Here is a 139802-nt window from a genome sequence, read left to right on the forward strand (position 1 = left end):
AATGCAGCTCTAACTCATTTCCTCAAGTGCCTGCCTATACACTTGGGGATGGCCAAGACACACAATTTATACCGTTCAGGCATCCTCCAGACATGCAAAGTGGGATGCAATATTCTTCAGTCCTTTGCCTTTTTTTCCACTTCGTCAGCCAAAATGTGTTTAGAGGATGCATTACAGGTGCCTGTGGCAACTAGGTATGTTTATCAGGGCATTTGTTGTTGCACCTTTTTGTGGCTCTGTCAGAAAACTATTTCTTTTTATTTCAATTGAAGTTTTCAGTTTTCTTTCAAGAAACCCCTCCAATACTCAGAGAGACTTTCGATGTAAGCTATCACTGCCAAAAAAATAAAGCTTTACCAGCCCTCTAATTTATATGCACTGCTGCCTATTTTTTATTAGGTGCTATTTGGTATCTTTTCCACACTATCCTTCCCCACACAAGAAGAATGAGTCAATCCTTTTCTCTTGGTCTCCACTGCTCATACGTATTAAAATTTCAAGCCAAAACTGGGCTTTGCAACCATCATGCATTTTTTCCCATAAACGTCAAGTTGCAATTTGCCAGTTTTAAAGCTACCTGTATGAAAATACAGCCTGAAACTCCTCTGCAAAGACACTGAGATTTGGGTCTGAATTTTATAGTTATACCCTGTATTTCCATTGGGAGCCTACACTCCATAGAAATTCATTCTCCATCCTGGACACTAGCATGGGCAGCCACTGCTTTGTGGTTTTTGTACTTGGCACTATGAAGCTCTTCAGCTGAGGCGAGTTGGTCCTGACCTGCAGATTCAGTTTGGCTTCAGACCTGTCTCGTCTCCATGGACTTGCTGGGTGTTTTAGATTCTCGGTCAACATCAGTTGCTGCTACTGTGTGATCAGCTCCATGCTCTGCTCCAGTTTTGCCCCCCGCCTCTGCTCCCTGTCATCCTCTCTTGGGAAGGAAACATTCTTCTGCTGCTCCCTGACAGAGGTTTCTTCCCTGACGTAAAAATGAAGACTCAATCTTCTCCAAAACATATATTTTTAAAAAATATGGTCTAAACCAACTGATCTTTTCTCCCTAACTTTTCAAAGAATCCATTTTGAATGAAAGTTGTCAGAAAGAAGTGATCCCAAGAGTATTTCACCCCAGCAGCTGAAATGTGGCAGCTCTAAAACTCTGCTTTAATCTTAAAATCATAGAATGGTTTGGGTTGGACGGGACCTCAAAGATCATCTTGCTCCAACCTCTCACATTGGTCAGGCTTGCCTCACTCTAGATCACAGTCTCATTCATGTTGGAAAAGACTAGTCTACATCACCCAGTCCAACCACCAGCCCATCCCCACCATGCTCACTTGCCAGACCCTCAGTGCCACATCCACACAGTTCTTCAACTCCTCCAGGGATGGTGACTCCACCACCTCCCTGGGCAGCCAATTCCAGTACCTCACAGAATCACAGGTTGGAAAAGACCGTCAAGATCATCCAGTCCAATCATCCATCTATCACTAATAGTACTCACTAGACCATGTCCCTCAACACAAAATACAAATGTTCTTTGAACACCTTCAGGGTTGGTGACTCCACCACCTCCCTGGGCAGCCCATTCCAGTGCTCACCATCATCAGTGCATCACCATTCCACCACCTCACCATCAAGCATAAGATTAGGTTGAGCAGCTCTGAAATTTTTATAAATGCTTCAGTGCCATTTTGCAGGAAATGGGACCATAGAACAAAGAGAAGGAAAGAGGCAACTGGGAAAGGCAGCGAGGCATCACAAAGGAGCTTGAGGAAGCAAAAGGAGTCAGCTGATCAGGCTTTCCTTCCTTGGGAGATCCAGACACTCCTGTCAGAGAAACATGAGCTGAAAATTGACTCAAGTTGCTGCAACAAACACAGGTTCACCATCACAGTGTAACAGAAGAGGCAGAAGCTTCAAGTGGCATGTGGTTACAGAGCTGACTTACTTCTGAGAAATAGAGCTGTATGCCTCAGCTGAAAGAGCTGAACATCATTACTACGATCACCATGGGACTGTTTATGTAAATGAATCACAAACAGAAGAGGCTTAGAAGAAAGGAAGACTGTGACAGCCTGTGAATCAAGAAAATACACTAGGCAGCTGGAATGAAAAGGCCACTCTTACGATGGGCTCCAAAGCTCAGTCCTTGTTTAAGCTGAGTGAGATTTAATGATGGGGAAAAGGCTTTCCTCCGAGATTTAATCCTTTGCCTTTCATTGAAAACCCCTGTGCATGCAGCACAGAAAAATCACAGAGTGATTTTATTTCCAGTTCATATATAAGTATGTCATCCTGGTAAGAAAAAATGGAGCTGACAGGGCTCAAAGCAGCAGTCCCTTCTCAGAGAACCAAACCCTGGAGCCCTCCTTCCTGAAAAATTAAACACTTAAAAATTACTTATCTTCTTCTGTGCTCTGTTCTGCGGGTGTATTGGGTTTGTTATCGCTGTTTTTTTTTTCCTTTCTTTCTTCCTTCTTTCACATGCTGCACACATTGTTTACAGAGGGGATTACAAGTGGCTTCCTGAGTGCCATCATCCAGAAGAGCAGAGAGGCAGAAGCTTCAGGATGTCTTCTATTTACAAATCCCATTCAAGAGGTTTCTGTTCTGTCTCAGGCAACTTCACGGAACAGTCTTGAAAACAATCACTGAGCCACAAATCTATTCAGCTACAACTTTTCCAACATGACTGTGAAATAATTCAGGTATTACATGTCCTACTGTTTCGCTTTGCGATTTTTGTTTTTTCTTCCACATTTGTTTTGTTATGGAAGGATTTTTGCAAGGGTGAGCTAATAGATTTGTGAATTCCCTCCAGGACCTTTGAATAGAAGTGTGAGGGAAGAGAAAAACTTTTGTGGCTTTTCCCTTCCCTGTTTCTTTTCTGATCTAGACACGTCTGATCTTGGCTTGCAGCTGAAGACCAATAGGCCATGGTGTAATAACCATGGTGTAACAGTTTCAAAGATTCTGCAGAAGGAGGTTTCATCACAAGATTCCCCCTTCTTCCCAAATCCCGAGAAACAAACAAACAAAAAAGAAAGAAAAATCATTTCAGACCAAGGTGCATTGAAACCAGGAAGTGGTTTGTGATGGTGGGAAATAGGGGCACTTACTTGATATTAGGAATTGTAATGTGTAATACTATCAGCTCACGACTTAATGAACTTCAACAAGAAGCTTGGTTATTTTTAAAGGCGATCGAGACAGCAGAAAAGAGAATTTATGACATCTGAAAACACCAAGGAAATCTTTCAAGTTCTTTTTTTCCCACCAAGTTACCAGCTGCTATGGCTAAAAACAAGCCCTGCCATAATCTATTTTACTAATTCTTTCGTTTTTCAGAAAAAGAGTGTAACTTGTAGGCCAAAACCTTATGTAGGTCACTAGGGTTGCATAAAATACTGTGTAAATGCTGTCATAAAACCAAACAAATCAAACTTATTCTGCCGTAAATAACATGTGGTTACCATTTGTTTACAATTTAGTCCAGCTATCAAAACAAGCTAAACATTTTGATAAATGTTTCACAGTCGTTTTGTACAGAACGCAGATTAGGAGAAGTATATCCCACATCTGCTCTCTCAGTGTCAGCAGCACTGCTCAGCCCTCTGGGGTGAACCCAACTGGGCTGACTGGGTATTCTGCTCACTGATGCACCGAGGAGCTGATTCCATCAAAGCCATTCTTGTATTTTAAAAGGAAAGGAAGAAATGCAGCAAATTCTCCCTTCATTTCATTTAATTCTTTATGAAAGAAGGAATTTATAGAGAGTAATGGGATTTGGGCTTGACAGCGCATCATTTTCTCTGTACACAACTGACTTAAGATCAGCAATTATAATTTGTCTGGAGGATAAACATGGAATGAACTGAAGAGCTGTTGGAAGTGATGTGCAGAGGGGATACGTCGGGCTGCCTGCGGAGGCCGAAGGGAGGACTGCTTCAAAGCCAAGTTTCAAATATCATCTGTTTTCACTATAACACGATGTAACAAAACAAGCCTCAGTAAAATTCTCATTTAAGTGGGAGATAATTTAATTGTTTTGCTTTTTTTTTTTTTTTTTTTTTTTTTTTTTTTTTTTTTTGACTGTCATCTCTCCACTAATTCAGAAAGATGTTTGAAGGATTTTTGTTTGCTTGGATCTTGGACATAAAAAAAGCACACACTGCTCAGGAACAGATGAAGTGTTGCAAATGGGAATAAAATATGTAAACATGTTGGGAAGGCAGAAGTGTGCATGCGAAAAGAGTGTACATTGAGATGCATTTTTGTGAAGTGAAAGAATTCATATAATAAAAAGCTATTGAAACCTAAGGAAAAAGGTTGTCCATAATCAAATAAATTATCCATGAGTGCTCTTTTCTCTCCACTGTGATTTCATATATAGGATAGAGAAGAAGATCAGGCCAAGCGATTAAATAAAGACTGACACTGAAGTGAATCTGCTACGTAGACTTAAAATGAGAAATCCTGCCTGTCGTCTCCCAGCTGTAAAAAGCACACGTGTTATCAGGGAAAGGACACAGAGTACATGGGGAAACAATTGCTTGCAACCAGTAGATGTGGAACCCGACAGGGATGAACAAAGTGATGGCCAGTGCTAATCATGATAATCCTGACTCCTCTGTGACAATGAATCTTACACAGTGACAATGCATAAGGAGAAACGGAAATGTGGCATTCAAAACTGTATGGCTGATTGTGTGATATTAATTGATATAGCTTGATTGTGTGCTCACTCTGTAAATAAAATGGTAGTTAAGATGCCCAGTAGAGACACACTAGAAGATAATAGCCAAGAACGTGTCAGAACGTATTTGAAGAAAGGAAAAGGGAAGTCCTCCGAGAGAAGGTGGGGCTTGAGGATCCTGGAGTTAGGTTATTGGGTCAGCAGAACCCCATTATATATAATACAGGAAATCCCACTAGACTGACAGTGCTTCCATTACTTATCACACTGCCCTTGTGAAGGCATCTGATGAAAGAATCCAGAGACAAATGCTTGGGCAAGATTGAGCAATTCAGTCCCTGGGAGAGGTGAGATTAGAAACACAGCGTGCAGTCGCCAGCTGGGGCCTGACAATGGGTAGCTGTACTTTCTGCTGTTGGTGTTGAGGTTCCTTGTAATGCCTGAAAATCCTGTGGAGGGCAACAGCACGTCATGGAGCAAAGAGACAGATGCCCAGAAGGGCAGGTCCTGGAAAAAACAGCTAGAGCAGTGTGTGCTGGTATGTATGATGATATAGACACAGTATTCAGATGGAAAAAAAAACATCCAGAATAGGAGAAAGACAAGTTGTATTATGCAACCCACTCTGTTTACATGGCAAAATAAGCTTTTACTCCCACCTGATTTACTGAGGACTGCCTTACACAATACTAGCACACTGTGGCCTGCAGTATAAATAATTCCCAAAGAGAACCGTCCTATTGTTTCTGACATCTCTGCCAAAGCTTCAGTCTCCACAAAACCATGGCAATATCTCTTCATCCAAACTGGTCACATTTTGAAATGTTTTCTGGCAACTGAACACTAACAGTGAGCACTAAGGGAAATTAACATAGTTTGACTTCCTAGGGAGTTCTAATACATGCCCAACTGGTCTTGATTTCTAAGATGCAAACTCTTTAAGGGTATATTTCTTACACCAGAGTAACAAATCATGGCCCTACACTCATGGAAACCCAGCTTAGAAAACCTCAGATTCTAGCAGTGAGACAGATTGGCTGCCACTGGTCATAATCTCCCTTGAGATGGTTCAGTGCTCTGAGGTTCCATTAATCAATATGGACAGAATAAAGAAAAATGCATGAGGCAACTCTAGAATTGAATTAGGGCTATATACCTAAAGAGACCTAAAGGTTTCTGGCTGATAAGAGGGTCTGGCCTTAGAGGAAGAGCATACATGGTACTTCATAACACCTCTTTCTGACATTGACTGGCCTTCTAAGATGGAGTGAGGCCTTCTGGGATAGAGTGACTGCATCGGTGATCAAGGAAGGGCAAGTGATGTCATCTACATGGACCTGTGCAAGGCTTCTGACATGGTCTCACACTGCAGCCTCAACTCTAAATTGGAGAGATACGGATTTGAAAACTGGGCTGTTCAGTGGATAAAGATGGTTATGGCCATCCATGGTGGATGGTCATGGCCAGATGGTTTTTGTCAATGGCTCTACATCCAGTTGCAGGTCAGTCATGAGTGGTGCTCGCCAGGGGTCTGTTTTGGGACTGATGCTCTTCAACATCTTTATCAATAACTTAGAATGTGGGATTCAGTGTACCCTCACAGCAAGTCTGCTGATGACACTAAGCTGAGTGACGCAGTCAATACAATAGAAAGAAGGGATGTCATCCAGAGAAACCTGGACAGGCATGAAAAGTGAGCCCACAAAAACCTAACCAGCTTCAATAAGGCCAAGTGAAGTGTGTTGCATTTGGACTGTGGCAACCCTAGATAGGAGTACTGACCGAGAGATGAACTTCTAGAGAGCAACTCTGCCAAGAAGGACCTGGGGGTCCTGATGGATGAAAAGCTGGACATAAGCCAGCAGTGTGTGCAATGCCAATGGTAGCCTGGGCTGCATCAGCAGAGGGGTGGCCAGTAGGGATCGAGAGGTGATTGTCTCTCTCCACTCTGCCCTTGTGAGGCTCCACTGGGAGTACTGCATTCAGGCCTGGGGTCCCCAGCACAGGAAGGATGAGGAGTTATTGGAGCGAGTTCAGAGGAGGGCCACAAAGATGATCAGAGGGCTGGAGCAACTCTTCTATGAAGAGGAGAGGGTTGGGATTGTTTAGCCTGGGGAACAGAAGACTGAGATGAGACCTCACTTCTAATGCTTGAAAGGAGCTTACAAGCAGGAAGGGGACCAAATTTTTACACACAGATTGTGACAAAACAAGAGGAAAGGATTTAAAGTTAAAGCGGGGAGGTTTAGGTTAGATGTTAGGAAGAAATTCTTCACTCAGAGGGTAGTGAGGCACTGGCACAGGCTGCCCAAAGAAGTTGTGAATGCTCTTCCCTGGAGGCATTCAAGGCCAGGCTTGGTCTAGTGGTTGGCAAGTCTGCCCACGGCAGAGGGGCTGGGACTAGATTATCTTTGAGGTCCCTTCCAACTCAAGCCATTCTATGATTCATTCTATGATTCTCTGATTGCATGGGGTCTAACGACTTGAACTAGGGATGCAGACTTTCCTCAGCTCAAACAGCAATACACTTTCACTCTCTCCTACTCAGTTACTTACAACATCAAGTCCTCAGACACATCGATTTTGAGAATTCTTGCCCTCTCCCCTACCACAACAAGCCAACTCAACATTCAAAGAGCAAGGATGGCAGGAATCTGGAAGAATAATAATAAACCTTAACATTTACAACAGAAAAGGAAGTCGATGTGAAAACCAAGTCAGAGGCTGAGAGAAGTCACCGTAAGAAAAGTGTTAACAATCAGGCCCAACAAAGATATTTTAACTGCATTCAGTTGCTATGAACTTTGTGATATACCAGGTGCTTTTGTGTGGATAGGCAAGCTTTTAAGATCAGTTCTCTAAAATTCACCAAACACATCATAAAGCACTATTAATCATTTTTCACTTAATCAATTATCACAAAAACACTGGCTGCCGCCTATTTCTCTTTTTGAATTTGATGATGCCAGACACCATGCTGGGTAAACGATACAACGTTGTTTAAGGTTTCTCGGAAAAAGTCTCCATTGTTACTATTTGGCAGTCACTAATAACACTGTACTGAGGAAATAGCAAATGATAACACTCAGACCAACAGACACTCATTTTCTCTACCCATCCTCCTTCCTACTTCAACTCTACCCTAAAACTGGCCCCGAAAAATCAAAGGATCATCTCAGCATGCAAAACTATTTGTTTTCAAAGGGCTGTTGGAAATCAATATGGAGAAATCAACACTTCAACACATTGTGAAAAGTTTAGCTCTCACTGGGGAAGATTCTCCATGTCCCTGAAAAATTACATAAACTGTGATACAAGAAATCAAACACAGATTATGAACTCTGCTGAGAAAGTCACCTGAATATTAGAGATAATTTGAAAGCAAAAATGATAAACTCAACTGGTAGATTTATCAATTATAACAGGCCTTTTCTGCTACTGAATTCATAACCGCAGTGTAACTGAAGTAATTCTCACAAGTAACATGAAGGGTAACGTTTGTTAAACAGTTGATACAACATAAAGCACTGTTCACATAGATGTAAAATGTACTCCCACATCCCCTTCCTTTGACAAACCCTTTTCAGCACTCAGATACATGCTCTTTCCAGTATATTTTGGTCCCAAGCCTAGCATCCACTTTACTACAGCTTCTGATCCCACAAATCGGGATAGATAATGAAGTACAGAAAGGGATTTCTAGTTCACAGAGAACAACATATCCTCAAACACAGCAGCCAGCATTCAAATGCAAGCTGAGACAATGGATCATACAAGAGCTTGATTAGCAAAACTTCCTGAAAATGAGAAATACACTGAAAAGGAATCATAGAATCATAGAATTGCTCAGGTTGGGAAAGACCTTAAGGATCATCGAGTCCAACCATGACCTAACTATACTACCCTAACTCTAACAACTACCACTAAATCATGTCCCTGAGCACCACATCCAAACGGTTTTTAAACACATCCAGGGATGGTGACTCAACCGCCTCCCTGTGGAGCCTATTCCAGTGCTTAACAACCCTTTCTGTAAAGAAGTTTTTCCTGATGTCCAACCTAAACCTCCCCAGGTGCAACTTGTGACCATTTCCCCTTGTCCTGTCAGCTGTCAGCAGTGAGAAGACACCAGCCCCACTCTCGCTGCAGTCACCTTTCAAGTATTTGAGCAATAGTGTCTCTCCTCAGCCTCTTCTTCCCCCCAGATAATCTGTTTGGACTAAAGAGAGATGGATAAGTTTGTCATGCTATATCTGTCCTCAAGTTACGCCAAAATAAGAGTATGTGGGTTATCCAGTGCTCGGCTTGTTTCTGTCATTCATTTTCAGTATGGCACGGAGTACACAATTTTAACTTTCTGCTTCACTTCCTTCAAAATGAACCAATCCTTGAAACCGTCTTAAAACATTAGCAAAGCTAGACAGCCGAACACAAGGCAGGAATATCCAGAGCTTCCAGCACTAATGCAAATGTTTTTGGAAGCAGTAACAAACTTGTAATCTAGCACCAAGCATTAATCTCTGCTCACAGCTGGTGGCAGACAGCGGGACTACAGGAGCAGTGTGGTACTTCTCACATCTTCTGTTAAAGCACTCAGAATTGACTTTTACAAGAGACAGAACTGCAAGGCAAAGTGAGTCACAGGTCTGAGCTGTGTGGTAGCTCCTATCTCACCTACAAAATGTCAAAACGGAGACAACATAACATTAAGTATCATGAGGATAACATTTCGGGTAATAGTGCCAACATTTGATTTGTAATTGTCAGACAAGAAATTGCCAAATTTTCTGGGAAGTATAAAAATACATGCTCTGTTGTGCAGGCAAATGCACTGCAACACTGGACCTGATGATCCTTATGAGTTCCTCCCAACATGGGATATTCTACGATCCTTTTACCAGTTATTCAGGGATAAAGCTGTATTTCTCCCAAAATTAAGACAGTTATGAACTTCAGTTTCTTGCTAAATATCATCATGGAAAGCACATGTGACTCAAACTGATGATCTTGGTGATGTTCTCTTTTTCAAAATACAGCCCATAGCTTCCTTTGGCATTTTGTTCACAAAAATCACTGGTGTAAAGATGCATCAGAAAGAAAAACGAGCAAGAGAACAAGACCCTCTTTCAAAAAAGACAATCTACTTTCTTTTCAAATGCAGCAGGACAACTGAGATGAAACAGATCAACAATTAAGGTGCTAAACCGGCGCTTCAGGATAAAATCATGCCCAAATGTTGCTTTTGCCTTTGATATTTATTTGAGGTTTAATCATAACATAAATACAGGCATGTATCGAGCCTTTAAGCACCTACGTGCATTTAAAATGCCTGTCTTTAAAAACTAACCTCTACGTACTCTGCATTTCAGTTTACCTGCAAAATGAGAAAGACAGCAATGTGATAATTTGTTTAAAAACAAACTACATAATTTACTAGCAGTACAACAGTACAATTGCTACAACTGCAGTACATGGTCTGTACTAACAGGTGTGTTCAACAGTTATTCCAGCAACAAGCTGAAGCAGTTTTCATGCCTGCAAATTGCAGTATTGCCCTTCACGATGATTGTAAATCCATGTAAATTTTGAGTACGTTAGATGTATATGACTGGTACATTTTGTTGTACACAGTATTTTTAACAGATCATTGCTGTTGAAAGCTTTCTGAAAATTAAAACTACTTAAAAAGACTTCTTCCCTTGAACAGACTATGTATATCTGATCACCACACAGCCAAGCTGAAATACTCCATCCACCTCCTATTCCAAAATAGACGGCAAATAATGAGCAAATTGGGATATTCCCTGCTTATAGTATTTAGCTTGTGGTTAAGGATTTTCCAACTTTCTGGGTTAGTACCAGCTCACTAGAAAACTGCTGTAGATCAAGAGGGACTAACACAGCTGACATAATACAGACTCAGACCAACCTTCCCATACTGAACAGATTCTTGTATCAGCTTGTGTCCTACGCTGAAACATCTCAGACTGAACTTGGCTCCAACCTAAGAGCACAGGGATGAGCTTAGCAGATGAGGCTAATGGAAAGAGTGTCCAAAGGCAGTGGAAGAAATATGGCTGCTGATGAACTGAAGGTAAAAGAGAAGGTTTTATCTTCTTCTCTTGTTTTCCCATAGTTCAATCATTTGGACTTGTACTGTAATGCATACCATCACCTATACAGCAGAGAAAACAAAGTGGCAACATTTTTCTTTAGGCTCCCAAAAGCCTAACACAACCAAACTGCACCAAAGAATACAGCTACCCTGCAAAAAATATCTTAAGCAATTAAATTCAGCATGCTTATATGAACAAAATTACTGTTTAATGACAAATATATGCACATGTAACAACTGATCGTCTCACATAAAAATGGACTGTAGGTTAAGGGCATCTTATGCTCCATTTAAAAGGTTACAGAACTGTAAAAGACAACCTATTTTATCTTCTTCAGACTGAAATTACTTCACAGAAAAAGCTTCTTCAAAATGATAGACAAAACGTTAAGTCAGGTTCAGTTTTCCTCTAGTCAGAGTGCTAACATAGCTTAGGTAATACTCCAAACTGCTACTCTCAAAACTCCCTCCTTCAGCTAGCAGATTGTCACAACTTCAGTATAGCTGATCATAAAGAAACATGAGTTAAAGAGACTTCAGAAGAATTTTCCCAATTTTGTTTAGAACACAAAGGAGTAAAACGGCACTGCAACATTGGTTTACAAAACATCGCTTTTATTATACAGATCACTTAAATAAGCTTTCAAATATAGATTTCAAAAAGTTTTTTAATATGTTTCTAAAGTAACATTATAACATTTACTTCTGAAATATTTATTGCTAATATGTTAACATTTCTCAAGTTTTGCCAAGTGTTAGCTACTGAATATTTCTGTTTGTGTTCAATAACAATTAACTCATCACTCTTCCAGACACTTTCTAGTGCCTATATACCTTCCTCCAAGGGATTCAGATTATATTCTGATTTACGCGTTATGAAGAGCTTGAATACATCTGCTTGACTCAAATGGGAGCCATGCTTAAGTTACAGGAAAAAAAGATCAGCTACCCTATTGAAGTGACATAAATAACTAAGAGAGGAGATAGTGACTCAGCCATTAAGGCTAACAAATTTACACACTCAGAGATTCACTTTTAGTATTTTCTTGGTCTTGGGAAGAATGTGAAATACCAAAAAGTGATTGATTGCCTGGTCACACTATTCTGGTATAATCACAATAGTCTGGGGAATTCAAATAGATTGTGAAGAACTTAATGTGGAACAAATTATATTAAAGAAGATTCTTTAATGAAATGTCATTTTTGACTCACACAGCAGATTAACTACTTTGGAGGGAAGTCTTCAGGGCCAGCCTGGCTCCAAATAGATTTCTTCATATTGTTACCCAATGCATCCTCAAAAGATAGCAAGGTAGTTTCACCATTACATAAACTGAATTTTGACTACTGAAAATATCAGCCAGGCCACTATCATGGAGGTGATTTTTTTATCCTATGTGAACTGCACAGCAACAACTCCTTTCCAACAAGCCAAAAAGTGCTCATAAAATGTTTTTTATTGACCCATGTGAGAGTAAAAAGTGAGAATCTGGTATTCTGTTAACAATGTCCCAGTCACTTGCTTTTCTTAGTGAACTTAAAAAAAAAAAACACTTTGCAGTATCTGTAGTTTCCTTCACCACTGTAACCTGAATTTGATAAAAAATTACACTGAAGAGCAGGAATTTATTTAACAACTTTGTATAACCTCTAGCATGAAATCAAATAGCAGTATATACTTTAAGAATAGGTATTTTAAATGTGTAGTCTAGGCTCTTTCAAAACAGAATATCACTGATATGCAAACACTGTGAGATAGGTGGCTTCAGTGCAATTCTTGTCATACCACTTCAAAAATACAGCACATTTGAGAGGAATAAAAAAAAAAAAAAAGGCAGTTCGTAAGTTTAAAAATAAATTTTGATAAGTTACTTTAACTGAATGCTGTGGGACAGAAGGCAACTTAGGTTAGAAGTCTTATACAGAAACCCAGGAATGAACAGAATGCAGTCTTACAGACCTGGAGGTTTAAAGAAACAAAATTTCTGAGTTTTTTTTTTAGGTAACTCCAGAAGAATCAGAAAGAATCTGAACTAACAAAGGATAAACATCACAAGGATATTGCAATCAATTTTCATGATGGAAAGGTTCAGGTCAAACACGTTGCCTGCCCAGACTTCTTGGGAGAGAACACAGAAGATCTCAGTGCTAAGAAAAGCTGTCAGATAAATCATGTCACCCACGTGATGCACACAAAATCATTATTTGCAAAAGCTCCAAACATATTAGCACTTAACGGAGGTTTCCAAAGGCTAAAATTGGTCTTTTTAGTCACTAAAGGAAGATTCACTATCAGAACTGTCTTCTGCATTCCCATCATCTCCCCAAGCAGGCACAGGGGCATCTGGAGTCCTGCAGGCAAGAAGAAGTGTTTATGTTGTAAATCCTAGAAGGTAGTTGAGTAACTCAGTAGGCCATGCCTTTTACCAAATGTACATGCGATTTATATCCACAGCATTTAACATATTAATTGTTAGCTTTACAAATGCACACCTTAACGGCGTTGCTTCACCTAGAACTGAAAGATCAATACTAGAAACTGTAACTCATTGGACATTAAAATTCTGTAGATATCACTTTGAATGCACACCTTCAAGACTATTGGAAATTACGATAGTTCACTAAGAAGCAGCAAACACTTGAAGAGAGTTGAAAGCAGGCAATACTGATTAATATTTTTTTTTTTTTTTTTTTTAATCAGAGGTTATAGGGCTGAAAGGAACATGCTGTACACCATTAAGCAGTGTAAATAGTACATGAAAAAAAAATAAGACAGGAAATGAACAATATTGTATCCAACTAAAACTGCAGGGATAATTTAGAGAAGCAAAGAAGAATTACTCAGAGTGGAATTTGGCTAGAACACTGGGTTAAATTTGACATGCAAGAGCAGCCATGGGATTTTTATTGACTATAAATGATCAGACTTCTAGTATTTAGTTTTGAGAAGAATATTTAAGATGGACCTCAACATCGTGTCAAAACATTTGCTTGGAGAAATCTACTGGGAATGGAGGACAGAGTAGCAAGTCATCTACAGAACAACCACCACTACTGACCACAGATGCTGGTTCTCCTTTGAGACTCTCTTTTATGTAATGAGTTTGACAATACAAGCAAGACTGCCCCTGCTAAATTCAGAAACCAGAGTACAAAGTACACGTGCAGCTATACTTGGCAAAGGGCAAAGAATCATCTTTACAGAAAATAGCTTCTTATAGTTAAATGCTCTTTTTGATAAAACATAAAATTTAACAAGTAAGGTAATAATTGCACACTTTTTTCCTGTTGTTATTTGTCTTTGGGTTACCATTCTGTGTCATGCCAGAGTATTTCTTACCCAACTTCAATTGTTTATTTTAATGTCTCTGTTGGAAATCCCTAAGGTGCACTAACAGTTTATAAGCATTCGGGGATGAAAGTAAGAAGTGCATAAAAGAACCGTAAGAGCCTTCTCCCACCCCCCTGCACACCTCCAAAATAAATTAAGAAAGGGTTTTCTTTCTCATGCAAATACCACTTCACAATATTATTCCTTGTTGCCACGGTAATGACAAAACAGAAGAGCTGTGCAAAGACATGTGATCTGGAGAGAGCAGTGCAAAAACTCTCCTTTAGTTAGGAGAAGATCGCAATGAATTCCTTTACTTCAGGAGAAGCAGGACAAAATCTCCTGGAATTGTAGACAGGCAAGAGAAAAAGGATAAGAAACAAAAGTTAAAAATTAGATAAACTAGCTTAATAAAATAGGCAGTTTTCAAAAAAAGCTTGTAGAAAGCTGAGAAAGGAGTGATAACAGAAGTAGAGGTAAAACATCCAAAGGAAGAGACCATAAACATCTCATTATTAGTCAGCTGCCCTGAGGCCACAGAAAAAACACACAGTCACCAACAGGCAGCTGGGACAGTCTGTAGCAAGTGACTCAGCATACAGCAATATGTAAATGTTCCTAAATTTCACTGGGACTGAGCTAACAGGCCTGAGCCACCTGAAGGCCCACGAAATGTTGCACGAATGGCAAGATATATATTAAAAAGTCTGTATGATACTGGGACAAGAAAGCAAGAAGATTAAAAAAAAAAAAAAGAAAGTTTGCCATGGTTTCTCAAGATACACTTGAAAAAAAAATAAATCTCAGTAATACTGCTTATTTACACACACACACACACACACACACACACACACACACACACACACACAGAGGAAATGTTAGTCACCTTGCCAAAAATAATTAGCTTTCTTTAACTAGGCAGATAGGCAGTAAAATTTTTGAATTGGTAACAACTTAAAGACAATCTGCCTGAATGTCAGTGTTTCAAAGAATCCTTGAAGATGGACTGAGACCAAACCCCAGTCATATTCTGTGAGCCTCAAATAACGGTAATAAATTTCTGTCTTAACTCCATCTTAACTCAAATCAGGAAATCCAAAAGCAGATACTTAAAAACACAGCTGATTATTTTTCTTTTTTCTTTTTTTTTTTTTTTTTTCCATTTGCAATAAAAAAATCCATCAAAGTATGAGCAAATAGCATTTACACAAAAGTATGTACTAGGAATACAGAGTAAGAAACAGAACAGATTTAACAAACATATAGTAAACACACGTTTGATAATCCTTTCTCAGACCTATATAAATTCTTACTTGCATTTTTATTTCTTGTTTGATCAGTAAAAATATCAAATTTTTACTGAGAGGAATAACTACTTCAGGCTTACTCAGACACCAGGAAGCAGCTGAGAGATAAAATGACTCAACATATGACAGTAACTCAGTTTCCCAGTATTTTCATTTTAGTAAACATACTGTAATAAGGCTCCACCAAAAGGAAAAGAGGACTTGATATCATCATACATCAGCAGTTTCTGCAGAGGATGCAAGTATTTCAAATGGTTTGGTGGCTACAGGATAAGAACAAAACTTACTGTTTATTATTTCATCACTCTCAGTTTAATACGTTTTGTGAAACAGTGCAATGAAACTAAGCTACATCTCAAAATGTAAGATTCTAAAATCTGTACTTTAGATAAATCAGTACTGAAAATGATTATCTGTTCTTAGTAGTTGTTACGTTAGGTTGGCTCAATCCAGTTACAACACTGAAATGTTGACTTTAGCTTACTCTATTTATGCTGAGCATGTACACTGTATCAGTACACTCTACTGAGGGAATCTGATAATAAGCCTATTACTTCTCATATACATAAAGCAAAATAAAATAGAGCTTGTTTTTATTACTCTACAACAATGACATCTGGCTACCAAAGTGTTGGAAGAAAATTTCTGGGATATATCTCATACTGAAAACAGTACAGACAAAATGGCAACTGATACACTATTTGATTCCCTGTTGCTAGATGCACATTGACAGATGTCACCTTGTCACTGCTATATCCTTTCAATTGAACCTGTGCTTAGCTTGGAAGAAGTGATCCCACTTCTTCTCAAGTTTGGTAGGTAATGTTCTGCAACTTTCTGTTCGGGAGGGTGCAATATATGTCCACCTACATTCCAAGCTCGGCGTTTCTTGGGCTATGCCTTGGACTAGACAATATTGAAAAGGCATCTCTTACTTGAGATCACATCCTTCATCCTATGATGCCCTTCTCAGACCATCTTTTTTCAACAAATGGTTGCATTCCAGCCCGACTGAAAGTTACAATTTGGAAAGGAAACATTACTTACTCAAGAAGATCTGGATTTAGCCCCTCAGAAATCATTTTGTTTCGTATGGCCATAACAGGAACACCCTGTGTAGGAGGAGAAGTATAATATAAAACTACTGGACACAAATTAGTGAATTTCACAGCTTCTTCTGAACTCATTTTCAGAAAAAGATGCATAATCACACAATGAACAAGAACATGGATTGATAATCTCACTTGCCATCAGTATGAACCTAGAAGCAAGTAATGTCGGAGATCAAAGCTCTTTTTAATCCTTCTTATCTTTATGGCAAAATGTCTCAAAAAACTTGAGGAAATCAGCAACGGACAGATTGATTTGCAATTCATGCAGATAAACCCAGTATGATGAAGTTATATCTCTCAATGAGAATATGAAGAAAGCACAAAGTAGCACAAAGACAGCAGAGAGCAGCTGTGCTGGAAAGACAAGAGAACTCAAGACATGCAAGGTACAGCTTCAGTGGTAAAAGCATCTCCTATTGCTCTGGAAAGGTTTCTCATGGTACTGCCAAAAACTGGAAAAGTCTTTGTAAAGTATGCAGGAAAAAGGCAAACTGGACTTGAGAAGAGAATGACAATTTAAAAGTGAATCCTCTGAATACAAGTGCTTGTGAAGTCAGGGTTGAATCTTCAGTGATGTGCAGACAGATTACAGCCAGCTAAGATAAAATAACTTTTGTCTAAAGTAAATAAAATAGTGATAAAATAATGAACAGTAATGACTGATGTTCCAGAGAAGAACACAGCACTAATGACAACTGCAGTAGATAACCTGGCAAAGTGTGAGCTAAGCCAGTTGCATAAAGTTAGCGGTCTACTAGGACTAGACAAAAATCTGACTCAAACAGTTGTGAGGCATTAGATTATGATACATAATTTCTCAGTAAATAACATTTCATGTACATGACAAAGGGGAAACAGTTGAGTATTTTATGACTGTTTAATGCATAGGGTCTTTCATCAGCACTGAATTGTTTACGCGTCAGTTCAAGCCAACTGAAAACAAGGCACTCTTATTTGCTCTCAATGAAAGGAAGCTTAGTATATGAACTAATAACAGTGGAGCGGAGACTGTTGTATCGTTATGCTCTCACTTGGAGAAGTGTTTTATTCCAAAACTGTATGCATCAACATATGCAAGAATCATTTTAAAACACAGAATCTATTATCTGATAAAGATTTTTCTTTTTAAATCAGTATGCCAACCGCTAAATTCATAAACTAACAAGTTTGCTTTGTAGCTAGTGGAAGACACTTAAGGTCACAGCTACTGGAGAAATCTCTTCAATACTTGCAGACTCGTAACTCAGAGACTTTGTAGAACGCACTGCTTCAACAGTTGTTAACAGAAATAGATTTTGCACCAATTATAAAATAGAGGAATTCATGCAATACTAACTAGCTCTCTCACTGTTGTAGCATCAGAAACACTGTGATCATTCATGTACTAGCATAAGGTAACTCATTACTTTTAAGACTGTTCTTGCGAGAAGTCACAGCCATCTTAACTTCTTAAACACCTTTTAGGTATTTTCTGCTTATAAACAGAAACTTTATGTTCCTCAAGTACCATTTTTTCCCTATTGGTAAATTCTGCCCTATTAAGTTTTTTTTAACATTTGTAGTCCCAGTCCAAATAAAAAATAAATTTAATCTGAAAGACAATACGTCTGAAGACTGGAAAAAAAGATTTCAATACCTTCATGTATCAGATTTACCAAACTTATCATAAGTTTAATCAAAATTCCCCTGAATGCTGTACACCTTTTTCATCAAGAGAGAACAAATAAGTTTATATCTATAATTGTTTATAATACAATTAGGGTACTACAAATACTGTATCCTTCATATTTTCTTAAGTTTAAACTGGAAAATCAGAGTCTAATAGTGCTGCGTATTATTAAAATAAAACAATTATTTTAAATCTAAACATTAACTATAAACTATGATTACACTGAGCAAACAAGTCAACTTAAACAGCAGGTGTATTTTTTTAACACAAGCCATCACTGAAGTCCCATCCCTGTCTCTGTCCACTTAAAGTTTGATACAGTGTAAATTCAGCACACTGTACCCCAGCCTATATCCAGGCTCGCCCTGTGGCTTAAGAAGTGTGCAGACCCTGGAGAACCTACACTGCAAGTGGCAATCTCATTGTAAAAGAGGTTTTGGTCCTCCTCAGTTCAGAAAGAGGTTAAATATCATTACTGCTGGCAACTACTTAGGATCAGTGTAGCAATCAAATTTCACTTTTATTTGAGTTCTTTAAAGCAAGAATCAATGTATCTTAGGCCAATCAGTATCTTGGCCTCTACACAGTCACATCTGGTGTTTAGAATCTACCAGAAGTACATTTACTTTAAACATACCATGTATCTGAAGCCCTGCAGTACTCCTCTCACTCTGTCAGTACAAGAATTCTGAACATTTACTGTAGCAAACATGATACTCTTTTCGTAATGTTTGCTTGAATACTACTGCTTTGTATTTAAGAAAAAAAAAAAGAATTTTTGTTCAACGGCACTCCATCAAAATGAGTTTGTTACAGTTCCACAGAACAGCTATCTTCAGTGTAAAAGAAATATCACTTCCAGTGCTAATTCTCCAATACTAGAAATATTGCGGGCCATAAATAAGTGATCAGTTCAAATAAATCTTCACCTAGAAACTTAATTTCAGCAAATAAGTGACACTAACTGAACTACTCGACTGGGCGAGAAGACTAGGTTGGCAAATAGAAAAACACACATTAATATGTAGCATGTTAGCTTGACTTTCCTACCACACTGTTTACAACTGGCAGAAGAGTCATCAGGAACTGCCAGTACAAAGGATAAATGTGGAAAGTGAGATCTTACTCCTCCAGCAGTCACCAAAAAAAAAAAGTCAAAGTAATTAGACCATCCAGCACTTTCACATCCACTTTGAAATCTGGCATCAAATCAATACACTAACAAAGTATTCCACCCTTTGCCACTATCCCACCGCTTGGCTTTCCACATGATTTGTAATAAGCCAATTTGTGATTCAAATGAAAACTAAGCTCTGGAACATCATCCAAAGAACTAAGCTCACCAACTGTAATAATTGCTCCGAAGAGGGAAAAAAACCATGCAGTCAGTTTTCACATAATTGTTACAACATTTTACTATACTGTGAGTTAGTAATGTTTTCCAGGATTATCATATATATTTTAGAGAAAAATTTCCAATGATTGCTGGAAAATAAAGACAGATCTTTTTTCTTTGTTTCCAATGCTGTTTTTAGTTTTGTGGATGTGAAAAAAGAGCTCTTAAAAAAAAAAAAAAAAAAAAAAGTCACAAAGAATCTCCTACCAATGTTTTCACTCCTTCATTTGCATGAATGTAAGTATTGAGATTATACTCATTTTCTGTTTATCTATAGAAAAAAAGATGAAGAGGGAAACTAAACATGCATCATGAATAGCAGGGAACTGAAGTGGAAGTAATTAGTTAAACAATTCTTCTACCTCTACTTTGAGCTAATTAGTTAATATTTCTACCTCTACTTTGAGCCCTATGGGAACAATAAACTCTCCTGCTCTAGAGAATACTGGCAAAGCTTTGTTTTGTACCCTGCAGCAAATAAAAGCTGCAAGCATGTCTGTGTGCAGGGAATGACATCAATTCTGCCAGAGTAACTACGCTTCCAGTGCAATCTTCTATAACTCCAAGTAGTATCACTCTGCTTTTACACATCTTCGTACCCTCAGTTCACAACTATATTGGCAGAATTTTGTAGAAAGAACTCGCCTGAGGCTGTCTGCAGGAATACATTACATCAAACCATTTCTTAGAGAAGACATACTGCAAGTATGCAGATGGCTCCAAAAGTAATGCCTCCTATTTATTTCCATGAAATAAATAAGTACAAAGAACACAATAACACTTCTTTTATTGAGCAAATTCTCAGCTACAAAACACCATTTTTCAACACCATTAGCTGTGCCTCTTTTTTTTTTTTTTTTTTTTAACCAGAAATGAACAAGAGTCTGCATGCTGTGCTCATAAAAATTCACAAGACTGTCCAGAATATGACTTGTCCTTCACATCATTGTTACATCTATTGATGTAACCACTCACTGCCTCACTGTGCTCACATTCACTGTTTGGTCTCCATAAACATTTAGCTAGTATTGATAAATGTAACTGGTACCATTTTTCCACACAGATAAATTCAGTTACATATCTTTGCTACATATACACTCTTGTATCAGACACCATTTTGTTATGCTGCCCCTCTGCTGCCATCTGTTGCACAACAGATGTAACAATGTTGATGGGAAGGTTCTAACTCTACTGCCGTAACACCAACATCTGCTTGTGACACTGTGGGACAACACTATAAAAAAGGAGGCATTACCTTCAGAGCAATCCTTGCATGTTAATGCTACTCTAGCTTAAAGATTATTGACACAATGTATGCCTTCCACATTCACTTACAGTTGTGTGTGAAGTTTCACCTAAAAATAACTGACTACCCAAAGAATGATATGACAGCTGACTTACCACTTGTACCATTTTGAGATATCTGGCATATCTTGGGTCTTTCGCCACAGTTCTCATATTTTCTGTTACTATCTCCGTTTTCTGTAGTGCTTCTTCATGTTTATTGTTCTGCTGTATACAAGGAAGATAAGACTTCAGTGGTTAGGCTAGGTACACAGAACAGAAGCACTGAGAGACTTCAATCCAAGAAGTTTGAACCTGAAGAGTAAAGTACAACTCCTCTTATATCACGATTTTTCTGATCTATACTCACAGAATCATAGAATCGCAGGGATTGGAAGGGACCTTAAGAGATCATTGAATCCAACCCCCAAATACTTCTGGCAACAATTTACTGTACAACACATGGAAAAAAAATTCAACAGTCCAATACCACAAGACATCCATGCAGCCTAAAGCAACCATCAACTGTATTTAATAAATAAAACAGAACTAATTTAAACACGTTCTTTATATGAAAGATTTTGCTAAGATCATATTTATTATGCTTATACTGTAGCTCTCTCCCCAAGTGGTCAATGCATTCTGCCCTCACTTTAATAACCTCTATTAAAAAAGTATGCTAGACACTTGAAGTTGACCTAGAAGCTCACATTCTAAAACACAAGAACTGGAATTATGTGAGATGAGCTGCTCCTTTCATTCATGACCTTTCCAATCTCTGATGTAATTCATGTGTATATTTTAGTGTGACTGAGCAAAGAGGATGAAATCATTTACTATTTGATTTGAGTTAGTTCTAGTTATTTAACCCACATATTTATGAAAGGGTGTGGCCTTGTTTTAGAAGCCACTTGTTTAGTTTCATTAATGAAAAATGTAACTTTAGATCTTTACAGCTGGTGTGACTGCCCTCTTTATGTAGACTTACTTCTTCCATTTGCTTCAATTGAGATTAGAAATTTGATATGGAGAAGTATATTCCTTCAATACACTATTTATTTTCATTACTTACTCCAGACTGAGGTGACACAGCTGCCTGTTGATCCGTAGTAGCTGGTGCCATGGGACTACTTGTAACATTATTCAGATTTGCACTGGACACTTCAAATTTGACATCCTCTAGGCCAGGAATAGAGGATAACTGATTGGACAAAACATGATCAATATAAGCAGTGAGCATATTCTAAGTCTATACATAGAAGAAAGTCTGCAGTATGTCACTTACTATTTCACAGGTGAGTTTCACATTAACATAGCTGTAATATTTTATCACTAGTTTTGGCATTCCAATTGCCTCTCTTTTCACACTCCTTCACCCTCTGCCCCCCTCCTCTCCCCCCCCCCCCCCCCAAAAAAAAAAAAAAAAAGAAAGAAAAAAGGGACTTCCCTGTTCAGGTGGTTTCTATAAGAAAATCCCAAAATGCTCAGATGAAGCCTTTACTGGTTACACTGAGCTGCAGGGCAAGAAAGGTTTCAACACCTTCCAGCATTTTGCTACTGCCAACAGAAATTGCTTCTGTCATTAACAAAAGAATTGTTTAAAGTTTTGGCTATTTTTTCTTGCAGCTAATTAAATGATAATTCATGACTACTGGTTATATCCTTACGTCACCTTATCTAAAGAACATACATCAGACACATCTGTCACTGCTCAAAGTTAGTCTGTACACATACAAACCTTTGCATCCAGTATATTGAGTGTTGTTTCAATTTGCTGGATACGGAGAGAGAGTGCTGACAATTTCTAGAATAGAAAACAATTAAGATGTGAAAACACTCTCCTGGGGGCCACTAATATACATAACAGCGTTAACATCTAGTTAAATAAAATCTCTTTTGGTTTCAACTTGCAAAAGACAGTAGAGTATAGATGAGATGAACGTACATGAAATAAATGAAGCAACGCCATCACCCCTTTTTAGTACAGTAGCTACAGGGGTTCAAACTGTAACTAATTTTACTACGTATTATTTGACATACAGAAATGAAGACAGATTATGTACAAATGGCAGCCAAAGTAAGCAGGGCACTTTGGGCAACCAAATGACAGACTAATGGCAGACACACTGTACTCTCACAGTTGACCAAAATAACTTCCTTCAAAGCTTTTTCCAAATGTGAAGGAAGAAAAGATGTGATGTGTGCATATGCAACTGAACACATACAAACAGAAATATCTGATAAAGACTATAGCAGGTGAATGGAAGTCTTAGATAGTCACAGTGAATCTGGACTAACCAGAAGGTTTATATTTTCCAAGTATACCTCAATAAAATTTTGATATATTTTTCTTACAAACAACTTAAGTTTTTCTAAATTACTCTATAAGCGCAGTCACTCTGTTAACTAATCATTACCATACTCCACCAGACCTGTCCAAGTGAAATTGGCTTAGCACACAGGCTGGCAGATATGTACCACTCTGACAGCTCTCTGGCACATGGGCAAGATTCTGCCTGGCTCTTAAGCAGAGCTTTAACACCCTAAGAAAATGGCAGTTCTGCCAATATGCTGAAAAAGTAAAAAGAGAGTGATAAAAGTTAGTCTTTCTGGATAGCACGCTGACTTGTTTACAGACGGCTCTTTGTTCACAAAGAGAAATCAGCTGTCTTGAAAGGATCTATAAACTCTGCAAGCAGTGGACAAAAGGGGAAGAAAGATGCACAAAAGATAGTTCTAAAGACATATCAGCTTGACAAGAATTTAGAGGTAGGCTGGTGGCAGCCTGAATTCTGAATTTCCTGACTTCTGCTGATTTACACTGGGACCATTTACATTAAAAACACTTCTGTACTTCATAAATGCAAAATCTTTTCAAGTTTGTAGAGTAACTACTAAGTCTGTTCAGCAACAACACATTTAGGTTAACTAATAACTGCTTTATTAATCAGACTTCATAGTGTTGCTCCGTGCTCAAGATGGCTTTATGTATACACACCTTGTTTTCTGCAGTGCCTTATATAATAAGTAATATTGAGATCACATGAAAATCCAGTTCTGGACAACTGATAACATCACTGGGCAGTGACAATATCCCATATACCAAGTCAAGAAAATCCGGAATTTTTGATTTTTTTTTTTTTTTTTTTTTTTAAATTTTGAAACCTATGTGTTAATATAGTAGTCAAAATTTATATTTGCCAAGAGTCTGGCTGTAACCTTTACTAATATAAGAATTTCTTGTAACAAGGTTACACTGCTTACTCTGGATCTGACAATTGCTGATAGCTAGGGCTGTACAGTGGCTTTTGTTGAATAACCTAGTACACAGCTACAAAAAGCCCCACAAATGACAGAAAGTTAAGCTTACAGCCACATCAGAAAACATCAATTCTACAACTGAAGAAGCATTCTTTTCCTGTCCTGTGGAGAATTTTAGTCCTAGTAAAACTCCAATGACATTAAATTTGAGAGAAAAACTTACTACTGATTTTTAAGAACTTTTTTTTCCTTCACAAATCATAAACATCAACTGCTTCATGTTCCACTTGCCAAAAACATCCCTTTTTCACATCAAAAATTGTTCACCTCCAGAGATATTTGTATACCGCCCTTTTAAAGTAAAGGCAGAGAAATCTGAAAGCAAGTTTTGATGCAGTGCTCTATGACACAGATGAGGGGAACAGAGAATGTCAAAATGGTGTCAGCACCAACAGAGCAGCCTCTTTCCAAAATGAGACTATATTCACAGTAGAAGGCTCTAAGAAAGAGAATCAAAGTTCAAAAGCTATGCCAAATATGAAAGTTCAATGAAAGAAGGTTAAGCGAGGCATAATCAGCAGTGGATATATTGGAGGAAAAAAAAAATCTGTCTTAGTAATGCATTCAAGATGAGCAGAAAGACTGATGAGCAGACTAGATTCTAAAGCTACTGTTACAAATGCAGCAAAAATAGTGATGTAAATGGTCCTCATTTCTAGGAATCTTTCTCATGGAATAAAGTGAGGGATGAAAAATAGCAAAACATACCTCTTCACAAACAGTAGAAAAGCGGTTCAGAAACTGCACTGTGTGAACAACAAATTGGTTTAGAAACGCTACAGTTCTTTTCTGCTGAATAGCAGGAACCTGCAGTAAACAATACGAGAAAATGAGACAATTTGTAGGTGTTAATCCTCATGTTTGGACTGAAAAACGTATTATAAAATGCAAAATTTCAGGAAAAATATTTGGAGATCTGCCTTAAGCGTGTTTGCTATGGATGCATAAAATCTAAATTTACGTAACATATATGAGGATTGCTCCAGAAGTAATGCCCCCCATGTTATGATGCTGGCCAATGACATCAGAGGCGGATGTTGGTGGTATGGCAGCAGAGGCTGAAACCTTCGCACTGATATTCTGTTACATTTTGTGCGATGTTGTTTCCACGAGGAAAAAATGGCACCTGTTGATATTCGTGGAGGCTTTCTGAACGTTTCTGGAGACCAAACAGAGGCTGTGAGCACAGTGAGGCTGTGGTGGTGTGTTTCAGCAGCACTGACAGCAAGTGGGTCACCTCTGCTGGTGCAGATTGTTATAAGCACAGCATGCAGGCTGTTACTCGCTACTGGTGAAAAGACAGAGCTACCGGTGGTGACTTTGAACAATCGTGCTTTGTAGCCGAGAATTTACCAAACAGCATTATTCTGCTCTTTGTTGTAGTTTCCATGGAAATTAAATAGGAGGCACTACTTTCAAAGCAACCTAAGTAAAAAATCCTTTCCCGCCACCAACATACTAAGAACTTGAAAAGTGGCAGGATGCATGGAAAAAAAGGATAATATCCAAATGAAGGAATGTTATCTTATTTCAGAAGCTTTTAGATGGAATAGCGAACTCTCCTCAGAGTTAGCATTAAGAAATAAAACATCAAGAGGGCAAAGCTGAGCTGTTCCTTCTGACGCAGGAGGAAAACAAATCCTCCACGTCAGATGCGCATGCTTTTCAAACGAAAAAGCAGAATGTTATGTTTGCCAGAGAGAAACTTTCACAACCAAAAGCGCTGCACGTGAAGCAGCTCCGCTGAGGACGAGGGATGAAGCGCCAAGCGAGGCGAGGCGCAGCCGTACCTTAGTGAGGTCGATGCCGGAGCCCACGATGGGCAGCCCGTCCTCATCCATACCCGCGGACCGATAGACTGCCCGCACCCCGGAAGCCCCCCGCGTTCTCAGGCGTGCTCGGCCCGGAAACAAAACCCCCCTGCCCGCCCTCCAGGACTGGGCTGACCGGTTTGCACATGTGCGCTGCCCGCGTGGTGCACCATGGGAAGTGTAGTTCACGAGGGGGAGTAGGCGCGTCCCTTCCCGCTACTCTGCAGCACCTCGGCCAGGCGCTGCTGAAGGGTTAACGTTACGCTTCTCCCATTTCGGCTTAACCAGAGAATCATTAAGGACGGAAAAGGCCACTAAGATCACAGAATGAAATAAGAGAATTATAGAATGGTTTGAGTTAGAAGGGACCTTTAAGATGATGTTGGTCCAATCCCCCAGCTACAGGCAGGGACACCTCCCTCTAGACCAGGCTGCTCAAAGCCCCACCCAGCCTGGCCTTGAATGCTTCCACGGATGGAGCATCCACAGCCTCTCTGAGAAACCTGTTCCACTGTCTCACCACCCTCACAGTAAAGAATTTATTCCTGTTATCTAGTCTAAATCTGCCCTGTTCCAGTTTAAAGCCATTGAAGTCCTCCATGAAGACATGTAACACGAAGCTGCTCCTTGTTCCCTATGCTCCATGCATTAGTGTACAGGCATTTGATTTGGGCTCCCATTGAGGCTGATTTAGCAGTTGGAGTTCTCTAATCCTGCACCTTAAGGGCTGTCTTGCTTGTGATCCAACTCCAGGCCCAGAGCACCCATTACCATCATCAGCCTCTAAGTGGGATGCTTTGAGGATCACCTATCTCAGCAACCCTAGTTTAAGTCCTAGTTTAAAGATTAAACTGGAAACCTTGCTGCCAAAGATGGTCTTCCTCTTCTCTGAGAGATGAACCCCATCCTCTCCCAGAAGAGCAGATTACTCAAAACTAGTTCTATCACATAAATAGCCAAAGCCCTGTTCATGACACTGTTCCCTTAACTATTCATTGATTTTCTTAATTCTATCAGCCCTTTCCCTCCCCATTTCCCTAACCTGGAGGATTGATGAGATTACCTATGCTCTCAGCTCCTTGTAGACTCTCTTGATATTCTTCAGGTTGCTAACATCTGTGTTACTGGGGCATCAGCAGGCTGAAGTCTGTGGGATGTACAAGGTCTGGCTGACTCTGTGTCACATACCTGATGAGGGCCCCTGGCAAGCAGCAGACCTCTTAAGATAGCAGGTCAGAATGACAAATGGATGCCTCTGTACCCCTCAGAAAAGAATCACCCACCACAATCACCTGTCAATTTTTCTTAGTTGCTGTAGTTGATCTGCAACAGGTCTGGCTGCCTTATTCAGTTCAGACAACGTACCTGTTGCTGTTTCTCTTTCCTTCTCAGACTGCAGAAAGTCAAAATGGTTCCACAGAGGCACATCAGGCTTTGGGGCAGGCTTCTTCTTCTTGTTAGTCCTTCTCATGGCTATTTGCCATTTCTCATCACTGTTGTCTTTCTCTCCAAATGGGTGTGCAAGTGGAGGAGTTTGGGACTGCTTGGCCCCAGACTGTAGATTCAATACAGGCCGCATGTGAAACTGGCTATTTCTGCCTCCCTGATAGTACGCAGCCTTTTGACAAACTCCTGTAGGTCAGTCAGTTGTTGCAGCTGACATAAATTACGAACTGTGAACAAAGACTGAGATTGTTACTTTACAGCACAACTATGTCATGCTTGACTCAAACTGATGGTCCCTATAAAAGCTTCAGAAGGGGATCTGATCTCCTGGCACTGCCACCCACATCTACTATTCATGCTAATAACATTTTGAATATGCTATGTACAGTTAGAGAGTTATAAATGAAAGCTAAACAGAAAGTATATTTGATTCCATGTTGTTCAATATTAAATATTTAATTCCTGCATCTTAACAGGTCCTTTCTGGTTTAAGCCATCTGTTCTCTGGAACTCATATGCCAGACAACTGTTTGAGACCAAAGTTGTAAAAGAACAAGTCATGAAACAAGAGAACATGTTGTCTCTATTAAAAGTCAGAAATTGCCAATACATCATGCATCTAATCCCTCGGCTGATTAACTACAAATGACAGATGAGAAATTAGTTTTAAATCCCCAAAGATATGGCTCCAGACAGAGCATTAGGCCACACTTGCATTTGTAAGTAAACCTCGGCTTGAACACTATATGCAAACTGCATCCACTGGCAAATTCTATGAAAACCCTATGAGACTTAGAACTTATGTTAGCCAGGAATAATCAGTTCAGAAAAGAATCTATCCTTTGGAAAAGGGATGGGAACACCGAATTCCTAGTCTTCACATCAGGGGTAAGTTTTGGAGAATCTAGGCTAAGCAGCTAAAAGTCTTAGAATGATGGTATGTGCTACGTTGGTAATCTTTCTTCCAATGGAACAAGAAGCAGCCCAACTCACTCAGTAAAGCTTCATTTTAATTCTAAGATTGTGTACTATGGGAAGGCAAGAAAAATCAGGGTGATATGGAGCCCTTGTTTATGGCAGTCAATTCAACTAGCATGTAGCAGAGGAAATTCTTGGTAAAAGTTCTTTCTGGCTACATCTGAATACTGCTAAATCTAATAAAAAGCTATCTAAATTTAGAGCAGTTAAGAATGTACCATAGTTGGAAGCTGTCAGTAGGAAGCTTCTCATGTGATGAAGAAACAAAATAACACTATTTACTTTAATACTCGGAAGATTATAACCCCAAACCGCCCTGCTAATTTTAAAATGTTAAAAAGAAAAATCAGTTTACTTCCAAATCATTTCATTTTGCCAAGCATTTTACAAACCCCACATTCAGAATCTGTGACAGCTAGAAAGCTGCAGATAGAGCACCTAGATTTGTTACTCCAAGCTTACATAAAACCCTAATTCATGTAGGAAACAGCATTTCTTTTATTTCATGCTTTTTATTTCATCACTTTCTTTAAGTAACCTGCTGCCACACTCACAGCTTTGTTACCTTTTAGTAAAACATTACATAACAAAGTCTGCTCACCCATACTGTTTGAATTGTTGAACAAACTGTATTTTCTATTATGCTGTGGGGTAAGGGCATGCAGTTGGCAACTTCTTAATCTCCCAAAGGCAGGGCAGGGGTTAGTCTGTAAAATTAAATAGGTTTAATCGACTTATAGGAATTGTGTGAATTATTTTTGGAGAAAGGAACTGCTAAACGATCCAAGCGAATGCTTCTACTTTAATTACTTCAAAAAATCCCTTAGTTATATGCAAGAAGCATTAATCTCATTTACCATAAAATGTCTGTAATGTTTTCAGGCAATGCTAGAGCAATTTAATAATGTAAATGCTTAGTTAAATTTTTAGAGACAAAGAGATTCAGATAAGTTGGACAAAAAAAATCTCACAAGAATATGATCTTCTGTGAACTTTCTGGTACTTCCTGCTTTTAATTTGGCAAAAAAATACTGCATAGAAAAAACTGCAACACAGCACTTTTTTTTCCCAGCTGGAATTAGGAAGTGCAGGGTATGAAAAGTGAAAAACAGAGTACAGGAAAATGATCTTTTCTTTTTTTTCTTTTTTTTTTTTCTTTTTCTCTCAGAACCTCCTGGAAATGTTTTAATTGATCTGTTAAACCAAAACTATTAATATTTGAACCCTCAGTGGGAGTATTTATAAAAAGAAGTATCACAGAATCATAGAATTCTTAGAGTTGGAAGGACCTTTAAAGGCCATCTAGTCCAACTCTCTTGCAATGAACAGGGACACCACAGCTAGGTCAGGCTGCCCAGGGCCTGATCCAGCCTTGCCTCGAAAGTCTTCAGAGATGGGGCATCAACCACATATATATAATTGAGCAATAATATCCTAATTTATGGATGTTAGTCAAACATGTACTTCATATCAGTACCTATACTGGATGATAAATACCACATTAAGGAATAAATACTGCACAGTACATAACTGCTGGCAGTTCATACCCTATTTATGTATATGTACATGCATACACGTGCTTAAAGGTGGAGACATGAAAGAAAGATTAAAGACTGATTAACAGCTACTAAAATATACTTCAGTTGAACATTAGTACCATGAAGATGTTTAGCCTAGAGATGCTGAGAATAACTTGCACAGCAAGCTGGAGTGCAAGTTAGCAGAGGATAACTTGTGAGTGTAAGCAAAAGCTATGATTTAGCACATGCACATGTGCCATCATGCACATGATTAGCATGCACTTGAAAGTAATGAGAACAGCAAAAGCTTCAAAGCACTGAAAGTGATTTGCTACATATATTTTTATACTACCCAAAATCAGAGCCTTTAGTCAATTGCAAAACAGAACTGCAGAGGCTGAAAAAACTGGCAAGTGCTACTGTACCTTATAGTGTTCATATGCATTTTATATGCTGATATACTGTTACAGGTCCCAGGACATAAAATTCTCTTAGAATCAGCATCGAACTCTAATAGCTATACAATTGAGAGGTAAGTTAAACAGATACAAAAAGTTGGCCCAAAAAAATTTCCAGACATGGTGTCACCTGATCCTCCATAGGGGCAATAGTTGTTTTTACTAAGGTGGTCCAATGAACAGCTGAAAAGGTCAAAGTGTAGATTAACATTTTTTTGATTTCCCATGGAGTCCTCTAAATCCATGCTTATAAATGGAATTCTGGCAAAACTTTCCATACGAAACTTGTATAGCCTCAGTGATTTTCCCCCAGCTGAAGCAATAGAAAAAAAAAAAAAAAAAAAAAACTATCTCAGTAATAATTTAGGTATGTCAGAATACGTACGCAGCAAGCCAAGAAAGGGTCAGAGAATTACCAACCCCATGATTGTTAGGCAGACTGAGTAATGCAATCTCAGGTGTTATGTAGGTTCAATTTAAAAAACAAAATGAGAATTAAGTGATATATGGGTTACAATTCTCTGAAAGCAGCTCTTTAATTTTCAGTTTTCCTGGTACAATGCTACGGCAACATCAGAGATTTAATGATAAGAAAAGCCCTGAGCTTGACAACATCATTCTAGTTCTTGGTAAATAGTTTTAAGCAGTCCTGAAAACCAAGGATCTTGGCATCATAATTAGACCATAAAGAAATTTCTGCCTCTTGTCTCCTTGTAGTTTGAGCAGCTCCAAATAATAAACAAACAAAATACCTGACTCAAAGTGTACCTGTATATATCTAATGCAAACTGCCTTTGTTAATATGTACTGTGTACTGAGTATACTTTATATTAGGCATACCAAGATGCTATATTAAATTTTGTTCTGAAGGACAAAACAAAACAAAACAAAACAAAACAAGCTGTTTCACTTTCACTACAGTAGCAGTATGGCCAAATTCCAAATTTTTCTTTCAGACCCACAAAAATTTTAGCTGTCTATGAGCCAACTACATCTCCTGTTTTTACTTTACTTTACCTTCCCTTTCACTTTCTGGTCAAAAGCTGGGGCTAAGAGCTAGATTAAGTGTTGTATCTTGAAACATCCTTCGCTTACTTTGCAAATTAAGCAAGCACCAGTCAAGATTGGACAGCCTTCCAAAACTAGGCTAATGGTAACAAAATTGTGTAAATTCTAGTCCAGCATTTTCTAGCATTTTGTGCATGGAGATTTCCTTTTGGTTACCTTTTTTTTTCTTTTTTCCAGCCATTTGCTATTAATTCTCTACTGTCCAAAATAAAAAAGGGTAAATTTTTATGGCTGTTAGTCAGTGGAGCCCAAATGGAAAACTGTGCGTCTCTGGCAAAATGAACACAAAAGAGCTCTATATTCTATGGACTCCAGGGACTCAAGTCTTATAGTAGCATCAGCTACTTGCACTTTCCTAGAAAAGATCATCTGGATGGTGACAAAGGAGGGGATGAATCAGAGTGCTACTCACTGCGGGAAGTATATTAGATGCATTAAGTCCATTTGCTACATTACAAGGGAAAATGGTGAAAGTCCTTGTATCTCTAAAAATTCCATCTATATTCTGGTTGCATCATTTGAAGAATAACTAGATACAGATAGAAGGAAAAACAGAAGATAAAAAGGGAGAGGATCTGGAGAAATGCTGTATTCTGGAACATGGCCAAAGGTGACTTGAGAAGGTAATACCAAAGGCATGATGATGCTACTCGGGAACATGCAGCTCTTAGGTCTAGCTCCATTTCCCTGACCTTATCACTCATGAACTATCACAATTCAAAGCCAACAAGCTCTGGCCTACTCCAACATTAAGACAAGCAATGAGATGCTCAGTGAAATGGAATAAACAAATGCAAAGCACTCAGTCTGATCCTGTATGACCAAAGACTGTCCAAAGAGTACAGGTCAAATTCTTTGAGAACACTGCTATAAAATTTTCTTGGTTGCATGCTAAATAGCTACATGCTTCTTGGGTCCATTTCCACTTTTATTCACTTCTCAATGCTACTTTGCTTGTTCTAAACTTTTGGTGCTTTCTCACAAAGAACTAAGATACCCAAAATGGCTTTATAAGGTTATCTGAATACTTACTTTTATTAATGAATGTTTTGGTTGTATTGTATGTGGTTGAGTGAATGACTTGGAAGAAAAGAAAGGGGCCAAAATGTTGCATGCAGCTGATTCTGACTGGACACCACAGTAACACCAAAATGTTTACCCATATTTAAATCTGTTGGATACCCTCAGACCAATTCTATCAGCTCTTCGTTTGTGGCATCCAAATGGTTTTTAAAATTTTTGGATTTTAAAATTTTCTTGCTTTCTGTTTAAGGATCATAAATATTGTTTTAATAACCACCTCTTTCAGAGAAAGCCTAGGAAAGTGAGCAATCTTTCAGATTTCACTATTTTTGACTACTCGATCCTTCTATCTACAGAAGCTGCTTAAATTTGAGACATGGAATAAAATTCCACCAAATCAGCAGAAGTTAAGTCTGTCAGAATTGCAGGTTTTGTTTCGCTAGCAAGGATTAAAAAAAAAATAAAATTAAAAAGAGGTCTTTCAGATCATTTGGAATTGTCCAATTATATAACAGTGCGTGGAGACAGAGGTATTACCAACTACACAAATGAAGTTCTTGATGTATGTTAATTATTGGCTTTTGCTTGTTTTGTAGCACACAGAAGAAGACGGCAATAACACATCTACCTTGTTTAGAAGATGGCAAACAAATTCAATTTAGAGTACATGTGACAACCCTAAAATGTTAAAAAGACCTTACAAATTATAACAGTATCAATTTAGTTACTGAATATTTTTTCTAAAATACATTTTACACTGATTAATATAAATCAATAATTAGAGTATCTTGGAATAGGTAGTAAATGGCTCTTAGTTTGCTGGCAACCCAAATAAATTTACAAACACATTTTTTGTAGAGTTCAATTTGATTTTTTATCTATAGGTATTAAAATTATTGTGATTACACCATCAGCTTCTTCAATGTGGTAACTTCTGTAATCAGCAAACACATTCACAGACAATATGACAGTACGTTACTGTATTTCTTTCTTAAAAGATAGCAGTGAATCAATCAGGAAAGTTAAGACAGAAACTGGTGTTCATGCTGTAGGCACTCTGTGAGAATCTCAAAGTATTTGTGCTGTGTTAACTGAGAGACAACTGAGATTGCTAGATACACAATCTCTTCAAATAAACAAAATCAAAGTTACCATTAAAAAAACAAATGCCACACCAAACACCACGTTGAAAAATGTATATATTTTAAGGGAAGTTAGACAGGGTCAGATTTATGGTATCTGATTTTATCATAGTTATTGCATTTGCAAGCTGAAAATGAAACACAAAAGGTTCTTATTTTGCTTTTTCTTATGTCCTGCAAATGAATAAATACCAATTCCTTTGCTATGAAAAATATGTCATACTGTGAAGTTCAATACTGAAAGCATATGGCAATTTTTACATTTCTGTTACCCAAAAGAAAATCTTATGGTCTCCTCCAACTGCACATAATGGAAGGGTCCTGTGCCATGTCAATCCAGATCCTACAGCTGCAGTACCAGTAAGAATGGGCTTAAAGAGAGAGAAAAAAAAAAAGAGAGTAGTATCAGTACAGCTTACCACGTACACCAAATATACCACGTTGCATGAACAAATGCAAATTTTTTTGCACATACAATACAACAAAAACAAATTCTCACTTATGTAATATTCCTTAAAACAAACAAACAAACAAACAAAAAACAGTTTAAATACATCAAAAATGAAACTGAAAAAACTGATTATTTTCTCACATGTTCCAGCAGTGGCTTACTGTATTTGAGTAAGATGCAGCAACATCTTTCATGATGAAATCTTTTAAATGAAATTACTTCCTTCTATTTAAGCGTAATCACAACTAACTATTTATGTTTGGAGATATCTTTTACTCTGCAAATGTATACTAACGTGAGCAAAACCAAAAGTACTCCTTGTACTTGACATGCACTGTCCTGATATATTCTTGTTAATAACATAGTTAATTCAAAGCTGAAAAATATGCAACGATCTGATTTTTGTATCTTTAGAAATAAAAATACTGAAAAAATCATTAAATAACGGGCTAAATGTGTGGGTTTTTTTTTTTCCATAGAATCATAGAATCACAAGGTTGGAAAGGACCTACAAGATCATCTATTCCAACCGGCCTCCCATTACCCTTGCTACCACAAGCCACTAAACCATAGCTTTTTTCTTCCTTTTTACATAAATGAGACATAGCAAGCAGCCTTTTAAGTAACAGGCTAAGTATTGTGTGAGATTTTTCTATAGCATGGATGAAATAATAAATAAAACAAATAGGCAAAGCAGCATTTCTGGATGGCTTTGGCTATTTTTCAGTTCTAGCTTTTAGCTACTTATTAGTTTGATTTGAAAGGGATAGATGCAATCCCATCCAAAAGCTGAATTCAAAAGTTTACCTGGGGATGTCCTAAGTGATGAACAAGCAGTTGAGTAGTCGCCTTTCCTGGATATCCAATGGTTGCAAACAGATTTTCATTCACTCGGGACCACCTATGAATAAAATGAATTACCTTTCAAATATCCCTATCAGAAGCACACATAAACTGGAGATATCTCACTTCCCATTAATTGTGTGAAGCCATCACTTATTCCACTGACACCAAGGAAATTCAGGGAAACGGCTTGTAAATTATTTACTATCAAAACCCCTGTGTGCATGTTATTGTGTAACAGAGAAAAAATCATGGTTGTTCACAAATTTCACAAAGCTTATAGACCAGGTCCCCCTAAAAAATAATTTAGGAGACAACTGTTCCCTAACTCACAACCACTTGATTATACAAAGATTTATATTAGAAAGAAAATCACACAATAGAGGCAACACTTATACCTGAAGAATCTGGCTCGATCAACGTGGACGGGTCTCTTATCCTGCGGATAACTAAAACAGACATTACACGTAAAAAACCTTTCTGCAAACTACAGATCATACCGTAAGTATCAAAACAATTATTTTAAACACCGAATGGGAAATATTGTCTACTCTTTCTGAAGAAGCTTACAGAAAACATGAGCTTCCCTGCAGCCTACATCTCAATTTGGAGTAGGAAAATCGATTAAATTAGTGACTTTATCATGTTTCAAAAGTTACATATTTATGACTTAGAATGACACGATAATAAACAAGCTTCACAAACAGGAGAGATGCTCTCTCTCAAATGGACAAAAAGAAACATCATGTTATTTTAACAGATAGAAGTAGGCATGAAAAAGTAAGGCAGGAAATGACCTGTACTTATTTTATAATCTCTGATGAATTTTTACTATTAATTGAATAGGTGATGCAATACATACTGCAATTAAATGCTATATTAGCAAAGTAGCCACATGACTTCATGTGCTGTTTAAGGAGCAAATACTCTCCTACACATAAAACATACCTGGAATGACTGATATCCCAGATTAGCCAATCACATCCAGCAACTGCTCCAATTCTGAGAGTATTCTTTAAACACCAGTCTGCTGACATCAGCGGTGTTTGTTCACACTCTAGGGAGAGAATGGCCTGGTGTGTAATTAGATCGTAGAATCGTATTGTTCCACTTTTCTCTGCTACCATCAGCTGGAAGAGGAAACAATAAAACCTTGTAAACTTAGCATGTAGAGAATCTTTTAAAGCTTTTCTACTCTAAAGCAAACCTACAATCTTTTCAAGGATACACCAATATTTGGACTTATGCACTTTTAATTGTACTCCAATCACACTGTTCATAGTGATTACATGATTTCATCTATATATACATATACACACATACGTATATGCATGTATGTTTTGGTGCTTAGCAGCACCAAAGAGTTCTCAGCAAGTCACTGTTTTGAGTACAAGGAACTGACTAACAGAGCTGTTCAGGAAACAATGATATTGATCAGTGTAACTGTAATATCTGCATTCACACTTACTGATTTTGTATACCAACACTGGCTAGTAGCAAACAACAGCAGACATTCAATTTTGATGCTACTTGAATCAACAGTTCTCCTAGTTTTCTTAGTAAGGACTATATATTGGTGAGAAGCATATGGAGAATTCAGATCATAGAATCACAGAATGATAGAATTGCTCAGGTTGGAAAAGATCTTGAAGATCACTGAGTCCAACCACAACCTAACCATACTACCCTAACAACCCTCTGCTAAATCACGTCCCCGAGCACCACATCCAAATGGTTTTTCAACACATCCAGGAATTGTGACTCAACTACCTCCCTGGGGAGCCTATTCCAGCACTTAACAACCCTTTCTGTAAAGAAGTTTTTCCTGATATCCAACCTAAACTTACCCTTGTGCAACTTGAGGCCATTTCCCCTCATTCTGTCACCAGTGATAAGACCCCAACCTTGTTCCCTGCTGTTATTTAACTAATTTGACACCTGATTTGACTGCTTTTTTTGATAGAAGTGTGCATTTTTGTGGTAATCTGAAAAACTGTGTGTAGCTACTTGAGGCAATTATTAACACAAAAGAAATAATAAATCCTAAATTGAAAGGACTAGAACATTAACAAAGCTGAACAATTTGGTATATATGAACAGACCAATCCTTATCTGGTACAATAAATGGGTAAGTACAAAATCATAATTTTTTATTTGATTTTTCAGCATGTTTCATGTATTCCAAGCAAGAAAAAAAAAACAAACACAAATCTCTTGGTAATTTCAAACAGATATTTGGCTTGCTTTACAGAAGTCTGTTATTGGTGAGTCTCGTTACCATGATTAATGGAAACTTTTCTCTGATAACTGTACGTTAACATGTAAACAGCAGAATAGTAATCAACAATAACTGATGTATGCAATCAAGAAAGAGCATTTCTGATGGGAAGAACGAGGGACTCAGAGTAAAAGAGAAGAATTAAGCATGACAGTTATTTACACTGACTTCACCTTAGTGGATTCTACCAATATCCAATTATACTGTGCACAGACTCCCCAAACTTAAGCCTTAGCATAGCATCAAAATTCATAGTTTAGAGTTTCTCCTGCTATTTTAAAGGTGGCAGTGATGAAGAGCTGCAAAGCACAACCTTAAAAGCTTCTTCAGGATGCCAGCAAACACTCATTCCAGGAGAACGTAAAACAAAATGGGCCTTCTCATTTCCTTCCAAATCCCAGACCCTAAAGAAAAAAAAAAGTAAAGAATTGAACTATGCATTAGACTGCTAGTACATTAAAATTTGTGCTTCAAAACATTTAACAAAAGAAGAGACCCAAAAGAAAAACAGTTTGTGCTTAGTCACTTCAGGAAGAAAAGAAACGATAGAAATGTAGAATGAAATGTGGAGATGCTTAATAATTGTGCATAAAAGTCAGTAAAAGCTGCCAGTGCTGAAGATAATGTATCTGAAAATGATGAACAGGACACACACACTCTGTATGAAAAGACAACATTCAAATAATTTGACAAACTTAGTTGTCTGGGCATGAAATCTAGATGTATTTTCTCTCTTTATTCATAATTCAATATTGCAGCCTTTGTACTATGGCACAATTAACAGACAGCACCACAAAGTGGGAAGATCACTGTTAGTCTAGCTGATGCAAGCAATCTAGAGTTAAGTACCAAGCAACTCAAATCATCCACGTTATCATGAAAAAGATAAGATGATGCACTGAAGTGTTTTGCTTATATAGTACATGCATTTTCACTTCTTTTCTGGTAGGATAATAATGAATAATGGAAATACAAGAAACTAAAAATGAAGCTAAAGAATTTGTGGCAGACGTACAATAGCCTACCAAGGGTCTTGGCAAGCTTTCAACAAATAAATCATGCATATCAGTTTAGTTTTTTTCTTCAGAACTATCTACAGTATGTATCAGGCATAAACATATAATATTAAGAAAAATAAAAACAGACAGCAGTAATATGGATTGACAGGGAAGTGTATGTTGAAACACCGAAGTTAGATTAGATGATGATTGGATTTTCTTTGGATACATTCCATAAGAGCGTTCACTGAGCCATGAAGCTACTGGGTTTATAAAATGTAACAAAACCAAAACAGAGACTCACAGCTACTGCTTAACTGCCTCTTTTCCTATTAAATCAGCATAAAGTAGTGTAAATCAATTTCAAGCACATGGCTGTACACCATTAAATGCATTTTCACATGCAAATACAGCCATCTATCCTTCCTCACTAACACACAGACCATCTAATTTTTAAGCACAGTGTCCTGCTCAGTCTTCACAGTAAGATGAGTTGCTGTGTACTATGACTGTTGATTCTAGAGGATTTTTGCTCACTTCCTCCAGACTTTTTCAGTTTATATCTCACCAGGGTGCTCAGAGCACTATATTTTCCAGATTACAAAAAAACTTACATAATACATCATAAGTCTAGACAAAATATATGGGAATAAAGTAAGTATGTTTAATGAATGGTGCTATTTTCTTATGCCAAACCACAACAGATCAAATATTTGTTTTCTCTGTAGAAAATACAGTTTCTAATCTTGAAGGATCAGTGTCCTTACAAAAAAAAAAGAAAAAGTCAAAACAAAAACCTGACAACTGTTTAAAAAAATGAAATATCTACTTGATTAGGTAATTTAGAAACATACAATACTTTCTTCTATTGCCAGAAATTTTGCCTTGTAGATTTGTCCAAGTCAAATCAACACTTTGTGTGTGTATTTACTGTGCAGGGAGAAAATTATGATATAACAGAAGATGGTGAATCATTTTGGCCAAAGGAGAATGCCATCATGCTTCCTTCCCTGAAGTGATTGAGGTTATTAAGTGCTAAGACAGAAATTTATGCTTTCTACCTCTTTAACTTTGTTATTTATAAAATGCTAAACTATTTTATTTCTTTTTGACTGAATGTTGAGATTGTTAGTAACAAACACTAGAGAAAGAAAGGAGAAAAAGATAAATGCCCCACATATATTTCCTTCTTTATATATTGATAAAAAAAATATGATATCATTTAGTTTTGGAAAGAAACAGACAGTACACATCCAAACAGATCCTTGACTGAATGCATGAAATCCATGTTGTTACGGAAAATTACAATTACAAATACATTTAATTAACACCTCGAAATATTTCCTAGTGACTAACACAAGTCACAAATGTGCAAAGATCAAAATGTTAGCCAAACTGAGTTTTCAGTTGCTTGGTAATAACCAAATCAGCTACAGATGCTATAAAAACCCTCCAGTTCTCTCCACATTCCTATCACATAAATCAATCTGTAAAGACTGAACCTCTTGGTTTACATTCAAACTCCATGAAACCTTACTAATATTACCTTTTTTTATACTAAAACAAACTACTGTCTACTCTTCATCAAATATTTTTATTTTTTGTACCTCTGCATTACATCATCCTCGTATTGATCCTACTCCCTCCATTGAGTATTACTGAACAGACTTATTGGGTTTGTGGGTTTGTTTGTTTGTTTTTAATAGTTAAAAAAAATCCAGAATATCTTAAAGAAGAAAAATCCGAATAACCATAGTTGAAATAAAGGCCAAAGCTGGAATAAAGGAAAGCCTCAAAAATTACCTACACATCTGCTCAGTAAATTAATTTATTTTTAAACAACTAAGAATTGAGAAATTATATTCTGTAGCATATGCAATTTTAAACTAATACAAAATTACTGATAGCTACACATGCCATTCAAGACAATTCTCGGAGCACTGGTATATTTCTCTTATCACTTACATTCTATGGGTAAACAGATGATAACTGTAGTTATCTCAAAGCATGGAGCTATTCAAACTACTTTGAAATGACACTATTTTATGTAGTATGAATTAATATAGATAACAGACAAGCTGCATATGTGTGGCAATTTTACCACAAAACACTTTTTTTTTTTTTTTAAAGAAAGTTAGGAAGGTATTCATCAGAGCATTAAAAACCTGCTTCGTGGCACTGAATATTACCCTTATTCTGTATTCTAATTTCCAAATACAGAATAATTCTAACTAGAGAGCAAAACCAAGTTTTAAGTGAATAAAAGTCATCATAAGGAATAGTATAAGAGCAAAAACATACTGTAACTTTAAGGCATTTCAAAAATCCCTAGAAGATGGAAGTTAAAAACAAAAAATACCCACCCAATTTCATTCAACATAAGGTTTCCTACCATCTCAGTCAACAAGGACGAACCATAGAATACCTAGTATCATTCAGTGACTCCTTGCCTCAAAGCTGTATCACCTATCCTTGAACTTAGTGATTACTTCCTGACCTACTCTTAAAAATGACCAACAAGAGGTTTTAATTATTTTTTATAACAGCTATCTCAGATATCCTTTGCTGAAGTTTCTTTGTATCTCCAGCAGACATATTCCATGTGTGAGCCAAGTCTTGTCACTACTGAATAGCCTACAGAACGAGGAAGAGATTGAGCAGTCCAACTTCCAGAGATCACACAAAAAAAGTAAAGAGAATTAAGTCATTCCTCATTGTGCAGCAGGAGTGAGAAGACCTTGGCAAAGGAAAATGGAAATGCAGAAACTGGCTAACACTATGGGGAATACAGCCAACGATGGCCTTGCCTCAAGTTTCTTGTCAGCTCTGTATGGTAGTGGTTACCAAAGATTTAAAGAAAATTCTGGGTAGGACATGAAAGAAGAGAAGGCTCAAGAGGAACCATAAATTTCCACTTGCAGTTTGTGAGACAAAGGTGTAACGGATAGCTTCAAGTAATTCATTTTGTCTTACTGATAAAGTTTCTATAAATGAAGTAATGCACTGCTCAACTAAGTGAATCTGTAGCAGAATTAGGTAGCAGAAAAACTTAGTAAATAGTGCCAAATATGCCACAAAAATGGTTGCACTGGGAGAAGAGGAAATTCATCTGCGTTGCTTAACACTAGTCTTCTAGGCAGAAGAACTGTCCTAACCACCTCCTTACTCAGCATACAAGGTCCTAGTAGGGCATTTCCTTCAATTATTTTTGATCTATGAAATAAATGTGTAAATAGTTTATCAGAAAGCCGACTCAGGTTCACGGTTTTCTTTCAGTGGCCAAAGGAGCCATCAATTATTAAAGAAGTAGATATTTGAATCTTTTAGATTCAAATTCAGCATTACAATCTGAAGTTTCTCTAGCTTCTTGTAATATTTACTTGGTTATACAAGCATTGATCAGTTTTTCCACTGGTAACTGTGGGATGGAATCCTGATTGCGCCCTGCAGTGTTGTGAGAAGTGTGAGAGCCATCTTGGACAACTGCTCTTCACTAACATGCATACTCAGATTAAGAGAAACTAAAACGTGCCAGTATTACTCCTGCAATACCTTTAGTTACCTGAAGCAAAAGCAGAGAGACTAAGCACTACCTTTGCATTAATATAAAACTTCAGTTGTATTTTTTTAACTAAAAAAAAAAAAATAATCAGCTGTTCTGATCAACATTTACTGAGCTGTAAATGTAGACCACCTAAAACTAACTGCTTCTGAGGGCTGACCATTACTGGAAATTCAACTATGATTTTGCCACTGAGTTTCTAGAACATAAAATAACTGCCAAACAAATCAAATGCAATGATTTATATTTAAAACAATTTATATGCTACACTACATTCTAGAACTGTGTAACTCTTAACATAAGTCATAACATGTCACACAGGAAATTACTACCATTTCATAAAATTTCTCTGAATATTTTTAAGACTTTGTAACTAAAGGCTTATTCACCCATACTTAAGATCAGACTGAAATAACATTCCAAACATTTGATTTGGAAAGTGATTTCTTTTCTTTTTTTATGCTGACTGGATACAATAGTAGGAGACTGGTTAATACTTGCATCGTGATTGGTAAGTACAACCAAAATTGTTGGTTAATAGTTGGCTCAGGACTGTAAAGTATAACAGAAATCATGAAAGACTTCAAATAGGGAACATACAGGGATACATACAAAAAGCATGCAAAGCAAAAGACTGAAGTGATAAAAATAATCCAAGACGTTCATTTATTTTCATCCATTATAATGCATAACTAGCTCGATAAATGTGATCAGCATACATCAAAAAAGATTAACGTTTCAGTACGACATTTATAATATGAGGGGACACTGGGGAACTCTGCCACAACAAATACATTAAGACAGAATAACATGGAATAGAATACTCTTTATTTTTTTGTCATCTATAACTGAGTTCACTAACAATAGGGAGATACAAATAACAATTTGGTGAAAGAATTGAGGATGGTAACTGACTGAAACAAGGTAAGAGAGGTACAACAAGCACTGACAACATATAAAAAAAAAAAATCACACGACAAAAAACAAAGAATTATCACTGTTTTTCCTGGCTACTGTCTAGTGAATTACCCATGCAATATATCTAAGACATAAGAGTACCACATAAACAAACACATTACAGGTCAAAACAAACAAACAAAAAACACAACAAAACACCAGAACCCAACACATAAAGAACCACAAGTTTTGTGATTCTATAGTTAATTTACTTTTCAGTGGTACCAAACCTTCCCTCATGTATGTCTATATGGAACTAAGTCTAACTTTCCAATCACAGAACATTCCATTAGAAGGGACCCACATGGATCACCGAGTCCAACTCCAGGCTCCACACAGGACCAGCCAAAATTCAAAGCATATTTCTGAGAGCGCTGTTTTTGAACTCCAGCAGGCATGGGGCTATGGTCCTTTCCATGAAAAGTGACCATGAGAAATTGCCATGCTGTCATTAAAGTCCTGATACCAACAGTAAATCTTTCTGTTGAGTGAGAAAGGAGTATGAGGCAGTTACCAATTACATTCAAGACCTATCTCTCTGCAGTCTGGTCTGGCAACTTAAAGTTTGTGTTCATTGTCAGGGTACAGATCAGATTAGTCATTTTTAACAGGATGATATTTGACGTGAAATAATTAAAGAAATATTAGAGAGTGTCAAGAACTACTAACCAACAGCTAAGTGGTGTCAAGCTCTTTGCGTTTCCCAAACATATCCTATGTACATTTTACAGGAGCTTTATTAAGTATCAGAAAAAAATGATTTGCCCGTATGAATCCCTGCAGAATGATAACTATGAAAATATTTTGAGATCCTACAGATATACTTTTCTTAAAATGGTGAACAGAGGGCTCTGCTCACCCAGTCCTTATTAGCAATGGGGAGATGTAGGTACTCCTACACTTAAAGCAGATGTTCAGTGTATAGCAGTGTACAATGCTTTCAAATTCTAAGGCATTAAATTCCCTGAACAAGTTACTATGAAAGATTTCTTTTCTTATTCCCTGAACAAGCTCTTATGACACCAAGAAATCAACAAGATTTAAAGGAAAATAATGAGATTACCAGGCACATGGCTTTCAAAAGAAATGTATTAAAAAAATGCAAATATAAGACATTTATTTACACATATTTACTTATTTTTACTTTAAGTGTGCTCAATGTTAAAACATTTGACTTACAAATTTGACATATAATTTTGCTTAATACTACATTAATAATTTAACAATAGTTATTTTAGATATTTTCTCTACTGGTGGTATTCAAATTAAAACTTTGCAGTCACACTTCAAAAATATTTTTTTTCTATTTTTAATGGAAGGGTAAAGCAATTATGAAATGCTTAAAAAAGTGAAAGAGGAAACTATCCTGCAAATTCTTCAATGTTAGTTTACATTCAATACAAGCAAAATTTGAAATTACACTATTTTGCCAAAAATATATCTTAACTACACCCTTGGGTATAGCTTCATACTTACTGGAATACAGCCATCCTTGGGACACAATCAAGAAGGTAACAAATAACATACAGAACTTGAGGTCTTAATTTTTCAAGCAAATCTGCATGTGTAATTTCTGCAGCTAAGGGAATTTTGATCTCTAATATAAATACAGTTGTGAGTACCCACAACATCGTGGGGGTTTATCAATCTTTCAAAGGTGTCTTCTGTCAGAGAAGAAGTATTTTCTAACGCTGGATTAGTTTTGAGATTGCCAGTATAGAGAAATGTGAGATGTTTAATTTTTTTTTTAACCTTGAGTTTACAAACAGACCCCCCTTCTGTTGTCTGAGTGCACTTCTATTCACAACCAGGTAGCATAGATGGCTACTGCAATTATTTGTATGCAACAGTATTTTCAGTACTGTTTCATAATCAGTTCTATTTTGCAGCTGGTCTTGTGTTGCAAGACCAACAAAATGACATAAAAGAAGCAACAAGAATCCCTGAATCACATGATAGCAATGTAAAGGTAAAAACCCTGAATGTAATACCACACCCTCTTTTCAACAGGATCTGACTTAAGCTGTCCAACAACACGAAGGAAAAAAAAAAATAAAAATCAAACCCAGCTACACGACATCATACTTGTAGTAGCTTGTGGCAAGATGGTTTAACAGATGAAAACTCATATCCACTACAAATTGTTAAACTTACTGCTGAGTTAAAACAAGGTAAAATTTAAATGAGTCCCTCTACATAATGTCCATTCTGAAATGTAGTGTTAATTATTTCAAGACACAAGTCTTTATTATTTCAAGTGGAACTCTGACAGAATAATACTGAAATACTTGAAACTTCATGTTCTTGTGCTAATTGTTCTAGTACTTCATTCCAAAGGTATGAACAGATGATGTATCCTGAGAAAAATTTCAGGGTAGAAACTAAACACAGACAGAAAAACTATTTGTCTTCTTACACTACTGCTGAAGCAGATTACACAGTAAGTAAGGAATGATATTGGTAAGTCTGAGGGAATGCATTTTCCATTAGTTTTGAAAGTGTAACCTTTAAATTCAATAAAAAAATGTCTTCATGCTCCACATGCATGAATGGAAAAAAATAAGAACTCAAGTATCCAGAAAAAAAAAATAAAAATCTTACATACTTCCCATGGCTTTTAACTATAGACTTTATGGCTTACTGCATAACTGCCTGTCAAGGTTACCAAGCTCAACTCCTGACAGTATATGTTAATTAAATCAGTCTATTTCCTTTTATACTTAGTATCAATTAGCCTATTGGTTTTAAAACAGTTCTCTGTCATACCAAGAACACTGATCATATCATAAAACAAACAAAACATGCCAAAACATTTTCAATTAGCTCTTCGCTGAATAAACCCAACACTAGTTTAGACTCACTGAAGAAATGAAGAATAGAGAATAAATCAAAACAAGCTAAGAATATAAAGTCATACACATTGCTACTATTCATTCCTAATGATTTTCTTAGAAATATGGACAGAAGAGCTCCTAAAAATCCACTCGCTGGTCTTAGTACTATTTCTGAATTCTCTAGGGGCATCTAAAACTCACAAGCCTTTTAGATTTTAAATTTGAGAACAGAGTAACTCAACTAAAGCTAACAGACCATGATTTATACCAGCTGATGATTTGCCCTTTACCAAATCTTGTACACAGAATAATCCTAGCAGCTATTGCCTTTTCTCTTAGCAGGTAGCTTCAGACACTTTTTTTTTTTTTTTTTTTTTTTTTTTTTTTAAAAGTTCAACTAATAAATGGCCTTTTTTCCCCCCTAAGTCTTAAATGGTTATTTCCATTGCAATCAATATCAATATGGCAATAACTTCACATAATCAGAGAAAAACTAAAATAGTTCCTTAATTGAGACAACTTCCGTTTTCTCACAGCTATAACAAGAAAAGTCAAAGATGATGATGCTTAAGCCTTTCACTATTGCAATGACTTGTTAAGCCTGCACAGCTGCCAACCTACTCTCTTGAAATCTGAGCTGAATTGCAGAGTAGCAGCATTACAGATTCACGAGCACCACCACAAATGCAGGATGAAGGAATGTTTCAACAAGGAAAAACTTGTACTACAAAACTTTATTTTTCAGAGTATTTAATCAGCTTTCCCTTGTCTTTCATTATTTGCAATTTGGAAATCAATGGGTTTGGAATAACTATAATCACTGTACTATAAGCTGCTTGTATCACTATACTAGTAGGACACTGCCCTTAGGTGACTTATTTGCAACACCCAGTAAGGCTAATAGGTTTGTGTATGTGGACAAGTTCACAGGGGTATACTGGTTTTAAATTTGACTTAGCTGATGACAGAATGGATGGACAAGAGTCTGCATGGTTCAGTGCTGAGCTATGCATGCCTTACATCTTCTGTTCAGACATTTTTATTCCTGTCCCAACAGGTGAAATTGACAGCACACAATCACAGAATAACACACGTTGGAAGACACCCACATAGATCATCAAGCCCAACTCCTGGCTCCACACAGGACAACCTCAAAATTAAACAGTACGCCTGAGAGTGATGTCCAAATGTTTCTTGAACGCTGGCAGCTTGATGCTGTGACCACCACCCTTGGGAGCCTGTTGTGGGACCATCATCTTCTGGTTAAGAACCTTCTCCCAGCTCCCAAAACTACCCCTCCCCTGACACAGCTCCATGCCTTTCCTTCAGGCCCTGTCGCTGTCACCAGAGAGCAGGGCTCAGCGCTGCCCCTCTGCTCCCTATGAGGAGCTGCAGGACACAATGAGGCCTCCCCTCCACCTCTCGTTCTCCAGCCTAAACAATCCAAGAGACCTCAGCTGCTCCTCATTTATCTTGCCCTCCTCCAAATAGCCCTCTCTAATAGTTATATGACATCCTCATATTGTGGTGCCCAAAACTTCATCCAGTGCTCCAGGTGAGGCTGCACAGTGCAGAGCAAGCCCTTCCCTCGCTTAGCTGGCAGTGCTGGGCCTGGGGCACCCCAGGATACGCTTGGACTTTTTGGCTGCTAGGACACACTGTTGGCTCGTGTTCAACTTGTTGTCAATCAGAAACCCCAGATTCATCTTCATGGGGCTGCTCTTCAGCCTCTCATCCCTATACCTAGGATTTCCCTATCCCAGCTACTAAGTTCAGCACTTGCTCTTGTTAAACTGCCCGTGGTTGGTGATTGCCCAGCCCTGCAATTCACCAACATTTCTCTGCAACTCCTCTCTACCAAGGGAGTCAACAGCTCCTTCCAATTTAGTATTATCTGCAAATATCATGTACACTAAGTCTTGCACTCAGATCACTTATGATAACATTAAATAGAACAAGTCCTAAAGTGGAGCCACACAAAACTGGCCACTTACTGTAACCCACAAAATGTAATGCCATTTACCTTAACCCTTCGAGTTTAATCCCTCAGCCAATTGTTCATCGACTGCATTACATTTTTGTGTAGCTGCATACTGGACATTTTGTCCAGAAAGATACTTTGAGAAGCAGTTGCCAAAGCTTTGCAGGAATCCAAAATGATTAGGGCAATCAGCTTCCCCTGGTAAGTTAGGTAGATAACTTTGTCATGAAAATGAGTTAAACAAAACTTTTCCCTTTGTGAACCTCATGCTGGCTGTGATTAATGACTGCACTGTCTTTTAGATGTTTTTCAATAACCCTCAAAATAATTTTCTCCATAATTCCAAGACAGAACAGTTTTCTCCTCATTCATTTATTAAGTTCAAAATACTGCTTTGAAAACAAACAAGTAAAAAAGAAACCAAAACACAAAAATCAAACAAAAACCCCCACAATGTAGTTAACAAGGCTAATTTTCCCCTTCAAAATAAAAGCTCAATGAAAATTATATGAGCGTAAAAAGCATGAAATAAAAAAAAAAATTAAGCAAGCATGTAAATACACACATAAAAAGCCAGTGCTACTATTTCAGTGACGTCTTGAACAAAATACATACCTGCAGGTGTGATCATCACTTACACTTGCAACTTCTTGACCTTCTTTTGGAGCAAACACCAGGTCATTAACATAATCGGAGTGGCCATCAAATGTCTGTCAATCAGAAAAAATAGACACATTTTTACCTTACAGCTGACTGTTCCATCAATCAACCATGCATTAAACAGACACACAATTCTAACAGGAAAATGTGTGAGTGTAAAATAAAGATATCACTGTACATGGAAGGTACAAAAATACTCATTAGAAGAACTGGAGATCTTTAAAAGCTCTTAGTCGTGCGTAATCACACTGTAGGTGGACAGATCTCTACTACTTAATTGTTAAGTTATTACAAAGATCAGCTTGATGCTCTCGTTTGACAGAGGTAAGTGAACTGCACCAGAACTGTTTTATCCTCCTTCAACCACTGAATTTTGAAGGCAGAAGATAACCTCAGATAGAAAGAGGAAAGTAAGCAAGAAGTAAACATACACATATATCTTGAAGAATTCTACTTGTAGATAAGTCTCATCTCTGAATGAGAGTTCCTAATACGAACTCCTGCAAGTAACAAGAGGTTTCTTTATCCTGAGGGAGCAATAAACCAATCATTTGTTCAGCATATTCCATTTCCCAAGCAATTAGCACAGAAAGAGCAGCTGGAAAAGGATCAAAGGATGAAAGGTAAAGGAATAAAAACATGAAAAAGTCTCAATAAAAGAACATGTAACAGAGGATAAAGCATGCTTATGGTTTTAAGAAAACCAAAAATGAAGAACACATGAAAAATAAGTAAGCCACACAACACTGTAGTAATTAATCACAATTTCTTTTAAACATTTGAGAGGAACAGACATAGTGCCTGGTACTCTTTGCTTTCTACTCTTGCGCTGAAGAATAAGGAAAACTGGGTATAGTGCAGTCTTACTGTAAAACTAATAGATCAGCCATTCTCAGATAATAGGATATGAGCATCCATGCTGTGAATGTAAACTGTCACACAAAACCAAACATTTACAGTTGTAGCAAAAAAAAAAAAAAAAAAAAAAAAAAAAAAAAAAAAAAAAAAGTAATTTCAAAGGGAACTATTGCTGTGTAATTGTTCCCAGATGAAATTCTTAATCATGTCATATTTATTTCAAAGTACCAAGAATTGTTTATCTTTAATGAAAACCAACGTAGCAATGTAACTTCTCTGAGTGAAAAGCAGAATGTCAGTTTCTACTAAAAGTTGGTAATTTTTTTTTTAAATATACCTCAAAGGGTTTTCAGCTTTTCAGTGTTTTCCCATAATACCAAGATGCCTTTTCCTTCTCCATTTTATTAATCATTTTGTGCTTATCTACAGACATCAGAAATCTTTTAAGTTTTACAGTATCTTTAAAACCTGTATTAAAGAACATACATACAGCAAGCAGTAAGCACGCAAGACTCATCACACCTAGGGATTAGTCAAAATTTGAAGTACATTCAAATTCATTCACATGGTTGCTCAGTATGAATAATTCATCTCTGGTCTCACTAAAAAAAACCTGTAGCTAATAAAGATCAGTTTGGTCAGCCTGAGGACTTACATATGCTTTCTCTCATTATGGTCTCGCTTACATTTGAGGTCAGCCTGTCCCATCCTCTTCACTCCCAATGAGTACATCAATAGGCATGGCTGCTTTTGTTTTACCCAGCAAAGTATCATAAAAAAAAGACAAAAATACCCACTACGTAATGGCATGATATGAAGAGGTTCCAAAGAAAAACAATGTCAAATGAAAACAATCATCTCTGCAGTTTTCTAAAGGGAAAATATACAGTCTCTTGTATGTGTTTGTTGTTCAGAATGAGCTACACAACTGATCCATAAAAAAAGAAAATTAATACATCTGTAAAGCATGCACAATAACTAAGCTCCCCCTCTAAAAAGTTATGAATGCCTCATCCATTTTCAGCAGTCAGCTTTTTTTTTTTCCCCCAATAGGTCATAAATTTTATAAAACCTTGTGGATTTTATAAGAATACATCCTTAGATGATGCTAAACTATTTAGACAGATATGCAAGTCGTCTAAAAATTTCAGCATTCCAAATTCAAATACTCCTACCTCGTTTTACATCCACAGTTCTGATGAAATATGCTTTTTATTAAACAAAATTTGAAGCAGAAGGAAGCCACAATTCATTTCCAAATGAAAACCTCAGAACAAGAAAAGATTTCACAAAGATCCATCAGTCGTATTTTACCTTTTGTTTGTTGTTCTGGGACTGACCCAACCCATAAATTTTGGATTAGTAGTGTTGACAAAGTAATGGAAAATTCAGTATGCCTGAAGTTCTTTGTTGTTAATTACATCAAGACAGTTTTTCCACTGGGCAAAAAGAGTAAGATTACCCTGTCTATCCCTCCAGAAGCAACACATACTAATTGTTTACTATAGAAGAAAAATCACAGAATCACAGAATTGTAGGGGTTGGAAGGGACCTCCAGAGATCATCGAGTCCAACCCCCCTGCCAAAGCAGGTTCCCTACACCAGGTCGCACAGGTAGGCATCCAGGCAGGTCTTGAACATCTCCAGAGAAGGAGACTCCACCACCTCCCTGGGCAGCCTGTTCCAGTGCTCTGTCACCCTCATTGTAAAGAAGCTCTTGCGCATGTTTGTGCGGAACTTCCTATGCTGCAGTTTCCAGCCGTTTCCCTTGTCCTGTCTCCACTCACCACTGAAAACAGTCTGGCCTCGCCATTCTGCCCCCCACACCTTAGATATTTATAGACCTGGATCAGGTCCCCTCTCAGTCTTCTCTTCCCAAGGCTGAACAGACCCAGTTCACTCAGCCTTTCCTCATAGGAGAGATGCTCCAGGCCCTTCACCATCTTTGTGGCCCTCCGCTGGACTCTTTCCAAGAGATCCCTGTCTTTTTTGTACTGGGGAGCCCAGAACTGGACGCAGTACTCCAGATGAGGCCTTACCAGGGCAGAGTAGAGGGGGAGGATCACCTCCCTCGACCTGCTGGACACGCTCTTTTTAATGCACCCCAGTAAGCCATTGGCCTTTTTGGCTACAAGGGCACACTGCTGGCTCATGGCCAACCTGTCATCCACCAGGACACCCAGGTCCCTTTCCGCAGAGCTCCCCTCCAGCAGCTCATCCCCCAACCTGTACTGGTGCATGGAATTATTCCTCCCCAGATGCAAGACTCTACACTTGCTTAAATTGTTCAGAGATTACATTTTGACTGCAACCATATAATTTCTTCAGCTTTCGCGCACATTCTATACCTGTCTTGAAAATCTCTTGTGCAAAGTGTGCATCGTACAACAGCTCAAAGTCTTGCATGTATTCATATAGCACACAACCTCAGGCTTATGAAACAGCTTTCCTGAAGTTTCAATTGACTAACACTAAGAAATAACTGAATCAAACTATTTAGAATTAACTCAGCACAGCTCACAGAATATTTGTGAACATCTGAAATTTGAGAATACTGTACATAGGGATTTAGGGGTTACTTCTTAAAGTGAAGTATACAGTTCAGTGGTCATCCAGGTTAAACAAATAAATATGATTATCCAGAGAAAGTATTTTCCCCAGTTTTTAATCAATCAAATAAAAAGGAAAAAAAAAAAAAGAACCAACAGGACATACTCTCATTTTTACCAATACAAACACACTACAATGAATTTTTCACTAAGGAGATCCTAACTGTTTAGGTAAGGACCTACATTTTTAGTTGTTTGCTAATTTCTTTAAACATTAGATCAAGCCTGATTCAGTAACAGCACAGATTTTTACTTCTTCAGCCTTAGACTAAAAGCTTCACTGAGGAAGTACTAAGTTCAAGTGATGAAATTGTCATAAACAGAACTAATAGCTTTATTGCTAAATTCTAGTCAACAGAATTTATTTGTATTGCGTAAGCCCCAAAAGGTCTCAAGTATTATGTTGTGTCAAAACAATAATAATAATAATAAAATATATCAAACTTTATGATCCCTCTGTCTGTATTGGACTCTGGAGTAGCTTATTTTTATCAACTGGAGTTCAGTTAAATTACTAAGACTGTTTTCTTTTGGGTAAAAATAAGCCCTATAATTCTAGAATTTATAGGTGGGGTCTTTTGGTCTTTATATTATATTTTCATACCAAACTCCCATTGTATTAACACATTCTCTGTGTTCTTGACACTCACTATGCCATAAAAAATATTCTGATGTGTGAGGGAATGGACATTTTTTTGCAGTAAAAACTTGTAAATGTAAGTTGTGCTGTCTATATTACAAGGAAGTCCTAAAGATGAGAGATTCTGAAATAATCTTTTTGTATAACAAATAATTGTTGCCTTAATAAAAATGTAAGCGTGGCATTTTGATTTATTTGTAGGCACCTAGTCAAAGCTACTGTGCAACAAATTCCCCTAAATCAGAAGAGCATGTTTTAAAGTTTCATTTGTGTTGGTCAGCCACCAGAAAAAAAAGTCTTGTCAGAATTAGGAAAACTGTAACCCATCACAGAAATTCTATTCTGAAAAAAAACCACCCAGTATTCATCAGACTGTGCTACTGAGTCATATTCTTTGCTTCTCTGGTCTTAACATTGACAGTAAGCTTCAAAACAATTGTGTCAAGCATATTCAAAATAATTATTTTAGAAGTGTGCTGTTTATAATTTCATTCTAATCAGTAATGAATAGCTTAATAGAATTCTTCTTTAGAATAAACTTGCTTCTTTGAACTTGTAGTTTAGAAGCTTAAACTAATGAATTACCAAGTGTGCGTTTATGTGAAGATTACTGATTATTTCTCTGGAAGCAATGTGTTCCTACTCAGCAAAACAGCATATCCCACTAAGAATTCCTAGTGTTGGCTTGGGTTAGACTGTTGCAAACTAAAAGCTAGTAGAGTCATGAAGTCTGGTCTAGAAGATCCTTTTGCTAAAGACCAGATAATACACAATGACCAAGCTGAATGATATTCAACATTCAGAGCCCTGCAGAGAAGGATTCAGAGGTTCGGGTGAATGAAAAGCTGGACATGAGCCAGCAGTGTGCGTTTGCAGCCTGAAAGGCCAGAACTGTGTCCTCAGTTGCATCAGAAGAGGGGTGGCCAACAGGGCAAGTGAGGTGGTCATCTACCTTTTCTCTGTCCTCATGAAGCCCCATGTGGCATCCCCAGCATGTGAGAGACATGGAGCTGTTGGAGAGGGTCCAGAGAAGGGCCACAAAGATGATAAGAGAGCTGGAGCACTGTTCCTCCCAAGAAAGGCTGCAGGAGTTGGCTTGTTCAGCGTGCAGAAGTTTAGGTTTCAGGGAGTTCTCATTGCAGCCTTCCAGTATTTAAAGGGAATTTATAAACAAGATGCAGAATGACTCTACACACACTTGATAGCAATAGGACAAGGGACAATGGCTTTACACTAAAAGAGGGAAGATTTAGGGTCGATGTTAAGGTGAAATTCTTCACTCATGTTTCAAGTGCAGAACTTTGAAGTAGACATACAAGTGATATAGGAGTCACTCAGTCATCCATGTCTATGCGAATAAGAGAAATCTCAGTATCTAGATCTGACATCTCTTACTAACTGATTTAAGAACATGAAGTGAAAATATATCTGAAGTAGACATTTATTTTAGTTAAAGTAAATGATGGTCCACACGCATGTTTCACGAGGTGTCTGCAGTTATGTACTTAATTCAGTATTCTTAAAGTTTTCTACTGTATTAAATGGTATCATTACAACTTTCCAGTTCCCAATAAAAGAGAGAGATCAGTAAAGTCACTTTCCGTAATAGAGGAGTCCAACAACCAAAACACTGTAATACTTTACAGGTCTGTATGTAAAGGAACCTTTTCTAACACAGTACTTGAAATTCACCTGTACAATATTCTGATCACAAATATATTTTGGACTAAACATAGGCCCCTTAAAGATGATGCATCTGCCACAGTGTAGTGCTCTACTTCACAGAGGACATTAAACAAAGTGAGGCAGAAGGACAATTACAGCTTAGACTCCACTAGAGAGTAAATAAATATTTTAAATGAACCGAGTTGCCCTTACCTTATATTCATTCTTGTCCTGCAGGTCTGAAGTAAATAGTCTTAACTTCCTATCAGAAGCCGCTGTACAAAACCTACACCCAACAGACAAAAAAAAAAAAGCCCTTAGGTCAATCAACAGCCCAATAGTTGACTTCGAACAAGCAAAGGTTTCACTCCAGCTTAAACCTGTAAAACAACATGCAAAAGGAAATTCGGAGAGCTTTAATTGGAACTTACCTGTAAAAAAGACAGCATATCAAGTACAAAAAATATTTTCTTATTGCAAAGAAATGCAAAATATTTACAAATCTAAGTCTGAATCAACTGTGAATTACCTGAAATCTCTCTTATAATTTCCTCCAAGCTAAGTTTCAATGTCAATTAAGGGGCTGATGGTAAAAAATGAAAACTTATTACCAGTGTTTTAAATATTTAAGCATTAAATTATTAACCAGTTTCCAACTTATTTTAAACAAAAGATTGTAAAAACATGCAGCACCAGGCCATCATCATAGTTTCAAAAAGACTTACAAGCTACTGAGAACTTCTTCGATCTTGTTGAGCGTGTATATAATCAGCCATCTTTCTAGACTTATGGCATGCCAAGTCTCACAAACAGCATCTGACTTATGCCTAAACACAGTTCCATAGAGAATACTACATGTAATTTTATAATGTAGGCCATCATAATAATGTCATTCTTACAAGGTATTCTTAAAATTCCTTCTTCAAAGACATACAACAAAAGGACAAACTACATTTTAGGTCCATTAGGTTGATGAATAAGGAAAAAATTGTACTATTTACCAATGATCCACTGAAGGGACAGAAGGGCAAGTTGCTCAGGAAAGGAGCTCCCAAAGCAGAACATATCAAGGATAAGTAAGAATGAAACTACTGTTCTAATGATGTTCAGAGACTTTGCTAGCAATTTCTTCAGAGTAAGATTTCACTCATACACTTTTAACTTAGTTCAATATTAAGGAGTTAGAGAAAACAGATAAGTGACAAAGATTTGCTGTAGTCAATTATTCTACATACTTTATCCGGGGAGGTAAAGCATCAAGTCTAGTTTCCGGACTCCATGCTATGGCATCAACTCGGATTCCATGATGAAATGTTCTTAGCGTCTTATACTGAATGCCCTCCACTTCTGCATCCTCTTCCTATAGAAATACAACAGTTAGCTAATCCAGAGTAACATCTTCAAACAATTTTAATTTACATGAAACAGAAAGGCTTTCAAAGTTTGATGTACCTGCTGCAATAAGGAATTTTACTAGAAATACATGAAAAATCCATACAGTGATGGCAGTCTCAAGTCAGAGTCCAATACTGAGCACACAAATCAGAGATTTGTGCTACAAATATGAAGTTACTGCTTAAGATCCCAGATAGTATCACTTGCAAATGTTGGCAACTGCTAAAACTAGGATGTCTTTCAGAAGAGCACTCCTGCTTTAATTGCAGTCTATTTAGAAAGCATACCAGCAGGACAGTATTTTATACTAATTTGTATGCCTTGGGAAATATCCCAGATTCATTAATATAGTAATTAATTAATCTAGTAAACAAGTGCAGTACTTCCTGGTAAAAAAAAAAAAAATAATAAAAAAAAGCAATTTTAGTCAGCTCTGGACTTTACCAGCAGAAATGCCAGCAGAGTTTCAGAAAGAAATTAATAAAACCAACAAACACAAACCAACCTGAAATCTGCATGTTCCAACAACCACATAATTGTTGCCACCATATGCAATGAGAGAGCATGCATCTCCACTATCAAATGGATTGAATTTTATCACATGCACATAATCTTCACAGTCCACAGTGTAAGCAGCATTTCTAAGAGAATCTTGCTTCATTTTCAGGGAACTGTATCAAGCTATCACAGAAGTGATGTCTTTTCCAGGATGAAGTCTACATTCCTATATAGAAAGTATTAAAGAACATGTATTACACATTCACATAAGAAAAAAGGCATTTGTGGCACAGCAAATCAAAATTTCCTATAATGCTGCATTAATGGACACAAAAGGTCAAATTAAGCTCACTACTTACAAATTTAGCACATAATTACAACTATCAAGGAATTAATTAAACCAATTAACCTAAATGACTAGCATACATTTAAAAGCACTCCTAGAGACTTAATCAATAACTAGATTTTGTGCTATTGGTGGCAGCCTAAAACCTAGATTAACTATACAAACTAGAAAAGTCCCATTCAGAATGCTTAAGTTTTCAACCAAATTATGTATCATTATATATCAACATTGTATCATGTAACATTGTTGATACAATTATGTATCAACAAAAAATTATGTATTGTTACCTTCATATTCTCTACTCTGTTGTACCACTTCTAAAGGACAGTGGGTATCTAATTAAAAGCAGAATTAAGGCTGAAAAACTGCAAATGAGAACACTATCCTGTAGAATACTTAAGCGTGGTTTCATGACTGAAGTCAACTCATCTGCAACCTATCTACAGAGCCCCTAGACCTCTGTATTTGAACAAAAGTAGTTAGCTTTCATCTGGAACTAAAGTATATCTCAGAATTAGTGCTTTACTGTATTCAAGTGCTTTTCAAGACAATCAGGCTTCTGTGCTGGCACCAAAACAGCTTAGATACACAACTGATTCTGGAACCATCCCCCTTAATCCCAATAGAGATTTTATATTAACTTATACCTTTTGGAAAAACACATATTTTTTTTTTCTGCATGCAACATGGAAAAATAGCTTTAAATTTCTTGATGTATTTTGCTATGTTAATGACCTGATGGTCTCAGAATCCAAGTCAGAACATTTTGCTTGGGTGCTACCACGGTTTGTGGACACCACAGAGACAAAGTGGCTCCTTATATCTGCAATGTTTGTTTATTAATTAGCATGATATGCTACCCCATTAATTTATATACTTCAGCCACAGAATCACAGAATGTCAGGGATTGGAAAGGATCTCAAAAGATAATCTAGTCTAATCCCCCTGCTTGAGCAGGAACACCTAGATTAGATCACAACTTGCAGAGAGATGCTCTTAAGACCAAGCACAACTTTTAACCCAACCTGTAATAATCTTCCTTAAAGCCTTCCCAACAACATAAAATAATAGAATGGCATGAGTTGGAAGGGGCATTTAAGGGCCATCTAGTTAAACTCTCCTGCAATGAACAGGGACACCCACAGCTACACCAGGGTGCTCAGAGCCCTTCCAGCCTCACCTGGAGCATCTTCAAGGATGGGGCATCTACACCAGTGCCTCACCGCTCGTGCTGTAAAAAACTTCATCCAACCTAGGTCTCCTCTCTTTTAGTCTGAAACCATTTCCCCTTGCCCTGTCACAACAGACCCTGCTAATGAGTCCATCCCCTTTTCCTACAGCCCCCTCCAAATAGAGAGAGACCACTGTCAGGTCTCCCTCAGAGCCTCGTATTCTCCAGGCTGCACAGCTCCAACTCCCTCAGCCTCAGCGAAAACCAACTTTAGGCTAACTTTAACTAAAAAAAAAACAAAAAAAACAAAACAAACAAACAAACAAACAAAAAAAAAAACAACCAAACAACAACAACAAAAAAAGCCTGCTAAAACATGCTGCTAGCTGTACTCTTTACGGAATCACCACACGGACAACTGCGCCGCGCAGGTGCTCGTTAAGCATCCCCTCACACACACACACACACACCTCCCTGCTTTTCCCTTCAGGGCTCAGGATAGCTCGCTAACAACATGTGGCCCCACAATTCTACAGGTGCTCAGGAGACGGCCCAATCTCCTCTCCACGACCCGCTCATCCCCAAGGCAGGTCCGAGCATCGCTTTTCTCTCCCCCTCCCACACCAAGTCCCCCTCCCCCTCCCCCTCCTCCCGCGCGGCCTCACACACACCTCCGCAGCCCCAGCCGGCCATACACACGCTACTCCCGCCAGCCAGCACCTCCCGCCCACGGGCTGCCGTGTGCTTCCGGGTCAGGGCTCGCGCTTTCTATTGGGCATCTGCCGAGGGTTTGAATGAAAATCGCCGATAGAGGCTGGTGGGCCTTCTGAGCGGCTGGTGAAGTGCTTGGTCTCGTTCTCCTGGTTGTGCAGGTAGTGGCTATAGGCGAGCGGGAGCGCTTTAGCCGGCTGAGAGAGGCTTGGGTGTGGAGTAAACAGCTTAACTTACTTAAAAGGGGAGGGACTCTAGCGAAGCGTAGCAATAGAGCGATTTTAAATCGAGAGAGGGGAGGTTTGGCTTAGAGGGAAATTTTTCTCTCAGGGGATGGTGAGATACAGCCTAGAGAAGCTGTGGGTGCCCTGGCCCTTCAGGTGCTTAAAGCTGGCTTGGATGGGGCTCTGGGCAGCCTGAGCCGCTGGGTGGCAACTGAAACTGGTACAGAAACTCACTGTCAAAGGGAATAGCAAATATGATGACTTAAGGAAAGGAGCATTGAAAAGGCTTTGTATGGAGGCAACAAAAATATTCAGAGGTGTCTTCGATAATAAGTTGTAAAAACAATACTGAATCTCTTGCTTAAGAGATTCCATACTAATAGATGCTGGTCTGAATATGGTGTGGTGAATATGAAAGGTGCTCTCTAGAGGCATTCAGGCTGTCTCTGTAGAGTTCTGTCAAATTACTGATATTATCATAGAATGGCCTGGGTTGAAAAGGACCACAACGATCATCTAGTTTCAACAACCCTGCTATGTGCAGGGTCGCCAACCAGCAGCCCAGGCTGCCCAGAGCCACATCCAGCCTGGCCTTGAATGCCTCCAGGGATGGGGCATCCACAGCCTGCTTGGGCAACCTGTTCCAGTGCATCACTACCCTCTGTGTGAAAAACTTCCTCCTATTATTTGACCTAAACCTCCCCTGTCTCAGTTTAAGACTATTCCCCTTTGTCCTACCACTATCCACCCTGGTAAATAGCCATTCCCCCTCCTGTTTATACAGAATCACAGAATTGTAGGGGTTGGAAGGGACCTCCAGAGATCATCGAGTCCAACCCCCCTGCCAAAGCTCCCTTCAAGGATTGAAAGGCCACAGTGAGGTCTCCCTGGAGCTTTCTCTTCTCTGAGCTAAACAAGCACAGTTCCCTCAACCTTTCCTCATAGGAGAGGTGCTCCAGCCCTCTGATATTCTTTCAAGTTAGTAAATGCAAGAAGGACAAGAGGTCTTTATGAACATATCATTCATAAGCACTCTCTACCCCTTTTCCTGGTAGTTATTCCATTGTTAGTGAGGTAAGTCTTGCTAGACTATTTTTTTGTGGGATGAGTTTATTTTGTGGATTTGATATGGAAGAGCAAACTATAGCACACAGCTTACGGTGACATGTATAGGCCTCTCGTATATTTATATTCACAATTATTTCTCTTAATTCTGTGTTCTACTCTAGGCAATGACTTCTTTACAGCAAAAGATTTTAAACTTAATCAAACATTTCAGAAGACAATGGCCCTTGTTTTCAAACTCTGAAAGGACTACTGTATGTGGAGCTGATTGCATGCTGACAGCATTACAACTGTCCATGGCTGAAGTCAATAAACAGGTTAGCATTCTTTCTGTACGCTCTTGGGGCTTAGTGTGACTTAAACTTGGTTTGCTTACTAAACTTTCAGTTTATCTATTTAAAACAGTTGTTTTGGTCATTTCAGTGTTGTTTTTCATCTGAGGGTTAGATGCAGCAAGATGTTGTAAAATAATGATTAAGTACAAATCAGAGCTTACAGAAAGATGGGAGAAGTGTTTTAAGTTTTTTTTTTTTAATGTAAATCCTCAACTGTAATAGTAAACAATAGTGTATTTTGTCTGATTGCATAACTTCAATTCTGCAGCAGAGTTGGGAGTTGATATATGTGGGGTAAGGGGTTGTCCTGCAATCAGGGTGAGGAGAAAGCTGCTAGGGGTCCTCAGCCCTTGTGAGAGTGGCTGAAAAGACATGGGTGGTCCAGGAGCAGCAGCAGCCACCCATTTTTGCACAAAGGTAACCACGTGGAGTGTGAGCAAACAGGAAAGCTGGTTTAAGGCTGGAGGGTGCCTGCTCTCTCTCTTCTGGGACAGTCCTCTATTAAAGGAAACTTGGTGACAGTATGCTGCAATGGCTGAGCTGAGGTTGTAACCTTGGCAGGGTGGCTACAACCTTCACGTGCAGATGCATGCACCTAAATAGGCTTCCTGAGGATTTAAATTGCTACTGTCGTCTTTTGTTGTGGGGAGCTCCAGAATCTGCAAGTCCGCATAGGGACTGCGGGCAGAAGTGGATGTCATTAATACAAGTGTGCCCATCTCAATGAACTTTTCCAGTGAAAGGACAGGTTGAAAGAGGAAATTGCCAGGCAGCACTGAATCCTGGAATTGGAGAGTTATGTATGGTGTTTTGTTCTGACACAGGCTGAAAGACTGCCCTGACTTAAATCCCTGCAAGGGGAGGAAGCTTAGATAGCTTTCTGGTCTGGAAAAAGGAGAGGGTGTGGGTAATGATTCAGACTCAGGAAGGGACTACCCCATAAAGTTGGTTAAACCAACCACTTGTATTAGAACCAGTGCCATCAAAGCTAGATTTGATGGAGGAAGGGGAGTTGTTTTGAATGACAGAGAATCATAGAATTACCAAGACTGGAAAAGACATCTAAGATCATCCAGTGCAACCATCCACCTATCACCAATATTTCCCACTAAACCATGTCACTCAGTACAACATAGAAGCATTTCTTGAATGCCTCTGGGGTCGATGACTCCACCATCTTCCTGAGCAGAAAAGCCATAGACACTGTCATTATGGAGCAGCAGAAAAAACCTCAGAATTCCTCTAAAGGAACTGAGGAAGGCTTTTTAAAAAAGATAACACTGCTGATAGCCCAGCTGAAATGCCTCTATACCAATGCACGTGGCGTGGGAAATAAACAACATAAATTAGAATCGATGGAGCAATTAAAAAACTATGACTTAATTGTTTTCACAGAAACAGGGTAGGAAGTATCATGCAATTGGAATACTGTAGTCAGGGAGTGCAATCTTTGTAGAAGAGATAAGCAGGGAATGAGGAGAGTGGGTGTTGCCCTTTGTGTTAAGAAACTGATAGATTGCAAAGAGATGCCCTGATTTTATTTATTTATTTATTTTGTTCCTTCCCAGCTACTGGAACCACCCTACCAGCCCTTGCTGAGAGTGTCTTTGGCTCTGAACAGCACTGCTTAGCAGAAACATTGTTGTGTTATCAACATTTTTTTTTCTCTGAGAACCAAAAAATAGCCTCATACCAGACGCTCTGAAGAAAACAACTATGTCCCAGCTGAAACTAAGACACTGTGAAACATAACACTGCAATGTCTATCATGCAATAAAAGTCCAGAACGTTTTGGACTTCCTTTGGGTATTAGTCAGCTGGCATATGCTTATTGCAAAACATCATATTTTATTAATGTTCCCTTTAAAACCAGATACTCTTGACAGTTGACTGTGTAAGTAATGCAGTGCACTGTCACAGTGAGTGCCTGATGGTATAAGTTAGCACCTGGAGTGAAATTCAACTTGAATTTCAAATATTCTTCCAGTGCTAATATAAACTTTGCTAATCTCTGTCGGTCCTTGTTCTTGCAAGGAAAAGTTTTGATTTACTAGGTACCATATTTGAACTGTACTGTAATTTAGTTTGAAAAATTCTTCCAGAAGTAAGAAAATAGTGAGAACTTTTTTTTTTTCTTCAATGTACTATTGTTTTGATTTTCTTGAAGGTGATTACAATATGGTTACAAATTTAGTTTTTGGGGAAGTTGGAGTGGAAAACATGCTCTATAGAAAACGTATGACATTAATTTTCTTGCAATCTCTGGAGTAGCAGGCATGTTCATAGCACTGAATTATGCTAGAAACCACATGCAAATTTAAAGATGGCTATTGGGCTGATTTCTGAATTGGGGAGGTTAGAAATGTGTAGGTAGACCTGCATCCCAAGCCTTGTCTTTTGTTCCATTACCATAGCTGAGTCTAACTAGTAGCAAATCTCTGCTACTTTGTAATTTCACTTACATGCAGTAAATACAAGAGCCTGCATGCTGCCCTGGTTAAAATCTTCACAAGCCCAGGTGACCCACGGTTGCCACTACTGAAATACGTCTCCTACTGCCTCACTGCGCTCACATCCATTGAAAGTCAAAGAGTGCAATTTTCTCTGCATGGGATAATTCAAGACCTCTGCTTCATCTGCACTTCTGTGTCAGATGCAAATTTGTCAGACTGCCCCTCTACTGCCATGTCACACAGCAACAAAATGTAATGAAATACTGGCAGGAAGGTTCAGCCTCTACTGCCATACCACCGACATCTGCCTATGATGTTGTGGGCCAACAAAATAAAATAGGAGGCATTACTTTTGGACCTGCCTGTGCTTAGATTTTAATCCTGCCTGTCTTGATTTAATACATTCATTAGGTCTGTGGCAATAATATCAATATTACGTAAGAGTAGAAGTGTATTAGCATTGGAGGAAAAAAAAATAATTGATTTTGGTGTGTAATACTCCTGTGAAAATCAATATCTGTTTCTGTCAGCAAGGTTCAAAATATATGCCTGGTATTTTAGGAACAAGGGATCAGGAACAAGGACTGCAAATTCCAAAAAGTCAACTGTAAGGCAAAAGCATTGAAAGAATTGCAGTTATAAGTAACACTCCATTCATTACAAATGCAAATATTTAGATTGTAGTAGTTTTTCTTTGTAGACATATATGCAACTTGTTTTAAAGTAATTTTTAAAACTACTAAATATATAACATTAATTTTTTTTTTTTATTGTTGTTTTATTAGCACCATGGAGATTTCGCAGCATCACTCAGTGATGTGATGGAAACTTGGAAATATTTGTTACATGACAAACTAGGATTATTGTATGAAAACATGGAAGAACCTGAAAATTATGCTGACTTTAAAAGGGCCTATCATACTTTCTTAGCAAGCAGCAATATGTTAGATATAATAGACATATATCGAAAGTGCTGTGCTCTTGCACTTGTCTCTGAAGATGAAAGTATTGCCCCCGTAAGTATTTTGTTTGATTAATCTCTGATATTATTTTGATACTTCTGATAATGATTATGGATTTACAGTGCTTCTAAAGTATGTGCAGAAATCCTGAATTATTCACAAGTTACTTGCTTTTTCTGTGTGGAAAACAGATATGTTTAAATTATTAAATCCTTTTAAGACTCATAAGACCATTCCAAAAATTACTTCTTTCTGTCATCCTGCTGGATGTGTAGATCTCTTCTCCAGAAGTTTTTCTGCCAGAAAAAGGCAAACTGTAGAGATTTGATATGACTGGATCAAATCTTAATGATTAACGTGCTACGGAATTTTGGATATATCTTGCTATGCAGTCCAAATATATTTTTTTGTTGTTGCTATAAAAATAACATACTTTTAAACACAAAAATTCCTCCATATTCTACACGTAGCTTCATTTGATGTTTTTTGGGAAACCAGAAGAGATTCATCTTCAGCTACTCAGTCAAGCATCTATTGCAGTTTATTGCAATTCAGTTATTGTAACTCTGCACATAAGGCCATGCTGTAGGCTAGGGAAGTTGTAGTATGTAGTCCAGTCTGACAATGAAAATAGCACAAATTTGATTAATTTTTACCAGATCAAAATATATTGAATAACATATTAGCTGCTGGAAGGAAAAAAAAATTGAGTCCAACTGTTAGACTATTTTAGGACTGATCCAAAGTTAAAAACATGTCATTAAGAACATTATATAAATGCCTTTTAAACACAAACAGGCATGGAATGTCAGCCACCTCTTTAGGATTCCTGCTCCAATGTCTAAAAGTTTTTTGTAATTCATAAATTTTTTGTAACGTCTAATCAGTTTCTGACTGATGCAGCTTTGAACTGCTCTTGTGTGTCCTGTCACTGGATACCAGGGAGCAACCCCCTCTCCACTTCCTCTCCTCAGAAAGGAGCAATCAGATCATTCCTCAACCTCCTTTTCACCAAGTTTAACGAACACAGTGTTCACAGTTGTTCCTCATAGGATATGCCTTCCAGCTCTTTTAACCAGTTTTGTTGCCTTCTCCACACACAGTCAAGTATCTTAATGTGCTTTTTAGAACACGGAGTCCAGAACAGAATATTTGAGGTGAGACAGCACTAATGCTAAATATAGTTGGAGAATGACCCCTTTGATTGTTTGGCTATGCTGAGTTTAATGTACTCCACATTGCTGCTTTCCTTCTTGGCTGCCAGGGTATGTTGCTGACTCATGTTGAGCCAGCTGTCAACCAGAGTCCCCAGGTCCCTTTCTGCAGGACTCCTCTCCAGCCACTTGCGTCCCAGGCTGTATGTATGTCTGATATTACTCAATTCCAAAAGCAGAATCCAACATTTGATAAATTTCATACTGTTGCAAATAGCCCAATGGTTTTGATCAATGTAGGTCCCTTTTCTAGATGCCTTTTGTATCTTCAGAGAGTCAGCAATACCTACCAGTTTAGTATCATCAGTAAATTTTGGAAAGATGCATTTAACTCCGTAGAAATCATTGATGAAAATGTTGAATAGAACTGGTGTCAAGACTGAGCCTTGGAGAATGACATGTCACCAACCAGATGTAGTCTTTCTTTACTACAGCACTTCAAGCCCTACTTACTGTTCAGCCAGTTTTTCACCCAGCATACAATGTGCCTGTTTGTCTCAAACCTGGACAGTTTATCCAGAAAGACTGAGGGACCGTATCAAAAGCATTGCTAAAATACAGAAAAACTACTTCTACTGCCTTCCTTTTGTTCACAGGGAGATCTTATCATAGAAGGATATTAAATTAGTGAGATAATAATCTTCCTTATCCTGAGCCCTTGTGGGCTGATGATTGGGTTGTGTTAGTAGCAACTAAAAAACTTTGAAATATAAGCATGCCATATGAGTTTGATTTTTGTGCTCTCTAGAGCATGGAAAGGTCAAAGACAAAGGATTTTGATTAAAAAAAATATAAAAAAATAAATAAATTGTGGATTTAGATTCAACTATTTCTGGCTTGTAAGAAAAATAATGGAAAGAGTTAACTGTCTTCGTGCAGGAAGGTAAACTGAATTATTAGATAAAAACTAGGAAATAAAAAATAAAATATTTCAGTTGCTTTGAGGAACTCTTCCTATTGAGTCAGGAATAAAGCTGTGTCCGTGGAAAAAGTAGTCAAATACTGGAACAGACTCCTGAGAGAATATGTGAAATCTCATCATCAGAAATATCGAAACATAGAAATACTGTTATAAGATTCAGTGAGAGGTATGCTTGTAACAAGTTTGCCTGCTTCCTTAAACTGAGAGAACCTCTACTTAAACATTCCAATTACTGGATACAAAAGAAGTTACAAGGAGGATTGTAGTTCAGGAAGCTCTCTTTTTCTAATTTCTTTTTATAATGTAAAAAACTTGGGAAGATTAATGGGCTTTTCATATCTGTGGTGCAATGTTATCTTTTTTTTCCCGAAAGACAAGAAGCTGCTTTTAGTGCAAGTGTCTTACAGAAGATCTGTAAGTTAAATTGAGTCTTTACACCTGATTTCTGTCTAAACATTTGTACTTATGAAGACTAAAGAAAAAGTAAGTTTTGGGTCTCAGAAAACTAGCAAACTGTAAGAAATCATGGTTTCACTTGGTTTTAATAGTATTTCTGCTTTTTAGTCACCTTCATATTTTAACTGATTCAACTCATTTTATTGAAGGTTCAACTGCTAGAATTTATTTCTGGTGGAATGAATGTATCAAGAAGTAATGGTTCTGTTCTTCCTTCTACACCAGTCTACAGACAGGATCAGAACAGTGTGAAGGTAAAAATTATTTCTATCTTTTTTTTTTTTTTTTTGTAATGTTAAGTTTCCCATGTCTACACAATGCAATGTGATATGTTACGTTGTTTCCTTTTTGCAATTATTGTTATTAAAATATTGCTATTTTAAAAATAATAAACAAGTGTTTTCAAACTGTAACTCATCAGTGTGTCTATGGGGTAAGTACATGAACTTATACTCTGAAAGACAGTCCTCTTATGGCAGGCACTTGGTATGTAGATGTAATCTGTCTTTAAGTGCCTTTAAACATTTTTCTTCAAATATACTATCACAGCCTTATTAACTGAGAGTTAAATGATTTGCCTGATGTTGCCAAATGAAGTGCTAAGTGATGTAGACTTATTAGGTTTCATCACCTTGTTTTCATTAGCTCATATTTACTTCCTTATGGAAGAAATCTGGATAGCAACTGTAATGGTAGCTGTAGCAAAGCAAGCAAGTCTTGTTTATCCCAGTAGATGGCTGAAGACTTTTGGGGAACACTTGATTCAACCCCCCAAATAAGAATCTGAGAATACTGTATTGCAGTACTTGAAATGCTAGTGCTTTTGCCATTTCCTGGCTTACTTTACTCACCAGAAGTAGCAATTTAAATGCAGGGTGTAGATACAACTTAAAAAATAATTCTCAACATGTGAACAAATATTGTCCCAGCAACATGATATCAGGCTGAAAAATGTTTCAGTGAAATGCAGTTTAGTGCTTTTCTGTTTTTTCACTACAGTTCTTCCCTAGATAGCACTTCTACCACTAAGCTAATGGCTTGCTTGACATTGGCATGTGTAGAAAAAAATATTCCTTGCCCTTTTTTTCTTTTTCTCAAATCTATCCTCTTAAGCTGTTACATCTATATATTTTTGAATTCCTGTTGAATAAGAAAAAAACATGTAGCAAATAAAGCTTTTCTCATTAGTTTTCTTTTCATCAATAGTCGTTTTTTCTTTTTTTTTTTTTAATTTTTAAATGTAAATTTTTCAGTTCTGGGACTGTTATTCTTACAGGATCCTGAACAGTGCTGCAATATAAGTAATTATATTGATATAATTTGATTATGTGAGTGGAGTTGGATATAAAATTCTAATTCTTCAATCAGTGAGACTTCTATGATTGATATCCCTGGGAGTCAAGGGGAAAATTAGTGAATCTGAGCTGGAGCTGGTGAGGTGATGAAAATTTTAGCCTACTTGAAATTAATGTAAATCCTTTATGTGGTTTCACGGTATTAGAATTTTACTTTGGGATGTAAAAGGAACATCTGTTAGGAGATCTCTAAGCAGAAATAGATACCCAATTGTAATAGCTAAATGTCATAGAATCATAGAACATCTTAATTTGGAAAGAAAATTAGAGATCATCTCGTTCCAACCCCTTCCATGGGCAGGGCTGCCACCCACCAGATCAGACTGCCCAGGGCCCCATCCAACCTGACCTTGAATGCCTTCAGTGATGGAGCATCCATAGCTTTTCTGGGCATCCTGTGTCAGTGTGATTATTCAAGTATAATACACATAATTTTAACGCATATTAATCATGCTTGCTTTTGTCAAAACTTCCAGAATTCCCATACATTAAGTAATTTGAAATTATGCAAAGTGAGACACTTTTATAAAAGTCTTATTACTAGCACACATGTAATTTAGCGGCAGGGTGACTAATCAATGTTGATGCTTTTTTATACAGGTGATGCTCTTTGCCAAGAAGTGTTTTTATTCATATTTAAGCCTGCTGGTGAATTCTAAGGATGATCTGGCACTGGCTCGTATTCTAAACGTTCCTGACAGAGGACTTGGTAGAGAAGCCTTCACTAAACTAAAACATGCCTCACAGGAGAGAAAAATGTCAATTTTCCTGGTATGTGAATCCATTGAAACTTGCTGTAGATCAGATCAGAGATAATGAAATAGATTTATAAAAACATGAAATGTTGCTTTAGTCTCATCTGCAAGACTACCATTTGCAAGCCAACTCAAACACTATCATAAAGAGAGTTTCAAGGCTTAAAAACAAAGAAAACCAGCACAACAGATTTCATCTTATAAAGTAGATGATTGGTCATAAGATCTAAAGATACCCCAAAAATATGATTTCTGCCTGTGAATCTCTAGAATGCTACAATATGATCTGGTAAAAACAGGAATCTCTTGACAAAAAGAGTCTATTAATAATATATCCAGAGTGTTGCAAGTACATACTTTGGTTAAGTGGAAAAAACACAATTTTTCTGTGTATTTGTTAAACTGTAACCTAATGTTTCTTTGCACAAAATTCCTTTCGTAGAGCAATCTGAAGAAAAAAATCCAGTGCTTGATGTGTAGATGAAAGACCAAAATTTGGAGGAACAGTATTGCTGTTTTTTCGGCTCTGACTCAGAATATTTGGAGTGTAATACTTGCCATTCATTTACAGCTTGATCAGTCTTGAAACATTCTTCAAGATGTGATTGATATGGGATATTCTAGCTCATGTTATTCTCAAAGGCACAGGGCTGGAGAGAGAAAAAACAAAGCATGGTGTTCTCCCTTATACAGGAACAAGAAAAAATTACAGCATATAGTCCTCAGAGAGGCTTGGAGCTAAGGAATCTAATTTTGTATGTGAGGTGAATTTATAATTAGAGCAGTTATAGCCTGCACACAGCCATCTCGAAAATAGATGAGTAAGATTTCTTTCTCCAGAGAATCGATGTGGTCCCTCATATTCAGATAATCAAATTTTGCATATACAGTGGGATCTGTACAGTCAACAGTAGACCAAGGAAAAATAGTATGGGTATATAAAAGTCTCTCAAGCAGCTGCTCTATTGCTTCAGATTTTATGGTTTAAAAATATGGAAAATTTGTGAAATCTCAGTTGCAGGATTAATTATTTGAGCTCCTAATGCTCTGTTAAAATTGCATGTGAAAAAAAAAAAGTTGTGTTTGGACTGGATTTATTGCTTCTTCCTCCCAGCTGCCAGAGGGGAAACTTCTCTACTGTGTAAAGAAGTTGTCTTTTCTGGCATCTGTGTCTTGCAGAAAGTCCTGCAAAGCCAGAATACTTTCCATTGGAAGGCAAGGTCCTATGAACCATATTAATCCAGTGCAAAAGCAGGGATACTGGCAGGTTTATTTTCTTTGCTAGAGTAATTCCAGTTGTATTCTTTACAGTCCCAAGAGCTTTTTTTTAACTGTGTAGTATGAAATTAAATTGTATAGGTAGAATTAATATTGCTGTACCTGTCGAATGTTTTAGGTTCTTATCTTTAACTTTTTATGGAGAGATTTATTTTATTTAACTGTTGGCTTAAAATGTGAGGGGTTACACTCTAAAGTGTGCTGCTGTTGTGGTTCAACCTGGCAGACAGCTCAGCACCACACAGCTGTTTGCTCACTCTCTTTGCATTCCAGTAGGATGGAGGAGAGAATCAGGAAAAAAAAAAATAGATCTCATAGGTTGAGATTATAAATATTACTAAGATGGAAAAGGATGAGAGAAATAATAGCAATAATGATAAGAACATTTATGTATGCATGTGATGCACAGTGAAATTGTTCACCACCCATTGACTAATGCTCAGCCAGACCCTGAGCAGCAGCAGCTCCCCCACCCCGAATTCCTCCAGTTTTATATTTGCATGATGTCATATGGTATGGAATATCCCTTTGGCCAGTTTAGGTCAACAGTTGTGGTTCTGTCCCTTCCCAGCTTCTTGTGCACCCCCCACCCTGTCACTGACAGGACATGAGAAGCTGAAATATCCTTGATGCTGTACTGCTGAGCAGCAACTTAAACATCAGCATGTTATCAATGTTGTTTTTCTTCTAAAGCTAAAACACAGCATCATAGCAGACAATAAGAAGAAAATATGTTCTGTCTCAGTTGAAACCAGATCAATATCCACTTCTTATTCTGTATTGTTTATATAATACTCAAGTCCCACACTTTCCAATACACCCCAATTGATTACTATCACCTTTTCTGCCTTCTCAGAGAGAGGTATATATATAGATATAGATATCTATATCATCTATACCATCTATATATATATATGTATGCGCAGACATTGTTTCTATAGTCCTTAGGCCATTTCACAATGTTGTCTGTGGAGTTCACTTAATCTGTGACTTTGGGCTCCATCTATTGTAACAATCCTTCAGGACAAGAGACTTGTTGGATGTTGCATGCATCAACTAGATGCTGTTAAGAAAATCAGCTCCATCCCAATTGAAACCAGGACGACTGCTGATGGGACATCTCTTATTTTCAGTGTCTTTACTGTATATAAAATATAGGGAAACTTTCAGAATGGAGTATCTGTGATGCTAGAACCTTTAGCTATCTTTTTTTTTTTTTTTTTTTTTTTTAAAGAAAATTTGAATATTCATAGTATTTATTTCTACCCCTAAAAATAAATAAAATTCTGAAGTCAATCTTTGTGTGCTTGTATTAAATGTTCCTAGGTTGTAAACAACCCTCTAAATGTAACATTTGTCTTTGTTAGGTAAGTACAAACAGTTAAAGAGCAGCAACAACAACAAAACTATGCAATTCTAATAAAGTAGACGTTTTTTTCCAAGCTATCAGTGTAAATATCAAATCAGTTGGATCATTTTCGTTTAAGTTGTAAGTACTTTAAAGCCCAACTTTAAGTATTGGGCTTGCAAATATATACGGAGAAATGTAAACAGCTTGCAATTAAAAGGTATTCTGTTGGTTTCCATTAGATTTCTATTATTATCCAGCTGTTATGTGGTTTACGTATCTGTAGGAAGTCACTTCAAAATATGTTCATTTTCTAAATATTTCTCCTAATAGACGGCAACATCTTTTATCCGAACAGTAGAACATGGAGGAAAAAGCTGTGCAGCTTCATTATTTGATCCACTAAGAGTCCACCTAAAGGGGCTTTCTAACTTCATTAATTTTATTGACAAGCTGGGAGAAATTATTGGTGAAATCCCAGATCCAAGGTAATAGAATTTCTATTGTATTTCTGTCTCTTTTGAGCAACTTTCTATTTTTCTTGTTCGTCTGGCTTGAGGAGGGGGGGACAAAAGAAGATCTAATCACTTATTTCATAGTAAATGTTTAAATCTTTAATTTTTAGCTAGAAAAATACAAATATTTGGAAAACAGCTTGGATAAGCTTTTAGGTTTTGAGGCTAATATTTGTATTAAATTTTTACTAGATTGGTGCATGTACATCTGGTTAGTTCCTTAATTGTAAGTGGATTTCCAAAAGGCTTAAATCACGTGGGTCTGATAAAGACATAAAGATCTTTTAATTTTTCTTCCTCATTTATTACTCCTTTATGTTATAGCACTTTATTTACTTTTCTATAAAGGACTCCCTTGTCAATCATTTCTTTCATATTAAGAGCTGATGAATAATGACAGGCTATTTAGCTTTTCTGCTGCCTTATTTTTAACAACAGAAGCTAGCTGTATTAGTTATTTCTTGGGAAGGCTCTTGTGGAGCTTTTGGGTTTGGATGTTTCTGAAGACTTGAAGTTAATCTTTTGGGCAGGGTTATAAATGTAGGATGAATGACAGACAAGCATCAGTATAATAGTTATTTAAACTAGTAGGTGCTAGGACAGTAGGACAGTACTGGCTTTAGGGTGGAGCATTCTTTTTAAATAATAGAGGTTAGTAACATTTTTCATTTATAATCAACAATTTTTTTTTGTACAAAGTTTTAGCCAATTACCTATTATAGTTCTATGCTCAAAGATCTGTTTTAGTTTAAATAATCTGATTTATGTAGTTGTGAAAAGAAAATGTTATAGGACAACAAAAAGCCTTATTTAAATTACCATTCATATTCCTTTGAAGTTGGAAGTATTTCTGAAGTGTTGTTTTTTTTTTTTTTTTTTTTTTTTTTTTTTTTTTTTTTTTTCCCATGCAGTTTTTGTTTCACTTTTCAATGCTGCTTCTTGGTTTTTTCATTTGAACATTCTAGATATCAGGGACAATCCGTCTATGTCTGTAATCATTAAAGAAAACCTCTGACTCCACTTCTAGCATATGCTTTTTTCCTTATTAAGTTATGTCTGGCATTATACATTCATAAAAATGAGGAAAGAAAGTAACACTTGTGTACCAACTTATCTTTTAAGATGGAAAGACTACTTTCTGATTATGTGTGATTCAGTGAATTGTAACACAAAATGCCGTCTCTTGTTAATCACACCCTTCTGTTTAAAATGTGAGAAAAATCAGTAGTTGCTTTGGAAAATTGGAATTTCTAATTGGGAGAATTATCTTGAGCCTGGAAATCATTTTCAACATTCATCTGTTTATTCTATTGCTTTCTCTTTTTTTCCTGTTGCTGTAGCTGCTGCCCTTTTCAGCATTCTAGTTCCTTTTATAATTCTGTATAGATGATATGAGAATCTATACTATTTTACGACATATCTCATTAATATCAGACTCTGGCACATTCAGTAGATTACATGTATGTATGTAGTTGTCATTGTATCACTTGTCAAGAGCAAAAGCTATCTGTGCTGTATTTTTTTTTTTTTTATCTCTTGCACTTCGAATGGTTTTTTTAACTGCAAGATATATTAAAAAAAATACTGCTATCAGGTTTATATGTTTCTATATCTAGTAGCTAAATATTTGTAGGACAATTTATACAATTATATACCAATTTGTTGACTGTCTTCAAAGGAATATTCATTAGAATGCTGAAGTTCTTGAACTTAAGGATTGCAAGATTTGTGAACAGAAAGAAAGCTATTCCATTTTCTTTTTGCAAGTGTTTAGTAAGCCATGTGAGTGGGGACAGTCTGCATGACCTGCCTGTGATTTTACATTTATTATAAATTCCAAAAGAAGCAGTTTAACAAAAGAAATTTCTCTAATTCTATTACTACTGCAAAATGAAGAACAGGAGAAAAACAAACAAACAAAAAAACCCGAAGAACTGAGCAACAGTGCAGCAGAAGTTTTTAGTTGCTTACTCCTTAGGAACTTTCTCAGAAATCTGGGAGGATAACGAGCAATCTATGTGCGGCGTTGCTCTTTCTCTGCTGTAAAGGTCTTAGTATTTTCTGTGCTACAAAGTACACAAAATGTTTTTCTCATCCTCAAGTCATTCCATTAAGAAAGAAACTGAACAATAGATGAGTAGAACAGCAAAATCGTAATGAAACTATGATGTTTTGATTCAGGTGAGACACAAACTTTAAGGACATCTGGTAGCAGGAGATAGTATTAAAAAAAAAAATAAATTAATCAAAGAAACAAAAACAAACAAACAACAACAAAAAACAAAAACAAAAAACAAAAAACAAAAAAACCCCCACCAAAACAGTATTTTCAAGGAGAATTTGCTGAGCAGAATAAACATTCTTATAAATCTCTGAAATTTTCTTCTCATTCTCTAGCTGTGCAACATTAGAAGACATTGCTGAACTTTCAGGAATCAATAGAAGCATGAACATTCCTTGAAGTTTGGGGATGCTGTAAAGCTTACAACCCCTCAAACTATTTACAGATTCTGTACATCTTGGACAATGTTTATGAAGTAAATAGAGAACTTGCATGATCTACTTGTTTCCTGTCAAGAGACAGAAAAATTAAGTGTTGCATTTGCCAGTGGAGTGATTATTATCCACCTGCTGAACTGGAGGCTCTTTTATGATATAAATTAAAGCCTGCAGTACCCATCTATTTTTGAAATCCTTCTCATTTAGACCAAATGGTAAAATGCTGCTTACATCCAGGTAGAACATTTCTTCTATTTCTCAAATGACATTTTTCAACTTTATGAAAGCTTTGTGTGACTCAAAACTGAGTGATGGAAAAGTATTTGTATTATTCGTTGCTGCAATTTTTGCTTCATGTGCATATGAATATGTGTATACGAAAGTTATAAGTCCCAACTGGTTTCATAGAGTAACAAAGTTGGTAGATGGCAGATTTTTCTTCTCGAATTGGCCCTCACTTTGTTGTAAGTACTGTCCACTAGGTGACACTATTGCACAGCTCACAGTAGTAGCAGTTTAAACTGAACAGCTGTAGTAGGTGTTCTGTTTATCACCTTTGAGTGAGTGTGATGCTTTGGGCGGGATCTTCATATCAAGTCCATGAACAGTCTTCTACATTTGATTTACAGTTTGACTTGATCACATGTGTATTAGTGCATTAAGCTTTCAGAGGGTAGGGAAAATACTGCTTCTGGTGTTGCCTTTGTAAAGCTGTGATTGCATCTTAAAATACAGTAGTATTTAGGAGAGAATGTATATGAAGCTTTATTTGATCTTGTCCTGAATATTTGGATAGCTTTCACACAGCTCTGGAGTTTTGTGTTCTAAACTTGTGGGAAAGTTGTGCAAAGCACTGTCTTTGGAATTGTAGAATCATTATGGTTGGTAAAGACCTCTAAGGTCATCCATACCAATGTCAACCTGCTTTTGCTAACCATGTCCTGCAGTGCCGCATCCACGCATTTCTCGAACACCTCTGGAGACAGTGATTCGAACACCTTCTTGGACAGCCTGTGCCAGTGCAGTACCACTCTTAAGAATTTTTTTCCTAATATCTAACCTGAACCTTTCTCTGATGCAGCTTAAGGCCATTACCTCTTGCCCTCCTACTAGTTATCTGAGAGAAAAGGCTGACCCCACCCTTGCTACAGTCTCCTTCCAGGCCATTGTAAAGGGGATAAGGTCTCTCCTGGGCCTCTTCTCCAGACTGAAGAATCAGTTCCCTCAGTCACTTCTCATGAGGCTTGTTCTCCAAACCCTTTATCAGCTTTGTGGCTTGTTTTTGGGCACATTGAACTCAAGATCATGAAATAATTCTTGTGAAAGTAGCTTCAGGAAGCTTTTGATTCAACGTCCTACTCAAAACAGGTCAATTATGAGATCAGCCTAGGTTAGTTAGGGCTTTGTCCAGTTAAGTTTTGAAAACCTTCAAGGATGGAGACTGCAGCATCCTTCTTGGCAACTTGTTCCACTGCTTGAGTGTCCTCATGACAATAAGCTTTTTTTGTATATCCAGTTAGGACCTATCTTATTTCAGTTTATGCCTATTGTCTCTCTTCTGTCTGCTATCTGCCAACTGCCTGTCTTCCTCTTCTTGATCACTTCCTTGTGGGTATCAGTAGGCTGCTAGTGGATCTCCCAGAAGCCTTCTCTTCTCCAGTTTGAACAATCTATTCCTTTAACTTCTCAGATGACGTGTTTCCCTGACCATGTTGGCATTCCTTTATTAAACTTGCTTCAGTTTATCAGTATCCATTCTGGACTGGGGGGCCAAAAACTGGATGCAGCATTCTAAGTTCAGTCCAATAAGTGCTGATTAGAGAAGGATAATCACATTCCTTAGACTACTGGCTACGCTACTGTAGATGCAGCCAAAGATACTGTTGACCTTGTTTGTTGCCAAGGCACACTCCTGGCTTGTTTAGCTTGCTGAATGTGCACCAAGACTCCCAAGTTTTTTTTCCACAGAATTTTCTGCCCAGCCAGTAACATTGCAAGGGCATATCTCTTTCCAAGAATTTGCATTTCCTGTTGAATTTTTTATAGTTCCTGTCAGCCCTTTTCTCCAGTCTGTCTAGGTACCACACTGCATGGAAGCACTTCCCCATGATGTATTGAATGTTCTACCCAGTTTTGTGCCATCTGCAAATGTGATAAGCATATGTTTTATCACCACTTCTAGTTCACCAACAAAGGTATACAGACAGAATCACAGAATTGTAGGGGTTGGAAGGGACCTCTAGAGATCGTTGTGACCAACCCCCCTGCCAAAGCAGGTTCCCTACACCAGGTCGCACAGGTAGGCATCCAGGCGAGACTTGAACATCTCCAGAGAAGGAGACTCCACAACCTCCCTGGGCAGCCTGTTCCAGCCCTCCGTCACCCTCACCATGAAGAAGTTCTTGCTCACAGTCGTGCGGAACTTCCTATGCTGCAGCTTGTATCCGTTTCCCCTTGTCCTGTCTCCACGTACCACTGAAAAGAGACTGGCCTCACTGCTATGGCCCCCACACCTCAGATATTTATAATCTTGGATTAGATCACCTCTCAGTCGTCATTTCTCAAGGCTACACATAGAATCATAGAATGGTTTGGATTGGATTGGAAGGGACCTGAAGGATCACCAAGCTCCATCCCTTCTGCCACAGGCAGGGCCACCAACCTCCACATTGGATACTAGACCAGTCTTCCTGGAGCCCTGTCCAAGATGTCCTTGAGTACCTTCAGGGATGGGGCATCCACAGCGTCTCTGGACAGCCTGTTCCAGCGCTTCATCACTCTCCTGGTAAAGAACTTCCCCCGATATCCAACCTAAATCTTCCCTCCTTCAACTTAAAACCATTTCCTCTTGTCCTGCTATTATTTACCCTTGTAAAGAGTTGACTCCCCTCATGTTTATAGGCTGTTTATAGGTTCAGGTACTGAAAGGCTGCAATGAGGTCACCCTGCAGCCTTCTCTTCTCCAAGCTGAACAAGCCCAGCTCCCTCAGCCTGTCTTTATAGGGGAGGTGCTCCACCTCTCTAATAATGTTTGTGGCTCTCCTCTGGACCCTCTCCAACAGCTCCCTGTCTTTCTTGTACTGGGGCCCCAGACCTGGATGCGGTACTCCAGATGGGGCCTCATAGGGGCAGAGGGGCAATCACCTCCCTGTCCCTGCTGGCCACTTTTCTTCTGATGGAGCCCAGGATACTATTTGCTTTCCGAGCTGCAGGAGCACACTGCTGGTTCATGTTAAGCTTCTCATCCACCAGGACCCCTAGTCCTTCTCTGCAGGGCTGCTCTCAAGGGCTGCTCCTTCCAGTCTGTATATATGCTGGGGATTCCTCCGGCCCAAGTACAAAACCTTGCACTTTGTTGTGTTGAACCTCATTAGATTTTCCCAGGCCCACCTTTCAAGCCTGTTAAAGTTCCTCTGAATGGCATCCAATCCTTCCACTGTGTCATCTGCACCACTCAGCTTGGTGTCATCAGCAAACTTGCTGAGGGTGCACTCGATTCCATCATTGATGTAATTGATAAAAATGTTGAAGAGCACTCATCTCAAGATGGACTCCTGGGGAGCACCGCTCGTTACCAGCCTCCACCTGGACATAGAACCATTAATCACCACTCTTTTTCTGTTGCCTTTCAACCAATTCCTTATCCACTGGGTGGTTCACCTATCAAATCCACATCTCTCCAATTTGGATATAAGGATGTGGTGGGGGACCATGTCAAAGGCCTTGCACAAGTCCAGGTAAATAACATCAGTTGATTTCCCTGGAAAAGCACGCATGCTCTTCTAGTATATTTGTTTAGTCTTATAGTTTCATTACAGGATTTGAGGAGTGTTGTGTGGTATGGAGAATAACACATATTAATCTTGGTGCATGAACACACTGACAGAACACCAACTATGTTTCTGGTAGTAAGTTCTTGAGAAGATGTCAGGTGTTTTTTTCCAGGTGGCATCTCCTGAGGGAGGGTCATTTTTAGCTTAGTGAAAGAAGGCAGAGGTAAACATTTTTGACAGTGCAGCATAGGTACGTGGAAAAATACTTACCAATGGGATTATTATTATTATTATTATTCGCTGTGCTTCTATTGTGGATCTACTGAACTGCAGAACTCCAAAGGGTTTAAAGTAGTGTCTTCACCATATGTATTGTTCTGTGTGATTTTTAAAAAGTCAGTGATAAGGGACAAGTGCTTAAGTTCATTGTTTGGGGTGAAGTTTTTGAGTAATGGATTTTGATATAACTATTTCTTTCCCAGATATTTTAAAAATATGGATAAGTCCACTGATAAAATTTTATTGTTGAAATTTTATTGAAGATGAACAGCTATTTTTTTTTCATTTTTATGCAAATAACTTAGCTACCAAAAGTAGGTTTACTTTAAAGGCACAGTTACTACTCTGTTAGGAGCAATTCTACTTTTTATTGTTTCTTACTTCTATTTTCTCTAGTTTCTCTCCTCTCATAGGATGAAACTAGTTGAAAACCTGTTTTTTTGTTTGTTTGTTTTTTATGTTTGAGAATAGAACTAAATTGCTACACTCTTTGCCTAATTTCAAATTTTAAAAATGGATATCTGTTTATTTCTTAAATTCTGAAATGTTTTCCTAAATCTGTAGCAGTCAATAAGGCTGTGATTTCTAGCCCTTGATGCATGACTATGTCTTTGTAACCTATTGAAATATGTTTTATTTGAGTACATAAATTGTATGCCATCTCTTTTTTCCTCAGTCAGGCATTCTTATCTTAATTTAGACATCTGTTTTTTCTTTATGGCTACAAGGCAAATGAGAGAAATACTACGTGAATACTATACTCTTCTTTTAGTGCTGATTCATGCTGACGATAGTAAGTTGTTTCTTCTGTCAATTCTTATCAAATCTTAAATGTCATAGGTCTTTTGTATTAAACTTCACTGAAAAGGAGGATATTGAATAAACACACAGAACCACAGAATTGTAGGGGCTTGGAATCATTGAGGGATCAATGTAGGGATCATTGTGTCCAACCCCACTGGTTCTGTACAGCATGTTGCACAGGAAAGCATCCAGGCAGTTCTTAAATATTACCAGAGAAGGAGATTCCGCAGCCTTTCTGGGCAGCTTGTTTCAATGCTCCATCACTCTGACAGTGAAGAAGTTATTCCTTGTATTAGTATGGAACATCCTTCTACCAGTTTCTGCCCGTTGGCCCTTGTTCTACTGTCGCTCACCACCAAAGAGTCCACCCCCATCAACTGGTTTCCTACACTTTAGATGTTTGTTAGCAGTGATGAGATTCCCTCTCAGTCTTCTCCAGAGTTCTGACCTGAAATCTTCTAGAAGGTAGAATTTAGAAGGTAAGAACGGTCTTATTTCAGAGCCTTGTTCACTTCTTGGGTAGTTTTTCCTAATCAGATTTACCAAACTGTCATCTTAGCACGATAGAATTGTAATGGGATGGCTGTCTCCTAGACTGAGGGAACTCATAGAGAACAACTCTAAAGGAAGATGGGGGAAATTTGTAAGGGAATACTATGTTTCTGGTCCATGTTTTACTCAGTGCTGTCAGAAACTACAGAAGGGTGTTAATTTATTATTTCTGAAATTATGATCTTGAGCTGCTCATGATAACAAACCAAATTTATTTTTTTGATTGTTTTCATAAGTCTTTCTTGTTAGACATTTGACGGTATGGATAATCAAAGGTAAAAAGTGGCCAATAGGTGACAGTGATCAGCTGATCTAAAATATCTGGGGACTTGTTCATTTAAAAAAAAAAACGTTAACAAGGCATTAATTCTAAAATTAAACAGTCTGCCTGTGAAGTCTTAAGTTCAATCACCTGAGATGCATATGGATTGCTCTAAAAGTAATGCCTTCTATTTATTTCCTTGGACATTAAAACAGACTGAAAGAGCACAATAACACTTTCATAGAGCCAGTTCTCAGCTACAAAACAGTATTTTTCAACATAGGCACCTCCATTAGCTGTGCATTTTTGTCAGTGAGAAACAAGAGCCTGCAGGCCATGCTCATGAAAATCTGTACCAGCGAAGGTGACCCAATGCTTCATAGCTGCTATGATGGCATCACTGCTAGAAAATGTTACCCATGCAGTCCATCTTTCAGTGGTGCAAACAGATGGAATTCAGAAGGTGCCAAATCTGGGCAATAGAGGGGATGTAGTAGGGCAGTCCAGCCAAAATTGGTGATGTGCTTCATGGTCTTCAAACTGGTATGGCACCTAGCATTATTGTGTTGCAAAATAAAGATTATCTTCTTGAGCCTGACTACAGAAGTTTGAGCCTTCTGCTTAGTCGGTGTCTTGATGTAGTAGTCAGAGTTGATGGTTTGCCCATGTTCACGGAATCCAGAAGGATCCCCCCATACCTATCCCAAAAAAACAGTGCACTTTACCTGCTGAGGGCTGTGTCCTGAACTCTTTCTTCTGTAGGGAAGTCACATGTTGCCACTCCATGGACTGCTGTTTTGACTCTGTCTCATAGTGGTGACACCATGTCTTGCCTGCAGTGATGATGCAATCCTGGGAACTGTCACCTTCAGCCTTATTTTTGTTCAGTGGGTCCTGACAAACTTGCTTACAGTGTTCTTTCTGTTCCTATGTGAGCATTTGCTTATCCCTTGTGGCATACTGTTTGCTGTAGTCCAAGGTTGCTGCAACTGTTTCCAATGCATTGAAGCCGATATTCAGCTCTGTACACAATTCACTGGTCATAATCCACCAATTTGCACAGATGAGCTGATGGAGATACTCTTCACTTCGTGGTGTTATAGCTGTGTATGGACATCTGGAATGTGGCTTGTCTTTCATGTCACTGTCACCATTGCTGAAATGCATCACCCAGCACCTCACTGTACTCATATCCACTGCTTGATTTTCATAAACATTCAGTAAGCATCAATGAAAGTCAATGGATGCCATTTTTTCCACATGAAAGAATTTAATTTCACACCTTTTTTTCATATGCAATTCCATATCAGATGCCATTTTACCAGACTGCGCCTCTGCTGCCATCAGAGGCACAACAGCAAGATATAATGAAATTTTGGTGGGAAGGTTCAAACTCTACTGCCATACCAACACGATCTGCCTCTGATGTCACAGACCAGTGGAATAAAATAGGAGGCATTACTTTCAGAATTCCCTCATATTAACATAGCCCTGAGTTGTGTGATTGCATGCTTTCCCTCATTCACTTGCACAGCAGTCTAAACTATTTTGGGCAGGAAATAAAAGAATGAATTGGGACTGTGTTATGAAAGATGGAGGTATTTGTGAGAGCCTTACTTCATGTTTCAGCAGCTAGGATGATGCAGCCCATCAGAGAATCTTTGCTGGCGCAACTTGAGGCCATTCCCTCTTGTCCTATTGCTAGCTGCATGGGAAGAAGAGGCCAACCCCACCTCACCACTGTCTCCCTTCATGTTGTTGTAGAGAGTGATAACATCTCCCCTGAGCCTCCTCCAGACTAAGTAATCCCAGTTATCTCAGCTGCTCCTCCTAAGATGTATGCTCCAGATCCTTCACAGCTTCGTTGCCCTTCTCTGAACATGCTCCAGTGCCTCAGTGTCTTTCTTGTAGTGAGGGGCCCGAAACTGAACGCAGCTCTAGAGGTGTAGCCTCACCAGTGCTGAGTACAGAGGGGTAATCAGTTCCCTGCTCCTGCTGGCAGCACTATTTCTGATACAAGCTAGGATGCGATTGGCCTTCTTGGCCACCTTCTGCTGGCTCATGTTCAGCCAAGCATTGACTAAAACCCCCAGGTCTGTTTCCTCTATGTAGAACAAAGAAATCTTGTTGCATGTGACTCTGATGAGAAAATCATATTATTAGAGATCTTTAAAAAAACTGCTACCTTAGGATATCTATTATAGTGATAACTGAGTGATATTTGTTGTTAATTGGATTTGAAAAGAGTCCTTGCATAATATGACTTAGAAGACCAAGGATGTGAGGCTTACGCACCTTGTTTTAGAATATTTCATGTCAGCAGCCTGAGATCTGAGAATTGTTAGCAGGCACCCTGACTGGAAAGGAAAAAGTTTCCCAAGTTCAGTATTACCTTAGACAAATGGCATTACTTGGTTTAATGTTTATTCTTGAATTCACTTGGGTTTTGCCCTTCTCTTTCAGCATTAAGAAGAATTAAAATTCTTAAGTCTGCTGATGCAAAAAATGATTTTAAGACAGATAAGTTGGTTGATACAATTCCATATTGAAAACAATCTTTTACTGGCATTCTAGCTGTTAAGAATTGCAAGGTGGGTAGCAGTTTTCTACCTCATTTAATTTATATAAACATTTACTATCTAGTACTATGCCAGATATTTTACACTCCATTTAGATTCAAATGGTTTTTCTAGGAAATATGAATGAGAGTAATCTGGCATTCAGACTCCTTTTCCAATAAGCAAAACAAAAACCACCAGCACAACCCCCAAAAGCTGCATTTTTACAGCATTTTCCTTTTATTTTCATGCTTTTAGGTAAACTTTGCTTGAATGTCAGTAGCAATGAAATTTTCCTAGTGGATCTAGAGATTCTCAGGTCACTTATTTTATTACTTGAATTAGAAGTATTGCATCTGTTATTTAATTTATAAATCTACCTTCAAGATTATTGCTTTCTGAAACATTTTTGATCCAGTGAGTTGTCTTTTCTGATGAACAGATGATGATCTCCTACGACCAAATGGACTGCTTAAATTTTAAGTGGCCTAACCATCTCAATTGATGCTATAGATAACATAGTTAACTGCTAAAAGAATGCCTTAATTTCTTTTCCAACTCAGACTGGTCTGAGTGTATGTTATGAAACTGTAAGACTTGGTCAGTGAAGGCTTTCTGTAGTAAGTTTATGAATAGCACCAATGAGAGGTGGAATGGAAAAGAAGAGGGAATATGGGGAGAAAAATAGATTAAATTAACTTTAATTATAACAGCTAAGATCCTTAGTTGGCATTGAGTAGTAGAAGCAAAAAAATACCAAAAAAATAAATAGAAAATATTTTTATCATATTTTTTCTTCCTTGGAGAAAAACTGCAAGGTAATCAAGAATTACAGACAACACATAGCATTTTAATTAAGGATGCAATTATCTTTTTTTATCTTTTTTGTGTCCAGTGTTATATATGGAATAATCCTTCTTCCAGCATATACACACATTATGTATATATATATCCCTGGGCATATAGGGAAGATCTATACTTCGAAACACAGCTTCAGCCAAACACTTCACCTGCTTGTTTGTTCTAGAGTTGTAGATTCCATACATTATGGAAGCAGGTATACTACTCATTATGGAGCAGATACTACTCAGTTAATACAATGCTTTTCTCATTTGAGGGTATTGTTTTGGAAAATATCACTTTAGTCCTGAGGAAATAAAACTGTTTGGCAAGTATCAGGAGGCTTGGCTAGAGTTCCTATACATATCTCTGATACAGAATTTTCTTCAACAATACTCTCTTACCTCTTGACAACTTGCACTGAATGATTTTTATTTTTTTCTCCTCTTGAACTTTTCATTCTCTTGTGGCTAGACTGAATTGTGTTTTTTGGAGCAGAGGTATTCAAGCATTGGTTTTTTCCTCTCTTTAAGATGTGCTATGGTTCTTGAGCTTTGTGCTGAGGGACTTCACCTGGTGACTTTCCTTTTGGCTGAGTTCATGCATTGTGCTTAAGCTTCTGGAAAGCTAACGTTTATCTGTTTAAACAAGACTGCGAATTCTAATGTGAATTGAATAATCTTTAATCTGTGAAAGTTAAAGCTGAAAACTGCATGGAAATAGTTGTTTCTGACCTGGAAAAAAGCCAAAAATGTTTCATATTAACTTCAGGGCTTCTAAGTTATTTACCAGGAGTTTTGTTCAGCCAGAGTAATCCAAAGCAGCAAGATGCCTGGCCCCATTCCTTCCATGTATTTTACCAGAAAACAATATAAACAAACTTGTTTTCCTCTGACGGAGTCCTTGTTCTTCCTTAGCCCCACACAGTTATTTTCTATTTTGGATTATGAATCTAGACAGATAGAATTTTACTTGATGGAGGTGTTCCTAGCAGGAATTCTGAGACTTCTCTTTAGAATTTAATGTGTGCAAAATATGACTGTCTCTGTATTTACAAGGTATCGTTTTAGGAAAATTAGGTAGCTATTAAATGTGGAGGAAGTTGAAAAGTTGGCCTTGCCCTTGCCTATGGCAAAACAAATATTTTGGCATTCAATTATTTATATTTTTTTATGTCTAACTTCATGGATGTTTCTGGACTTAGCGTAAATATACTCTATGTTTTCTCTTGATTATAAAGAAGATTGGTACTGTGTACCTTTATGTAAAAACATAATGTTCATGTAGTCTAATTACTAACTACTGAAACAAAATTGAAAGCAGACTGATATTTTAAAGAACTTTCATGAAACACAATGCTCAAAATCTGAATTGGATGTTAAATTAGGATCCATGTTTGTTCACTTAACAGCTTACAAGCGAAACAGTAACTATTGGTTTAAAGAAAGTGCTTTTCTTTGGACTTTATGGAAAAGTTAGTTTTGTGTTGCAGGTCAGAGTAGTACTAAATGCTGAATTCATTACCTTTTCTTATAATCTCTGTTTTTCTTAAGCAGGCTATTATGTTGGACAATGCTTCCACACTGCTCTTTGATTTGAAAGATCAAAGCTTTTCTCTGAGGAGTTTTGATTAACTGTGAAGACTAGCTATGTTCAACACTAATAGGTATACTAAAGTGCTGCCAAGATTAATGTGGAGATGACCCTCTGCCTATTTTCAGAGTTGCAGGGGGGCAAATTCTGTCAACAGTGAAGATGCATTTGATGAAAGGCCGAAGCAATGGGGATCCTTTCTATCAGGCAGTAGAGGAAGTTGTACGAGATTTGGATTTGAGGATTAAAAATATTATCGATTCACAACATGAAGTCTTGACTGTTAGTGCCACTGGAGTCAGTCCAACACGGGTAATGGGTCTTCTTTTGTTCTTTTTACTATTTAGCTTTACAAGAAAGTAAATGTCCTTCTCCTGGTTTTGTTGTTGTTCTGTGTTTTTTTGTTTTTTTGTTTGTTTTTTTAAAGACTTTTATATAGGGTATTAGCTTTTCCTACTAATAGAGCAGTGTCATTTCCTCTGCAATGTGGTTTTAAACTTGCTGAAAGACTTATACTTTAGGATTACAGTGTAGATTTCAAAAAGATGTTTTATTAAAACTTCTTACATTGAAATAGTAAATTAAATGCTGTTCAAAATTTGTTTTGTTCTTGCAGCAGTTCTAAATGTAAATACTTGTAACTGTTAGATTTGACAGTAATTTCAAAGTAGTAGACCTATAACATTTCCAAGCAGAAAAAAGCCCTCTTGAAAGTGGAGTTAAGGTTTGAGAACATACATCTGCACTTTGATTAAAGAACACAAATTTTAATTAGCTCTGAGTCAAGTATTATTAAGTGTAAGAAGCTAAAAATATGGTTGAATATGAAAGAAGTCCGGAATATGGTGAAACCTTGGCAGGGATAACGAATGAAAACCCAAATACTCTGTGTATGTTTTTCTCTTTCAGTGTTTCAAGACTAACACTAATTAGTTACTAATGCTTTTTTTTTTTGTGTATGTGTGTGTTTTTTTTCTTGAAGGGAATCAAAACATTTAACGTTTTAAAAGATAGGTGTGGAGAGTATACCTGAATACATGTTTTTATTTGTGATTTCTGTATTTTGAGTCTACACGGTTTTCTATTATGATATTTTTCTAATGAAAACATCAACCAAGTTTATTTTACATTGTTGGTATATATAAAACAATATCTTATGTGTTTTTGTCTAGGAAACTTTTAAAATCTGCTAAACACTTTTTGTGTATATTCTTAGAGTGCTTGGTATTGCCAAATCACTGGAATTACCCCATAGTAACAAGATTTCTATCAGATTTTTATAAAACTTCCAATATCCTTTTGTTTTTCAATAAGAAGTAGAAGCCTCTAGATCTTAGTGGACAGTTAAATTGATTTAAATACGTGTTTCCACGGATTAGCATCCTCATTTTACTGCATCTCCTGAGGCTTCCATTGCTTTGTATTATCATTTTCCTTTCTTGTCTTTGTCTTTTTCTTTCTCTGCTCCATCTGAAAAGTAAGCAGCCCTATTATCTCTGTCTTTATCTGGAGACCTAGATTCCTGAAAAAAAATAATCTAAAGTCTTAGATTTTTTATCAGCTAGGTAAGATTCTTCTGATTTACCAAGCAATGCTTTTCTAACATAGCTTATGTTTCTTATTGTTTTCTATAGGTTGATACTGTAGACTAATAGTCTGTAGAAATTTTTTCTAGTTTCCTTGTTGAGGCAGAAGATAGTGGGATGGTTGTCAAGAAACAGGGAAGTACTTAATTCTGTTAAGAACAGCATGAAGTTTTGTTAAAATGGGCGTCTGTAGGCAGCTTATCTACTTAACTATATTACTGTGAGTCAGTGGTTCTATGTTGAAGGTTTTCCCAATTACGTTTTTGAATTTAATCTCTCTGTTGGAAGAACCAATCTGCTTTTGAGTGGGAAGATTCTATTATAGTTTTTTTGTGAGAAAACTTGAGTACATATCAGAAAATGATGGGCTTCAAGCTAATCCTTTTCACCATACGCACCACAGAACATGCATATGCATAGTATGTACGTACAGATATAGCTAACAGCCATGAGGGATGACTGTGGCCTGAATGTGGCTGAGATGCTGGTTGGCTTGAGAAATCTAGTGCTCACTAAGAAAGCATGGGCAAATGTTAAGCAGAGATTTCAAACTGCAGGTTTCAGTGGAGCTTTCAGTAGAAAGACATTATACTAAACACACATAGACGGGAGGGTTTTTATTATGGATTTTGATAATAAAAGATTTCCATGCATTTTCCAAATGAATTTGAACTGTGAACAAAAATTGGAGTGTCTGTATTGCTCCATTAAGATCTTAGGACAGCAAAGGTTAAATCTCTGCTGAGTTTCACATCTTTAAGTACAAATTGTAGATCTGAAAAGGATGCCTCCAGCAGCTCTTAGAAAGACTGTCACTACATAAAATGTACTTTGGTTTCTATTCAGGTCGTATAAAATATATCTGAGAGATATTCTGTTGGAAAAATATTCGCTTTTTCTCCTATTAGTTTTCTTACATCTTTGCTCAGTTTTCCTGTAAATATCAGTTTTATTAAAGTCCAAAGCTGTATAAAAAATCAATATTTTATGCAGAAGGAAATACAACTTTTCACTGAAGACTTCATGAGTGACTAATAGCAATTGTGATGAATTTCTTCCTTAGAAATTTACTGCTGTAAATTGAATACAGTTGGCATTTCTGGAACTGGCTTGAATAGTCTGGAGTAGTTAATGGTTACTTCCCTTGAAAGATTAATAAATAGTTGACTTGAAAAAATATTTAGAGTCATTATTTTAATAATGAACAAGATTTTTGTGGCAGGGATTTTTATCTTGCCTGAAGTTCCTATTGTTTTTTGGACAATAGTATTTAGTACACCAAGCTACTGTTGTAGTAGTACGTGAGATTTCTGAAGGTCATCTTTTGGCAGTTAGGAAGTTAAACTATATTCTACACGTTATTATTGTTACATTTTCTTTGTATATAATCAGTCAAGCTGTTGTCAAACTCATACTTTTTTCATTAAGATAAATTTACCGTGACCCACATGGCATTTTATAAAATTCCATGATGTGGATGATGTAGTGATGTAATGACTGAAGAGGTCCAGAATAAATTTTGAGGAAATTAGATGTTACTGAAATAGACCAATTTTGTAAAATCAAGTATAACAACCATTTCTGTAATTGCTATTTCTAGCTATTGATTATAACTTATAGTAACTGACTGACGTGTTGCTATGGCTTCTTGAAGGCTACATACACTAATTGATATAATCAAATAGGGAGAGAAATAGAATTTGATCTTTTCAAGGCTGTGTTGAAAACAGTTAACTGATTAAAGAAATGCAGTTTGTTGCCTGCCCTGTTCTAAACAAAGTTAGGCTACTGTATGTTTCTCTGTATTGGTAAATAAGAAAAACTGTGGTTTTTAAACCTTAATACTGTGTATTTAGCACTACATTTGTTTAGAAAACCTCTAGAACTTTACAGAGAAATGCTATAAACTTGCAACTCTAGCAATCCTATGAAATTCTGCATCTGCTGGCTGTAGCACTGAACTCTTCCAGATGTGAATTGTTATTTTCTTTAAGTACTTTTTAATTCTTGTGGAAAACTGAGGAATTTATCATGTTACAAACAAGAGGAGATTGTACCTCTTGCCATATCTTGGTTGAAAAATCTTTCTTTACCAGCTGCTTTTGCAGATTCGGTTACAGGAGTTGGACTTCATTAGAATGTTTGTGTGGCACTCGAGCTGGTTTTAAGGAAATAATATGTTACTTTCAGCAGCATGGTTTCATCACAGATTTGAATATTTGTGTGACTTGCTTTTCAGTGTATGCCTCTAGTTGGCAATGATTTAAATTCTACTCATTCCTTGGGATGAAAAATAATCTTCCATGTAGTCATGTTACTTGATAGATGCTTACTGGGAAAGGGGAGGAGGGGGTTCTTGCATCTTCTGCTATTAGTTACTTTTGGAGGTGAGCTATTGATTTCACTTTTTGACCTTTCCTGCAGTATGTTCTCTTTAATGTTATTCGCTTTCAGCCGAAATTGCATTCCATAAACCATGGCACTGCATATTGTGGCAGAGATACCATAAAGGTCTTACTAGTTCTTCTTGATGAAGAAGCAGTCAGCGCTCCTACCCAGAACAAAGTGGAATTATTATATGATGATGTAAACTTAATTATGTTTGGAAGCACCTCTGTTTTGACACTCTTCAGGTGAGTACTAAAAAGCTTTTTGTTCATTTATAAAGATTTTGTACTAACTGATTTAAAGCACTGATATTTTGTACGCTAAATTTGCAGCCTGTTGGGAGCATAGGTGTGAAAGGAAAGTGTTCTTAGGATAGTGTCGAGTTCTCAAAAGTATTCTACCTCCTCATCTTCACTTACTGTTTTTTTCAATATGCTTTTGGAAGACAGACTTTCTGGGCTAGTATGTTTCTGGGCTGCACAAGACCTATGAAGGGAGTATCCTTTGCAACTAGTCTTCCAGATACTCGTCTATATTCTTAAGTTCAAATAATGTGTATTCAGTAGCTGACTGCGTTTATATTCAGTTTGAAAATTCCTCCTTCATCTAACTTTAGTACAAGATATTTTGGGATGACAATGTGTTTTCTTCCTACGTAGTAATTATTTTGTAGAGACTTCTCTAAATGGTTAAATAGATTTTCATATTGTGATACACCAATCAGTAATATTGGACAACAAAGGATGTTGAAACAAATTCCTGTGCATGAATATTTATTGGTAGTATCTGTGGTTCATGGCATACATTGACTTTGATGGTGAAATTGAGAGAAAGAAGGAAAGGAGTGGAAATAGAAAAATTTCTCAGTGACTGGCTGGGAAGTGAAGCAGCCTGGGTCTCCAGACAAGCATCGTCTGCAGTACAGCAGTTGGTTCCACAATAATATTATTCCCATGATAACTATGTTTTTTTCATAAGGACCTGCTAAAACCCACTGCTGATTGTCCCTGCTTTTTGATGCCAATAGAGGTGGTTACTACATCTGTTCATTAAGGCCAGGACTGCATGGTTAGTTGTTTCTTAAGGTTTTTGCCTGCACATTTTGGGGTTCCCAAATATAAAAGGAGAGCTACAATGAAAGACTGTAAAAAGTGGGGAATTAGAGATTTTCTTATGCTGATGGCAGTTGCTTTACACGAGAACCCACCAGTACAACACTGTCAGGGCATGTTGGTGCAAGACTCTGAGAATAACAGAATAGGAAAAGAACAAGAAAAAAGCCTGGACAAAAGGATGCAGGGATGTGAGTAGAAATCTCAGTTTCAGATATGTGTTCCATAGCAGTACAGGAAACAAAGGCGCCTATAATTCTGTGAAGCTGTTGGTTATTGATTTTATTACTTGATTTTTAATGCAAGAACTTCCTCACCTTCTTTGAGTCCTAAACTGGAAGAAATCAGGAGATAGACATAAAATAAGGAGAATTTGGTGGTTCCTCTAGATTTATAGTTCAACCTCTTTTATGAAACCAACCAAACTATTACATTCCAATAACATCCAGAAAAAATATTTTCCCATTATTTTTGATTCAGGATTCATTAAGTTAATAAACCTCAATCAGGATGTGTTTTGTCAAAACGAATAGGAGCTTAATCAGATTTAGATTAGTGCTCAATGTGAATGTCATCAAAGCTCAACTGAAATTTTCTGAATTAAGCATTGCTGTTATTCATAGCTAGAAATCTTCATTTGCTTTCTTAAGCAACTCTTTAAAATGGAATAAAAACCTCTTATTTCTGGATAAGAGTGTCCACTGAGTAAAGATGTAAAGCATTCATTTGACTTGATATCTTCTCCTTGTAGGTGCAAGGAGGTGCTGCTATTTAGAAATGTATATGGTAATCTACACAAAATTCTTGTGTTTTCTTTAATATTTTCTGGTGATTATCTTGTTTTAGGTTTTATTTTTCACTATATCAAATTTTAAATACTATTTGTTTACATAACATCTAAATAGAAATAATTGTGGAAGCACACAAAATATTGAATTAATCTTAAATGATTGTTTCAGGAGTACATAAATTTGCAAAGCCTAAGAAGAAATAAGTGAACTTGCAAACAACACCTGTTCTCAATTTTTATTTAAATCTTTGTGTTCTACCTTTCTATAACAGTTTATACTGTAATCTTCCAATTGCCTTGCGATGAACATTTTAATATCACCTAGCATAGTAACTAAGGTATCTGTATTTCATCAACATACAGGCACATATACAGTACCTTTTTTGTTAACACTTCTCAAACATTTGATCAACAGTGTTTACAGTCTTTTGCTGATCCATATAGTTAAAAGTAAGTCTGAAATAATTTCCAGGATAAATGGCAGTAGGTTAGACAGTAAACACTGTAGTGAAAATTATTTTTGCTAATCTGATTCAATGTAACAGGTTGTCATCTCATATGGTAGCTTTATGGTTTTAGATCAAATGGTAGTTTTTATTTTGAGGATTTTCACAATATTTTTTGTTATCTCTAGTGATTTTACTACTGAAGAGTCCCAAGATATATTTAAAAATTTTGGCTGTATTTGTCTGGGATCTAATAATGTTAAAAGAGCACTGTTATTTTTCAGTTGAATGCTGAAGATAAATGAAAGTATCTCCTTTTCATAATTTCAGCATTCTTGGAATTTTACTTTCTTTTATTTACTCGTGTTTTAATAAACTTTGAGATTAAATTAATTGGCTCTATTTATCTGTCACCTTTTAAATCCTGTAAGAAAGCTGCTGCTCAAAAGCAGTTGTTGTGTGATGTTCATATTTTTCTTAGTTTTCTTTCATTTAAAATTATATTTCTGTAATTTGTAAATTGCATACATATTTTCAGACGGAAAATGTAAGCAGTGATGATATTTTTGACGATCCAAAACAAGCTGAAGTTTTTCTCTGTTTAATGGGACCTTCAGTACGCACCTCAAATATTTTCCATCCGTAAGAACCTCATTTTAGTTTGCTTGAGAATCATCCTTTTGAATATGCATTATAGAAGTGTGATTAAATTTCCCGTATTTCTTTTTAATTTTCATCAGTTTTAAATTTTATTTTGAACCTTATACAATGCAAGCGTGCTGATTTCCTCTCAGTATTACTAAAATTTGTAATTAAACAAGTATGTAGTGATCATATTGAAATCAAAGTAAAGTGATTCCGATACAATTTATTATATTGTTTATGTATAAAATTGAATTTTGCATAAATATGAATTAAGTATTTTCATATGTCTTCACAATAAAGTTTTTGGTTGGGTTTTTTTTTAGTTTTTTCTGGTTCTGCTGGTTCACCAAGTCTGTAGGGTTAAGGGCAATATTATATTTGCTGTTGTTTTTCTTATAATGCCTGTCATCTTCCTATCACATTACTGCTAACACAAGTCTTTCTTTAAAGTATGTGTGACAGAGCACTGGAACAGGTTGCCCAGAGAGGTTGAGGATTCTCCTTTTGCAGAGATATTCAAGACGTGTCAGGATGCCTAGCTATGCATCCTATTATAGGGTACCTATATATATAGGGTACCTATACCCCTTCCCTCCCCTCCCTTCCCCTCCTCTTCCTCTTCCTCTTCCTCTTCCTCTTCCTCTTCCTCTTCCTCTTCCTCTTCCTCTTCCTCTTCCTCTTCCTCTTCCTCTTCCTCTTCCTTTTCCCCCTACCCCTACCCCCTATCCCCTACCTCCTACTCCCTACCCCTACCCCTACCCCTATCCCTACCCTCCCTCTCCCCTTTCCCCCTCCCCCTTTTTAATTTGAATTTTAAACACGTATGAAGTATATGCAAGTTGATGTGATCCACAAAGCGACAAATCTCTTTCAAAGCAATTTTTGTTGGAAAAATAAGTTAATATATCCATAGAGTGGGGAGGCAGCAATGATTTAACTGATCACTTATCCTGAGGAAGCACCAGGCTCTTTGGAAAAGTGGGATGCTGAGGATTTTGTCCCAATGGGTCACAAGGAGAACACATGAGCCGTAAAAATGGAATAGATGAGAATATGTAGAAATTACATATTTTGGCAATTTAAATACATTGAAAAGGCAGGCAGAAATTTAGTGCCGCATAAAAATGGAACTAAAAGAAAAAATGAGCTAAATAAAATAAATTTTATTTTTTTACTTTATTTTTATTTTATTATTTAAATTCTATTTTATTTTTTTTAATTTTATTTTTTTAATAATTTTTTATTTGTTCTGAATACTTCATATCTCTCTTGAACATAGATCGCCAGCCCAGTCCAAAGAATCTTCTCCAAAACCTCTTAGACAGCGTATTCAGAAGTCTGTGGATGAAAAAATAAGTAAGGTACTGTACAGGATGTGCTATACACATATGGATGCACTGAAATAGTAATGCTAAGATGAAAATAATAGTGATAAAATTTTCAAATATTTGTCTGAACGGTATTCAATAGGTAAATAATTGGTTACCTTGTGCTTAATGGCCTAACTCAAACCGTATTGAATGAGAACGTGCAACACTCCAGAAAAGTCTTTAAGCTTACTAAAAATACTTCGTTGTGAAGATCTCATAATGACAATGTAATGCATAAATCTATATCTCCTAAATTAGCTCTCTGTGCATCTCAGGACTGTAGGATTAAATCTGAAGGTATGTGAAAGGAAAAATAAGATTGAAAAGAGGGACCAGATTTCAATTCTAAAATAATGATTAACTGTTGGTTTTTTTTCAGAGTGCTATTAGTTTGTAACATTTCATTTACATTTCCCTTATTGTATACATAAAATGCATACAATAAAGTGCAGTAATGCTTGCTATTTTCTAGGGGAAATCAAACATTACAGTATATTGGTATTGTAAGTGGCTCTATTTAATAGAACAACTTCAGTGTTTCTGAAAATTACAGCCTTCGTAAAATTGCATTTTACATCATCTCTTTTTCTCAAAATTGTCAAATTTTAATGTTGGAACTATAGACAGAGACAGACTATGTATCTTCCATGGCATTTCAACAGAGAACTAAATGAAAGTACTGACTAGTTTTTACAAAATTAGTTATGACAACAGATGAAAACGTAATTAGTATGTAAATAAGGAAACAAGTTTTATAGGCCATCAGGATTAGTTTTGGTAGAGCACAATGGAAAATATATCTCTGCCAGTGAAGATGAAGGGAATTTTTACATATTACATGTATAAGAAATAGAAAGCGATTGAAAGGAATTAGAATGAAAATTATTGTCAGTTTCTCCAACAAGTGCTTTAAATATACTTTGATTCCGCACAGAATATGCTTTTTAGAGAAGTAGAGGAGTGAGGCTGTTGTTTTAGATGCATGCACTAATTAAGGTGAAATCTACCTCGAAACTTATGGGAAAACATTTGAAAAGATTGGAGCTGATAAATGATATTCATGATAATTTTACTATAAATAACGTAAGTTGCAGCTTTATTCATCAAATAGCAATATTTGTAATATGTAATATGCCATTTACATAATACATTGAAATAGACAGTTTTTTCTGTCTAAACTGAGGTTTTGTAATTGGGTTCATGAAGTTATGTTCAGTGTTAAAGTACAAAAGAAAGTCTAAAGTTAATTGCCTGTCAAGTTTTGGATCTTTACCAGGAACATACAAAGTTTCTCACAGAAACTATCAAAAATATGAAACCTGAGATTGATTCCTGTTATGAAATCATTCTTTTTTTTTTTTTTTAATAGTTTTTTGCTAATCAAAAACATGAGATTAGCTTCTATAGAGAATTTCTATGTAAATTGTAGTTCTTACCGAAGGTATTTAATCATGACAGCCTCCTGAATTGATTCTATATTGCCTAAGAAAGATATTGTGATTCCTATATCCCCTGTTAACACAATACAAGGAGTGACTTTTTCTCCATGACTTTTGTCTCAGCCTTGTTTTCACTGTGATTGATGACACAGAATGTGTCTGTAGCAAAATAGAATGAAATATCTATTATTTTTAGCCAGTCTTTGTTGAAGTCTTTCAGTCTACCTCTAAAACTGATATTGACACTCACAATGTGCCCTCATTATAAATGAGGACGACTATGTTGAAATGTAAATTACCTTTTATCTTAAGAAAATCAAAATACAAGGAGAACAAGGAACAGGTTTAAAGTCTGTGGTTTATCCTTAGAACAATCATAGAACAATCATAGAATCACCAAGGTTGGAAATGATCTCTGAGACCATCTAGTCCAACCATCCATCTACCACCAATACTTACCCACCATGTTCCTTAGTACAACATGCAATTGTAAAGATTACTTACAGTGTTTTGTAGATTAAACCTGTAAGATTTGACTCACTTCTACTTCAGCAGAATGGATGCTAAGGTGAATGTGATTAATTTTTAAATAAAAGGCCACTTGGAACTACACAGCTCATGTCTTAAAGGAACACTGGGGCTGCCGAACTGTCTTTTGTAATCATAAACAGTCTTCTTCATGGCTTTCTTCCAGTGTATCCTATCGAAAAAAGCACTGCATGGAACTGAGGCCAACTTTCTCAAGATGTTTTTCCATATTGAAAAATCATAAATAAAAAATAAAAAAATAATGGTGTATCATAAATAAAAAATAATGGTGTTCAAAATGTAAATGCAAATATGTATCAGTACAGAGTCTTCTTACCCAGACTGTTTCACATTGCCTGAATGTTTCACATTGCTTGCAATTCTGTTTTCTGGGTATTAGCCAAACATTTACCATCCAAACTATACTATATGCTTGTAAAGTCTGCAATTGTTCTTCTGATATTCCTATGCTCTCTTTAGTCTTGCTTCTCCCATCAGTTAATCAAAATTGTTGTTACCAAAACAGCTAATGACTTTTCCAGCTGAAACTCAGAGATAATTCTCCAACCTTCAACTTTGATCTCCATTCTCTCACAGAAGATCTAGATTTTCTTTTTTATTCTTCTTTTGTCTGTTCCTGGTAGCCTTTCTTACAATTTCTACAGTGTTTATTTTGCATATTTTTCCCCCTTTCTTTTCTTACTTAGAAGAAATTTGAGATCATACCTTCTTTTTCTTACCTTCTTTGTGGAGGAATACATCTACAAACAAGTTCAGCTATCAGCCATTTATGAATAATTCATAAATCTATATGTAACCTAAGTATCTCTTTTGTCAAAACTAGCAATTTTTGTAACTTCTTCTATAAGAAACTTCTTTCAAGTATGTCTGTCTTAATATATTTAACTTTGAGAATAGTACCCTATCTGCTAATTTTGCATTATAGCAACTATAGAATATATTCTCCTTTATCCATATGTCAATTTGACTATAAATCATTAAAGATTCAGCTTGCTTTTTGATCACAGTGGTATATTTTTCTTGGACTTGGTAGATGATCTGTGCAGATTTAACCTATCTTCACCGAGACTAACAGCTGTTGAACAGCAAAGCATTTAGAAGGTAAATGCCATTCTTCTGTTTGCATATCAATCTGTTCCTTTAAGTGGTAGTAGATACAAACGACTTGTTTTAACGTATCTTTAGCCACACTGATTATTTCTATTTTGCTGCTCTGAGATACACGTTCTTACTTACATTCAGCCTATGGTATCAATTTTCCTTGTTGGTTTGTTAATTTTCAGCCTGGTTCTTTCAATTTTTTTGCTTTATACCATTTCTTATAGCTGAAGAGATTTGCTATGGGTATCTGCAGAGCTCATTATCCTCTTTTAAAAGCTTTTTCAGTACCTTTAAATCAACCTCTCCTTGAAATTTAGCAGTTTTATGTATTGAGGTGGATGCCCATTACAATGACTAATTTGGATTTCTTTCCCTATGAATCCATATATTTCTTGTCTTAGATTGTAATGTCCCTTGGTAGAAATATTTCTTGTTCTGTCCTTACTGTGCAGCACATAGTACAATGAATTCCTTGTCCCTGACCATAGATCTCAAGTGCTGTATTAGTGTTTATCACCTTCTTATGCTGAGTATCAGTTTTCACATTCCAAAATTGTTGTATGAAGTAATAATTTACAGGTTGCCTCTAAAATTTGTACTTGTAAATTTTGCTATGCATAATACACAGATTTCAAAATTGACTCACAAGAGATAATGTACATGGATTCTGAATTATACAGTAGAAATATGATGCTTCTTTTCAATGTCACCGATTCTTCTGAGAAATTTCTTATGTGATGGTAGCATTAGTTCCATAAAATTGTCATGAGGGCTCTTTTTCACGCTGCCTCTTTTGACATGGTCAGATTGTTAACCTACAGTGCTAACTCACCATCAGCCATTTGGATTTGTAATAATTTGCAATAAAAGTTTTCTTTACTGTGATATTTGAGAGGGAAAGTGATGATTAGCTTAGTTATATGCTGAACCCCATCATGAATTGTATGTTGAATAAGGAATTTTGGGAAAATCCCTTAAGCAATGGGAAAAAGGGATACTTCACTAAATTAAAAGTAGGAATAATAAAAATTAAAATGATATCCCCTCCTTCCATAATAGGAACTGACTTTTCACATCTGAAGAATTGCAAAGAATGACAGATCAGTATTTAAACATGCACAATGTAGTGCACATGTGTTTTGTATCTAAGAATAAAGAAAGTGGGAAAAGTAAGCAGGTAGCTATGAATTGTAATACATTTAAATATAAGGTAACTCTATGAGTATTTCCGTTTTCTGAAAACCAGTTCCTGGCAACAGTGAAGAAGAAATATTTCCTCTTGCAGTCCTCATTAGATACTGGAATAGATGCAAAAATATTCCCTAACTATAAAGGCATTTGTTAGAAGGCAATGCTAGTGCTCAGTTCCTTGAAGAGGAAGAAGTTTGGAGATCTAGTATGTTTCACCTTTTCATTCCCTCCAGCAGAAACAAGTCAGAGTAATAATGAGAAATTCAATTTCATCTTCCAATGAGAGGTGATTGAGTTGTGTTTCAAATTTCCTATCCACTGTTAAAGGGAAGTATCTTAATGGCGAGTGGTATTTTGTGGAAAAAAATCTTTAATTCAGAAAGGCCCACAGAATATCTATTCACTTCTCTCTCGCAGCCAGTTTTTCTTGCATTCAGTTTCTGCTTCATAAAAGAAAATAGACCACTTAACTAGACAAGAGAGAGCTACTTTATCTAAAACGAGGTATTCCAAACTTATGTCTGGTACTTTGAATTATACTTACATTAATTTTAAACCCTACTATTTAACAATTTGTGAATGCAATGGTATTATTTAAGTAGTAATTACTTTTGTGTGAGAGGAATGGAATGATTGTAATAATCACCTCCTTTGATTAGGTTAAAAATCAACTTAGGGGAATAAACAGAACTAAAGATTTAGTTTTTCCTCTGCACCTCAAAAGATAAACTGACGTTTCAAGTGGGTAGGTAAAACACTGTACTGGATAGAACTAATGACTTTGGGTGTGAACATTAGAAATTATGAAGGAAGGAACAAAAGCTATTAGGCCATAAGCATACAATATGTGAAAGAGTAGCATATTTTTATATTATTTTGGAAATTGAAGATTGTTTCAGCCTTTAATGCATTGTGTTAATAATCCTGCTACACTGCTAACACATTTACTCCATGACAGCTGCAAGAACTTTCAGTAGTTTGGCATGTTATTTTTTTTTCTTAATGTAACAGGAGATCACCTTTCCTATCTGAAACACTGTTTTCCTCCAATTGGGAACATAACTGTAGTTTTAGTTTTAAAGCAATCTGTGGCTGAATAAAACTCTAACAAATGTTGGCATGTTTGATATTCATTGTAATTTCACTGTGTATAGAAATCCTCCCAAGGAAAAAAACTCCACAAAGCAAACAATTCCACTCTGCCTTTCTCATGTGACTTGTTCATGCCTATACAAAGTGATTTAATTTCTAGATTCAAGCACCGATGTTATTTTTCACTGCTTAGTTTCCCTAAATGCTGTTACTTGAGAAAATTGTTTTGCCTGTTTGTGATTCCAGTACAAATAAATTCTAACTTGGAAAATTGTCAACAGGAAGTTATCAAGAGTTTTCTGCATGCCCATTGTAACTATGGGTAGAAAAGGCATAGCAATAGAGAAAATAATCCATCTCAGGCAGACGTATTATCTATTGTAAAAATGAAATTTCTGACTGGAATGTAATTATGGAATGTAAATTGATTAGTAGTTTTGGTGGTTATGAAATGAGCTAAAAAATGAAAACCTGAAGGAGAAAAGAAGGGGAGGTATAGATTATGTTCAATAAAAGATCTAAAGACAGGCTATTTTTCTTCATCAGGTACTTGATAAACTATACTTCTGGGGGAAATACTGTTATTATTACTACAAGACACCTGAAAAACTTTCTAAGGATCCCTAGCTGTGAATTATGAGCACTCTTGAAACCGTTATGTGATAATTTGTGGCTGAATGCTTTCAAAACAGTAGTAAGTTAATTTAGGATTGCGAAGATTGGTAGAATGTCATGCTAAAAAAATTGTCAGATTTGGTAAAATAAAAGCTTGCTATTACCTGAGCTACTAGTCAAGATGTTTTTTTTGTGGTTGAATAATATGATGCCTTATTTTGATGATTGTGTTTACTGTTTTTTTTTTAATATATTTTCTTTCTCTTCCCTTAACACTTCCTTTCTTTCTTTCAACTTACCTTTACTATGTTTTCTGAAAGAAAACAAGTAAAGATGCAGAGAATACATTTTTCTCTACTTTTTATCTCTCTCTTCCTCTTCCAAATAGTATTCTAATTGTTTGGCTGGAAAATAAAAACATGTGTTTGTTGTTACTGATGTAGGTTTTCAAATTCTATTAAGCTATTCCAGCATATAAAACCCAAATCTTAACATTCTTACTGACTAAGTATTGGCAGTACTGACTGTATGCAGATGGTGAAGGAGATCTGGAATAGATTATCAACTAACTTTTAGAAAGAAATAGACCACGCACCATTAATTTTTTGCATAACTGTGAATATTTTATATTGGCATCTCAATGAACTGAAAATCTTTAGGTTCAGAAGTTAAGGTGGGAGAATATTCTACATATTCTGTTTGTTAGGACTACTATCTGACCTACATGTGCTAAACACAGGATATCTTATATGCTGTTGTAGTTTCTTCCAGCTAAACAATAGTAACAGTAAAACCCTATATCTGGAATTCATTAGAATTTCTTCCTATGTATAGGTGTAACAGAAATATCCATCTTGCTTGTGAAGAGGAACAGGGACAGCAAGCCATAGTTCATTTCACCCTACTTATGTGCAGCTACTTGCTTAGGAAGTTGAATTCCCAACATCTTTTCACTTTCACAGAGCGGTTGGTTATTGGATTGGTGATGTGGATTCCCTCAAAGCAGTAGAGTTTGGGGAATTTAATGTACAAAACTGCTCATTTCTAAGAGTTTTCCAAGTTGTTGAAAGCATTTATTATGTGTTACTCAATCAAATTTGAAGTTAGTCTTTTTTTTTTTTTTTTTGAAGGAACATTCTGGAAGACCTTTTCTTTTTGATTCAGCTGCAGACTCACACTGTTTTGTTCTGCCTTCGGGCTGTTAAAATTATCTTGTTGCTAACTCAGTGTAGTACAGTTGTTGTACTAGCAGGTTTATATTCCTACACCAACTGGGAGGTTTGCTTTAACAAGTCTAGTTTTGCAGTCTTGATTCATATATACCTTTTAGCTTAGTACTAGGATCAACTGAAACAGTTCTATTTGGTAGAGTTTTACGTACTTTATTTGCTTGTAAATGGCTGAGTAGCATGTGATGTGGCACAAAATTTTGAGGCATATTTTATGCTTCAGTGCAGTTGAAATACAGACAGATGAGTTTGTGAATTTTTTTCTGTATTTGGTCCTTTGATTCCACATATTCTAATCCCTGAAAATTAAGCTCATTAAAGGTCTTGTGGGTGTCGTAAAAAAAAAACACAACCCTGATGTCCAAAAAATAATTCATTGTTTATAGAATGTTAACTATCAAGCTTTCTTGACTGCTTGATGGGCTTTTTTGGTTCTGTATTTATTACATCTTCATTAGCTCAGTACAAAATGCATCTTATTTGCCTCTTGCAATATGAATGTGATAGCATTTTGTGTGCAGGTTATTGTTGCATAATGTGTATCGTTTAATACAAAGTTGAGGATTGAGTAAATTTTAAAGGATTATGATGAAGCATTAGAGAAACAGCAAAACCAGGAAGCATAATAATACAGTAATACTAAACTAAAAAAAATTAAGCCATGTATGTTCTGAACATTATATGAATAGGATTTAGTTAAAAAAGATTAGTCATGCATTTTGTGCAGTTTCAAATACTTATTCTGAGTCTTTGGGTATAGTTTCATCCTTCTCTACTGGGTTTGTATGGCAAGCTTTGTGTAGCAGCTGAGCTACAGGTAACCTCTATGAGAAGAGATCAGGAGCTGCCTGCATGCTGGGCAGAGTCAGTTATAAAAAAAACCAACACTGGCCAACGCTGACTTCATCAGTGATGCTGGTGATAGTTCTGTGGTAACATATTTAAGAAAGGGTAAGCATGGTAGCTGTAAGAAGTGAATGAGAAAAGTGAGAGAAACATCTCTGCAAACACCAAAGTCAGTGAAGAGGGGTATGAGGTGCTCTGGATGCTGGAGCAGAAATTCCCCTGTAGCACATGGAGAAGACTATAGGGAATCTTTCAGTGAGACTGTACGGATATGGGCACATTAAGTAAGAATTACCCATATTTATGTAAATAAAAGATAGCAAATATATTCACCTGATCTACTGCAATATCATGCAGATACTAGACTACCTCTAAAAGCTAGAGTCTATTACTTTACGTGGATGAAAGCAGTGTGTGATGAAAGTGGTATAAACTGTGACTGAATTTTGCGACCCCTGTGAAATGAGGTTTCCAGCCATGTATTCTTTTCTGTTATTCTGTTTGAATATGAAAGTTTGAATTGGAACAAAATGATCTATAGAAGTGAAATCTTGGAAATAGAGTATTTAAACATGCTTGTGCATAGAAGGAAAGTATAATGCAAACTTTTAAATCCTAAAAGTGCCTGCAAACCTCCTACTCAACAAAACGAACTGAAAAAAATAAAACCAGTATTTATTTTGTGACAATGTTTACTGTATTTTCTTTTTGCTGATGTTTGCGCAGCATTTCTCGTTCAGCTCGTATTTATTAGAATTCACCTGTGACATTTTAACAGATTTATTAGCTAGAAATCCTAATCCCTGCTATAACTTTCAATGTATTTTAAATAATTTAATAGACTTTCAAAAGGAAGCAAGGGCACAAATTGTCTTGCAGACTCTATAACATTTCTGACGAATTGGCCAGCTAGTATGAAGTTTGGCCCTGGAATTAGAGTAAGTGATAGTCAGAGAAACTGTAGCCTAAGTGTAAACTGAGGAAGATTGACCTGGAATCACCAACTCCAGTAAATATAATTATATCGACTGTATTAAAATTTTCACATAATTTTTGTAGTTGAACAACATATTTTGATTTGCCTGGGCTGTAAGACTAGATTATCTCCTTCCATAACTAGGAAAGGGTGATGAACATAGAGAACCAGATACAGTAATGTTCTTTGCCATTGTAGCTTTTTGGCAATGTAGGCTATGCATGTTTTGACAAATGTGGCACTTGACATCAGTGTTCAGTACACTTGTATTTTAGAGATTAATTGCAAAATCTGAAGGTTAATACAGAGAGATCTGAAATAATATTTTATATAGAAGTTTTAGACATAAATATGTTGAAGGCTAATTTATATTACTTTTGCAGTGTTTCACTATTATTGCTGTAAGTATTCTTGAAAACTTATGTATTTTGTATACTTTTGTATATTTTGAATACTTCATATAAATATATATATAATATAATATAAAATAATATAAAAATAAAAAATAAATAAAAAATAAAAAATATAAATATAAATATTTTTATGTGAGTATCCTCATTTTTTAGTAAAACTTTTGAGACAACAGAGTGGAAATTTAGTATTTTACTAGTCCTGCAGGTGTTGTATTTTACTTCTGTAAGTAAAGCTAACACAAATTATTATTGGTAGATGGAGCAATCTTCAATCAAATCTCAGTTTGCATGTACATACAAAAATGAGCTGAGTAAAATAAGGGATCAGCACTTCCTCAGCAGTAGACAAATGCCAACCTGCATAAATCCTGCACCAAAGCAACATTTGCAAGGTAAATATTTCACAGGTAAGCCGTTGTGGAATTGAATATGTGAATGTGATATCTAAGTGTTCAACTATTATCAAAGAAAGCTTTGGTAAAATTCATGTATAAATATGTTTTCAAGAAAAAAATAGATGTCTCATTGCTTTGTATATACTGTGACCACCTAAATGCCTTTGCATTGAAATTTTAATGCTAATATCTTAAAAATTCAAATTTGTTTGAAACACATGTATTGATGCTATCTTAAGGTAAAAAAAATAGTGATACTTTTTATGTAATGTTACTTCTTATTTGACATACGCAAGCCAACTGAAATTTATATCTTTAAGAAAATAATCGTTTGGGTTATTCCTCCATAAGCTATATCGTATATATATATTCTAAATCCTTTATGCATATTTTCTAATATCTCAAAGCTTTAAATTAATTTCCCTAATTTAGTTTCCTTAGCTTATTTTTGAGCAAAGTAATTTTGAAATATCAGCATACTTAATACGTAGCAAATGCAAGTGCAATGACCAGAATAGTTTTGTTCTGCTTTATAAAGCAATTGTTTTGATAAAAAAAATCACATGATAGTCCTGATAGAAAACAGATGAATAAACCCAGGTAACTTCTATTTCTTCACATATGTTTTTGATATTCTCGCATGACAGAAGGTATGAATTCATGTCTTGACATACCAGTGCTTGGAACTATTTCTGAAAATGTTCATCAGAATAAAAATTATAGAGAAATGGGGAAATTGAGTTGTCAGCCAAGGAACAAGAACTCCAAGAATGAACAGATGGATTTGAATAATGACAAAGTTATCTATGATGAGGAAAGTGAAATATCTTTGCCAAAAAATGCTAAGAAACGTAAGACTTCAAACAACCCTCAGAAGGAATTGGACAGCAAAATTGATGGAAAAAGAAAGAACAACAGAACTGCAAGCAAGAATAAATTGATTGTTGGTCAGGCAAAATTAACTCAATTTTTTAAAGTGTAACTTTTTATTTTTACCTGCATTGTCTATTGAGCACTTCAGAAGTGAGATTTTGTAAGAAAAAGGTGAAATTCATGATTTGCTTTTCTTCATACTCAAATCAATGAAAATAGCTTGTGTGTATTAATTAGACAAATGCTTACCAGTCTGATTATGCAGGTATCTTTTATTTTTGTTAAGAATACATCAGTATTGACAACTATGCTCTGTTTTGGTAATGAATTATGCTTCTCTCAACATTGCAATATAATGAAAATAATGTTAGATGCATATGTATAGGAATACTAAGACACAAATATCTTCCAATCATGTTAAACTCACAATAAAATATTTAATCTTTTTCAAAGAAGGTGCTGTGAGTCAGTAGTTTTCAGACTTGCCAACAAGGTCGATAGACTCTTCCCAGCATGCATCTGAGCACTACAGGAATATAAAGCGAAAGTTTAAAATAGCAAAGAACTAGAATTCTGTATGGCCTACAAATGCCTACACCCCATCCCCCAGACTATTTACGGTAGAGGCAAGTTGGAAATGCAGGATTTAAATAGCACTAACAAATCCCAGATATTAAATGGAGTTTCTAACTGTGCTTTTAAGAAATGGTTTCAGAGACACTGAAGTATACCTTACCAGAATTAATCTAAAAAAAAGAAGAGAGAAAAAAATAAAATGTACTTACTGTCAAAATCTCTCCTTCCTATGGGGAATTTAGCTGAATTTTCTTCTTCCACTGTCTCTCTTTCCTGTATTGATTCAATATTCTGAATTTCAGTGTCAGCTGGAAAAGCAATGGCTCCCTTCAGTGCAAGATAAGGTAGTTGCTTTCTGCCTGCACTGATAGGTACACCATGATTTAAGAAATCATGTCTGGAATCAGTGTCCTGTTTTAAGAAGAAAAACAGGACTATCAGTTTACCTTTAGAAAAATAAAAAACAAAAAACCAAGAGACATGCTGAAACATAGGCTCTTCCCCCCAAACTTTTGTTTCTATTTAAATTATTTTTTATTTTTTAATTTAACTGCCCAGATTAAACATTTAAAAACTGGAAATTAGAAAATTCAAAAGAAGAAATTATGGTAGAAAATTTCATTCAATCCTAAACTGATTTTTTTCCTGTACCCAACAAGTCATTACTTTAAATTACTTGTCTTCTAAAGGGCTATGAAAAGAATTTCAATTCAATACTTAGGCGATTAAAAAAATGCAAAACTGAAAACTCACAAAAAACTTTAATCTTCTGTCATCGTCTTCATCCAAGAAGCTTTCCTCAATCTTATAACGTTTCAGCAAAGGCACTGCTCCTCTCTTTTCAGTTCTATCTCCATTTCGAAGGGTTCTTCCTAGATTGATTGCAGTTAGCAACATATCTTCATCTGCTTTTTGCAGAGATTTTGAAACTGAGATTAGAAAACCTTGAGAAAAAAGAGAGAGTATTAACATATATGATGAGATACACATTCTTAATTACTTAATGCTTTCATATAAGGTAAGCAGTTTTCAAACTCTAAGCTTTTCAGGTGTAAATTAACATGTTCTCCATCTGTGCCCATCTTTATATATTTTACAGACTGAATGGAAACTCCTTCAGTGAGTGATGAGTTCAGTCTTTTAAATGAGTCACATTAAGGATAAGGCTTTGTATAAGCCTTCTAATCCCATCTATTGTTTAGAACTACTTAAACATTTCTTTAGCATGGATAATTTTTTTCTTTCAATCTTTTTAGAACAGCAAGATAGCTCCTTTGGAGCATCATCATCGCAAAGCTCAGACAAAACAGCGATGTCCATTTGTGGTGTTTAATAAGCTTCACATTCATTTAAGGCAACTTGAGAAAAGGAGCTAATTTACATAAGTAAGCAGGACTCTGTGAAGGTGTGACTTATCATAGTCTTTAATCAAAAGTGACTTACCAAGGAGTTGAAAAACTTGGAATTTAACAGTATCTTAGACTGCTACTGTGTTCAGGTTGAAGTAACTAATTTGTCTGTTGTCTTTAATCAGTCAAAGAACTCAGGTAAGAAATATTTTTTAATTCTTCAGTGATTTTCTGCATTTTCTTGTTGAAAATGAACTTTTCCAAACAAATACAAAATAATCAGATACACTTGCTAAGAAAGTAGAAAGAAAGTGAAATTTCATTTTTGAATTAAAAAATACATATATTTGAGGTCTGTCTACTATTCTGCGGAAAAAAAAGGCAGGAATTTGTGTATAATATTTTATGCTTTATCTAGAAAGCAAATGTGGATTTAAGTAATCTCTTAATGTCAATGACAGAAAAGATCTATTCAATAACTGTGTGCCATCCCGTAAATTCATGCTTATTTTAACCTTTATGGTAGGGCATAGAACCAAATATCATCCTAAGTAAAACTAATAGGAAATTGATCAAGAAAATGAGAAGGTTAGGATTAGGGAATGGTGCAAAATCTCCCACTAAGAGGCTGGTAGTGACTGGGGTACCCCGAGGATCACTAATGGGTGCAGTCCTGTTTAACATCTTCATTAATGATCTGGATGATGGGTGAAGCGCACTTGGTAAATTTGTGGCTGGGATAGTGGCTGCTGCCTGGATGGGACCCAAGGCAGCCTTCTGTAACTTGAGCAAGGGGTGGGGTAAGCGACTTCTAGAAGTTCTGTCCAAACTTTAGCTTTTTGTGATTACCCTTAAGTAATCCTACCTGTTAATGGGTTAAAACCAAAGTCTGCATGAAACTTTTTTCCACTGTTACAAGTAAAAGAAGCAATAAGGGAGTATGGAATAGAAGGAACTATGTGAATAGATTTAAAAAAAAAAAAAAAAAAAGTGAATTAAGCAATATCACCTTTTTATACAAAGATAATTAACTGAATACTTAAGGTCTGAAGACTAACCTAGCATGTAACCTAGCACATTTTTGCAAGATTTGTGTATGAAGTGTCATCAGGAATTTGTCCCATACTCATATGTGAATAATTGTCATGTGTGAGCTTTTGAGCCTAATACTTAGTATTAAATATTGAGCAGTAAATAAAACAGGTATGAAGTCAAATCTCTTTTTTTAAACTAGTATCAAAACTGAAAAGCTTCATAATGCAAGATAGTATTTAAACAATCTTAAAAAATAATTTTACTGAATTTTAGAATAGCAAAAAAATAAGAGGTCAGTGTTGATTTGCCCAGTAAGATACTACTTTTGGTTTAAAAGGTGGCTTTCTATTTTAATTTGGACTTTGTAATGTTTATTTTAGACCAGAAAAATAAAAAATAAAACATTAGTTGTTTTGCAGCCCTTTTGGAGTGCGTTTAGAAGATGTCTGTCATCTTAACTGAGAGTTTAAAAGCATAAACCTTTCATAATGCACTTGTTCATTTGTGTGATCCTCCAGAAGTGGAGAAGAAAGAAACCACAAAAAACAAAATAAAGACAAAACATATATTTATATGCATGTGATCAATTAAGGCAATTAAAACATTTGGGTAGTTGTAATATAATAATTTTCTTATGATAAGTAACTAAATATGTTAGATTTAAAACCAGACAAGCCCATAAAATAAACCAAAATAAAACAAAACACAATTAAAAAAAAACAAAACCAACTTGGAATCTGTGACATTTTTAATTAAATACCTGTTTTGGCAGTGATATATCTATGCACAAAGTTTCTGCTAATGATCATATGAACCATTACTTACTAGCTATTTTAGGTCCATATTGTAAGAAACAGCATGAACACCTTATTGAAGTCAAGAATTGTATTTCCTACATTTCTATGTTCACAAGATATATGCATGTCAGAGTTGTTGACAGCTTGTTGACAAATCGATACGAACTGTTGCTCATCAGCATGTTTTTGTATATGCGCTTACTTCATTCAGTATTTCTTACAGCAGAAAGGACTGCTTTCTGTGTTGCTTTTTCCCCATAATTAATCCCAGTTGCTCTGATCTTCTAAATGTTGGCTATAGTCTATTTGATCCTGTTATCTTTACCTTAGCAAGAAGATATGGATTTGGGTTTTTTAACTGTCAATCTTAGTAAAGCGATGTAAAATACAGCCTCTCCATGATTAAAGTTTAAGCTGATATGTCATACAAAATTCTTCAGATTTGTGATTCTTCTTTTTTAAAATTTTTACAATTATTATTATTATTATTTATTTATTAGACTAGATATCGGAAAGAAATTCTTTACTGTGCAGGTGGTGAGACACTGGAACAGGTTGCCCAGATTGGCAGCGGATGGCCCCTCCCTGGAAGCATTCAAGGCCAGGCTGGATGGGGCTTTGACAACCCTATCAAGAGGGAGGTGTCCCTGCCTATAGCAGAGGGATTGGAACTAGATGATTTAAAGGTCCCTTCCAACCCAAACCATTCTATGATTCTATGATTTTATTTGATGATAACAAATAACTTCAATTTTAACCCCTAAATTGTGTCTCAGTGAGTCTAATGACCAAACTTCGTCTTTTCAAAGTCATTCTGCTGGACTTAGCAGGTGTGCCATTAGGAGTCAATGCTGTATGTATATTTTTATGTTTTCTGACAAGACTTTACTACGAGAATGAATATTATTTTCAGTTAAAATTTGTTTTGAGGTACACAAGGACAAGAGTGTGGGTGCGTAGTAGTGGTTTCCACATCCTGAGATTTGGAAGAAAAGACACAATGACCAATATGTCTTTCATTATAATCAGAAGCATCTAGAGTTCAATTACTTCTTACATAATTTACTTAAACCTTTAGCACAAAGTACACATGGAAATAAAAATAAAAACAAATCTGCTTTTTATTTTTTTCAAAAGGTCACAGGCTTTGTGCATGTCTTTTCAATTATTTGGTTTCTCTTTGGCCAACTGTACCTCGTAAAGCAAACTCATTTATATGTCCATGTACATTCTTATTTTGTTAAAATGTTTGAAGTGGTCTTTTTTGATGGTAAGTATCCATATTTCTGATAGAAGTCCCTGGTGCACAAAGTTATTGTGGATGAGCAACCAAAAGAAGGAGCTTCCTTATAAGCATAATAAAAAGTCAAAAGAAGACCAGGGCTCCTTTTCTTTACAGAGAAGTAAATAGATTTTAGCTAAGGAAAAACACAGAAAAAAGGAAATGCAACTGAGATTCTGAACTACCTTTGAATACATGGCATCTTGGAGATGCCACGAGGCTGGCAATCCTATTTAAGTCTGCTAGAATTCCTGCAATTTCTACTCCGCCATTGATGGAGTATTGACAGTGCTGAGGTGAGTCGTTTGTTTTGTATGACTATCACTGGTGCAGGAGAATTTCTTTAGAAGTTTTTCCTCATGAAAATGCTGATCCACCATTAGTGGATCAAGTCCGGCAAAGGGTGGTGAGTACTGCTGATATACAGTGATCCTAGGACTGACCATAGCTTGGATTTGAGAGCAGCAGCAGTTCCTCTATTTCCAACTTTGTATGAAAGCAATCCAGTTAATGTAAAAAAATTTTATTATGATATAATCACAGGTTTTTTACTTATCCATAAATTCTACTAAAGGCATATTTACGTTCCATGCATATGAGTACAAATGCTTTCAGAGAGCTGAATCCTCTGAGTCCGTTTGCATGATGAGAGATGACATACTGCTCACGTGGGTGCAATGAGTGAGCCCAGTTCTGCTACAATCCCTTTTCACAGACCAGGCATATAGTAAATCAGCACTTCTTTCAAAAATAAAAATAAAAATCCAAACACTTGGCTGTTTCTTACCTGAAAATTTTATCAATTGTGACAATTATTGATAAAATATTTTTTTGTAAGTTTATTAATTTTATTTCCCTTTAAAAGAGAATTGCATTTTTGTCTGAATGTTTTTTCAAATAATACTTTTTTTCTAACAGCAGAGGTTTTAAGAATCTTGGTGCTTGTGAAGCAATAATATTACAAGTCCACAAAGTATTTTTACAGTGCTTTGGATGCGAGGTACATTCTTGAGATGTGCTATTTTGTAAGTAATTCCTGACAAAGGTCAGAGGTGTTTACAAGAAGTTGTGATGCCTTAAAAGATCAGGGAAATGCACTCAAAATTTTCATGTGTTAGGCTGAGTCATATACTTAAGGCATGCTTTTGGGACTCTCCTGATGGGTCCTGATATTAGGAATCAGATATCTTTTTGTGTTGTTATTGTGAAGTGAAATTCAAAACCTGCAAATGTCCCACTTGGTATTCTGTCTGCTGTTTTCTGTTCCAGTCCTGTATGCTAATGATTGAAATGTTTATTCCTTATCCAATTCATGTGCTACTAGGTTTATTGTAACCAGAACCTTACAATAGTTGTAACATCCTCATTACTGCAGTAGGTTATTATTCCATTGGTAATAACTACTATTCAAGATCTATGATTCACATTATGATCTAGGAATTGCTCCAGACTGAATCAAATCGTACCAGTTTCTGTTATCTCAATTACAGTCAGACCCTTTTCATCCCAATCATGATCATTGATTGAAGCATGTCTCACAGTCTCTCAGTCACAGTTTCTACACCTGATTACCTTTGTCTGCAGATGAGACTGTACTAACACTGATACTCAAAAGTAGAGCCAAATAAAAGTTTCCAAGAGTTACTGCACAGAATGGCAGACACACTGGAGATTCCAGTGGAATCAGTCCAGGATAAATCACATAAGTTTCTGGACATATTAGGTGCCTCCATGCCAGCATGCCTTGTAATTCCCATAAATGTAGGCCTTTTGGAGTCAGCCAAATTACTCTGGCAGATATCTGCTTCCTTATTATTGACAATACAGGGGACAGGATTGATGTTATCCAGTGCTATCAGCAAGCTTTGAACAAGTCTATAAATAGTAGTGCTTGATTGTTAAGTGCAGCATCATTCCATTAATGGAATAGGTGAGCATCAAGGTCTACAAAGATCCCTGTCACGAGATAAGGAATTGAACAAAACTTTAATTAAACAAAAGTGAAAGCAACCTACTTTTAAATTATATTCTTTTAGTTATGAACTACTGCTGTTTTAATCAAGGGTTTTTTCATGAAATTTGGAATTGTTGTCATTGAAATATAAAAATATTGATAAAGAACTGTGGAAGATTTTCCTCAGCTGGAGTTATATAAGACTTGGTTAATTTTCCTGCAAGAAATAAATGTGATTATCCTACTACATCTTGTTGTTTGTTTGAACTCTAAGGGTCATTTTGCTCAAAGGCAAGCAACATCAGCTGTCTTAGGGAAATGTACTGTTGCAATTACCTTTGCAAAACATTACTATTTCAACTTGATCTCAAATTTTGGATAGAAGTATGGTTTGCAGCTGAAACTACTCTGTTTCACTATTTTGGGAGATGCAGTCAGCCATTCATAGTGAAATCTGCATTGTTTCGCATTCAAATAATAACTTGCTGATGTTACATTTGATTTTCTGAGATGTTATCAGTATGCACCCTACAACATACTCTGTTTTATTTTTTTGGTGGCACTGCCTGCCATGGACACTGAATTGTAAGTGACACTGAAGTGAGCAAGGGTTCCATGCCCTTTATACTATACATGAGGCACAAAGAATAGAACTGGCATAGATTACAGCTTCAGCTGGAAGTCTTGGTGTTGCTTCACCTGTACAGTGATTCTTACTGGATATATAATGGTTTGCAAGTGTTCTTCCATTTGGGATCTGAACTCAGTGGTTGGTTGTGCTTTATGCAGCCGGTTGAATCATTTGTTTACTGCATTGCACTTTAAATCAGCTTACCCTTCAAAGCAACCTTTCTATTATAACAAATATAAAATCATATATATAAAAAAATATACAAAGGGTGCTCCAAAAGTAATGCCTCCCATTTTATGGTGTCGGATTGCAACATCAGAAGTGGATGTTAGTGATAAGGCAGTAGAGTTAAACCTTCTCCGAAATATTTCATTACATGTTGTTGCTATGTGACAGATGGCAGTAGTAGGGCTTTCTGATAAAATCACATGTGATGTGGAAATGTGTATGAAGAGAAGGTGTGGAATCGAATTCCTCCGTACTAAAAAGGCACCCAGTGACATTCATTGATGCTTGCTGACCATTTATGGAGACCAAACAGAGGATGTGAACACAGTGAGGTTATCAGTAATGCGTTTCAGCAATGGTGACGGCAACATGAAAGCCAAGCCACGTTCCGGACAGTGATACATATATTATAAACATGGAATGTTTATAATACAAATAATGCTCTTGTTCATCTCTGGCAAAAATGCACAGCTAATAGTAGTGTCTGTGTTGCAAAGCAGTGTCTTGTAGCTGAGAATTCGCTCTATCAAATAGTGTTAAATCATCCTTTGTTGTAGTGTAGTTTTGTTGTGTTGTAGTTTCCATGGAAATAAATAGGAAGCATTACTTTATATAAAGTTGACCTGGTGAGAAAGTCCTGAAACTGAATATTCAGCCTAAATTACTGACTTTTGTCAGTAATGTGATTGAGTGTTTTCTCCATATCTTGCTTTTTGTGCATAAAGGAAGAGTCCTTTCTCTAGCCTTATCAAAATTACTGTGAATACTAACAGCGATGCCATTAATAAGTTCAGCAGCTGCCTGATAAAGGCAAGTAGACCAAAAGTTCTGCTATTCAGTTAGTAATGTTAGAAGAGAAGAGAAAACCATTAAATTTGAGGATTTATGTGTAAATACAGCTTCTAAAGTAATGTGTTTCTTTTCTTGGATATATGTCTTTGATGTGCTTTATTCTATTACATAATTACACGGAATCACAGAACTATATGGTTGGAAGGGACCTCTGGAAATCAAGTCCAACCTCTTGCTAAAGTGGGTTCCCTATGGTAGGTTACGCATTTGTCATGTGTCAATAATTTTTTAAAAGTCTTCCTGTTCTTCTACACTTGACTGAATTTTTTAATTTGGAGACAATCTTCCTGAATGTTTTTTAAATTAATATAGTATTGTTGTCATTACATAGAATGTAACACTTCTTATTTTGAATAAGCTGCCATACATATTTGATAATAAAGTAGATAAACTGGAAATTATTTCGACTCCATATATGCATAGCAATTCTGGTAGAAATTGTTACAATTTATAATCACAAATTATTTAACAGTCTTCATGTTCACAAGTTACCTTTTAGTAAAATTCTAGCCATTCAATATTTTTCTGAACTGCTAAAATAGGATTTAGTTCAACTGGAAGCTGATTTGCAGTTTCTAAGATATAAAAAATACACAGTCATGAGCAAGAATTGATTTTACTACCTGTCCATTCAGAGATGCTGCCTGTAATTACAAACCTTAATTTGAAAGAAAGATAATAGGCAATTCCTGGCAAGGAAGTCAGATTTTAAGGTAGAATGAGATTGAAAAATCTATAAATTTCTACCAACTGGATGGCCAATACAGCATGGCAATATCTGTCCAGGAGATATTTGGAGTGCACTGGCAATAACTTCTTGATAGGTGACCGAGGAGCTGAGGATGGGAAGCGCTGTGGTGGATATAGTGCTGTTAATGAAGAACTGCATCTGAAGGTTGAGGTGATCTTGGCTGCAGTGATTTTGAAATAGTAGGTAGTAAATAAGGCAGAATTAGACTCTTTTCATTAGCGTCCAGTGAACTGAAAGGAGTCAAGGGGCACAGGGTGGTACACTACAAAATTGCACTTAAACATAAGACGAAAAAATAATGTAAGGGTGGTGACTAAGTGTTGGAATAGGTTGGACAAAGAGATGGTGGAATCTCTGATCTTGGAGGTATACACGTCTGAAAGGACAAAACTCTGAGCAATGGGCTGTAGCTGATCCTGCTTTGACGAGGGCTGGACTAAAAGACTGCCTGAGGTCCCGTCCAAACTCAACCATTTTGTGATTTGCAATTCCCAATTCATTTTTACATCTCAGTGTAACCTTATGGTTGCTAAATTTACATCTTCTTAAGCATTAATTCATTTCTCCAACTCCAGCAGATGTATAATTAACTTGAATTGTCTATCTGAATTATTGGTTTGGCTAACAAAAGATCAGGAATATTCAGCAAAAATACTTTCTCCAGGATATAAAAATGAGTAAAAACAATTTTAATAGTGTCACCTTTAAGTAGTAGCAATGTATGAGAACTGTTGTGTCACAGCCTGCACTGATAACTGAGCACCTGGTGAAGGGGGTGGCTGGCCCAGAAAGCACAGGTACAAGCAATTAACCTGTGTTTCCTGCCTGACCAGAAGGTCCATCTCTCCCTGGGCTAATTTAAGGGCTAACCTCCAAAGGAAGAATGTCTCCTGGATGAAGGTTGCTTCTGGAGGAGGAGTATTCCATAGTTAGTGACCCTATTGCCATGTGGGTGGGTTGTTTTTTTTTTTTTTTTCCCAGTATGTGGTTATTGATATTCCTGACAATGCTTTGTCTGGTAGTACAAAGAGCTTGCGAGAAGCAATCTCATTGCTTCCGTGGACCAACAGTAGCAAACTGGATTTTTTTTGTTTGTTTTTTGTTTTTTAATGAATTTATTGTCTTATTAGCTTAATGAATAAAAGTCTGAATTTAACATAGTGTAAGTATTCTTAACCTGAAGTGATGAGCTTGTTCTTTCTGTCCTGTAAGTCAAAAATATTTGTGCAGTATCACTGTTTTTATTTTGTTTTGCAAGAACAACTACAAATGATTAACAAGTTTTCTAAGCATTGCTATTGATGTTGCCTACTTCATACATATTTATTGTGGTACTTAATTCTGAAATGGAACTACATGGGTGTGTTTTACTTTATATGAGGTTATAAAGAGTTGCGGGGGATGTATTACTAGGTGTATAAACATGGAAATTTATGCTTATTGGAGTTGTGTAATATGTGTGTGATAAGGAGTGATTTTTCTTATGTCTGATGTATGAACAACAAGTGCACATTCCATACATTCTATAGAATCATTAAACTAAGAGAGAAAAACAGAAGGAAGAGGAAATGTAGGGAAGTCAATTCATGTGGTATAGTTCCCCACTTCTCAGTTTGGTAAGAAGTGTATGACTTCTGAATCTGACTGAATTTCTGATTGATGTGTAATATGTAACACTGGCTCCAAACTCTGTTTATGCTACAAGAAACATAGTTTAATGCATGAAGAACTGTATGGTAAGATACAAAGGTACTTGGGATAGAAGTCTGGTTGCCTCCTTACATATCTTTATAGTAAACTAGTGCTTAAAAGCATTGGTGATTTGTCCTCTCTTTGGCTCTCTTTTTGCCACGTTGTTTCTGATTACATAATCTCTTGAATATTTTTGTAGATGAAGTCATAGATAGTGTTAAAACTCAACAGTGTTTTGATGTTAGAAAAATGTATCAATTGCAGTCATCTGGATTTTTTCCTGTTGTTGAATTTCCTTTTCATAAACAGGCAAATGCTTCTAGAATGGTAAGGAAATTGTTTATCATCAGTGTACTAAAAAGGCTGTGAAAGCTAAATAGTTACATATGACATGGATTATATTGAGTAAGACTGTCCCTGCAGTATTTGCCACATGATGATTGTACAAAATCCTGCTTCTGATGATGTACTTAATTGTGATTCTTTAAATATTTAATTTAATTGGAAGAAGTCAAGCTGTGCTAGGTATTGTCATTAGTGTTGCATATTTCTATGAAAGCTGTACTGCTTAATGAAAAATTCATTTTAATTATGAAGAGATACTTATATATCAACCAAAGGAGATATCTGAAGTAAAATTGTAATTGGTCTTAGACTTGCACCTATTTTAGGAAGCAGTAGAATTTGGACACCAGGTAATGAACTTTAACACTGAAAGTAAAATGGAAATGGGTTGTTTTTATATCAAAAGTAATTTTGAAGTACAGTTTTAAATACACACCAAACACTTCATATTGATAATGCATTTCATTAGTTATTCTGCAAAAAATTAGATATTGGGTTCAACTTGCAAATGAAAATGTTTTGTTACTCCAGTGTACGTCTAAATGTGCAACATAATGCATTTCTGTTGCATGGAAACTACATCTATGAGCCAAATGGTGTTTTTTAAGTGGTGTTGCTGAATATACTGTGGATACACCACCTAGTACAGTATGATTCTTTTAAGAATTAAAAAGTGTTACTGCAAATTTCTGCGTTTCTTCTGGTACTTCCCCCTCCCCTGCCCCAGAATGCCAGAATTTCTAGCTGCTATCAGTCTGGAGCTCTTCATAGGTAGAGTAGAAAAACTGTAAATGCAAAATACTACATCTATTGACTAGCAAAAGCTTTTTATTAATGAAAAAAGTATGTAAGTGTACATGCAAGCAAAAGTTTGGAGTATTTTGGGACTAGGAAATGGGTTTCATGGAGATCTTTGTACTGGCTGAATATTTCTAGCTTGGCCAGACAATGATCTTGTCTGATCTTCCATGTTAAAATGTTACAAGTTGGGGAAAAAAGAAAAAAAGGAAAAAGTTGGCACTAGACTGAATAAAACTCAGCTTTATGTCTGAGTATTTGGTATTTTGGGGGGAAAGTCTCATGGGGAAATGTAAAGATTTCTCTGTCAAGTTGTTTATAACACTAATAAGAGTAAAAATGAAAAGTGGCTTGTTGAAATCCAGAAATCCTAGGAACGTTAGTCTTGGCAATAGTGTGACAAAAGGCAGGTAATACAATCAAAAGTCACTGATAAATATTGTTATATGAAATAGCTTTTAAGTGTCTGGTGATAGTATATCTTGGAGACAACCACGAACTTTTATTTAAAAAAAAAAAAAAAAAAATGAAGAATAGAGTCAGGTATGGATGTAAATATTAATACTAACTGTAAGCACTCTTCTTTGTAGAAGAGCAAAGGGATATATATGCTACACTGTACAGTAGGTTCTTGGAGGCTTTCAAGGAAAAAGCCTAGAAGATAGCTACAGCCAGCTGGCGAAGATGGAAAGCATCAAGTCAATAGACTTAAAACTGGCTTGCAATCTAGATATGTTTATAGATCTCGCTGATGAGGAAAGGTTATACTAAGGTAAGTGAGCTAAAGGTAATTTTTGCCCTTTTAAGCATATCATATGATATATTGCTTGGAGAAGACTGCTTGTATGTTTTTTTTCTTGTATGAGTGTGTGCAATTACTTTCATTACTACTGAATTTTTATGTTCATTTATGGTTTATGGTCCTTTCTTGATCCTGTGCCTGAACCCTGGAGGAAGGGAATTATAATATGTAATATAAACTTAAGCAGTTAAAATGTACTCTTGATATCCTAACACTATCCTTGCAGTTGAAAAAACCTCTCTTCTTCACTTTCAGAAAACTTCATTTGTTTTCCTGTAATCTCTTCTTTTCAGTGCATTTGATTTTTAAATTGTCTCTTCTTAAGATGTTTGTTCAGCCTGGATATTAAAATCAAGCATGTTTGACATGGTTTTCCAATTAGTTAACCAAGGGAAGCCACTTACTGTAATCATTTTGCTTTTCTGCAAAGCCTTTGATGCTGTTTCTTACAGTATTCTTACATACAAAACGTTCTATGGAAAAGCTTGGCATAGTGATGGGTGAATAACTGGTAGAGGCACTGGGCTCAAAGAGTTATAGTAAATGGAGTTACATCAGGCTGGTGGCCAGTTGTTAGTGAGGTTCTGTAGGACTCCATTTTAGGGCCTGTTCTTTTTAGTGTTTTCATAAATTACTTGTATGCAGGACTTGAAGGTATTATGTTTGCAGATAACACTAAACTGAGAGGAGCAGCTCAGGGCCCTGGTTTGCTCAGTGCAGAGCAGAGGAGCTGAGGGGAGGCCTGACAGTGGCTGCAGCTCCTCACAGGGAGCGGAGGGCAGCGCTGAGCCCTGCTCTGTGTGATGGGGCTTAAGCTGTGTCACGGAAGATCAGACAGACCATGATCTATGGTCATACAATGTGGCTGTATGGTATACACAGGTTTTTTTTGTATGATTGTTAGGCAGTTACAAAATGGTAAGATCAGCCCTTCCTGAGTCTTCTATGAACTAGATAAACTTCAGCCAAGCTGTGAGCAGAATCTTAGAAGCCTCATCCTTTTGAGCATCGTTTACCTGATGTATAATGGCAATTTGGTATCTGGGTGAGATAAACAGCATGACCAGATTTCATGTAATTTATTCATGGGTTTCATTCATCACTTTCAGAAGAGAAACTTTTTAGTCAGGCATATAATATAAGCATTGAAATAAAGCCTGTCTGATGTTTTCACTGGTGTACAGTTACCACATTTTAAACTAGAGCAATTGTTGAAGTGTGACTCTCCTGTGAAACACATACAGTTATAAGAATACATTAGTATGAATCTGTTCTGTGAAAGTATATTTTTGTGAAGTGCTTCTGAAAGTGAGAGACTACTGGTAGCAGGAACACTATTCATGGACGGTGTGACAAAGCCCTGTTTGCAAATGAAGCTTGGTAAATAGTTGCACTTCTAGAAAATAAAAAGTGGATTGATATGATCATAGCACTTAGCTTCATTTCTAATTTTAACAGTGAGGGTGGTGAGTTTGCCTTGAAATGTGGTTGTTCCCTCCCTGGAGACTTTCAAGGTGAGGCTTGACCAGGCCCTGGACAACCTGATCTCTGCATGTCTCTGTTCATTGCAGGGGTCCTGGACTAGATGACCCCTAGAGGTCCCTTCAAGCTCTAAAGATTTTGATGTGATTAACTGAGGAATCTTGCATTTTGCAAGGCTGTCCTTGTGTTATAGTTATACTGTTCTATCTCCTTCAGTGTTCCTACAGAGCTTTAATGTACTACATCTGTTCACTGACTGCTGGGCAGGTACAACTGGGCAGTTAGCACACTATAGTTGGAATACTGGTAATATTACAACAACTCTTTCTCATTTCTAGTTAGGTGAAATCATGTGTAATCAGTGAAATTTGCTAGATGATGGTATCAGCTCTCATTGTTGGCATTAAATTTTATTCTACATGAGAAAACTATGATATAAACCTACACTGAATTGGGGTGGGAGTGAGAAGAGGAGAAAAATAATTCTTTAACAGCATTCTGGGGAGTAATTACTTCTCTCTGACATGCATCATACCATTCAGTTTTATATCTAACTGGTTCCAGGAACTGATGGAAAGCAAGGCTTTTTGAGCTGTGCAACTTGCATGTGTTTCTCAAGACTTAAGTAACTTTTCCTCTTGCAGATTATTCCCTGAGAAATACACTTGTGCATCTGAATAGAAGCTGAATTTTTTTTGTCTAACCCTGTCTGATCAAGAAACAAGTGTGTGTAGAGGGGATTAACAAACTGTTCATGATGCTTGTCTTCTACTTTATGGCCAATAATCTGATTATTTGTGTGCAGCTTGTTATTGACAATATCGTTTAGTTTTCACCAAGTGTGGGGGGGAGGGGAACTGGCCTTGACTGAGTATAAGAAGGATGTTTCACAAGTAATTTGCTGTCTGCTAACCCAAAAATAAAATGTTAAAATTTCTGCTGAACACCTGATTGTTAAGGAATATCTGTGAAATTCTGCAAGACTGTTGACGGTTTTTGCTCCCCTGCTAATTTCAATGGAATTTATTTGGAGAATAGAGAAGAGGTAGAGGTGTTACTGATAAAAACTTCCCATCTGTTTCATTAAGTTGCTAGCAGAAGAGACCCACTAAGTTTACCATCTGAATGACAAGCTTTTGTAGGAGCTCAGATTTATTCCAACTGCAGGGAATGAGTTTGGATGGTATACCTACAGGAAAAGCTTTAATTTGAAACAATTATAGTGACACAAGTTAGAAGCAAACTACATCTCATTTTCTATTGGAACAAATGAATACCAGTTGAAGCAGCACAGTTTAGAAAAAATGACCATGAGGTAGTGTCTGATAGTTGTGATTTAACCTGGCACATGCCTCAGCACCACAAAGCTGTTCTCTCAGTCCCTCTACTCCTTGTGGCATAGGGGAGAGAATTAAAAACAAAAACAAAAACAACAAACAAAACAAAAAAAAAACACACAAAAAAAACCCTTGAGGTTTGAGGTAAGACTACTTGTGAAAATATGATCATGACTGTTTTTCTTTTCCCTGTGTATGAATGTACATAACAAGTGATGCGCAAGCAAATGCTCACCATTCCCCCGCTGGTGCTCAGCTAGCCCTGCAAGTAGTGGATTACAGTAGATGAATTTCCACTTCCTTCAAAACTCCCTTCTCTTGTTGTCACACGGTATGGAATATCTTTTTGGCCAGTTAAGTCAGCTGCTCTAATTTTGTTCTGTGCCAGATCCTTGGGCCCTTTGCTGTGTATTGTCTTGGCTCTATAAAACACCACTTAGCTGTTAACTATAAATATTCTTATGTTATCAGTGTTGACCCAAAACAGCCATACCAGGCACTCTGAAGAAAATCATTCTATCCCAGCTGACAGGTAGAGATTTAATCTTCATGGAAATTGAATTTCACAAATTGAGTGTGTTCATGTGTTGGGTTCAGGGCTGCCCAGGCCCAAGAATTTTTCTCCACTACAGCCTACGTCTTCTTTCCTGTAGACCTTCTTGAATATACCAAGATCCATTAGAATTAAGGAGTTATAAAAGTTATTTAACGAGAGCAAAGACCATGCAAGGAAACAAGTATTAATTGGCTTTTAGGGAACAAAAAAGGCTTGGGAAGAAGTTTCTAACCTGCAGCTGGAACAATTAATAGCCATTAGTCTTGGAAAGAAACCCCTTTTTATTTGAATTTGGGAAGGGAAGTATTGGTTAGAGGAGAGAGAGTTCCTGTTTTTCTGTAGAAAGGAGTTGTTCCAGAACAGGTTGGCAGATCTATCAGGTACCAAACAAACTGTTTGGTCTTTGTGAAGAGATTGCCTGGGGATAAATGGTTGTTCATACTAAAGAACCTTTCTGTGTATTTTGAGAGAACCTACTCTGTATCTTGTCACCCGGGCACCTGCTCTATTCAGCAGTCATATTTTCCCTGGTCTTCTGCAATCTTAGTACCTCTAGGGGCTCTTCTGGTTGTCTTTAACATACCTCACCAAATTCAGTTCCAGCTGGGCTTTGGTTTTCCTAACTTTCTGTGCACGTTTGAACAGTTTCCTTGTATTTCTTCCAGACTACTTGTCCTTGCTTCAACCTTCCATATTATTACCTTGCTGTTGCTCATAGTTAAGTATTATGAAACAGTGAAGTCTTTAAAAACAATTGAAAATGTACTACAAAAGAAGGGAGAAAGTCTTTACTGTTCTGTTGATACTCATCCAAAAGCATTAAAAGTATGTTAACTTTGTGAAGTTGTACCATATGCAGGAGTACAACTATTTTCCAACTGTTACATCATATCTATTCAGTATGAGAGTAGCTTTAGGCATGAAATAAAACTTTGATTGCCATTATTTTAACCTTATGTGGAAGAATGTTTATGGTACTCCTGGAAACGTTGCATTGAATTGCACACATCTCCCAGATTTATATTGATCTAAGAGAAGTCATTAGCAATCTGCATTTTTGAGATCATTATTGGTACAACAGGGTGGAGTGAGTCACCAAAAGCTTAGCGACAGAGCTGGGAAGCAAAAAATGCGTACCATTTGTTCAGTGTTGCATCTGAATTAGTATATTATGATCAGAGACTTAAATTGCCTTTTTATGCTTTGCTTTTCAAAATGTGATTTTAGTAAAAGTACTGACTGAGAAATTTGAAATGATTCCTCTCTGTCCTTGAACAGACACAACTATTGGAAAGGCTGCTATAAACAGCTAATGCTGTGAGGCCTTGTCTACTGAAACTAGCACTGTAGTTTGCATTTTGTAGATTTCATGGTGTTAATGTGGTTGAGACTACATATTGGTTGGTGCTGTTTGATTTTTATAAATATGTGGTAGAAGGGTTCTAATTATAACAATGCTACTTAATTATCAGTGTAAAATACCAATGTATTTTCATAAATAAGCTTACAAAAGCACTTTTGGAGGGAGAACATACACTTGGATGGCTTTATCTTTTTTGCCAGATAGTACATATGTAGAAGACCAATAGTAACACCTAATATGTAGGCTCAGAAATGAGAACTCATAAGGTCAACTGGTTCATATTCCAAAAGGAGATGACAAGATTGCTTCATGTACTTCTGCAGGATCTGATCACCTGGAAAAGCTGTATTTTGCATAAATGCTTAAATAAAAGTTTTTTTTTTTTTAAAAAAAAAAAAAACAAAAACACTTATTTTTAAATGGAACCAAACATTATTTTTAATTGCTTGAAACACCAAAGGCAAGCAACTCTGTAATACCCCCCAAAAATTCAATCCTTACTAAATCAGTGTACATTTGGAAGGCTTAAACGAATTTAGACTGGATCTAAATTGGGCTCCTAATCTCCTTAAAGAGTGTATAATTACAGTACAAAAATGTCTTGGCTCTTGTTTGTTAAACTGATGGTAATTAGAAGCATAAACTATGTCTGGCTATTTTATAGTTAGTAAGATAACCTTGTTGGGTTTCTGGGATTTTCTGGATTTATCTCTACGTGTGATGCAAAAGCACTGGGGAAGATGAAAAGGGAAGGCTACGGAATTACTATCACTAGCAGTCTCTTAGTCATTGTTATATGCATGAATGTTATTATTTTTGCATTATATTGCATCAAGAAAATAAGACTTTAATCCCACAGCCTTAAATTGTTTTGAACCAGAGATGTATCTTTTCTGGATGAATGTGTAAGTCTGGAAATTCAGTAATAAATAATAAATTAGTCATATTTCATGCATGCTTAAAATGATTAGAATAACAGTTTTTAGAACATGGACCAACCACTGGCTCTGATTCTTGCATTATTTCATAATTCTGATAATTATGTGATGCTTCATTTAGTTTTAGAGTGCATACACTAGAAGTCTAACCTCTTGCCTGTCACATAATAACCTTTACTAATCACTTTTCCTAATCATTAAAAGCATGGTAAGAGTGAGTTTTGAATCAGTGTCTTCTATGTAAGTTTTGACTTTTATGCAAATGTAGTAATAAACATAGGGAAACACTTCAAAGCATTTTTAAGCAGAGCATCATGACGGAAAAGCTGCCTTTGACTTTATATATATATATATATATATATATATATATATATTTTACTTCCACAGTTGTTGTGTAGAACACTGTCAGCATCATGGCATGATTTTTTATTTTCTCAGTATTTCTGCTGAGAGTTATTTAGCTGCTTCTACGTGATCTGGTTTTGACTGGGGGCATGTAGACAGTTATGGGGCAAGAGGAAGGCGGATTATTCACTCTTAATACATTTAAAGAAGAATCCTGTGGAGAATCTAAGTAGAGAAAAGAAAGCAGGTGAAGGGTTTAAAAATCTGGGTTTAATTGCTAACCAGCTATTTTACTTTTGGACCTCAGGAAGTAGCCAAGTTCTTGGGTAGTGTAGAAGGGTAGTTAGCAAGAGAGATGCAAACCCTTTAGCTGGTGCTATCTCTAATTACCAAGACAGAATTTTTCTGAGTGCAGTAACATTACTGAAGTTATACTGTGTTTCTTATACCATCAAGCAGATGGAAAAAAAATTGTAAGGAAAACTGGAACTTAAGGTCGAGTGTGCTATCAAAGACACTCCAGTGTAAATTGATGACTAAGTAGTCCTTACAACCAAGAGGTGAAATGAAGACCTTAAATCTGCCTGCATCTAGCAGAATTTGTATGAAGGTTGGCAGTGCCTTCGACCTTGGAGATAATGGAGGGGTACCTGCAGACCCAGCAAAAATGATCTTACTTTGGGTAACTTGTGTAATATTACCTATGAGAAACCAGGCACATACAGCACAGAGATGTGGTATTTGGCTCAATTAAACAATATAGCTGTTGCTTCTTGGACTTTAATAAGCTTTAAAGACTGTCTGTTTTCAAGTTGTCAGTAACTTCCAAACAGCTATTTTTGACAGTGTTGGAAAACTCTTGCCTTTCCATTTTTTGCCTGCTTGATTCTGCTTAAGAATTTTACACTCGGTGATGAAATTGTTTAGTTATGCAGCTTATCACATCAGTTCTGAGTAATGTTAGCTAGGTTAAATATATGAAAATGAAAAATTCTATTTTGTTCTTACTGTGCTTATGAACACTTCATCTTATTGAGTTTACAAATGCTAGATCTCTTCAAAGGATTGCCACATAGGGAAAGCAGCATAAATACCTATCTGCACTATCATTATACATGTATATATTATCAATATATACATTATGTATATTATACCTATAATATACATCATATGCAAATAATTTTGAGACAATATGACAGATTTTAATTCATTAAAACTCTTTCCCCCCCTTCCCCCCCCCCCCCAAATTGTGTTACTATCACTGTCAGGATTTCCATACAGATAAAATTTGACTCTATGATTCAGTCCCAGAATTAGTAATTTCTCCTAGATGGTTCAAAATTTTCCATTCCTCCAAGATTAGTAGAAGTTTGTGCAGTATGACAAATCACATTTCTAGTTAGGGCAAGCAGGCACTTGTGGAGAGAATGCTTTCTTTTCTCCAGTGAAAAAGGGAATTCTTGACTAGTTATTGACTGGTTATATGTTCTGATGCTGAAGTAGACTATGCTATATGGAATATCCAGTTTAGAAACATTGTATATGTGAAGACTGCTTTAAAAGTAATGCCTCTTATTTTATATGATGTTGTTCCATGATGTCAGAGGTGGATGTTCGTGGTACGGCAGTAGAGGCTGAATCTTCCTGTTGAGATTACATGTTGCAATGTGACAGATGGCAGTAGTAAGGCAGTCTGACAAAATGGCATCTGATATGGAAGTGCATATGAAGCAAAGGTGTGGAATTGAATTTCTCCATGTGGAGAAGATGGCACCTGGTAACATTCACTGATGCTTACTGAACATTTATGGAGACCAAACAGTGGATGTGAATGAAATGAGGCAGTGGGTGATGGATCTCAGCTGTTTTGACAACAATGTGGAAGGCTAACCATGTTCCGGATAGCCATGAACAGCTGTCATATCATGAGGTGAAGAGCATCTTGATCATCTTATCTGTGCAAATTGGTGTCATAACCTAATTACTGTGTACTGTAGCTGAATGTTGGATTCAATGAATTGGAAATGATTGCTCTAACATTTGAATATTGCATGTGTGTATCAGACAAGTATCACAAATGCTCACATAGAATCAGAGCGCCATATGCAAGTTCATCAGGACTTACTGGACAGTATGAGGCTGAAGGTGACAATTTCAAGAGTCAGGCCTGAGAAGACTACAGTCTCTGTTTTGCAACACAGTAGTACCAGGTGCATTACCAGCTTGAAAGACTGGAGAGCATTACCAGTATTGGCTGACTGTCCTACCTCACCTACTGTATAGTTGAGATCTGGCACCTTCTCGCTTTCATCAGCTTAAACAGATAGAGGATGGACTGTGTGGCTAACTTCTTTCTACCAACAATGTCATAGCAGCTGTGAAACAGTGGGTCATCTCTGCTGGTGCAGCATGCAGATTCTTCTTTGCTAGTGAAAATAGATAGCAAATGATAGTGACTATGTTGAAAAAGTGATCTGTAGCTGAGATCAGGTTCTATCAAATAATGTTATTGTACCCCTTGTACCTGTTGTAGTTTCCATTTAAATAAATGGGAGTCATTGCTTTTGAGGTGACCTGCACATATTTAAACAAAATTGACAATCCTCTTAAACTAAATTCCTAAGTTCTTATTTAAAAGTGAGATCTTAGCTGTCGCTGGAAGTTTGTCTCAAGAAGTAGATATTAAGGAAATAAAGTAAATTTACCAAACTGACTTGATTTTAAGAAATTTGTACTTGGATGTTGTCATTGCAATTCCTATTTCCTACTAGTTAACTGAAAGCTTTATGTAATTTCCAATAACGCATGAATCTTGACTCATATTGTTTGGCCCTTAGATAGATTTCTTCTAATTTCTTTTCAATGTCAGGAACCCTGTAGGCATTTAAAGAGATTTGCAATTTGTACTAGTCATATTATATAGAATAAGAGGAAGAGTCTGTGCTTGGTCTTCTGTTTAACAGGAAGGCTGTCTTCAACAGAAGTGCTCCACTGCTATTGCTTTGAAACATATCATTACAATCAGTATCATTTGTTCTATGCATTTTCAGCATCTGTGAAGCTGCAGCTGGTTACTGCTTTCTTCACTATCAAAGTGCTTTCAAGGACGTTGGGCTAGAAACTTCTAGGAGAATTTTATTAATTTTAAATCACAAAAATAGAGTATTTCAGTTTTGTTTTCAAATGTAGGTCAATTAAGATATTAAAAATATTGGAGAAGGCTTGCCCACCATGGGAATGTGTTGATAAAATATGAAACATATTTAAAGGAAGGATACTCTTCTCATAATTTTGATGATTCTTCATTGTTTTGATAGTTTTGATTGTTGTCTTTGTGATTTCCCTTTATTTCGCTGTTTTGTCCCTTTAAATGTTCATGTCTGACACAAAGCGCCTGCAGTTAATGAACTTACCTTCTGGGTTTTACATTTGTAACACAAAAAACAGTCTTGAAAGAGGGATCTGGGGACGCTCTAGCTGCCTCTAATCTGTCAGCAACATTAAAAATGGATAAATTGTACTTAACTGATAGCCACTAGCCTACATTTTACTTGTATGAAACTTGGCACTGAAATCAAAGAAGTGGACGTTTAAGTTCAGAAGCTGTGTTTTCCACGTCAGGAAGGGTTTCCAGTTCATTCTTGTGCAGAGACTCAGAATTTTTCTTTTAACAAGTACCTTGATCAGTTGTTGCATAGAGAAGATAAACCTCTAGTTGATATTCTACTCAGAGCAGTAACTTGCTTTGAAACTTTTTAATAGATCAAGACACCAGAACTGAAATGTTTAATTTACACTCGGAACTGAATTATGTGAATACATTCAGAATTATTAAAGAGAATTTTTCCCACATTTGTGGTTATATTTATCTGTTGAGAGGATGATGAGCTGCAAAAGTGCTTGGCAGAATAATCGTACTTCCTGTCCTAATAAAACAAAACTGAACTCCAGTCAACATGTGAACATTCTTTACTTTCATTAGTATCAAAAGAGAGGTTCTCACTGATCATAGTAGATTTTGCTCTTGTGCAGGTCTATAGTTGAGCTATTTTTAGTTTTCTAATAGAAGTCATGTGCATTTGAAATATTCTGAGCTGCTGTCACATTGCATATATGCTTTTTCCCTAGTATCACTGTTCTTCTTTCCTGAACGTAGCAACTCTGAATGACTTTTTTTTTTTTGCACAGCCTTACTGATAGAATACGTGTTGAGAGATATGGGGTAGTTGCCTATTTCTTCCGATTCAATATAATTTGGCTGCTTATGTGATGTAGGTTCCTGATTTCATTCCACCTAGCTGGTGATTTCTCAAGAGATTATTAAATTGAGGTACTGAAACACTTCACCATCTCATGGTTGCCGAATATCCTTTTTCCAGCAGAAAGGCTATGTTTTGGCAGAAGAATAACAAAAGTGAACAGGTTCAGGAATACATATATAGTCCCAACTGCAGTCCAAAAAGCAGAATGTAAATGTTTATCTGTTGATTAAAAACCTGTCTGTTTTTGTTTATAGGACATTTTGGAAATCTGTGACAGCTGAAGACTGTACTATCTGATGTTTTCAGTAGGACTTCTAAGTTAATGTCAGAACAGCAGTTTATTGCTTTCTGCATTCTGGATTTGCAGTCTCATAGATACTGATGTCTGGGACTTCATGCCTAAATTTTATGGTGGCATTTTAAAAGTAACATAAATATATTTCCTATATAAATATATTTAATTTATATATTTATATATATATATATAAATATATTATGTGTGTAAATAACACTGCTCTAATGAATGCTACGGCTTAATTTTTCTTTGGATTTATTCTGAGAACTCTGGGTTAACTATGTATTTTGGTACACACGTTAAATTCTTTATTGCCAAAAAATTTAAAACAGTGGCTATGAACTATCAAAAGGCTCATATGCACACATAAATAGATAAAGTTTATGTATATACATGTATTAACATATATGAAATATATTACATATTATATATGTATTATTTCATAATTTAAGCAGGCAGCCAATCTAAATATATGAACTTTCATTGTCTTGTGATACAGAAAGGCTAATAATCTATTTATAACTGGAAAGGGATGTCATATACACTTCAAAGGCCCTGACATTAATTCCTATTGATTTTAGTAGTTTTCTCATCAGAGCTATCCTACGTTTGAGACTTCATTTTTTCAAGTCTGGAGAAATAGAATGCATGTTGCAAGATATTTATTTTTAACATTTGGAATTCTTGAGTGCAGCTCTTGGTTCTGTTATGGACTACTTACATATTTTTGAACACATTAGCTAGAATTTTGTCTTTGACTTCCCTCTGATGCAAAATGAAGGTAATTCTGCTTCATTTTCTTTTGAAAAACACTGTGATGTTCTTAAGTAGAAAGAATTATTCATTCATGATCTCATAATGTAATTATCTGTACTTTTCACTGTCATTTTTTCTATGTTATGTTCAAATTCTATGGCATACCACCTTGTTAATATGTTCAGGCTTCAGTAATTTGTGGAACCATGTGACACATTTCTAAACTGAGAGTTTTAGAGAGACCTTCGTCATAAGGTACTATGTAATTACTGTTATGTTTCAGCTTTTGTGGTCTTGAATTTGGTCCTTCAGTTTCCTGAAACTTTTGAAGTTAAAACTTCAGATTTATTCTTTTCCCAAGCATCTGTAGTTGAATGTAAATTGGATGAGTAGTTGCCATTTCTGTGTTAGTGTGTGAGCTGGGTAATTAAGAATCCAATGTATTATTAGAAATTCTTGAATACCGCTTTCACCCAAATATTGAACAAAGTATTTTAGAGTTGGAGAGACATTCCAAATGGAAGTTTCATTTGATTGCTCTGTTTTTGACTTGATAGTTTTATGAACCTTTCAAAATTTTATCTTGCATGCCACATCTTTACTAGCCTTTTGTGCCGCTGGTAACCCCTCATCTACGTAAAATTGTTCTGCATACATTCATGTCATTCTAATAATCTGATAACTTTTACAGCCTCTTGAATTACTCTCTAGAGATCAGAATCTATTAATCCATCAGAAAACAGGAGCAAGTTAGAGGGGTTTGTCTCCATGTTATGCTCTTTTAAAATGGAATGAACACAGGACTGTAAATTTTATTCCCATTGCTTTTATTGCCAGGCTGTAGTTCTCTATAGTCATGCTCCATGAGGGTTTGAAGTGTTTCCTTAATACAGAAGTATTAACACTTTCAGTTGTTAGCTAGATACTTTTGGATACAAAAATTTTACAATCTTGTCTAAAGTAATAAGGAATTTGTGGTGGAAAAAGAGCAAAGCCTTTCATGTCTTCATCAAGTCGTCCTATCTAAATCATCTAAAAATTCCAGTGATTTTCAAGAAAACCATTCCAGATCTTAATATACTGTTGCCTTTAAAGAGAAGGTACGTATATTGTTGTTTTTGTGACTCATTGTATAGAAAACAGTAAAAAGTCTCAATGAAGGACAGTAGGATGGAACCTGCTGGCTACTTGCATTATGCAGAAAGGAAAGGAGGCTATAGTATGCATCAGAAAACTCTCTCATTGTCTTTGGCTGTGGAGAAAATGTTTGTGAACAAAGCAGAAGTATAACAGTCTACCCTCTTGCTTTGCTAATACTATTTTTTTTTTTTTTTTTTTTTTTTGGTAGTGAAGTTAGAGTTATCTGGAAGAACTGCTAAGCAACACTAATGCTAGGTCTACCTGAATCAAAATTAATTCTTAAGATTCTCTTGACTGTCACCCTTTTGGGTGCTTGAGAGAATTTAAGAAACAAATATAACAAGTCAGAAAGAAGTCATAAGATGCTGGAGAAAACACTGTGGTGGCATGAATTACCCTGACATGTTAATCAGGTTACCAGGGACAATCTGACACCAGTAGGCCATATGATATTAGGGAATTTATTCTGTCCATCACAAATAAAATGAAAACATTCATTTTCCATTGAGGGTGTGATAGTCATAATGAGCAAGTTCGAAATTTTGCACTTTAAACAAATTTCTATTTTTGTGGTGCTTGGAAGCCCGAAAGAGTGGTGGACACTGCAAAGAGGAGGACAAAGGTTCTTCCTTATGGCCTAGACTTACTGTCTCACAGAGAAACCAGATAGCATGGAAAATGCTCTCTTGAGGGGTTCCCTGGATGTACAATTACTAGAGCATGAGGGATGGGAAAAGAATGTTTGGCACTAATATTTTTGTACAAATAAACATGCGCAAACATGAATTCTGTTTCAAAAAATCAGAAAATATGTGGGAGTGATGTTTTTTGCACTGGATAAGGGAGTAGAAAGCAAGATGTAGTACAGGAACAGGGAAAAGAAGTGGGACAACAGAAAAATGGCAACTAGCAAAAAAAAAAATCAAGGAGTCTGAACACTTGCAAGGCAAAGAATTAGAAAATACGTGAAATATAGGAACCATTCAGTTTATTATTTCTTTGAAAGGGATACAATAATTTGAAATCATTAATTAAAGTGAGGGCTGAATGTATTATTAAATATTGTTGAAAAATATTAGTGAAGGGAGTAAAGAAGAGTAACTACAGAGAGAAATCACAAAATACATTGCATAGCTTTCATTGCATAGCTTTCAGTTGAAGTAACAAAGGGCATATCATAGAATCGCAGAATCATAGAATGATTTAGGTTGAAAGGGACACCCGGGATCATAGAGTTCCAACCCCCCCCACCACAGGCAGGGCCACCACCCTCTGGATCAGATACTAGACCAGGTTGCCTAGGTCCCCCTCCAACCTCATCTTAAACACTTCCTGGGATGAAGCATCCACGGCCTCTCTGGGCAGCCTGTGGCAGCGCCTCATCACTCTCTCTGTGAAGTACCTCCCCCTGACATCCAACCTAAACCTTCCTTCCTTGAGCTTAAAACCATTCCCTTTAGTCCTATCACTATCTACCCTTTTGTAAAGTTAATTTCCCTCCTTATAAATACTGGAAGGTTGCAACAAGGTCTCCATGAATCCTTCTTTTCTCTAGGCTGAAGAAGCCCAGCTCCTGCAGCTTGTCTTCATAAGAGAGGTGCTCCAACCCTCTTTGCATCATGAGTTGATGAATGAATATACATATTTAGGTTATGTGTATATGTGAATGTATATCTTGATGGACTTACAATGCATTACACAATCAAATACTTCTGAGGGTATTGTTATAGTAATATAGATGTTATTTAAAAATTGATTTAAAGGGGAGTAATTGAAAACAATATCTTGACTTACTAGAGTCAGTGGAGAATGACAGGATTAATATATTCCTAGTTCAGCTATTATTGCACTATTATGCAGCTATTATCTCATTTTTCTGGTTACACACAGTATTGACACTAAAATAAAAAGAGCAGAAAGTGAAATTAGGGGTAAGAGAAACTGTTCCTGAGTTAACTGAAGCTGTCAGTGTGCTGGCTGGCATGTTGGAGAACAGTCAGTATTTGAGCTAAGTTAAAAAGGTATGCTAAAAAAAACCAAAAACAAACCCCTAAAATTTATTTAGACAAAACAAGAATAACAGGAAATATTAAGTCACGTATACTTGAGAAAGCTGTGAAAGATGATGCTCAGCATGTTAGACTACCAAGAAATTTACTGACTGACTCGGTTTTAAGAGCTAAGAATGTGTTATGTGTACTAAAAAATATTTGAAGCTGGGTAGTACTAGCAATGATATACAGACGAAAATCTGCAAAAAAAAGGCAATAATATAAAGTATATTCAGAAAAGCAAGGATTTGAAGAATGTTAGATAAGGAAAGTATATCTGTTGCACAGTGTGAATACAGACTATAATAGGAATTTTGCAATCCAAAGTAGCTTCCATAAAATCTCTTTGCAAATTCAGGTAATAGCCCTGTATGTCTGCAATGAGAACTAGAACACAAATAATGAAGGTAAAGGAAACAAATTATTTGCAAGAACTAAAGAAAATAGATATCTGAAATACCAACACCTAGACAAAAAGTGATAAAATATCAGCAACTTCCTTTGTGGCCTGCTAAAGGAGGTAATAACTGAATTTCCCTGCTCTAAATTCTTTTAGTCTAAAATATCTGTAAGTGAAGAAAAACTCTATGGTGTATTGTATGTCCAGAGCTGTTCTGTCTCAAGAATTAAAATATACTTCTCACCTGTAAGCTACACAGGGATCTGGAAACCATCCTATACATTATTTAAGTCTTCAAACGTATTGACCTTATTGAACGGCTTGGTGCATACTAAATAATGGAATATCAGCAGCCTGAAAATGCTAGTATTCTACTTTTTTCCAAGTTATGAGATCATCACCATATATACTGAAGATGGGAAATCTGGTTTGATTCAGTTTTCAGCCTGAAGGTGCTGAAAACTTTCTCTCTCATCGCGGAGCCCAGATCAGTAGGCTTAACTAGTTTTTTTTGTTGTTGTTCTAGGAAAGACTGGCAAGGCATTTTCTGCACTTGCTGCTTTTCCTATTGAAGTGGGTCACTATTTAAGAAGAACACATGATAAATGCTACAGAAGGAAAGAAAAAAGAAAAGATTGAAAATATTACATAGGGGATAGTGCAGATGTTGAGAATTAGAGTCCTGGAGGGCTTGGTGGCTAGTTGAAAGGCAGTGCATTTTAATTGAAATGCTTGTTGTATTAAAGGTTAAGAACAAACATGCCTGTCCCCATCCTTCCCCCCCCCCCCCCCCCCCCCCCCCAAAAAAAAAAAAGCTCCAAAAAACCAACAACAAAAAAAAACATCCCAGCGGTAAACTGGAAATCCTGCTTTCATCTTTGTTTTATCTCAGTTTGACTAACACATCTCTTCCATTTCTGTTGAATTTCTTCTGTATGTTTTGGTTGTCAAAATATAGAAGTGATAAATGACTTCAGAAAGCCAGCAAAAAATCTGTATGTGGCTTGTACATAGCGCAGCATGTGCAAGCTGTTATAAATGTTAATATCTCCGTCACTTTCTCAGTTGGTAAAACCGACTTCTCTGAGTTAACTCCTTTTCACTGAGATATGGATTTGGGTTAGAATCATCACTAATCAACTTGATCTAAAAATAATTTAACAGAGATAGAATAAGTAAAATATAGATTCTTAAGACACAGTGAAGGAAATGTGCAAATAAAGATATTTTTAACCAAAAGATGCCAGTAAGAAAACATTGTAAAAAAATAAAGGAAAAAGCCACATATCACTATAGCTTTCTGGGGAGTGGGGACGGGGGGAAATCAGTTTAAATTCACGCAGAATACCACTTTGCACTTGTGTGGTAAGAATTTCTTCTATGACATATTTTAATAGCTGCTACTGATATTCCTAATTCTTTCCAAGCTTACAGAATTCCTTTGGCCACCAAGCAGCAACTGATTTGTAGACTGATTTTCTCTTTATCTGTGACCCAAAGCCAGTTCCACGTTGGGGCAATAAATAAGATGATTTCACTGTAAGCCAATATGAAGGCTTGGTTTATTTGCAATAAATCTTTGGTCAGCACTTCTGTAAATTAAGCTATCTTCATCTGAGGAAAAACACAATTGAAGAGAAGAGCTGGCCATTAACATTTTAATATTTGTAAACTATTACTCATTTCTTAGATTTTTTTCTTTATCCCTGGCAAGTTTTTTTATTTTGATTGTGTTGATACATGACTGGAAACTTACGGTAATGTGTGTGATACATATGATTAACTTTTTTTAAAACTGTGATTAAGTCTACAGACAAATGTATTTTAGAAATGTTTTACGGCCGTGTTGCCAATCCAACCCTTGTTGTGGTCTCTGTTAATTGCATCTTGTCATCAGACAGTAACAAATATTTTTCAAAGTGAAATCTCTATAAATTTTTCATTTAATTTATTTAATTTTCAATTGAATAAATTGAAAATCAGAATTTTCAATTAAAGTACTGTGATAAGGTAGTGGGGGTTTAAAAATGATTGTCTGTTAATATTTAAATATAAAATAAAGAATTCTGTGTGAATGATAATATTGTAGGGGTTGTGCACTTAGAGAGTGCTCTTAAATTCGAGTGGCTACTATGTCAGCAGGGTTAATACATAAGAATATGAGAAGTTAGAGTGAAGATGAGATAGGGAAATGAGTCCAGGAAACTGTTTTGCACTGTAGCCAAAATGAATGTCCAGGGAAAAACACTAGAAGAAGGCAATATGAAGCGAAACTTTCTTACTCTCAGTTGATTTATAATTCAGGAACTTCCTGAGTCAGAGTCTTTTGTTGTGTCTATTTACGCTCATAGTGGTTAGGCTACCCACAAGCCTCCCAGAACTATGAGCCTACTGGCAGAGTCTCGGTATGTAAAGCATTGCCCACAGTCAATAGAGAAAGACAGAATTATGGAGTACTGAAGTCAAGTAGAGATATCCGACTTCTTGTGACCAGGTGGGATATGTACAAATATGTTACGTATAGTTCTCATATCGAAAGAAGCTTGGTGAGGTGAGAGGTTATACACTGAAATTCAGATACCTGTCATTCACTGACTGTTCATTTTATCTGTAGATTTCATAACTCATTCTACTGCCACTTTATATTTTCAAGACTCTTGAGCAAGTAGCTAGCTTTCTATGTCAGTTTTATTTCTGTAACGAGGCTTACTCATATTGTGTTCTGGTTTTGGTATATTCTGAGAATCAAAATTTATGTGCCAGGGAAGAGAAAGAGAAGAATGCAAACTACTGCAAAATCTTTGTGGATGAGGAATTTTCAACACATTTTTTATTAACCATAATCCTTTATTAGACCTCACAGAGGTGTAAGCTATACATACAAATACATTAGAAAGATACCCTCTTAACAGTAATGCTTCACATTTTGGACCTGATACCAAGAGGGCTGCAAACATTTCAGTACATTCTACAAACCAAAGGGTGCGTTAGCCTTTATGTATACAGAGTGACAAAGCCCTTTACTGAAATCAAAGTAGATAAAAGTGAAAAATCAGTCAACTACCTCTTCCAGCCTTTACCTACCATAAAAGCATATAAAAGCCTTTTAAAGCATGAATACACTATTACTTATGGAACAAAGTTTTGAGTTGTAGACAGCTTGTAGAGACAGGGGAAGAGAATGGTCAAGATGACATTACATGAACTGCAAACTAGCAAAAATTCTTGATTTTTTTTTTAAGTTTATACATACTAGGAGCTCTGTCTTTTGATTTCTTGGTCATTACTAGAAAAGCTTTTAAGTGCTAAATGGGGAGAATAGCGCAACAAAGACATTGTTGAGGTATTTGGGGGATTCTGCAACACAATGAGATGTTACATACACAGTATGAAATATTATTTGTCATCAAGTAGTGACATTGTATTATGAGTAAGCACAAGAAAATTAAAAAAAGAAAGAATAAATCCAGTTAGAACTTTAATAGAGAGTTTAAATTGCTTTTAGTTAATGAACACTTAACAATTGTCACTGTTTCATTTTAATGACTTGAAATGTTAATAGTAGAGTTATTCAGTAGTGAAATCAGAAATTCATGTATCCACATTCATGCCTGCATCATTGAAACCGCAGTTTTAGACAGGATACCAGTGGAAGTCCAAAAGCAAAGGGATAGAAGATAGTTAATGTTTCTATTTAAAAGGGTGATCTCTGAAAAATAAGTGCTATTGGTTGCTTCAGTTAGCACTTCTGGGTGTCTTGTGCAGATAATTTGGTGGGAGAGGAAGCCCATGTGTTATCTGATGATAAGCAGCAGATGGTGCTGCTTCTTCTAGTTTGTTTCCAAAAATTCGGAGGATTGATAAACGTTTGTTATTCAACCCATAGACTCCAAGAATTAAGAAACTGTAAAACAGGACTATCACATTTTGACAAAAGCAACATGAAGTATCATACTAGAGCTAAAGCTGTTTAGAACGTTATCAGTATCATTATGCTTTCAGTGGAGACATTAATTTGATGAGACAGTTTGATCAGGCAACTATTATGATTATACACTTTTAACAATGCTTTATTTTTTCATCTTGCACTGGATTTCTATAGAATTCACTTGAAATAATTCCTTAGAAATGGTTATAACTCAAAAGGTAAGGTTTATCTACTGTATCATGCAGTGTAGCTTGCATGTGCTTTATTATATTCAAACTTGTTTCTAAGTGGAAATAGTGAAGAGTATCATACTTATATAGTATTCATATCAAGTCAATTTTAAATCCTAATCTAAACTTTAAAAAAAGATATATTTAAGATAGAATACATCTCCATGGATGAAAAAAGGCCGTTCTGTCTCTTTCATTGGCAGCATTTTATTGGTCTTCTTTGCCTCTAATCACTGCAGAAGTGAATTTTTCGTACCACTGATGAGGTTAATGCCAGTAAACCAGAAATAATGGAATATTCATTTGATTTCAAAATGTACAAAGTTAGATATTTCACTATAAAATATAAATTTCACATAATCAGTTGTATTTATAGTTATCTGGTTAAACTTTAACACAAGAGTACATGAAATGTGATTTTATCACCAAGATAGAGGACAGTCCTGTTTGTTCTGCATTTATTTTGCTGTTGCTTACCAAGCAATGAGATGGTATTAACAAATGTAAAATACAGTATGGTGGAATGTCTTTGATTTCAATTAAAAATGGTTCAAACCTTTACAATATGAAGAAGAAAATCTTTCAACCACGTTTATGCTGATTTTAAAAACTTCTATCAAATGTGAATGTAAATATTGTAAATGGATATTTATAACATTAGTTGGAAAGATTTTTTAGCAGCAGAAGTATAACATTGATGATTTTTTGAGTTTTGTGAGCAAGGGTGGCAAAATAAGGAGTCACTGAAGAATACAGAGATATCAAAAAAGTTATAAAAATTTTTGTATATATGAATTTATAGTACTAAGTCTTTTCCACTTCTGAAATCACTAAGGGTAATATAGAAAAACATATATTCTACTTGTAAAGAGCATCTAATTGATGAATAATAGAGGAGATATTATTAAATGACAGAAATCTTAATTCTTCCCTGTATTACACATTATTCTTAATTTGAAAGGACACATGCAGTTAAAAAAAAATCTCATCTAACAGAAGTCATCCGGAGAAGGACAAAATAGAATTCTTAAGTTGATATTTCCAAAATAAGGTATTCAGAGTTTGTATTTTACACCCATACTTAAACAGATAAAACAGATAAATAGATTTGCTTGATGACAGCAGAGAAAAGTCTCATGATATCAAAATGAAGTGATTTCTTGAGGTGTGAAAAACAGATGTTGGATATAGCTTGTGACACCCTTATTATACACTGTTCTTCCAATTGGATTATTGAAAATAATCCATGTGAAATAATACGTAAAAAGTAACAAATTCAAATTTTACTTGAGAGGAAAAAGAATAAAAGCATAATATACATGCCCACACATGTACACATACACACATTCTAACAACATATATATACATATATAATATATATATGTATATATACATATGCACATACAAGTACACACACCCTTTATGTAACTAAGATAAAATTTCCTAATGTAAGATAAGCATCAGGGAGGTCCTTCTTGTTTTGGTCTCTGCTAGACTGGTATCTCTTTATTGTACTATATGTAATCAAGTTTCAGATATTCTTAAAACACCCTTCATGTAAAAAATCAAAGAAGATTTATATCAGATACTGTGCGTTTGGACAGTTTAAGTCCAGTAGAATATTACGATGCTTTGACAAGCAAAATGTATAATGTAGGATTAGAATGAGTAAAAACTTTGTGTTAATGACTGCTTTACTTAATGTTATTTCCATGCATGAATTGGATAATAAGTAATCTCGTCAAGGCAAATTATTTTTGTGGATTGTACCCAAGAGGAAAAATTTCAGTCACTCGAAGGCCTCATCTCCTCCTCCTTTCCCCTACTCCCCAAATAGAAACAAAGTGAAGCAAGGCAAAACAATCCTCCAAAGTAACAGACAAATAATAAAAATTACGTTCCGATGGTGTTTTAACTAGATTTACTGGAGAAGGAGGAGGGAGGAATGAATGTTGTTTTTGCATATAAGAATGGTATTTGGAAGACTTGTTTTTACTGAACAGTATCCTTAAAAGAGGGACCAGTGTTGAGTCCCCAAATAAATTATTACTATTCCTTTTCAAACTAAAAATAGAACATTTTAAATATATTGATTTTTACCTTTATCAGAAAATCAGTATTCTATCTAGCCTACAGGTTCCAAGAATCTCTACTTGGGCTTAATTTACCATCATTTAAAAAACAAAGCAAAACAATGAAATGTGTAATTTTGCACATTAGGATGCTCATAGTGACCACATAAACTTTTTAAAAAAATTCAGACTATTAGCCATATATTTCAACTTTTTTCACAACTTGAAACTGGTGAGAATTAAAAATAGCAACAGTTTCATTTAGGAATATATTGTTTCTTCATTCCTTGATAAGACTAAGTTCATTTTTTGTCCTGCTTTTAAAAAATAGTGACTCCTCTGGGGCATACCATGGAAAGCGATCAGGTACAAGAGAAAGTAATCAGATATAAACAAAAGCTTGTGTTCAATAAGAATCTCAATTATGTAATGCCACTGACTTTAAGCCAAACTCAACACTGATTTCAGTCTGGACCGTGTCTTAAAAATCTTTGGTATAGTACAGAATTTTTTCAGTAATCTGAACAGATTTTCAGTCATTTTCATTGTTCTTTGACTTTAAATGCTTTTCTTCATATGTGTTTCAGATTTGAGAAAAGATTCAGAATTCAGGTCTATGCATGTTTATATCTTTTTAAATCTTTTCTCATGCTCCATCCCCATGGATTTAGGATTTCTTTTTGGATTTAGGATTTCATTTTGTAGTGAAAAAAAGTTGAAAAGTTATGGCTAGTTGTATTCCTATTTCAATAACCATACCTATATAAGTGTCATTTTCATACATTAAAAAAATATTTATGCTTTCTTTTATATTTTAGTCAAGTACTTTCTTAAACAAAACAATAGCACCACTTTGGCATTGTTGGCCAAATCAGTAAAAGGAAAAGCAAATATACATACATTTTTCTGATCTTGTCTTATCATATACTTGCTTATTAAAATGGAGAGCCAGGAGGACACAGTGCTTGACCTAGAGTCTTCATCAGTCACTGCTTAGCATTGATACTAACTCAACACCTACTTTCTGGAGCAGGTGGAATTGGCTGCTAGTTATGAATGGGATTCAGTTCTGCAAAGAAAGCTTTAATTTTCTTGTCTATGTTAAATGGGTTTCAATAAGTCTCATACCAGTATTCCATACAGATATGAGTGTGTATATGTAAGTACATTTAGAGCAGAATATTTATTCATTTTCTATTCAAAGTCTTAATGATTATTGTTTTTGTGACTCACATTTTTCTACTTTGAAAGAGATATATTAACTTCAGAGGGTTTAGATGTGAATAACTTTTGAACAACTGAGAATAACGAGGCTTAATTAACTTTTTTACATTTGCACTTTAGTGACATTCTGTATAGTAATTAGAGTTTTATGTCAATTCTAGAATGTAAAAATCTGTGACTTCTGTCATGTGTATTGCATGACATGGAAGGATGGAGAGTGCAATTTTTTTTTTATCACTTAAGTGATTTATGAGAATAAATCATATCTAGTAGAACAACTGTTCCTAAATATCTGGAGTGCTTTTGAAAATCTCTAATTAAGAAATTTTTCAAGTCAGACTACTTTGTACATTTGGGAGGGAGATGTTTTGGCTTATACTTCAGCTTCTTTAAGTAGCGGATTAATTGAGATTATTAAGCTAATGCAGTCCTTTTTCTTTCTCACTGACTGGCATATCATGTGCTCACTGCCTTATGACTGGAGAATTTTTGTGCAAGTATACATACCCCATCTATGTATTTCTCACCTCTATAGTGGTAGATCTAGTCTCCATTTTGTGATACTGTTTTTTCTCTAGTAATGTCAAGTGTTACCTTTGAAGTTAGAAACTATTCATTATTAAAGATATTCTTTCAAGAATTGCTGGGATTTGTTTAGACAGTTGTCAAATTCTAATGTTAAATATCACTGTCTGTAAGAAATATTTTAGATTATAAATAATGTCTCATTCTTAGAATGCATTTAAGAATTCATAGCAACTATTTAAATTAAAACCACTTCCCTCTGCATCCCTCCCACACACACACACAAACAACAACAACAACAAAAAAGCCTATTAAGAACATGACTGATAACAGATTTGCTGCAACTTTGTATGGAATTGGTAGTAAATATGTATGTACCTAATTTAGGTTAGCTTCCCCATCTACTTCTTTGTACCTTCATTTTTTGACATACCTATCACAGTCAGTGACATCTGTGGCTGAGTAAAATATTCAGCCACTGTTCTGTTTTTACATTGTAATGGTAACTTTGTATGCACAAAAGCATGCTTTTCCTAGAAGGAAAATGATTTAAAGAATTCCACAAGAA

General features: G+C 36.3%; 4 protein-coding genes across 4 annotated transcripts; 1 reads left to right on the top strand and 3 right to left on the bottom strand.

The window, feature by feature from the left end:
* Positions 1-13084: 13084 nt before the first annotated feature.
* Positions 13085-26078, bottom strand: WASHC3 (WASH complex subunit 3; the record flags this gene model as incomplete). The annotated part of the gene is made up of 7 exons (XM_079546338.1): positions 13085-13169; positions 16503-16567; positions 21034-21144; positions 21989-22117; positions 22655-22720; positions 24946-25044; positions 26028-26078. 7 exons carry the CDS (start codon positions 26076-26078, stop codon positions 13085-13087), a joined length of 606 nt encoding a protein of 201 aa, XP_079402464.1.
* A 7862-nt stretch (positions 26079-33940) lies between these two features.
* On the bottom strand, positions 33941-56075 carry NUP37 (nucleoporin 37; the record flags this gene model as incomplete). Its single annotated transcript, XM_079542882.1, has 9 exons — positions 33941-34054; positions 34942-35035; positions 35376-35426; positions 35926-36107; positions 37569-37659; positions 48203-48297; positions 54233-54305; positions 55255-55379; positions 55920-56075. The coding sequence occupies 9 exons, from the start codon at positions 56073-56075 to the stop codon at positions 33941-33943; spliced, it is 981 nt and encodes a 326-aa protein (XP_079399008.1).
* A 3521-nt stretch (positions 56076-59596) lies between these two features.
* On the top strand, positions 59597-103347 carry PARPBP (PARP1 binding protein; the record flags this gene model as incomplete). The annotated part of the gene is made up of 10 exons (XM_079532508.1): positions 59597-59746; positions 63003-63233; positions 65921-66025; positions 67727-67897; positions 70841-70995; positions 84311-84494; positions 88223-88401; positions 92429-92510; positions 102227-102377; positions 103013-103347. The coding sequence occupies 10 exons, from the start codon at positions 59597-59599 to the stop codon at positions 103345-103347; spliced, it is 1743 nt and encodes a 580-aa protein (XP_079388634.1).
* A 367-nt stretch (positions 103348-103714) lies between these two features.
* On the bottom strand, positions 103715-104804 carry PMCH (pro-melanin concentrating hormone; the record flags this gene model as incomplete). Its single annotated transcript, XM_079549473.1, has 3 exons — positions 103715-103764; positions 104024-104225; positions 104568-104804. The coding sequence occupies 3 exons, from the start codon at positions 104802-104804 to the stop codon at positions 103715-103717; spliced, it is 489 nt and encodes a 162-aa protein (XP_079405599.1).
* Between the last annotated feature and the right edge of the window lie 34998 nt (positions 104805-139802).

The sequence above is a fragment of the Tetrao urogallus genome (genome assembly GCF_951394365.1).
Source record: "Tetrao urogallus genome assembly, chromosome: 1".
In the NCBI taxonomy this organism is placed as follows: Eukaryota; Metazoa; Chordata; class Aves; order Galliformes; family Phasianidae; genus Tetrao; species Tetrao urogallus.